Source organism: Galleria mellonella, unplaced genomic scaffold (assembly GCF_026898425.1).
Source record: "Galleria mellonella isolate WM207_F2 unplaced genomic scaffold, CSIRO_AGI_GalMel_v1 utg74, whole genome shotgun sequence".
NCBI lineage: Eukaryota > Metazoa > Arthropoda > Insecta > Lepidoptera > Pyralidae > Galleria > Galleria mellonella.
This window is the reverse complement of record NW_026442147.1, coordinates 2,818,295-2,960,718: the sequence shown is the minus strand read 5'-3', so window position 1 is coordinate 2,960,718 and position 142,424 is coordinate 2,818,295. Positions and strand designations below refer to the sequence as shown.

General features: G+C 31.9%; 1 protein-coding gene across 4 annotated transcripts; it reads left to right on the top strand.

Moving 5' to 3' along the window:
- Positions 1-21,572: 21,572 nt before the first annotated feature.
- Positions 21,573-125,023, top strand: LOC113516004 (histone-lysine N-methyltransferase MECOM-like). 4 transcript variants are annotated; one of them, XM_052900976.1, is made up of 8 exons: positions 21,573-21,730; positions 73,870-74,306; positions 95,415-95,543; positions 98,064-98,160; positions 110,938-111,049; positions 119,781-119,937; positions 120,471-120,641; positions 120,950-125,023. In XM_052900976.1, exons 2-8 carry the CDS (start codon positions 73,965-73,967, stop codon positions 122,672-122,674), a joined length of 2,733 nt encoding a protein of 910 aa, XP_052756936.1. In that variant the 5' UTR covers positions 21,573-21,730; positions 73,870-73,964; the 3' UTR covers positions 122,675-125,023. The 4 variants fall into 4 exon arrangements, with proteins under 4 accessions (XP_052756936.1, XP_052756935.1, XP_052756934.1 ...); XM_052900975.1 differs by having other exon boundaries at positions 21,574-21,730; positions 73,867-74,306; XM_052900974.1 differs by lacking the exon at positions 21,573-21,730 and adding an exon at positions 66,233-66,671 and having other exon boundaries at positions 73,867-74,306; positions 120,498-120,641.
- Positions 125,024-142,424: the final 17,401 nt, after the last annotated feature.

Sequence of the window (142,424 nt, the reverse complement as noted above, 5' to 3'; positions counted from 1 at the left end):
TGTCCTATATTATATGAAGCATGTTTTCATTTTACGCATCCCAAATTATATTAAATATATAATATTTATAGTAATATTTTACAGACTCTATCATATAATATTTTCAATATATAATACAATTAAATATATATTTGTTTGATTAAGATGTTTAATAATATGCAACAATAGTAGGACATATCATACAGCGCCATCTAGCCTCAAACTAAGCTGAACTTGTACTATAGGTACCAAATACTTTATTTTTTACATAAATCTTTTGTAATTGTATATGAGTATACTTGATATATAAAAATACCTAATAAGACAAACAGATATAGAGAAATTAATTTTTCATGTTACATTACATGGTCAGAGTTATTTATTGTATTATTTATTTATAGATAAATAAACAATTCAATATTTTATCAGCTAGAAATTTGTAGTATTAGTTTTGCTTCTTCATTAAATATATTTATTATACAATAACTATTAATATATAGAACGGAGAAACGGTACAAAATAGGAATATCGGACAATCATCTTTAGAAAGTAAAAATAAAAATAATAAAGATTTTTATTTTAATAACATTTCCAATTGTACTACATCCGTATTTTGCCCATTAGTTCACTTTAGGGTAGATGATGTATCCAGATAGAGGGGGTCAAGTGTCCCCCTAGGGGGTGAAATATTCATAAAAGGGGGTAATTTCTGACCGCGCAGTCAGATCGAATATACTGATAGTACGCGCGGCGGAAAACAAGACAGCAATTTTATGTGAAATTCTGAACTCCTTAATTGACTTACAGATAGCTATAACGCCACAGACGACTTTAGCTTTTAATTATTTTGTTGGCCGTAGGGGGAATAATGGAGCTTTGATTGTTTATTTAATGTTTTGATTACCGAAAAATAAAAATATAAGTATAGTCTAGAGTAAGAGTAAATCTAGTGTTTAGTCGATAACTACATTTAGACATAACCTTGGTAAAGAAAAATTTTGTACAATTAACTACTATGGTCAATTGTCGAAAATTACTCCATCTAAGATCATTCTCAGATGGGGCAATTGTCGATGCCCACGCTTGTGAAGGTCCGAGCATATTTTTTCTAGTTTAATTTCAAATTCGTGTAAGCACCTTCTTTCTTTTTATTTAAATATTATTAAAAAAGTTTATTTTTTAAATTAATTAAACAATTTTATGTATAAAAATAATATAGATTGTGTCTTGTATTGTATATCAAAGTACATAATATGTATCTTAATGGAAAACCAAAACAATATTAGTTTATTAAGTAACACAAATGAAGGCAGTTATCGACGAGGGTGGGGTATGTAAGTGACAACCCTGATAAACCCCTCGGGGCCCTTACAAGAAACTATCACAACTACACGAGTATTGGCCGACAAGAGGGTTGTTTTTATAACGCTCACCAGATGGCGCCTGTCATTTACTGCATCCGTATAGAGACCGGTCTTACTTGATCTGCCATAATACTAACTGATTTTAGTTTTCTCTGCTTTCGAACGCGTAGAGAGAGACAGGGTAGGTCGAATAATATTGGTGATGTTCTAAGAAGGTTAGGAGTCAAACGAATCCGTTTCACGATAACATCAATATTTCCCAAGTAATTGATTGTAGGGCATAACAATATCATAATTCAAGTGCGTGATGTGATTCACTAAAGTTACAATTACTTTGCAGACCCTGGGACCTGAAACAAGTTTTTTGATATTAGTTTCAGAACGTTTTAACGTGAACTTTTAATATATTTAATAATAAAGTAAATATTTAATAATAAGATTTATTATTGCATGTACCATAGTATTCAAAAATGTAAGAAGAGCGCATTGATAGTACTTTCTTCGCCTTTAAGCGACGCACTGTTTTTTATCAGGCGGGCTGTCAACTTATTTGTCATTCTAAATACCTATCATAAAAAAATTGTATGTACTTTGTCGCATGTAATTTAATAATGTAAAAACGAAGTAAAACTAGTAAATATGTTGAGATAATAAAATGATTCTAATATTGAATGGACTGTACAATTTAAATCAATTTAATGATGAATTTGAGTTCATATTACTAAATTGTTAAATCTTCTTCCAATAAACCAACTCGATAAAGACTCATAGCGTTTCGATAAAGCTGTAAATAATGTTTCACCAAATTGTTGTGCAATAAAGCACCCAATTTAACGATCGTCTGTAGGAACACGCTATCCTAATTCGTTGTAATGACACCACGGTGTACTATCGTTGAGTGCTTCCTCTAGGTACTTATCTGGAATTGTTGTTTAGCACGGACGTTCTGTTGTTGATTATTTACCACAATTTGTTAGCGGTATTAGACTTGTTTTCAGATGATATGTCATTAGTAGTTCATAAATTGTATTCAATTTGGATCACGCGGACAAAGATTTGGGAAGTTGCCATCAGGCACATAAATTTTTACTAAAACAAAAATAATCCTATTTGTTTAATGAATCAAGGTAATTTTTGATCAGTGCTTTTAATAAAAAATATATGAGTAATGTACTACCAAATGCATTAGTACTTTAATAGTAAATAACTAGTATAATAGGTACTAGTAATATTAGTATTCATAATAAGAGGATTAGAGAATAATCATGAAAAAGTAGTATGTACAACTTTCATTGTGAATTTTAACAAAAATTTTTTTTTATAAAAAATAAATATTTTACGATTTATTAATAATGGTTTCCAATTATAATGTATTACTTAATAAAATATCTTTATAAAAATATTTTTTTACCTTTTATATTTATGTAATAATAGTACCTTTTATTCGAATTAGTTAAAGTGTGATTAAGTAAACCCAATCAGTTTTAACAATTTAGATTTACCTCTGGACCTCCAATAATTTTCTTTGCTCTCTTCATGATAGATAATCTAAATTCTCAATAGTTATTAAATACACATTTATATTTGCCCCGCACAGAGTTAACCTATAAAAGTTAACTTCAATAATACTATTAATTCATCTAAGACCCATTCAACTGCCGGTCTGTACTCTTTTAATCCGAAGCAGAGTGAAACCTGCATCATAACAGTAAGATTTTTTCCAACTTGGCCAATTTAGAATATTACATAAACAATGGCGGGCTGCATGCTAATGGCGGCGTAACGGCCGGACGTTCGAAGTCGAGGGTTAATTAAACAATAAATAGCCGACGACGTTACGATTATTATATTCAAAACCGGCAGCTTTGAATTCGCATCACTCTCCAGTAATGTGTCAGCGAGGCGTGGGCGTCTATTTTCGAATACCACTCTCCTTGGTGTAGTTCAGCCCTGCTCTTGAATGTCGAAAGGACAAGTTTATGACTGTGACGTAACGTGCTATGCAGTCGCTGTAATGTAACGTGAAGTGACGTGTCACATGTATACAAAATTGTGTCTGTTGACATTTAGTGAAATTAAGTGACCTACAAGCTGAAATGATAAAGACCGGTGCCATAGTTTGAAGAATCAACATCCGATGGAGAAGTAAAGGCATCAGAAAAACATGTAGAAAAATACATGTGGAGAAAGACATTTACATGCGTATATCCAACCAGGTCGAGCGCGGTCAAACTACCATGCGATGAATGATCTATGTCATTCTCATCTATCACCCTTCACTGGTGCTCCGCCAGCGTATTTCATTTTTAGTTATAAGGAAAAAGCGAGTTCTTTTTTTTTCATTTTAATTGAGAACACTTAGTAAATTTTTGACTTGAATTAAAAGATAGTATAATCACCAATGTAAGAGATAAGAACACCTTATTCTTCAGAAGTGGCAGCACAAGTGGAATACTGTAAGCATCACTGTATATTCTGTGATGTCTATTATGATTGTTATAGGTAGTTGTTTTCATATTCTATGTATCGAATAAGCGTATGGAAATTATAAAATAATCTAAAAAGTATAAGCAACAGTCCATATCTTCCGTTCTATAATTGTCGCATAGGTAAGATTATCGCTTAGCACCAAAATAGCGACCCAACAGTCATTACCGCTTGCTCGTTAACTCTCTCTAATTGCATTGGGTTAATATAGACTTTGTTAAATAAAATCTCTCATCTCCCCCCTTGCCACCTCGCCCCCTTGGCTCACTCGAGTTTTTTCGTTATTTACCGCGGTGCAGATGCCCTTAATGACGCGTTCTGAAACTTACGATGACACTTGGCGTTGCTCCGCCTCTGGTTACGCGGATGTTAATTGCACAAGGAATTAAAGAATTTTCGTTCTTTTGAATTAATGGGACAGAGGGAGGCGGGATTGTTATGGTACAAAAATTACGATGTGACTTATTACGGAAATGTACCTACTACGAAAGCAACAAAGTTTTAGACTGCGTGGTATTCGGTAAATAAACGAATATTTACCAAATCGATTGTGATTGGACCGTACCGAACTTTTTAGTTCTTAATGTTTCAATGCGTCAATAATAGTGAAACCTTATTGGAATGTACTTTATTTTTATTATAATTTAATAGAAAGTATTTAAAACATTCCCACAATTGTTTAAGAATGCTATTTTAATTATTAATAAAATAATATGGAATCAACGCTGTTTATAATCTATGAATAATTTGATATAATTATCTATCTATTATATACACACCAAAAGTGCAATTTATATTTGTATTAATGTGGTCAAAAATAATATTAATAAAAAAATATTTATAATTGAATTTATATCCGTATATGTATAAATTACAATTACAAACGTAAAATAAATTTTTGTGCATTCTCAGCTTAAGTTATCATAACTCTACGACACTTGTTCTAGTTTAATAATCATACCCGTATTTCATTGTAACGTTACACGTCTCTCTTCCGGCTTAAGTACATGGCAGTGACTTGAGCGCAATAATTTACGATAATTAACTGATGAACTTCTGAAGAGATCGCGTCTCGAGCGCAGTTAAGCGAAGTTCACTCGGGCGCCACGTGGTGGGCACATTACGCTCAGCAATTCGCGCACGATTAAAATTATCCCACTCCATTATCGCTCAGGGAGTGACGAGCGATGTAGAAATAGGGGCCGGTAGACACGGCGTTCGTTCTAGTTCTTCAATTGTTGGATTCTTGTAAAATATTAATATTTATCCCTCATTTCGTAATGATTGAACAAAATAGTAGTCTTTTCTTGGGGTCAAATGTATGTATACCCGCAACAAATTTATTAAATTCAGTTTGCCCGTTTCGCCATCATTATAGTGCTAAGCATTGGGGGAAAGGGATCTTTAGTAATGGGGTCTGAAACCCTATTGCTAGCAATATATTTAATGAGATCGACTTCCACGCGGTTTCCCTTGCAAATCAATTTGGTTAATTCCTCGTGTTATCGTTACGCTAACTGATCTTCACCTATTAATATCTCATTGGTTTCCTGACAACAGAGTTACTATTCAATTTTCATCCATTAGAAAAAAGAAAATGTAGTGCTGCTCGTGCCACTGAAATCAAGCAGACAGATGTGAAATGACCATGCTGTCAAAATTATGATAGGGCTGTTACGATGTTCTAGAGATTAAAAAAAAGTGTAAAGAATAATAACTCTTACTCCGTCATAACCCAAAGAAGTTTCCAATAAGATTATTCAAATTAAATTCTTTATTAGAATTATTTAAAGCTAAATCATAACATACTTTATACTTTTGAAAATACAAAACACAAACAGTGTAATCATATTAAAAATATTTAGAACAGTTTAATTTTCCTTGAAAACACTATTATATTAATTTAGAACTATACCTCATTTACTAAATTTTTAAAAAAAGTGTTCTACTTAATTATATTTCAGAAAAGCCGTGTCGCCTCCTCAATAAGTCTATGACAGTGTTAAACAAAGACGTTCGCTAAGACGGGCGCGAGTCGTGCTATGATGCCGTGATTGGCGCTCCACTCGGCCTACTTAATTAATCCGAGGGCCTCTAATTAATAACAATAATTCTGATTCGAGTTGTCGTCGGGATCCGCCAGATGACGTCACCGGTTCAGCCGCTCTTCTCCGTACAAATAAACTTTAATCGTTTCGGGTAATCGTGGAGACATTTCGTGAAATTAAGTTCGGTATGGAGGTTTTAGATATAGGCACAGTTGCCTTTTGTTTCTACATACGGCTATAAATTTTGCGAATAGCATAACTTTTTGACAGAATTCATTGATTTCATATTATTATTAATATTCTAATCAATTATCAAGTATTATTCTTTAAACATATTTCTGAAATTAAAATTAATAGTAAAATTAAAGTTAAAGATCACGAAAATTAAGTACTGAAGCAGTATTAAGTCTAATCTATTATATTATAAATTTAGGTTACATTGTTCCATGGAATAATGCTTCTAAATATCAAATTAAAAAGTTTAAGAGATTTATAAAGACAGTGACTTTTTATAATACAATTTACTTATTTATTTGACTAAGTATATCGCTACTAGAGGTACATTTAAGAGTATATCAGTTATAGTAATTTTTATTATTACAAAATTGACTTATGATATAACAAAATTTGTTTCAATCCATTGTGATACAGAATCATTTAAATTAGAGAAGTATCACCGAAATGGTTCTCAGAGAAATCTTAATAGCGTGGATAATTTCCATTTTTTAAAGCATTTAAAAAGACTGTGCTATTCTTTTTCATGTATTTATTTATACATGTAAATGTACATTATAACTAATGTTTATGAAGTGAGATTATCTAATCTAAATGCCAGAAGCCGTCTTCTAAGTCAGCGTACAATTATCACCACAAAGGCGTCTACTTGTCTGAAGTAAATTGCGTATTTTACACGGATACCCCACAAGTATCGGGGGCGACAGATCAAAGGTGCCATTGTTTTATCTGTGAACGACGCGAGCATAGCATGGCTTCTCGTAACTTCCCCGATTTTCAACCAACTTAAAAAAAAGTGATTCTTAATTTGTCTTTATTTTGTAGGTTATTTATTGATTTTCGTTAATAACTTAAAGAAATTTTTGTATATATTTGTAGTAAAATAATATGTTTCAGAAGAACATTAATAAAATGGGTTTCTAGGTTTAATGTTTTTATTTCGATTTATTTAATTGAAATTCTGTACAAATTTATATGATTATCATAGATTATAGTAACAATAAATGCATCAATATACTTATTCGTATATAATGGTTGCAAGTTCTACATGAGTTTTGTCAAAATTGAAAGAGATTCTTAAATTCGACTGTATTTTTGTGCATGTTTTTCTATATTTTCAATTTTTTTCATTGATTTTGTAATTAAATTTGAATACTTTCTTAATTGGTATGGTTTACTTTCTTAAATGGAAATGTCAGTTTTTATATGTATTTTCAATGCTTCTTGATCTTCAATCTCTGCTATAGAGGGTTGCAGTGATGAACTTCCCAAAACATTTAACAACAAGATATTTAATTCCTTTATCAAACCCTTTTCTCTATTTTTTTATCTTTATTCGTCGATGTATGTAATATTAGTTTCAAGAATCGCCTGTCTTCTTCAAAAATGCCTCATTATGCACTTACCTATTATGTACTTTCAGATTTGTCTTTGCGCATAGTTGGCCCCGCTCGCATTCTGGAGTGGCTTCGGGAGGATTCGGGAGTCTGAGTATCAAAAGACAATTCTGGAGTAAGCACGACTCATCTGCTTTCCCTCTCTCTAAATACGCAAATGCCTTTATTATACACGTCCTGATTAATTGACTTTTTAAAAGAGGTAGGTTTTCATTACAATTCGAGTTCAGCTTCGTAAATATTTTCGGATTGTTCTGTCGTCGTTATAGTCTACAGAGTAGAAACTGTCAAAAGAACTCTTTTCTCTTAGTTGACTAACGGATACGTTTAGATAAAAGCAATACTTCTCTATACTTGTCATGTAATTGTTTAGGACAAGCCATTGGAATTGGACCATTGATTGTTTTTTTTTATACCACTGAGGTGGCAAACAAGCATACGGCCCACCTGATGGTAAGCGGTTATCGTAGCCTATGAACGCCTGCAATACCAGAGGCATTACGCGGGCATTGCCGACCCTGAAGAAACCTCTTTACCCCCCTTTTGAAGAACCCCATGCTGTAGTCTCTTGGGAAAACCTTGGCAGGGAGCTCATTCCATAACCTGAGTGTTCGTGGGAGAAAGCATCTCTGAAACCGCGTTGTACGCGACCATTTAGGCTGTAAGGTATGAGGGTGAACTCCCTGTCGATGGCGAAGATCAAGAAGCATTGAAAATACATATAAAAACTGATTGTTTCTTACACTGTAGTGACAAACCAAGATTTTAAAAAGTGAACAAGATACAGAAGGGAAGGGTGAATGTGGTGAATAGTAATGTGTGTGCTTTCGATAGATTGTTGCACAATTTGTCTTTGTTTTAAATGGATTACGTGAGGAATGCAATCACACTAACTCTATTTTCGAAGCTAGCTGCATAATTTATGAATTATGTGTACACCGACAGATCGGGAGCTAATGTCGTAAAATGTGTGCTTTATGTATGTGCTCTGTGACTCCGCGCACGGCGATAACACTTTGAACAGTGAGGGATCGTATGTCTTCGGCTTTATGTGTACAAAAAATATAATGCTGAAGTGTCCCTCTTCAGATTCTTTTGCTTTTTGACAGACCACCTAAAAGTTTTTATTGTTACCAAATATTTTGAAGTAGTACTTTGTTATAATTTAAAAAGTTTGTGTGTAAGGTATGTTTAAATAAAATTGTATTAAAATAAGATCAGTCATTTAGTCGCGAAAACAGATTAGACGGAGTAGACAGAATAGACACTGTTACTTTTACATTAGTGTGGATACTTGTCAGGGTAGCTAGATGCGATTCATTTTTATCTAAATGTCAATTTTTTTTCAAATCGAAACGATTTGGTTCATTTTTACTCGCACAACCACTCTTTGGAATCAACTTCCAGCAGCAGTATTTCCGAACTGATACGACAACATAACCTTCAAGAAAAGAGCATATTCCTTTTTAAAAGGCCGGCACCTGCAATGCCGTAGGTGTTGTGGGTGACCATGGGCGGCGGTAATCACTTACCATCAGGTGAGCCGCATACTCGTTTGCCCCCTGTGTTGTAAAAAAAAATCACAAACTTGTATCGATTTAATACATTTTGCAATGTACCATCATTCACAAAACAAACGACGAAAAAAATGCCAATATCTCTCCGTCTCTTATCGTAATCCACTGTTTTACAATTTTCATTGATATATTTTAGTGTATTTGTATATAGCTAGATGTTTTACAAATATCAAAATAGTGTTTATAAAACAAAAATTCTCCATGCCCATTACACATTTCTCCAATTTCTTCATAAACTTCTATTCTTCAGAGTTACGTGTGTAAAGAAGTATAAAAGTGCTCAATCAACCAGCTATTTGTTTAGTACCTATACCTAAATATGTTTTTCATTGATAAATAGAGCGTGCGAATGAATAGATACAATTTTATTACGTTTTAGGGGCTATAATTTTTTTATCCAAGAATTACAAATTATTAACACAAAAAACAACTATTTGACGCCTACCGAGCTATCGTATTGGGGTCATTATAGATAATGGCAATAGGCCATTTATTACGTATCTGTGTTTGCGCAGACCGCGAATAGAGAAGGACATGTGTAGACCCATTGTGACGGGATTTGGTTCACAATTGCGTGAAATATTATCAGTGGGTGAAACGTGGCATATGCCGCGGAACCCTAAGTTCGCTCAGTTCACTCTGGAAGTTTTGTCACGGTGCGGACAATAAGGCGAATGTTACACTAACCTTTTAGAATAACGTGAATATAAAAAGAGGAAAAGAGAGAAGATGAAATACCTTTGATATCACATTCATGTCAAATATGATGGTGATAACGATGTAACCATGTTAGTGGTGTAATATTTTACATCAAGTTTTGATAGTTGCTTATTTGAGTATACATACGTGTAGTAAACGTATTAATTAATAAATGTTTTTGTGTCATATTATATATACATATCTTTAGGATAAAAATATTTACATAATAGTTGAACTAGCTTTTGCTATAAGTAATAATAATATTGAAAAAAAAGTATGTTTATGTTAAAAACAATCAAGTATGATGATGATGTTTAAAGAGGAACGATGTTGTCCATTCCTTTGCCATTAAGTTTCCTTAGTTGCCTTTTATGACACCCTCGGGAAAGGAAGTGGAGACTCATTTTATGCTACGAGTAGGACTGCATGGCTATATCCCTATAATATTCTTGTCTAATTGATAAAATTTAAATTTTGTTTTTTAGTTGGTGATTGTAGTAATGAGTTATCACTGGGTTATATAATATATAGCAATATCTATATAATAATTTTAGTTACAATGTCTATATACTGGTTCAAACACGAATATGTTAAAAGTCTGTTATTCAATATTATTTTTTAATTTTTGCGCTATTAACATATTTGAAAACAGATATCCGATCGATATGAGCGATATCGAAATGGGTGATGACCATTTTCCCGCCACTAATATCCAGAGGAATCCAATATATAAATATCAGATTGTTATTAATATTATTCATGTTTACTGAACCCTCAAAGCTCGAGTTTTACTTGTACTAAGTAGTGAAGGTTTTTTAAAGACATTCGTGTGGAAGAACGTTTAATATTTTAATATTATTTTATTGCCCGTTCCTTTTACTTTTGCGATGCTATGATATCGTTTTAAATCAGCAATGTTACGGCAATTTAGCGTGCAACATTGCGAGGGACGAGTATAATGCCACGTGCCGACCTACATAACAAATGTGACATCTCTATATAGAGTTCGAAGAGTATAATAGAGTATAAAAAACAGTCGACTTAATGACTTTTTTGTACGTATACCATTAATAAACATAATTATTATCATTGTAAAATAATTTATTTTCTAAAGATTTCGTTAAATCGTATACATCTATTTACTTGTATATTTAATAATTATACCATGTTACGTTAAAATCCGTCTAGTAGTTTTTGTTTCTATAACGAACATATAGATACATATAGACAGACAAAAATTTTACTGATTGCATTTTTGACATCAGTATCGACCATTAATCACCCCCCTGATAGTTATTATGGAAATATATTTCATGTACAGAATTGACCTCTCTACAGATTTATTATAAGTATAGATTTCAACTGAATAGACCAGATAAAGATTTTTATTTTTTGCATTTTTATTTAATTTAAATATATAATACTAATTAATTATTTATAAATATAATGTTACAAACATACAATAATATATAAGATATTCTTCTAACATCATGGATATACACACTTTTATCATCAACGTACGCGCCTTCTTTAAACTCACTGATGTCCCCCTACTGGGCACATTTGGCCCGGTCTTTCCCTAGCCTAAGAGAGGATATAACCCACTATTATCACGTTACTCGGGCGGAATCGTATATATTTTTTTAATTATTGTTTATGTTATATGCGATGGAAAGCTGTGCGCTATGGATTAACATTAGCTATTTATCACCAGCATGGTACAAGGTTTTTTATTGGGGAGTAGTGATGCTGATGACTTCCTTTTTAATGGGTGATAGTAAAATGGTAACGCCGCCTGCGTAACAGGTAAGGCCAGGTAACAGGCGAGAATAAAATCGGGTCATTTGGCCAATCGTTACATATTCAATAGGAATTAACTATTATGTTTCTAGTTGCAGTGTGATTCCGCCATAAAATAGGCCATCCTTTCCTTTCCTGTGGGTGTCAAAAGCGGCGACTAAGGGTACTTAATTGTTGAGGGATGGACAGCGTTCCTCTTAAAACATCACCAAAAGCTTGCGGTTAGCAACGCGTCTGCCAAGCGTGGCAACTACTATCAAAACTCCCCCTTATGGGTGAGCTGTGAACAGTTAACGGCTGATATGATAATGATGACAATTTCTAGGGGGAACCGTCAGGAGGTCGATCTGACAGAATATATTACTAGTAACGGGGCTATTAGTTCTCATTACTAACAATTCATCTCCTCCACTGGTAACATACTATATTCTTACTTGGTCACCACACAAATAATAGATCATTGTTTTTCAAAATGCAATTTCTCTAGACAGGACTTAATTCAGATTACAAATGAATTGTTACTACAGAATCGTATTCCTTGAAAGAAAAAGAAAATGCTCTTGTACTAATATAGAAAATTATTCTTTTAATATAATATAGGATACCAATCAAGCCAAATGGATTTAAAAGCGCCTAACTCGATAAATCCTCTCAACTATTATTCTAGCATCATTACTCCATGGAACTCATCTCGCTTCCCCAAATCGACAATATCTGTTCAGTCGCGTGCCACGTAATCCCTTAACCCTCCGCCCACGAAGTCGCGTGAGAAGTGAATTAAATCGCCACGGGGTCCGATCGACCACTTAACGGATCGTGTTCGTGTCTTACGATTGATAGTAGGGAGGGTTGTCGCTGAAAGTTAATTCGTGTTTGATGTCACCGTAGTCACTTCATTACTTGTTAGAGGAAATGCAGTTTTCTTATAGATTGCTTTTATGCTTTATTAGGGGACTTTAAATTGATCAGTTTTCTTTAAATTTCAGCTGAAGATATGGAAATATAAATTATAAAATCTTGTAGGATTTTTGTTGGATCAATGATAAAGATAAATAGTCATCATTAGTAAAAAATAATTTCTCATATAAATATATTTTGTTTCACTATATAATTTTAAATGTTATGTTTTATATACTGTTAACTGTTCCGTATATTGTACGCTTATATAGCAGGACATGGAGATACTATTTCACTGATGTAATACCTTAATTTGACCTATGATCCACAATAAAGTCATTTGTATTTGTATTTGTATATGGATTTATTGTTAAAAGTTTCGTAAGTTCATCTTAGCCTTGAACGACTGTGACGCTGTCAGGCTCGCGCTCGTGTCGCAGCTGTTCAAGAATAAGGGTCTCTGATGATCACGATACTATTCGAGCTTTCTCGACCAAATTAAAAGCAAGTTAAATCGGTAGTTATTAAATGAAAATATTTTTGTTAATTTTCTAAAAACAATCTGTCTTAGTGATTATGATCTAAGTTTATAGACAGAAACTTTAGTTTCAAGCGAATTAAACTTTCCGTGATATCTTTGTTAATCTCTATTAGTACATTAGGCGTGAACAAAAGTGATGAATGTTCGGAAGTTATTGTTTAAATAATCCTTTCAGTTTACAAAGACGACCCTCAGTCGGAGCGCTGTATTAACCCTTAAATGGCGTTGTGCGGGGTCGGAGCGACACGCGGTCTGTCACATTCACAATATAGCTTCATAGTTTATTATAATATTTTCGTTCAATATTGCCCCTATTTTCACCCAGTAATTTAACGCGTTCTACACTACCGCAGTTTTTGCATTAATAGTGTAAATTACAATTGTTTTAATAGTTACATAAATAAATGACGATGCAATATGTGTAGAATTTTTTGATATTTGTTCCTTAATTTGCTTACGCAAGTTTTCTGTATTAATGTTATAAAGAAAATATCCACAATTTGTTTTATTGTGTCAGATCTTCTATGGATGAATCTAACACGCCTGAATATCTTCTATCCTTACATACCCTAAATACATTTCCTACTTTATTCTAATTTATTTCATAATTCATTGTAAGACTAATATTAACTCTTTTGAGATTCTTAACTACTCTTTTTTGTTATTTACTTCTTTTTTTTTAATAATGAATGAATGTTTGAATGAAAATTCTTTACTGTTCTCTTCAAAGAATGATACAATAGATTATAAAGAGTAACAATGTGTACACAAACAAAATAAAAAGTTAACAAAGTTAACAACATAAAAGCAAAATAAAGAGGTAACAATGACATATAAAATGATTATAAATAAAAACGACCCCGTGTGGTACAGCGCGAACCGAAAAATTTGTCGCTTGATCCGAGATGACAATAAATCATGTAATTTAGCGACAAGGCGCGATTTTGCTCATAGACTCATATATGGGTGGATTTGTTCAAATGACAGTGACACGGTGTTATTACAGGAATTACAAGAATATGACAATTTATATACGGAAGTATATTACATTTGAGGGAGCAAATTTGACTGTAAATCTTCGTAGTGAAGGGTAGATTTGTCTGTAGTAACGTTTATTTTTAATATTGGATATATTTTGCATATACAATTTATATTTATTTATTAATTATACAGGAAAATGCAGATAGAGTATGCTTGAGAAAAGTCTTCAAAACTTTGGTGCGCTGACGTTCATCTGACTAATGACAGTACATACATATGCCATCTACCCATACTGGGCTTTCATGTTCTTTCTATTTTAATATTTCAATATTGATCTCAAGTTATTCTGCTAATAAAATGTTACTGTTAATTGCATAATATAGATTTCCTTGGGTAAATGAAGTTGAACATAAGGATCTTTTCTTTTTTTCGGTTAAATATTGACTGTTATCATGCAGTTGATATGAAAATGATCAACCTTATCATATACTGTAGTTGATGCTCGGAATATAACCTGAAAATATAATTACGTAACTGTTGTTAAATCTTTGAATGGCAACGCATGAAATGGACATCGCAGTGTCTCATTTGACATTTCTAGTATTGCTAATGTCTATAAGTTATAGTTACCTTATTCTTTCCAGTGGGCTGTCAGCTTGTTTGTCATTTCTAGTTACATAAAAAAACACAATGAATCAATATTCGTCTTTTAATTGCTAAGTATTCGTAGTTTGCACCGTTTAAAATGGTTCGTCACTAAACAAAATTGGATTCGAAATACTAGATGGCGCTAAAATCGAGATTTGAGATTTTTGTTGATTATTTTGCAATGAAACATAATTTGATGCAAAATTTCTAAATTGACGAGCGGCATTATTTATTTTTTACCTGCATAGTATTAGTTTATCATAATTTTTATTTTTATTCTGCTGTATAACTGTGTATAAAAACACATACTAAGAAACTTTGTGATTGTAAAGATTATAATTAATTAAAGAAAATCACGTTTTATCAGTCATTTCAAATTTATACATAAAAACCACTCGTCAATTTACTTTAAATTATTTTTAATTATAAAATAATTTACGAAAACCACTAATTTAGATTCCAGCGCCATCTAGTATTTTTTGTATAATTTTATTTAGTATCCAACCACCTTAAATGGTGACATTTAGCTATGTACTTATTGGTTTCAGACATATAACACTCTAATCCTCACAGTTTATTTAGTATTGTTCATATCTAGAGGTGATGGTTACTATTTTCCATCAGACTGTACTGTTAGATTCTTTGTTATTTTAAGTCGTATTAAAAGAACATCTGCTTAGGTAGTAACTAGCTTACATATCTAACTAAGAGTAAATAGAGATTATTATTGTTCTATTTTATGAGGGCATTTACACAAAGAGATTTCCTTCAGCGGTAGCTGGAATTGTATCAGTACATATTGGAAGTCATAACAGTGTATATGTAAGTGGATCGATGTGGCTGGAACGGGTATATGTGTACATAAGCTTGAACAATGGGTAAGGCGTCGACACAATGGACAATGCCCGTACCTTCGATACGATAAATACACTCATCTGTCTATGTGTGAGTTGATATGTGCTTTGTGTTATATAACATAGGTCTTACTCTGATATTAACTATAATACTTGATATACTAGATTTAGTAGATTGATAGAAGACGTAAGCACATATTGAATTAGGAACTGAACTAAACTTTTTAGTACTTCTTTTTACCACTTTCGTTTGGAATGCAGCCATGCTTGCACGACTATTTTTGGTTAGAAGGGCAGTGAATGCAATGCATGAGGATATCTATGGTATTCTGTTCCGTCCATAGCGCTATTTATGTCTATAGACAACAGTTTTCAACAGGTGAGTTGTTGGCTTTTTGCCATTTTAGGCATCGAAAAACTCTAAATAATCAAAAACTCTAAATAAAAAAAAAGATGAAGACAATGTGTAATAATAATTACGTAAATATACCTACTAATATGGAATTTAAATAAAAGCTTGTAAAAATTCAATGTACGAATATGAACCAGTATGGTAGTACAAAGAAATGTACGTTGCTTTAAAATATCTGAATCAAATGTGTCAATAATATCTAATGAATTATTCGACAACAGATGTCACTAGTTTAAAGCTTGTGTTATGAAGGCGTGGTACCGGTAGATAAGTAGATTTGTGACAGTACGGTAACGACACACATAAATTTGTGGAGACAAACACAGTTACAGTGGCTTAGCTTTCCGGCAAACAAGGGCGGTGGCGCGCTGCGGTCCGAGTGACAAGGCGTCGCATTCGAGGGTTATTGGTTTATTAACTAGATTTTATTAAAATTAAAATCCAATGATATGAAATTTATTTAACTTCGTAATGATGGTTACTTAATAAAATAGATATCTGTTTTTTAACCGACTTCAAAAAGAAGGAGGTTCTCAATTCGGTTGTATTTTTTTTATGTTTGTTACCTAATAACTAAATAACTTGGTTAGTTATAAACAGATTCAGAAAAAAATTATTTTACGAAAGAATATACTTACAGATTGGTCCTATAAAAAATTATCAATATCAGTTCAATAGTTTAGTTTTTAAACCAAAATAACTGGTTTTGCGACAGTTAATTCGGTTTTATTTGTGGTTCATAATCTTAGTTATGTGCATTTAATTTACGACTAAAGATTTTTTTGTTATTTTTGGTAGTAGGTGTTGGCAGAAATTTTACCTTTTTGTATGCTATTAATATTTGTCTTTGATATTTTTTTTTATATGGGTTTTCTGTAAGAGTATACATAGTCTAACATTAAGACTTACATAGTTTGATTTTCGTCAAGTATCGTAGATCTATCCAACTGGTGATTTTGCCACAAAGTTGCCGTGTGTGTAAATATGTTCGAATATTAAATTCCTCTTAAATTCACCATAATAGGCCAACTGACCTTACTTGATTTTCATTGTTTCACTTCCCTAGTGGTTTCTATCATTATATGGTAGATGCACCATTCCATAGTCATCCAATAAAATAAAAATAAGATATTTTTATCCTAATTTATTTGAATTTTTGATGTAACTGCTAGTTACATCTAGCTAGTAACGATAATAAAATACGAATAATAAACATATAGAATGATCATATTATAAAGAGGAAAGATTTGATTGTTTATTTGTAATTGTTAAATTTAAGAAGTACTAAACCAGTTAAAAATTCTTTGATCTATAGAAAGCTATATTTTCAGCGAGTGACATAGGCTATATATTATTTTCAAATATTCCATCTATTCATACGAAGCAGGGCCAAATCGCTAGTAGAATAATAAATGGACTTGTATTTATGTAACACTGACAAGGAACGGTAAAGGTAGATAGATTTAGAGATTCATTACAACCTTGAGGGAATTTTGAGGGACAATAACATTTTTATGTTACTCTTTGGGGTGGGTAAAATATATCAATATCTATAAATTGTAGTTATAGTATATTGGCCCAGTTATACAATGTACGTAATACAGAAATTGAGTACCATATCGGACTGGTGTGAGCGATATTGAAATGGGTGCTGAACTTTTTTCCGGCATTAATGTACAGAGAATTCCAATATATAGATATCTGAGCGGTATTGATATTAACCACGTCTAGTCACTCTTAATTGGATTAAATTTTTTTTATCATACCCTCGAGCTGCCCCAAACGTGTTCTTATGGTTGCATTACCGGCGCGTGCGCAGACCGGTGTGCGTTCACAATGCAGCGGAAGACGCCGCCCTCGACAGATGGCGCTCCTCGCGACCGTCTTGAAACTGGTTTCTAATGAACGCAATTTTATTGACCTCACCTTTTGTGGGGTTATTATTCATATCTCGAGTGTAATGCCATGAATGGTTTCTTGTTATCGTCGTCATAAAAAGAAAAAAGGATAAACAGCAAAATTTTAAATAAATGCAAATGTTCGCCAATGGCTAAAGAAATAAAAGGTATTGACCAATATGAGCCAATTTTAACTCTTCAATCTATCCGATAATTGCTGGTATGATTCCTGCACAATGAAATTATATTCCTCAGCATGGCGATTTCGTCCATGTAAATACATAAAGTACACTATGTGCACTAAGTTAGGATATAACCTATCAGTGTACCAAATTTCATTCAAATCTTTTCAGTAGTTTTTTTGAGTGAAAGAGTAACAAACACATTAAACCGTTCTTAAAAATTTTGGCATTTATAATATTTGTACTTTGGAGGACACGCACAACCGTTGTTTGGCAAGCGATGTCAGACACCTTCGTGTAAATGAAGGCAACCTAGAGCCTCTTGACAATAGAGGTTGACAGCTTCACATGAAAAGTAACAGTAGTTTTCAAGTGTCTATAATACAAGCATTACTTAGTTTAGGATTAGATGTTGGTGTGTAATAAAAAATAATTCGTTCCTGTATCTATAACAGTTTATCTGTCATAGACATCTAAATAGGCACGTCTTGCGACAAGCGTCGCGTGCGCACCATTGCACACAAACACGCGTGTCTATGAATGTGTAAACACACAGAAAGATAAGAACACGCGCCAATTCGAGTGCCGCAGTAATGAATGAGCCCTAAAATAAACCGCCATACAAAAAGCACATCTTGTATTACACTGTTTTGTATAGAGAGGAAGTAGGAAGGCAGCTGGTACTGACTTCTTTTTCGGTAATGATGGTTCGGTAGTGCATTGCGCTTTTGTTCCGGTGTCCTGTCGCGTGCCTCTACCTATTATTTTGTCTAAGTAGGTGGAAAGGTGTTCACCCGTAATAGTACCGTTGCGTCTCAAGATGTTTGCAATGAGCAGCGGAGGGTTGGTTGCCCACATATCGCCTATATTCTTATTTACTTGGCATATAGAAGAAACATGATATAAACGGTTGGGAAAACTATTGGGTATCTTTGTATTTATTATGATAATCTGTGTATAGAACAGTCGTTTTTTACTATATTTCAGAAAAAAAAAACTCCTATCACTACAAGTATCGTCACACGAGTGTGATGGTAGTACTTTCTAATATGGTTCTAGCCTACTTTCGTCAAATGACTGATGTTATAGTCATGTTTAAATGTCCAATTATAGATTTAAAATATTCAGGTTCTAAGTTTGGACTAGATCTTGATTGGTACCCTTACACCGCAGACAAGCATTGCCTAATTGAGTAGTTACCGATTTCAAGAAAATATTTACAGGTGAATTTACAAAAGAAACAAACAGTTTCTTTTGTATTTGAACTACAATTTCTCGCCGTTATAATTCGCCGTGTGGTCCCAGCTTAGCATTTTATATTAGGTGGTCAATGGGCTAACCCTTTCTTTTTTTCCTATGGGTGTCGTAAGAGGTGACAAAGGTATGTTAATTATCGGGGAATGGGCAGTAGCATCCATTTTAAAAAGTGGCCATGTTTAACCCGCCTGTTAAGCGTTTGTACCTCTGTCTTATTCGTGTTTCTACCAGAGGGAGATTTTGTACAAAAGTCGATTGCTTGGGTACCTCTATTCCATTCGTGTTTCTATCGTGAAGCAGTTGTGTTTGCATGGTTGTGTTTCGGTTTGAAGGGTGGGATATGGCGTGAATTTACAGGGTACAGAGGAATAACATCTGAGTCCTCAGGAATGGGGGTATCATGGGCGAAACAGTATACTCTGTTATGTCCATGGTACTGCTCATGTCTATAGGCGGCGGTTACCACTTTCCATCAGGTGGGCCGTCAGCTCGTTTGCCATTCTAAGTTGTATAAAAAAAAAGCATGGCCGCTACAGGTAAAACCCCTCTTTATAGGCCTATGTTCAGTAGTGGACAATTAATGGCTGATAAGATGATGATGATGAATTTGAAGATCATAAGTCGGTTTATATAATTACAAATAGTAACTACTACGCAATCGGTGAAATATCTACAGTTGCTAAAGGAATGCATACAAATAAAGTAAATTTCCCTTAAGGAAGTTGATATAGAATTGATTTTAGTGAAGTAAATTATCCAATTACACACTATCTTTGTGGGGTGATGCTTTATACATGCAATTAAGTACAATTTGCTTGCGTAATGTATTGTACGGTATGGTACCGTTTTTAGTACTAAGTGGTGCCAGTACACCGATAAAAACGGCTTTTGGGATTTTGGGATTTAGTGTATTTATTTAAATCAAGAATTTTAGTTTTGTTTGATTACATATTAAACTCTACCGCTGGATATGGGTTCCTTTTTATAAGTGAAGGTAGCCTATTATTATCATGGTAACCAAACCATATGATTTACAGTTTTGTTTTGAGATTTTTTCTTTTTCGCTGTATATAGGTATATAGTTGATTGAGGGAACAAAGCATTTATAAGATTGGTTTTTTGTTTCCTTAGTTAATTTTTTCGACATGCTCTGGAACTGGTTACATATTATTACTCCGTCATTACATACAAAATTGTATAGTTACTTTATTTTTTCATTTTCTACAATATTGATATGATGTTAGTGGTCCTTACTGACTGAAGCTTTGAGTACCTGAAGTCAAACTTATTAAAGTGTTTCCGTTAACAATTTCAACAAACAGTACGCGAAAATTAAATAAAATAAAATAATCATAACATTTTTACATTAAGGAGGTCCTTATTAACTGAATTAACTGTAGACAAAACATTTAGGTTAAATACCATTTTGCGATGAAAACGTAAGGGGCAATTTTTAATAAATTTTAGATTTGTAGTATATATAAATTATACGACAATTATTTCAGTTTCTTATATATTGTTTCAGGATCTGAAGAAGTTGGGGCACCTGCATCTAATAATGAGGAGAATATAGGTAATAATAGTAATAAGTTTAGTATATATATGTCTGATGTAGAATATGGCACTATTTGATAAATACCGAGATATGAATTTATAAGTAGTATGCGTATTTTTAGTTATCTTATCTAAAACTGCTACATGTGATTTTAATCTATACAATTTACATAATATCGGAATTGGAATTGAATTAGGAGTTTGAGAAATCATTTTTTTTTGGATTTACTTTCAACTTACACAGTGAATAATTGTCACATTTATACGTAAATATTTATTTATTGTTTCTCTCTAAATAAATATGTTTCATTTTGAGATAAATAGTTTTTGAATACTTTTTTTTTGTTCTTTCATAATAAAATATATATAATTTTCTAATTGAGATATAGTATCAAAGGCCTATCTCTGTACGAAAAATCATTAAAATTCGTTTAGCCGTAAAGCATGATTGAGTAACAAACATCCAAACAGCAACTGAAGAGCCAAACATTTTTTCATATTTTTATTTTATTCACAGTAACAAAGTTATAAGGATTACTTTTTATTCAACGACTAGTAATATACTTAATGATAAAATGCGTCATACACTATTTCTTAACCACTGTCTTAGTATTTGAATAGACTAAATGGCGCGTGCTATCGACTTAGAGTCAAACATTTCTTTTCGTCTAAACTATAATCGATAACTACGATTACATTATCACAGCTGATTGCGTTGTATAATCTAGTCTTTATTAATCTGAGATAGCAGTAGGAAGATTTTAGTCAGTGATGGATGCAATCGTCAGAGTAGATAGTCGTTTATTTTGGATTCTAACTCCGTATTGTGGTGTTGATAATGTGCTGATATCAACAATTATAATTCCAAAAAAGGAAGGCTGGAGAAGAAAAGCTCCTATGCACAATTCTGTCCGTGGACGGGTGAGTTCTATGCTTAGGGTTTGTTTTGTTTTGTTTAATTTTGTTGATTTTGTTATTTTTTTTTATTTGATTTTCAATGTTATTGTTATAAATAAATTATTATTTATTTATAATCTGATAAATTATGTCATAGTAAAATGTGACAAAGCACATCAAGATTATTCAATGATTGATGAAGATTATTGAAAACCTATCAAAAGCAGTAATGAAAGTTTCTTTATAGATATTTATATTATTGAGAAAATTCCACTACGTTTGAACATGTGAAAGATGTCATTTGTCATGTATTAAAAGAAGTAAATTATGTAGACTTCTTTATACAATCTTCCTAACTCCATTTTGTACCTATTTTAGTATAAAATATTTAATATTCGTTCATAAATCCTAAACTTAGGGTTTATATAAAAATATATAAAAAAAAAATTTAAAACGTCTAATGATTAGTCAAGGTGAGTTGCTAAAATATATTTTTTTTATGTTTGCAATGAAAATAAAAAGTCTTTTTTTTATACAACTTAGAATGGCAAATAAGCTGACGGTCCACCTGATGGAAAGTGATAACCGTCGCCTATACACATGAGCAGTACCATGTACATAACAGAGTATACTGTTTCGCCCATGATACTCCTCATGCGTTGTCATTCCTGAGGACTCAGGTGTTATTCCTCTGTACCCAGTAAATTCACGCCATATCCCACCTTTCAAACGGAAACACAGCCATGCAAACACAACTGCTTCACGGTTGAAACACGAATGGGACGGAGGTACCCAAGCAATCGACTTTTGTACATTAAATTATTATTATTATTCGATTAAATAGTATCATAAAACAATTATAGTACAAGTCAGTGACAACAGCTGCTTCTTAGTGTGATAACAAAAAAGAAATACATGTTCACGACAATAAACCCAAGTGGGGTAGTCTCAATTATCATTACGACTACAGCATGATAACACAATGATAAATGGTGCACTGTTATCATCTATCATATATTTAAACGAATACAAAAATTTTATAATAAAATTTTTTATTAAATAATTGGATGAGCGCTCCGATATCTAATCCGAATTAATAATAGCCTTGACTGTAGAGTTATAGTTATGACACCTGGACATACTTATCTATTTATGACTTTGTATATAAATGCTTGTATAGTTATATTTTAGGAGGCCAACGCTCGAGGTATAGTACTGGACTCACAGTATCTCTTGTTATTGTTTAAGATACTGTTCATATCTATTGAGTATTTATTATGGTAATAGGTAATAATAATAGGTCATACAATTGCCTGATACTTCAAATTCTCTCCTAGTCTAGGTCTGATAGTCACTATATAGAACGAAAGACAAAAAAATAATTTAGAAATATTTACTAAATTGTTCAGATCGGGGATCAAACCTGGAATTTGATTTAAATAAACTAGAATACGTAAAAGAATGGTGAACCACATTAACGGCAGCTGGTAGAAAAAGAAAAATAGTTTTTACCCACAACATGGATAAAGTTGTAGGTAGAAACTGATAATTACATTGTTACGTGATGGGGATATACAGGAACATATTAATTGACCAAAAAAGTTAACGCTTTAATAATAATAATAAAAATTACTTACATCTCGAATATTGAGCATATCAAATTTCAAGTCGCTGAGAGATAAATAAATAAGAAAAAAAATTGAGCAAATCTAGAGTCATATTCCTAATCATTATCATCATCTCAGCCATTAATTGTCTTCTGCTGAACATAGGCCTCCCCCATAGACTGCCATAAAGAACCGTCCAAATCCATTAAAATCCATTGACTCCCTGCAATGCATTTGTAGGGGTTTATCTAGTTACTCGGTAGTCGTACAAACGGGAACCCGGGATCCAACATAAGCGCCTCGAGGTACGTTGTGTGGTTTTTAGTGGGTACGAATCCCACACACCCCAGCTGCCCTCCCTTCGGCAGATGGGACGGTCTTTCCGAAGATTTTCCACACGGAAAAAAAAGGGGTTTATCTAGTGGGGGTCGTCCTACACTGCGTTTGCCCTGTATGGCCACTCAAAACCTTTCTCATTGGTTATCGTTGGATTCCGCCATGATTACTACGTCATCGGCAAATCGAAAGTGAGTGTTGTATTCACCATTTATGCCGTATTCCTAATATAAATAATATTTTAATAACATATACGTAGGATTATATACCTAAATTATCGAATTGTTATTATACTGTCCCGTTTTTTTGTTAATTATCCAAGTGAGTTATCAGCAAATAATTATTTGTTAATAACTTGGATATTTATGATCTATTCCGCATATAACATCATGATATAACAATAAAATACACTATGATATTCATGCGACACCTTATGCGTTGCCATTCTTGGCGGCTATAAGGATTATACTATAAAGTATTATTTACCTATTAATTATAATGATAATCATCAGTTTGTAATCTAATCTAATATTATTATTATAGATAAGAATATTTGTCTAGTGACTTCTGTAGTACAACACATATTCGTGTTGTGTCTGATTATAATTTGTACCTATACTTTGCATTATAGTAAGGGACTAGTTATGTTACAGTTTCGCCCGCAGGACAAGTACATAAAATAACCTAGGTGCTAAGATAGGATATAATCTTCCCGTGTACCAAATTCGTTTGTCCGTAATTAGGTGAAAGTGTAATAAATATACATCTATCTATGCATTCATACATCATTATAAACTTTCGGATTTTACAATAGGATTTTCAAAAAGAAAGATTCTAAATTTAAATATCTCTATATTATGTATTTATTCATATATCTCGACGCGAAGTCTATTGTGGTAGGTGATGTATTTTATAAGGGAGTTAAAAGGGGAATAAAAATTTAAAATTCTAAAGTGTTAGACTTCTGGTATATAGCTTCGTATAGTTTATTTGAAATTGAAACGATCCGATTTCCCTTATCACGGATTAAAGTTGTGAGTTTGTTTATGTTTTGTTTAAAATTATGTCGTTAGTACATATATCTGTTTAATTGCCTATAACAAAATTCTATAGAGATATCCAAACTATTATATTGACACATCTATTTTTTACGACGTTGTTTTTCAGCAGTACTCATAAAATCTACTGTATTATTGTATGTCCTAACACAGGATATTAAAATATGTGATAATCATGAAAATAAATATTATCAGCGTCGTGCACTCATATCGACCGCAATAAAACCGGTCGTGAATCGATCTCTTCCCGGTCGCGGCCGCATTATAACCGTGTGTCATTAATGCGATCGTAAAACATGGTCGCGGGTCGAGGCATTCGGAATGCACTGCGGAGCACGCCCGACGATAAACCGGCCTTGCTAATAAGCGCCTCACCGCTTATAACGCTCAAATCGCTCGCTTCGCGTCCGCTCGATTCGTTGCGGTAGCTAATTAAAATAGATCGCCTTAGAAGCCACTACTCGATACCAACAAACATTGACTTTTACAGGGTTATCCATAACGGATGTACTAACTAAGCTGAAATTCAGTGATGTCAGATACATAAAACAAAAAACTTTTCTAAAGAAGTTATTTTTAAACGCGATAGAGTATCAAATCGTCGTGTGATCCCGGTATAGAATAGGCCATTGCTTCCTTTTCCGTGGACGAGTAAGGGAACTTAATGGACGAAGGATGAGCAACAGCGTTCACTTTTAAAGATCACCAAAGCCTAACTTCAGTTGCTAACCCGCCTGCCAAGCATAGCAAATACTGGCAAAACCCTCCAATAAGGGGTGGCCTATGTTCAGCAGTAGGACAGATAATGATTGATATCAAAATATTTGAATGAGAGTATCAAAACCGGACTTAGTGATAAGCACGCCACTGCTTATAAAGCTCAATTCGCTCGTTTCGTGTCCGCTCGGTTCGTTGCGGACGTTAATTAAAACAGTCATAGAAGGTGCTACCCACTACCCGCGAATAACAAAGAGCATCACACAATTTTTAACGTCCCACTGTTGAGCACAGTTTTTCCTTTTTAAACCCTATTATGAATTGTAGATATTAGTTTATTAACATTGCTCTTAAACACTATTAAAAAACACAAAATAATTTTTTTAGCAATATACGATTTCAAAGACTTTTGTAATACGGCAATTTTCTTTTATCTAGTGTTGAATTTGAAAAGTAGTTTGTTAAGCTGATATGGAAGGCTCTAAATTATTTATTATTTTCCGATCAATGTTTATTTACGAAATTCAAGGCAAATTTTCCTTTTAAAACTATTTTGCAGGATAATTAGATATATCGAGCATTATTAAATTATGGCTTTGCTATCTTTATGATATTAAAAACATGTTTTCAATTGAATTTATATTAAAGATCCTTATTATTTTTATAAAACACCTCGATTACAATTTATACAATTACGTAATTTTTTATTTTAATTTGCACGAATAGAGTTTAAAGAATGAAGAAATAAAAATACAATTATGTATAAAAGAGTTCCAAATTATGTTAGGTAAAATTAATTTAGTTTAAAAGATTAGTCAATTTTCTATTGTGTATATCAACATCATCATTAAGTCAGCTGTTAACTGTCCACTGCTGAACATAGGCCTTCCCATATTGAGTAGCTTTTCCAGTAAATTGTCGCAAATACATCTAATACATATACAGTATATAAATTTAATATATTTTTTACTGTATTCCTTATAATACGACATAACGGATGACGCGTGCAACAGTTTAGCTTGAGGGCCGCTACCAATTAGAAGCAATATCAAAACCATCGGCTGAAGTGCCATCATTATCTGAAAAATAGCTGGCGAATTTAGCCCTTAACAACTTGTGATTAGATACAAAATCCTCTGAAGTTATCACGGGTTTTTGGAGACAAGTGGAGTGAGCAATCCTGAAGTATGGGGTTGGGACATAGTTAAAGCGTTTACGTCGAGAGACGTAGAGTGGCTTCAGCCTTTTGTGGGGTTTTCTATCGTTTTGGGCATTTATGCGTTAGGGCCATTGTAGGGGAGTCTCCGTTTTGACAACCCCAGCGCAGGAGTCTGGATATTCACGAACGCGGAAAATTTTTATATTTGATTTTTATTATGTATGCATATTATGTATTAATAGATCAAAGTATGTACCTAGTAGTTATGTTTTTAGCTCGATTATTTATTGTACTTATTAGAAAACAGGCTGTATTATTTTTATAAAGTCGAATATTTTTTAAAACTAGATATTATAAATATATTTTTATACGTGGCTCGCCTTAGTGAAATTTGGTATATGAATAGGTTATATATTAATACATAGGATACTTTATATACTGATACACGTGAGTGAAACAATGGTATCCACTTAGTTATTTATTATTAACTGTAATCTACATATTTGCATTGATCATATATTCATCTAGAATATGGTCCATGAATATTCATTAATGGATGATAATGGAATGATAGCCCCGTCTGCGCTAACTGTATACGCTGGCGGGGCACCAGTCAGGGATGATAAGTGAGAATGAAAAAGCAAGTAAGTTAGCCCACCGCGATGAATACACCTGGAACTCAGCACGATGGTTTCCAGGGGGACCTGACAGGTATATTGAGAATGGGACTGGTAATCTACATTACTAACACCCCCTTCCCCCTCATCCATGTAGTTAGAATATCTTTTGTTATGGGAAACTAGACAACATAAATTTTGGGACGTAACCCATAATAGACCTGGGCCAATTTAAATATTTTATTTATTAAACTATCCGACTGAGATTCAAACCCGGAACTTTATTTACGCAAGGCATGTATACATTGTCTCTACGCCGCAGAGACCGTTAATGCATTAAAAATGTACCTCCTGTAATCTCCTGCTTATACCGCGTTCACAATGTTGGCTTTCTATTTATGTCATATTTTTATTACGTACATAAAACAAGTTAATGTGTATCTAATCAGTTTTAATCTATGCATTGAATTTACAGATAAAAGTATTAAAATACGACACACCTATTAGATATACTATTGTATATAGATATGAGTTGATTACCAGATAGTAGCTAGTAAATTTAAATGTAATGCTACGACAGTTAAGTAGTTGTTATTTCTATAGAAATTATTAATAAATATATAAAGAAATAGCAACTTATCTCGTCACAGGTGAAAGTTTTGATAATGTAGTTATACCTTTAGAAGGTGAAACAATATTTTAAATTTATTTTATTTATTTATTTATTCTTTATTGACCACATTACAAAAAAATTTCTGGTATAAAAGGTGGACTTAATACTACATAGCATTCTCTTCCAGTCAACCTAAAGCGGTTAGGTAATTTTTCACTTTAATCATTACAAACAAAAAAATCAAATCTTTGCTTTTAATAATATTAGTTTAAACGTATACACGCCTTTATTTGTTATGGTCATGTAAAAGAAAAAAAAATCACATTATATTCATGACTATATCGCTGACGAGGTAATCAAAGGACTATTACAGTTGTTGTGAACGTATTATTAGATATACCCATGTTTTATTAAGCATATTTGAATCAATCATTTTAACATGGCAGAGGCTGAGTCTAGCACTATAAATCGGACTAATTTTGTTGATTATAATAATACTTACATTAAATCCTTCAGATTGTTTTTTTATGCCACGACAGTGGCAAACAAGCATACAGTCCGTCTGATGGTAAACGGTCACTGTAGCCTATGAACGCCTGCAACACAAGGGATATCCGCATGTGTTGCCAACTGTGAAGAAACTTTAATATACCCTTTTTTAAGAACTGTAGTCTTTAGGGAAAACCTCAGCAGGGAGTTCATTCCACAGCCTTAGTGTTCGCGGGTTAGTAGTATCAAATTAATTTCGATCACCATGTAGACAAAGTTGCGGGCAAAGCTTGTATAGATATATTAATAGTGTGAGGCAAACTGTAAATGTGTATTTCAGAGTACACTGTTGTGGCAATTGCTTGAATACACGTGCGTGCGTCATACTGGATACCTACCTATTTCTGATTTAATACGATCCGCATATTTAGATATCCTTTTTGCGATTTAGATAGGTAGGCAATAATAAAGGCAAAGATGATCTTTTGTTTTTTTTTTATTTTTTTTATGCAACTTAGAATGGCAAACAAGCGATGGAAAGCAATAGATTCATGATACTAGTGCTATTTGCAACGCTTACCTGATGCTGTAAAATTTAATATTGTACTAGTATTTGCGCAAAATTTTTGCGATTTAATATAGATTTATTTTGTTAAAAAGCAGTGATCTTGATTGCAGCTAAAATCATACATATAATAATAATAATTTTACGCAAAAGCTAATAATAAAGGCAAAGATGTTTGATGGTTGGACGCAACAATAAGGATGTTTTTTTTTTACCCTTTTGAAGAATAGGAAAACTTAGTTTTTATTTATGGCCTGGTCCGTCTTCGCACGAGTAGACAGATAGAAAGATACTCGTAAATTAGTATTTTATATCAGCATTAATAGACAAATTATTATTATTTTGGGCAACATTATTGTTATTTTCATAAAGACCTCTTAATTTTTTTAATGCCTATGCTACTCACTGATAACGTAATTTTCTATAAGAATTTGTAAAATCTGTTGAGTAGTTTTTGAGTTTGTTCATTACAAAAACAATAGACATACAAATAAACAATTAGATATAGATTAAGTTACGAATTAAAAATAAATATGTTCGATTAAATAAATTCTAAATAATAATAAATATGGGGGAGGCCTATGTTCAGCAGTGGACAGTTAACGGCTGATATGATGATGATGAGAAAAAAAAATACGCGTACAAATTTACTCTTGAACGTCCACTCATATAAAATTATAATAAACCGCTTCAATTATAATGATTCCATCCTCGTGATTCTTCCCATATTCGAACATAATGGGAACAAACTCTCACATTAAACTGTGTCTATTGTTTTCGCTATTGTTCTTTTTGTTTTAAAACCCTTTCTGTTGTTTGGTTGCGCGCGCTAGAGAGAGCTTACAACTGCTCTCCTTTTATTAATGTCTAACGTTAACTTGTCTGTTAGCTGGCATTGAATGAAACTAATGAAGTATTCCGATTATTTATACGTGATTTTTGTCAATTGGTTCAGCCAAACAAATAATCACTACGACTAACGATTCTAACGGATTCCACTTATATTTTATGATTAAAATTATGTTATTAAAATTAAGAAAATTAAGTTTCATAATAAAAAAAAATCATAATGTAATTATATTTCATATTTAAATTAAATCTTATAATTTAAATAATTTCATGAGTAAATTAAATTCGTATTAGGAATTAAAAAAAAAACACCCCCTTCTTCTCTTCGAAGTTTGTAAAGTGAAAGATCTTAAATAATTACAGTTTATAAAGGTATAACCAATTATTATAAAAAAAAAACGATGGTTCTAACCAGGTAGCACTGTTTTTGAGAAATTATCAAAAAATCTCCATGAGCAAATTTAGGAATCCGGTTAATTTTTTAACCAGACTTAGTGTTTTTCATAAAATACTAAGGTATTTTATGAAATATCTAGTTACTAGATATTTTGATATTTCATCATTTACTATATTCTAGTCAATTATTGATATTTATGCATTCACGATTGAAGTTGTATTTTTTTTATTTGTCTATAAAAGATGATTATTTTCTGCATAACTACAATTACATTTAATGTTTTTTATGCAATTTAGAATGGCAAACAAGCTGACTGCCCACCTGATGGGAAGTGGTAACCATCGCCTATAAACATGAGCAATACCTTGGACATAACAGAGTATACTGTTTCGCTCATGACACCGCCATACGTTGCCATTCCTGAGGGCTCAGATGTTATTTCTCTGTATCCTGTAAATTCATTGCCATATCTCACCTTTCAAACCGAAACACAGCCATACAAACACGACTGCTTCACGATAGAAACACGAATAGGACAGCGGTGCCAAAGCAAACGACTTTTGTACAAAGTCTCCCTCTAGTACTTGTAATCTATCTGTATTCGTAGAAGTATCTATACCTATTATTAATTTACAATAGGCATCTAATTATGTAATCTGTGTAGCGCAAAGCGAATTCAAATGGACTAACCAAAACCGCCAAAGGCTATGTACATACTAAAACATGATTATCCGGAACCGCACTGCACGTGTCTCTGGGTTTGCGGGAAACGGAGAAGCTCGCCTCGCCCTCCCCCCCAACCCGGAGGCTATGTGAAATTAATTTCAAGCTACGGACGGATTTGTGTACATTGCTTGTAGATATTAGGGTTGCACAGTGTAACTTTGTGTTGTTTTTTTAATTTACACTGTTACAATGTATCTCTAGGATATTTTGTCTGAAGTTATATTTATATTTTTATATAACTCGGCTAGAGTTAAAAAAGCGGAAGTGGTACTTAGTTTGCTTTTTTGTGTATCTGTTACATAAGACATGAGACAATTTTCAACTGATTAATTATTTAGAGACTACTATATATAATCTATATATAAGATGATTATTTTTGAAATGACAGAAATTTCTGTATTTTGGGAATAATTAGTTACTGTAGGTTATAATTGTATTGTAATGTTCATGTTAAATACATAACTATATTTGAACGTAAAATCTGCATGAAAATTATTGTAAATTACTCAGAAGTTTAAATTAATATAGACAAAATAAGTACATATAAGTAATCGATAAAACGAAATTAAATTCAAATATTTAATTGAAATTAATTTAGTTACTCAATTTTATACTTACGTCCTTTTTTATAGTGAGAGTTGGAATAAATAGTTACAGGAGGTTTTTTATAGTGATTACAGATTAGATGATCTGTAATAAATAGTTACATTTAAAAGAAAAAGGTTAAATTGATTTTTTTTCTGTTTTTCGAAATTAGGGCTTTTTTGGTTCTTTGTCTCTACTTTTGTCAATTTTATGACATCACACATATTCAAACTACTATTTATTTCATAGTCTAAAAAAAGACATGGGAAAAAAGGAAATTATTTGTTTTATTAAGCTTTTCTTTTATTGTTTATACGATTTTAATTATAATATTATATTGATATTGACTACCTTTTTAGTGATTTTAGTCATGAGTATTTTTCTTATATTTGTTCTGATACTTATTAAAAGTTGTTATATGTATAGTCAATTTTATGACATCAGTTGCAAACTGAGAGAACAGAAATACTAAGTGTACGCAGCCAAAACGCATTCTGATTATCTTTTTGGTTCTATGCCAAGGTTTTCTGTCAACTTTGTTATTACTGATAAGTATTAAATGTCAATCCTGTACAGTTATATTGAGTTGATAGCTAAAACTTATATCGTGTGTATGAGATTTTGGCGTGGAATAATATCTTTATCATACAGTCGATCCACTGTGCCATCAGTACAAAGACCTTGTTGTGTTTTAGGCTGCCACTCTGTCTGTTGATGAATTGTAGAATATTTATTTGTGTAATTCTCTTTGTAAGACTTAAAATGTTTTTATTTCCAAAGTATACGATGTTCTATCTATAATATCTTACAGTATATAGATACATATACTATATATATATATATATATATATATATATATATATATATATATATATATATATATATATATATATATATATATATATACATATTGTGAATATATATATATATATATACTTTCATATTCACAACATATTTCTTTCATTCAGAACATTTTATATATAAAGACATTTGAACCTTTGTCCCTCAATGACGCTTAAATTTGAAATTAAAATAAGAATTTTAATTAAATATGATAGTAACTAAATTTATCTAGTTTCTTTTAAACTTTCAAAGGGAAATTCTATATCACTTACATATTACATATAACTCACTTTATTTTTTAATTTATAATTTCTATTGGAATTGTTTTTGTTAAATATTCTATAAAAATCTATGTCCAATATATCAATAACCAAGTTTCAGGTTTCTATGTTAATTGTTGATGCATATAGTTCTTTATTTATAGATTTTTTTTAATCTACGAGTAAACTAAAATTATTATAAACTGAAAAAAACAAACAAGGTTCTCAATTCGACTATATTTTTTTGTTTGTTGACACATAACTCCGTCTGTTGTAAACCGATTTGTAAAGTGCTTTTTATCTGAAGGGATTTATTTACAGTTTAGTGTCATAGAACTTTTATCAAAGTCGGTTGAGTAGTTTAGTTTTTAAATCAATAAAAATGGTTTTGCCACGATTGAAGTCCTTTTTTGTGAAATACAACCTTAATTAATAAAAAGAGAAAGGATTTGATTATTTTGTTTGTAATAGATAAACATAAAAAATACTTATTCGGTTTTAAAATATTTCATTTATAGTAAACTGAACTGTGCTTTTTTGTTTATAAACAAAAATACTGTGCAATTTCTTTTTGTTTATAAATAAACAGAAAGAAATTTGCTCAAAGTCAGGCTGAATCCGTAGTCAATCAGTATCTATATTTCATATTGCTTTAAAGATCAGACAAAACCATAACCTGTATAACTCGACAGCGTCAAATAAGAGTGCAGTTACTCACAGATCCCTCGCACTGTATACATGAACAACATTCGCATGTACCTACGTGTTCCTACGTCCTTAGAGAGCCTTTTAAGAGGCCCAGTGAGTGGAGAGCGCTGTACCGATCGGCTTCAGTGCTCACCCCGGCCGACATCGACAGTAAAAAATATGAGCATCCCCCTTGATATATCCCCCTGCCCCCCTTGCGCCATCTTGAAAAAGTTTGTCACTTGTAACCACAAATCGATCTGTCTACCGTAGGCGGTAGATGGGCGTAGTGGGTGTTTTTTAGTACCTCGTCGCTGTCTTTAGGAGGGTCCGGTTGACTTCTGTGTTAGGAATTGGTCAAATTTAGAATTTATATAAATGTTGCATATATATAATTATATGTTAAATAATGTTTCAATAGTGTAATAAAATATTTTTCGTTATATAACATTTTTTTGTAATTATTAAAATATTAAACAGGTAACCTCCAAATAATTTTTTAATCGTCCAATATGTTCATATGGAACAGTAAAAAAATACATTATATATAGTATTTAGAGTTTTCTAAAGCAGAATAAGAATTACTTGCTTTCTTTCAGTGATATATTTTGTTTCAGAAGTCATTCAGAAATACGTTCCGTTTTGACGTTTGGTTTGTACAAACGTTTTCGGACTATAATATGAACAGTATTAGAGTAAATTATAGGTAAGTTATGAATAAAATGTATGTCATGTTCATAATTTAAGCGTGATTGAAGAAAGTATTTTTGAAAAATATAAAATAAATTGTCCTCTATTGAATGAAAACTTGATATATGAGACAGTGTAATTATTCACCTCTTCCTATAACTTCATGTATTATATTTTTTATTTTTATTTAGATAATTTTATTGACCAGAAGAAAATATGGTACAAAAGGCGGGCATAATGCTAATAACATTCTCTACCAGTTAACCTTTGGGATGAAATAAATCACGAACGGGGTACTTCAATATTGGGATAAATAAAGAAAATAACAGCTAATAATGGATGTTCCAGAGTCGTGAAGCTTGATTATTATATATATTTATATATATTTATTTATGTATATTTATTTATATAATTAATATTGAAATGTAATTTTTTTATTTTTCATTATGTCAGGCCATTTACGGTGTAGAAAAAAAATCATTGCCAAAAACTATGTATATAACAATACAGACATAGATGTTTTTCATCTAGTCTTATAAATTGTGACACACGTGCATATCGCTCCCGGAAACTGTATCATCATATTTTTTTGATATGATCTTATCTTTGACGCGCGGAATACTCGGAGATGATACTTTGTCTCTGTTGATTATTGTTGTTATGATTTAAATTTTATATCTGTGACAGTCGATTAGATAGTTGGAGAAAGTGATAAAAATAACAATTTATCTGAATACAGTATACTGGTAAACATGTCAATACATTCCAAGATTTAAGGTCAAAACATAGCTTTTGTTTGCAACTCGTACGTGTGGATTTTATAAATAGATAATTAATGTCAAACTAAAGCATACTTATATATTAGATTTTAAGTTAGACTTCTAGAAATACAACTAGGAAAAGTGTATCTAATTTAATGCACCAGTCTTTGTGTGATGTTGGAAAAAATGTATACACAGACAAAAAATCTAATAAATATTGTTTTGTACTTTAATGTTCTTATATTAAGACACAATGGATGTGATTGTGTGACATGTATTATTATTATTATATGTTTAATTAATGTATATTTTTAGATACAATTAATAAATATCCATCCATAAGGAAAGTTATTTTAATCTAACGTACTCGAGTATGCTCCTTTGTTTTATTCGAGTAATAATGTTGACAATAATCATCTGAAAATTTTAAAATAATATCAATCAGTATCTCGTTGCAGTTGTTTGTTAAGATATGTTTTAGTTACAGTTTATTAAGTAAAGATTGAATACAACAACTAGGGTTAACTGAAACTTAAATATAAGTAAAAATATTAAAATATTTTAAACATTAATGGTTGTGTAAAGTCATTATTAAACTTTTTAAGATGTCTGTTATAACTGTTTGCTGAACTATATACAAGATTATTGTGTTTTCTGTATTGTCAAATCCCCTTATAACATGACTTTTATTGTCATTCAAATGATAATTGCTAAAGGATTTGTGGAATTATTCACATGACTACCTTGACAAAACAGATACGCCCTGTGGCTATTCTATTATTTATTTTGTTAATTCAAATTCAGTTCTTATTGTGATTGTTTTAAGGTCGATGTTAGTTATGAAGGGCAAAGTAAATCTCAGCATTTTAAAAGTCGAGAACACCTATGGATCACAGTAGGTGTCTTTACAATCGTACCTTGTAATGTCTATTTAGATTTTAACGTTTAAATCACATTTAGATCTCAAGCAGTTATTATCTAAAGATATAAAGTAGTTTATAGCAGCACACTAGATTGCTGAAGACAGCATAAAAACAACTATATAATAAAAACTCCTTATATTTTTAGAATCATCGAATTAATCGAATGATTTATAATTGCATTGAATAATCATACGCACTATAAGCTGAAATCGAAAGATACCATATTTTTTAGACAAAATTCGAGATAACAATTGGCGTTGATTAAAAATATCTTTCCTCAGATTCACACAATTCGCAAAAAACATAACCCCGTACCATGTCAAAAGGTCAAGGAAAGATCAACCCTTTTGATGTCTATAGACAGGTAGCGAGAGATAGGGACGTGCCCTACGCAGATAGTCCTAATAATGTTATTGTGAGCATCAAAGGGTTCACGAAACCGAAATTAGCAGTACATTCAAATTGCCTCGACACATCGATTGTCATAACGAACCGTGCGAAATTCCTCACAAAGCGGGCTACGGTGCGAAAAAATAGCTAAAAAACGAAAAAAAATTAGAAAAAACGGTGAAGCGAAAGGGGTAATGACGTGGCGTGACCCCTTTCGTGTCACATTTTGTTTGCAAAGTGAGATTTTTTCAATAGTAGGATGTACTAACTAGAAAAAAGTTTAAAAAAATGTTAGACAAAATGTTATGTATAAAAATGCAGCAAACTGACAAACATTACTTATAATCAAGATTTTAACAATTTGCAATTATAGTTAATATGAATAGAAATAAATTTTATTCATTAAATGTGTTTTTCTGGTTGATTCAGTCAATTTAGAAAATATAGTTTTCTAACATACTTACTCACAGGTCATCGAACCCTAACCCAACAGGAATCATAATTGTGTGGTAAAAGATACTTATAATATAGGTGTAGATATTTGCCCTTGTACAAATATTATTAAGTAGAAATAATAGAAAAAGTAAACATTATATATAATGAAAGATTGTGTCCCCAAAAAAAACTTATTTTAATAACCAGTTATTTTGATCTAAAAACTAAACTGCTGAACTGATTTTGATAAAAGTTCAATGGCACCAATTTGTGAGTATATCTTTTTAGATAAAAGAAAAATTTTAATTAGTTTAGAACAGAGTTATGAGGCAACAAATTTAAAAAAAATACAATTGAATGAACCTCCTTATTTTGTTGGGTGGTTGGTTGGTTTTGTTAATTAATTGAAAATTATTTAAGTAGGTACTAAAAGACACATAAATTTATATATAATTGAAATAATTGTAGAAACACTGTAATTGATTTGGTAAATGAACAAAATTTTATTTATAAAAATGAAAATATTGATTATCAGAGGGAGACTTTGTACAAAAGTCGATTGCTTAGATACCTCTGTCCCATTCGTGTTTCTACTGTGAAGCAGTTGTGTTTGCATGGCTGTGTTTCGGTTTGAAGGGTGGGATATAGCGTGAATTTACAGGGTACACAGGAATAACACCTGAGTCCTCAGGAATGGCAACGCATGGGGGGTATCATGGGCGAAACAGTATACTCTGTTATGTCCATGGTACTACTCATATCTATAGGCGACGGTTACCACTTTCCATCAGGTGGGCCGTCAGCTTGTTTGCCATTCTAAGTTGTATTTAAAAAAAAACCCGAAAATTAATGCTCAAACTATTAATAGTACAAATTACAATTAATAAAAATCAAAATTAAAAGATTCGTCCAATGAGTTGTACTTATTATGTCGGAGTATGATTTTATCAGGCTATCTTTTGTGTTAGAAACGGTTTGGGGTCGAAAACAATAGTATATACGCGGTACCCAATGACTTCTGTGTGTAGTGATGCCTTTATTTATTTCAAGGGCTTCATCGTGAGTTGCGTTTTGTTCTTCTTACTGTTACATGGTGTTCAGAATTGATCGAGAATAAAATTCAATTTATCAACAACAAAAGTATTAATTAATCCAAAAATATAATAAAAAACAACAGAAGTGTTTTGTTTTTAAGTCCTGCAGTGTTATCCTAAATACCCACTATCTGTCTACAGTCTAGATAAGATATAATTGAATCTAATCTTCAATCTAGATGACTACACCAAATGACTGATCTAACAAAAACTAAACCTTTATTTATTAAACATGATAAAGTAACCGCTTTTGGGCAGATATGTTTTTGGTATAGGATTTTTTTATGACAGTATGGTAAACAAGCTAGTGGTGCGCGAATCTGAATGAGTTTATTATTCGAATAATTAGTAAATACTAATTTAATAATTCGACTACTAAATTAGTAATATAGTAACTTTCGTATTACAATAATTTTTTTCGCTACTATAGAACATCTCAATTTCCTTATTAAATAAAAAGAACACGCTGTATATTACAACTTAGATGTGAAGCATTAATTTAACTTAAACTTTTGTTTATTGACGATTTCTTTCGTAGACACTCGACTTTTAAAGGTATACTACATACAGTCTTCACTCTAAAATATATTTTATTTTGTCCACATAGGATATATTTTTGTATGGGGTTCAATTACTTAAAGTAGGGGCAAGAAGAATAGATATGGGGTCCGACTCTGACGATAGAATTCTTTTGATTGAGACCTATAACGGACCCTAACGTATATTTGGACAGCAACCTGAGAGGTTTGAAGTACACCCGTGGCTTATAATTACTATAATTTTGAGGAAGATGAAGTAATATACATCGATTCCTAAAAAATAATAATATTTGTATTTCATTGTCTATATTCAATCACTAGCTTTTTTCCGTTACTTCGCTCGCTCCAGTACAAATTTTTATTCCCTATTTCACACCTTTAGTGGAGAACTCTGCAAAAACCAATAAATATGTTAATTGTAATTTTGAACCAAGAATCTAAATCTAATATTTTCGTGTCTAACTATTAAATTGACGAAATTAAATATAAATTTTCAACCTCCATCTTACCCCCTTAGAGGTTGAATTTACAAAATTCCTTCATTATATAAAAAAATTATCTACAAAGTTTAAAGATTCTAGATTCAGCGATTTTAGCTGTGCAACGCACAGCCAATATATGGGCCAGCCACTCAATCAGCATACTCTTCTATTGTATATATAGATATTTGAAATTTAATTATTATTACTGTATTTAAACTTATGATTTAATTAATTAATTAACTAATAACCAATCTTATAACAGATATTTGAAATTTAATTATTATTACTGTATTTAAACTTATGATTTAATTAATTAATTAACTAATAACCAATCTTATGATTTACTTTTTTTGTCTACTACTTTTCTTTTTTTATTATTTAGGTCAACAAACAGTAACCACAATATATATACATATGTATCTAAATATCAATAATTTTTGTGTCACCAACGACGTTGGCCACCTATTACTATAAAACAAAATATGCAAAATGGTTGTGTGCAACTACTTGTACTTTAACTTTTTCAATATTTTAAAATTATATTTTTTTATATATTTATATTATGGATATATAAAAAATATATCTATCTATAGATATAAAATTTAGCACATTAAGTAAATAATCTTGTAAATAAATAAAATATAATAATTCTCAATAGATAATTTGTTTGACATTTGATCTCTTCATGCATTATTATTTCGATAAAAAGGTATGATAATTTATTATTAAATAATACCAAGTACAAAAAAATAGATTATAATAATCTATACCGATTCCTTAAATTTTGATAATATTATCATTACAATACATTACCTATTTTAAAATAACAAACATAAACAATTCTTATAGGGAGTGCTAGTGCACTCATAGATTTTATCACTTTAGGAGCCGTAGTGCGTTAGGGTTGCCAACCGCCTAAAAATAAAATGCTGTGCCACCTACCCACTACTATCTGTTCTCCTATAACCAAAAATTGTCTGTAAGCGATTACCCTAGCGATAAGATCGCGTTTTAAATCTTTAATTTATATATATAGTTCAATCTATGTTACTGTATTTCACTTAATTTATTTATTTATCTCTCTATTGCACCAGAAACAAAAATATACATTGACAATTAAATTATTCAATTGTCGTTGTATATTTTTATGTTTCTGGTGCAAATAAAAAAAAAAAATAAAATAAATGCTGTATAATCTGTGATTTTATTTATCTCTCTGTAGACAATGTATACTGCTTATAATGAGATTTCCTTTTTAAGGGATTTTACCTTTCTTAAGATATCTTTTGTATTACGGATATTCAGTATTAAGGTTTAGATAAATAACATTTAGATAGATTGTTTCCTAGAAATAATTCGACTAATAAGAGTAAACTTTTTAAAATTACGCGCAAATGTTTTTTTGTTAGTGTCCTTTATCACACAAACGGCCGTTTTATTTATTATATTATTAATAGTGTACTGTTAGACTTTCTTATAGCATGAAAACACTACGCCTCAGTCAACGGTTGGCTTGGGGAAAATTGTTCTTTGGAATGTTTTTTTACACTCAGCACTACATATAGAGACAAGAGGTATGTGATCAAAGTAACAAGGTTTAACGACCTTTTTATAGATTAATATTCGTCATATTATTCAAGTTTACCATAGTCTCTGGACGTCTGAATTATCTACCAGGTATTCTTGATAGGTAATATGTGTGCAATACCGATCGAAATTTGAAATAAAAAACGGTATACTATATCGTCATAGTCGTAGAGTACTGACGGATCTGACAAAGATTACATATAAAGATTCGTCAGTATTCTACGACTATGACGATATTATACTTATGGGAAAATATGTAGGTGGGTAGGAGGCCTATTCACATATCAATATCAAAACCTTCGAAGGAGAAAATTCCTCTGTAAATGCATTAACGGGATTTTAAGAAATGCAGATAAATTTCGTGTTGAAGTAATATTCAACAATCATAATATAATCACAGCAAATAAATAAATAATGGCCGTGTGGTCCCGGCATAGAATAAACCACCCCTTCCTTTCCCGTAAGTATCTTAAATCTTAATCGCAAAGCGAGGGATGGACAGCAGCGTCCCTCATAAAACATCTCTAAAGCCTAACTACAGTTGCCAATCCGCCTGCCAAGCGAGGCAACTACTGGCAAAACCCCCCAAGGGCTTATGTTCAGAAGTACGGAGATAAAGGCTGATATGATGATGATGATGATGAAATAAATAAATCATGTAATAGTGAACAGATCTCTATTTTGCCAGTTAAATAATGGATACGTCTAGACAGAGTAATAACATCGGAATTGGTATGTAATCGTTCGAGATGTACCAAAACCGTTGGACCACTGATTGTTGCTTACACTGTAACTGTGTAATAAATTCATATCATGATTTTTTTTCTAAAGACTCAGCACAGACGTAGGTACTTACTATAATGTGCTATACTGGATAAGAGAACTTTTTTTATACAAATTAGAATGGCAAACAATCTGACGGTCTACCTGATGGAAAGTGGTAACCGTCGCCTATAGACATGAGCAGTACCATGCACATAACAGAGTATACTGTTTCGCGCATGATACCCCCCATGCGTTGCTATTCCTGAGGACTCAGGTGTTATTCCTCTGTACCCTGTAAATTCACGCCATATTCCACCCTTCAAACCGAAACACAGCCATGCAAACACAACTGCTTCACGGTTGAAACACGAATGGGACAGAGGTACCCAAGCAATCGACTTTTGTACAAAGTCTCCCTCTGGTAAATTGAACCGAAAGAACTGGTCGATTGAAACAGACTTGCAACTGAATACAACGAAAGCATTTATAGTTTTGATACAATAATAAAATTGATGGCTGTAAATTGGGATAACAATAAATCGCAAACAGTAAACAATGGCTGGCGCCGGTTTTTATTAAAAACGCGATGAGCACTGAATGATATATGGATCAATTTTCGCATAAGGGTTCACCCGGCTTACGAAACAATATTTTTATATTTAATTTGCGTTAGTTAATTCGTACGATATATGTAATCTTGTGTATTTTTTCGTTTCTGTTTTAATAACTATTTTTTAAATGAGGAGAATCGTATTGCGCTATTTTTTGGGTTCATGTTACGTAAAATATGCATCTAATTTAAATCAATTACCTTCGATTAGTTATGTTTAATAAAAAAATTCCTGAATAGCATTTGTAATATATTATTACATAATGTACTTATTTTATATTGATTTCTTAAGTTTATAAATCCATACAAATAATTCGGTGTGTTCATATAACGCATGTAGGTATCACGTAAATTTATATTTAGAAATTGCAATATTTTAATTTTTATGTTTTATTATTTTTATATTATTTTGAATAATATATTATAATCATTGTCATCATAAATGGAGAAAATATAATCCTCAATTTTTGTAGCGAGTAACACCTACTCTGATATTTAGTCACCGAGAACGGTGGAAAAATGTGATTTTAAAATAACCAATTTTTCAGGGATCACGCGCGTTCAGCCATGCATCGTTGCTCCTGCTCAAATATGATTTACTGGCGCCAAATGTTCACGATATCTGTTTGACTTATTGCTTCATTAACGATGAGGATATATGAACTTGGTCGTTAATAGATAAGGCGTGTTGTCGACGTGGTTTGGGTAATTGAGAGCTTTAGTTTCGCGTAATAAAATCTAATTTCCTATATTCGACTTATATTATTTAGTTTGTATTATTATATATTAAAGAAACTACACAACAGGTAAATGTGCAATTGTAAAGTGTAATATTACGTAGGTACGTATAATTATAAACTAGTGATATTGAATTTGTTATATGTTTTAATGCAAATTCAAAATTATTTTTAATGCAATAAAATAAATTTTAATATTTATATTTTATATTTTTTCTTACTTTTGGATGTTGTAAATGGCGACCACGTGAATTTAATGGTCGAAGGATGGGCAGCAGCGTCTCTCTTAACATAAAATCATCAAAGTCCAATTCCGGTTGCCAACCCGTCTATTAAACGTGGCAACTACTGGTAAAACCCTCTTAAGGGACGCGGCTTATATTCAGTAGTGGACAGTTAACGGCTAATATAATAATATTGTTTTTATAATTTTTAGTTTAATTGTAAACGGTTACCGTTGGCTATGGACGCCGGCAATACTAGGAATGTCACGCGCGCATTGTCGACCCTTAAGAAACTTTATTACGCCCTATAAGTAAAACCCTATGCTGTAGTCTCTAAGAAAAACTTCAGCAGATAGAACATTTTACATTATAAACTATAGATAATATTAATTAAGTTACGAAGAGGCTTCATCAATCAGATAATAATAAGACTGATCTCTTATTATTTTATGATACCTTAAAAATTAAAAAAAAAATCAAGAGCGATACAGTAAAAAGAACGATGATAATTTTTTAGTGATAAAATCTTTAATATCATTTCTCCTTGGCACATCAAGGAGAAATGATAAAAACATAATTGTCATTGTTTTTTTTAGTGCATCAAAAACAAACCGTTATCTATATTGGACGTTATCCATTAGGATAATGGATAAACCAAAAATTATTAATCGAGTCACGATACAACTATTTCATTATTTAATATCTACAGATAATAAAAGGTACATACACTTGTATCATAAAATACAGTCATATTTATTATTTTTTCAATGGACTTCAAAAATTTATAAGTATAGCGTATCTTACATGGTACTTTCGTTTATTCTACTCATAAACTGTTTTTGCTTTTTTGGGCAACTCCTTTATATTAGTGATAGTTAGTTTTTTATATACAACTTAGAATGGCAAACAAGCTGACGGCCCAGCTGATGGAAACTGGTAACCGTCGTCTATAGGCATAAGCAGTACCATGGACATAACAGAGTATATTGTTTCGCCCATGATACCCCCCATGCGTTACCATTCCTGAGGACTCAGGTGTTATTCCTCTGTACCTATTAAATTCAAGCCCAGTAAATAGTTATAAATAATACCGATTTTCTATAAAGCGTTCTTGGTTCCCTATTTTCAGATATATGGTATTACAAAATTCGAAAATTGATTGAAATACAACAATGCGTTTTGTTATAATAATAGTGTAATTAATACTTAATAATTAGGTTAGACGGGGATACCTTCTAGTTGAGTCACTTTACAGTAATCAGTCGTTATCAGTTTCTTTTAATTGTAGCCATATATAGATTCCAATAATTGTAATGTACACAATTAATATCATTTATAAGTTAAGATAATTACAGTTACGATAGTACTTATCATTTTAGTAATCTTTATAGATAGATATTTTGAATTCAAATTGAAGATAAGATTACAAATTAAATAGATATTATATATTTTGCTCATCTACGTTTGTTATCAATTGTATTTATAAAACATTTAGCGAATACTTATTATTGCTGAAACTTGATATATTTGTTTATTATTTATTGATCATATTTACGAAAGTGTATGGTAGAAAAGGCGAGCTTAATGCTACATAGAATTCTCTCACGTTCAACCTTTGGGAAAACGTAATTATATATATATATATATATATATATATATATATATATATATATATATATATATATATATATATATATATATATATATACCTATAAATAAAGGCACAAATAAGCATTGGGCAAATGGTTATAGACAAGACGAGTAAAAGAAGTTTTATAAAAATAATAATAGCCTTTGCCTTTTGTAATAATCTGTGTAGACGATGGACCCTCTATGGTTTATAAAAGATGGGATTATGTCCGTTATCATACGCTATCATTTATTTTTACCAAAATAATCCCGTTAATTACCATCTTTTATGAACTATGCAACGTGAAAGTCTAAATTCCCTTTGTGTAAGCTGTGCACTTGTACAAAAGGAGTGCGTCTTATATCTAATGACTGGAATAAAATGTATGAAGAAGCCCATATATAAACTAATTATAAAGTATAATATATAAATTAAAAAACTTACCCAGTTCAAGGGTACTGATACCAGAGGTAAATTACTTAGAGAAGTTACATTGCATATAAGTGACAAAAAAATCTGTTAGCTTTTATCTATCCAATAAATGATTTAACACCGGCTACCAAGTTCCCCTCAAAGCATGCGTTTATAAAAAGTTAAAATTGAAATATTGCCACAAAGAAAACTGTTATTGGAAAGTGGCAACCGCCACGGGATCGGCACTCTCTCGACAGAAAGAAAATTAGGATGCCAGCCGTCAAAACTTCAAAACCAGCCATCAGAGCGTCGCTTTAGAGGGATGCCGCGCCCCCACATTACACCTCTCTCATTATTTATCACATTGTCGCCAAAATTAATGGTAGACCCTCGTCAAAAGATTTTTATTTTATAAAATAAAGTTGTGGCTGCTGGCAGTTTAATCATATCTTTGTTTAGACTGTGGATTGTTCTACACGGGGCCGCTAGTGTTGTGCAACTAGTATTATTATTTCATATAGTTTGGAATAGCTTTTACTATTAATTTGTTATAACATCATTCTTTCTAATATTCTTAACAGGCGAGTAATTTTTTAAATAGAGTTTCTGCTGATTTGTTTATTTATCTCTTGATAATCTTTAAATATTATAAAAATTTGTAAATACTATTTGGGATGGAGAAGTACATAGGCTGGCTCTTATTTAGTCAATCAACATAATTACTACCATTTATACGAAGTCGGAGAAAAAAAAAAAAGTTAGTAATAATATAATACGAATAATATTTACGGATTCAATAAATTTTTATTCGACGTCTAAAAAAAGGAGGTAATAAGACCTATAAATATAAAAATGTATTTATTATAATATTATTAAAACCTAGTGTGTGCTCTGTTCTTGATACCATGTTTGACAAAACAACGCATTTAATTAGCAGCACGATGGCTAATTAGAGTCCTATCTGGTGTCAGGGGTCATAAGGAAACTACGCTTTTTGTTATGAAAATGATGCTGTAAACACCATAGTTAAATTTATGTTTCTAATCATCTTTTATCATTGTGTTACAACAAACAGTTTTAATTACGGGAAACCATGTTAGTGTCCCCTATTAAAATGGGACTTTATCATGTGTTTTAATATTTAATTTATCTTTATTTTTAGTGTTAATGACTAGAGTTGATAATATGGTATATCATTGTTGGTAGAGTTTAATAGATTATATTTTATTTTATGTTTAAAGAAGGAATGGTGGTTTCGCGTGTGGTATGGTTATGCTATGGGGTAGCAATTTATTTATTTATTTTAAAAGGTACATCAACAATGTATATACAGACATTAATTTTAATTGATATACAGGGTCTGCATCTTGCATTTACACCAATTACAGATGTACACAGCATTTTTTTAAGTGATCGATTACATAATAAAGTATATAAAATAATAAAGATAAAATTAGATCAGTTACCCTATTGTGTGACGTAGAGGTTCACCTGACTGGGTACAATTATTTTTCTTCACCTGAATCCCTTTTATATTTCAAAATGGCTGTAACAATATAGCAGTACTAGATTATCCTGCAAATCAGGAAGTTTCAGGTACTCGTGCCTAACGCTTTTCAGACTATATCTGCTACACGATTACGGGAGACACTGTATTCTATTAAAGTTTTTATTCTGTAGTCTATTAAATCTATGTTTTTTTTACAATTGACAATCACCACCTATAGATATTTTGGTATATTTTTATAGATTATTTTGGTAGTCATTCCGTGGTAGTCAGTAGTACTTATTTAAAATTGTAGCATAAATATTTATCCTGTTGGATGCAAAACCAATAAGCACGTGACCATTATGATTACTTCGTTGATGAACATCAAATTTTCTTATTTTTATATAATAATTACATTCCCTAGTTGCGTAGGGAAATGTCGAATTTCAATCATTGGTCTGTTCCAAAACAGTAATACGACTTAACACCTTTAAAATAAGATAGCACAAGGTTCATATTAGTGTAGCAAGCAATCGAGGTTGGAAGATGTAAAATTTATAATTGAAGCTCGTAAATTAAGGTGACATCGACAGTTGTGGCTCGCGGGGGCGGGGAAGCGACGCGTCGGAGGGCGCCGTGCCAATATTTTATCGAGAAGGTAATTATTTTATCGGCACATTGGGGTAACAGATGAAACTCGGCGACTGTAATGTCTTTCTTATATTTTGTATTGGAAAATTCATGATTAATGACAATTACCTTGTCGTTCTAAGATATACTCGTAATATTGAAAACAATTACTATACTAATATAATCATCCGCTTCAGCTGATTTCAAAAAGAGATTCTTAATTTTTTTGTGTATTAATATTAAGCGGTATTTTCATTTTCATTTTCATTTTTATTTACGACATAACGGGTTGATCTGATGGTAAGCGATGACCGCCGCCCTTACTATACCTATAAATTTTAAGAGTTGTCCTCGATTTCTATGGGATCCTATCATCAGAGCCTGACTTGGTGATAATAGGACCACCTTAAGAGTATACTTTTTCGAATAAAATAAGGATTTTGAAATCGGTTCACAATTGACGAAGAAATCGGAGGGTATACATAAAAAAGAAAATATACAGTGAAACATATAACCTTCTCCTTTTTCGAAGTCGGTTAAAACTCATATAGGTTTGTTAAATCGGTTGTATTATGTATATAATATAATATCCTATTGTATTGGGGGATGCATATGTTACTGTTAATATACTCGTAATTATCTCATAGCGTTTTCATTTACTGTTACTTATTTTGTATATGTAATGTAAGTTATTATAAGATTTAGTTGTTCCCCGTTTCCTCCATTCTGAACTTGTTGACCTTGATCCCTTGAGAAATCATATTGCGTTTATCACCCCTGCTCGAAGTTTTACCTTTTTAGATCCAGTCCTCTCAATTACATTACTTAATTGGTGCCAGACAGAGTCTAAAGTGCCTAGATTATAAAAAAAAATATATATATCTAGGCACTTTAGAATAATTATAAAAAAAATATATATTATTATTAATATAATTTTAGATATTTAAATCGGTGCCCTTATTAGTTAACTTAATAAAAAATAAATATGCTCAAGACTATATTTTTTCATCATCATACTTGATGAAATAATCTTCATCCATTCTACATTATTATTAATGATATTAGTTTTGTACCCACTTAAATATTTTTAGGCGAGGCCCGGTCTACCGCGTACTATGAATGATTCGCGCTGGCATATTGACACAAACCGGATATAACCGGTTCGAGATCAATCGGGCGGCGCGTCTGAACCTCCCGCTGGTCGGTTTAATTCGCGCCTTGACTGAACCCTTTGACACATTCACTGGTGACAGCTCGCAGTCGGACGTCTCTCCAGCCGCTGACGTTTCTATTATCATTTTCTATTTTAACCCGACTGGAAGAGGGTTATGATTTTCGCGCGTATCTATGTATGTATGCGAGTACACTGTAGGTATAGTGTGTTGTTACACACAAAGGCTGTCAAGGTTCATACATATTTTTTATCATCATCATCATCATCATCATATCAGTCTATAACTGTCCACTGCTGAATACAAGCCTCCCCTTTAGGGGGTTCTGCCAGTAATGGCCAAGCTTTATTATATCAGCCGTTAGCTGTCCACTGCTGAATATAGGTCTTCTCTATAAGAGGGGTTTTGCTAGTAGTTGTCATGTTTAGCGGGCGGCTTGGCAACAGCAGTTAGGCTTTGGTGATGTTTTAAGTGGTTCGCTACTTTTTTTTTTATGGGTGATAATGGAATGGTAACCCCACCCGCACTATCGGTATACACCGGCGGGGCACCAGTGAAGGATGATAAGTGAGAATGAAGTAGGTCAACTGACCTACTGACCTGAATTCGTCACAATGGGCTAACTAGCCCATTGTGACGAATTCAACAAGAATTGTTCACGATGGTTTCCAGGGGGAACCTTGTGGAGGTCGATCTAATAGGGCATATTGCTAGCAATGGGGCTGTTAAACTCCATTGCTAACAATCCCTTTCCCCCCAGAGGGACGCTACTGTCCATCCCTCGGCCATTTATTTCTCTTAGTCGTCTCTACCATACCTACGGAAAAGGAAGGGGTGGCCCGTTCTATGACGGGGTAACACAGCGACATACACAATATTATACAAGTTGAAATCTAGGGCCAATATTTTTTATGGAGTATAAATGAAGAAAAAGCAATGCTTTAGTAACTGTCTAGTTACAAATTCATCTTAAGGGGTTTTTTATAAACTAAAATATCTAATCTAAGTAGATTTAAATCTAAAAGTCATTTTTATTATTTTGTAAAACAGTTGACATAATTTCTTTTATCTGAACCTTAGAATTGGGTAGATATAGTAGGATAAAAAAATATTCCATATTACCGTCAAATTAAACTAATATACCTTTTTACGTCATTTTAATTAAGGCAACAGAGACATTATCATTCGCATGAACTAAGCTTTGAGTATGAAAACCTTAAGTCACAGTGTACAGTAATTTCAATACCATATCTCGTCCATTAAAGCAAAACATAAATGCATCGCAGCAGAATGTAGGAGAGTACCATGCAATGCAATGTAATCACCCTCTTGAGAGGTACTGGGTGGTTACCGGATGACCCGGTCTCCGGCACGACTCAGGATGCAGACTACAAACATGGTGTCACGTCCGCCTGACCTTAGACCTTCGCTTCACGGAATCCCTTTGTACTCGCCGAAGTTATAATATCTTTTAACTAATTAGTTGCGATTTACGTAATGGTTTAGATAATTTTATATGACATATAGATACATTTTCTTTTTTTATTGAATATCTTAAGAGCCGATTAAAGAGATTAAAATACAATATATAGAATAATGCAAAGACGGATTATTTTGCTTGTTTTTTGCTTTGGATTAAATTTAGTTTTTTTATTTGTTCTTATAATATTGGTACATGATATTCTGAGGTTTTTTTTTAATGGGTGATAATGGAATGGTAACTTGGCCTGCGCTATCGGTATACAATGGCGGGGCACCAGTAAGTGATGATAGGTAACGATGAAATCAGGTCAGTTAGCCCATCGTGACAAATTCTACTAGAATTAACCACGATGTTTTCCAGGGGGAACCGCGTGGAGGTCGACCTGATAGGGTGTATTGTTAGCAATGGATTCATTAGACCCAATTTCATTATTGTCAGGATTATATTTCTCAATATCCGAATTAAAATACATTTTACAATTACTATTTGTATTGTTATATGTATTATGTATACGATATGTTTATATGAGTACATGTATAGAGAAATCCGATACAGATAAAATTAATTCATTAGTTGATATATTTGTCAAAGCAGGATGGGCTGACCTCGCCGACATTGTTACACAGAATTGATTGTTCGCGTCGCTATGAAGAAAAGCAATGTTGCAATATTTTGTGAGAATTGTAATCGACTTAGTGACAAATATTTTACGATGTCATTATTTATCTCTGAATTGCTAAATAGATTGTAAAATCAATAAAAGTAAATAACTTTTGACTTAATTAGGGAAATGTTACTAAAATATTATGTCGCTTTTTGCTCTTTTGTAATGGTAAAAAGAAAAATGTAACATTTATCATCATCATCATAATCATCATCATCATCATCATATTAGTCCTTAACCGTCCACTGCTGACTATAAGCCTTCTTTTGGGGGGATTTTGTCAGTTGTTGCCGCGCTTGGCAGGCGATTTGGCAACCGCAGTCAAGCTTTAGAGATGTTTTAAGAGGGACGCTGCTGCCCATACCTCGGTCGTTTTTTACCACAGCCACGGGAAGGAAGGAACCACACGACCAATATTATTTTATAGAGACGAAAATTAATATTATACTAATTCTCATAACATAAAATGCGAATTTAATTCGCAAATGATTCACACTGCAGTTACCACCGTCAATATTTGTATCATGTTTCGCAGAAAAAAACTTGATCATTGTGATACAAATGTATCTGTTGTTATGCGCGCGTAATTGCCGGCCTACTGTGTAATTTGCGAAGGTCCTTTGTGCTATAGTTGCGAAGTTGCGAAGGGCTGCAGGACTGAACTAACATTAGGACGGTTATCAATCGGAGGCCCTTTTGTAAGAACTGGGAGAGCATATATACGTGAGAGTGGGAAATAAAAGTTACACTTACTTATTAAATTTTTTTGATCTAATCATTTTTGTGTATGTAAGACTAGTGACATAGCTACCTATTTATTATTATGATACTGGTTTTTAGCCGCTACTTCATCTGTGTGACTTGTATATTGACTGATCTTTGGGTCTACCATGAAATGAAATTCAGAATTTTTGGACTTAATTTCTTGTTTTTGTTCATACCGAAATCGGCCCAGTAAATGGAGCTTAACATTTGTATAACGTTCAGAGCAGAGCTTAACGTTCGTCATAAATCCTACCATAAAAGTCCAAACGAACGATATTTTAACATTTTTAACGATATCTATCATGTAATTTTAACATTAATTTTGTGTTTCGTTCAGCCACGAAATTTCGGAAAACATTTCATGGTAGGCCCTCACGTTAAAAAGTGTCATATGTATGTAACCCACTAAATATTACCTATCTAATACGTATACTAAATTTCATTTCGAATTATTCCTACTGGTAATTTTTTTATGGATGATCATTGATTGGTATTGGTATACGCTGGTGGGGTACCAGTGATGGGTAATGATGAAGTCAGGCGTGTTGTCCTATAGACTGGTTTATCATTATATATTCGCTAGGTATTAAACATTATGGTTTCCAGGCCAGATTGCATAGAAGTCGACTTTACAGAGGCCGCTTAATCCCTGCTACTATAAATTTGGATTTTACAGAATGTAAATGCAAAAAACTTTAAGTACTTTTTGATTTGCTACACCGATTACGATAAAACATGGCCAATGTTAAATTATTTATTACGATGTTTCTTTTTCATTATTAGCCAGTAGGTAACCACAAGACGCATTAGCGAGATTTCGTCTAATGACTACTAAAACAGAAGTGAGGATAACTGTGTTACCGACTTCAATACTAAAATGTAGAGCAAGGTACTAGCGAATGCGACGAATTATAAGTACGAAACATATTTGAGAATTTTTCGATTGTGTAACTATTTCTTTAATATGGATTTTTGTATAGAAATTTTGGTTACAATATCTGTAATAATACAACAATTACCATTATTAATTATTATATTTGTATTTATAAAAATGTAGCGATCTTGATATAAATGCGATAACGATTGTGCAAGAAATCTTAACCACAATTCTATGATACTATCATTATTTTGATGGTACAAAATGGTTACAATTATACTACATTTACAGTAGCATTTCTTCTTTTAATTGAAAATATAAAGTATAAGACATATAAAAATATAAAAAAAAACACTATATAAACAAAATAAATCTATAAAATAAAAACCAATTGCTTTTCCAATCAAGTAGGGTATTTTAAGTTTGTAAAAAATTGTGTGAAAAAATTTGGACTGAATAACATTTGTCGGATCTATTCTTTCGTAAAAGTAATGTAGCGATCTAAAAAATATTATAATTATCGATTAAGTTACTCAATCGATAATTATGTTTAAAAGAATTGCTATAAAATCAAATATCAACATATGAGTATCAAATTAGTTGTTACCGTACATCTGAAAGTAAGACATCCGCTGAATGCTCGTATCTTGTACCAATCGGGTGAAGTAGTAGTGAGGGGAAGGTTGATTGATGACCTGCGCTTGTTACTCTGATCGTCGGCGCAATTACACCACGATTACTTAATTTGACATGATACTTTCCCAGTTCTGACGCTCCCCACTAGGGGTAAGTGTTTCGTAATTGTTTTTATAGACATAATTACTGAAATTGTACCTGTTTTATTAAATACGTACCTGTGACCCCCTCCGCGTGATCAGCCTATATATATCAAATTTTATGACGATTGGTTAAGTCATTCAGGCGCCAAGAGGTAACAAACCAACGAACTCACTTCCACTATTATTATATTAGTTAAAATTGACAGTAAGACGTGTGGTCTTAGCACGTTTAAAAGAAAATAAAATATGTTACAAATTATATGAAAATCTAATATAATTATGGTATACATACTCTTAAGTTTAAGTGTGACAAAACAGTAAACATTCAAATAGTTTTACACACTTAAGATATAAAAATAGCAAATATTTATCCCATTCATAAATTAAAAGTTTATAAGTTTGCAAAGAGGTTTGTTTGATTCGAAGCATTTGGCGTTCCATTGTTTCTGCCTGTCCTAATGGGAGACAGGCGTGACAGATATATATGTATGTATGTAAATTTATAAGGATGGATGGATGTTTGTTACTTTTTCATGTAAAAACTATTGAATGATGAATGGATTTAATTGAAATTTTGTACATGGTATGGATACAGCTACTTAAGAATATATCCATTTGTAGACTAAGTAAAAAGTTATTAATACTACGTTGATTGCGCGTAGGCTTTTGTGCTGAAAAATAAACACGAATGTAACATTGGCAAACATGAAATATTCCGTTAATCCAAGCTTAATTTAATCGTAATCAATTGTATTAAGTGAGTTCTTAGCAAATGTTTAGGCTTGTCCATGTAGCTGTATGTACATGCTCGACAAACATGCAAGAAACAATTTCATCAAGTTAGTGTTGCCACAGAATCATTCATTGTTAACCTTTATGTTTATGAATATAACAATGTCGTTGCCTAATTTTTGATCTACCTTTATTGTTTAATTTGTTCTAGTTTCTGTGAGCTATTTTCGTTGTTAACTAATATATCATTCCAACTGTTTATCAAGATATAAGTAGTTGAAACATAATTTTTGGAACGTTACCTGCGAGCTCTAGTCCTGATGAGAACTAAATGGTTACTTACAAAACTAAAGCACGTTAAATATAACATGCAATAACATTTAGGTAAATTGAGATATAAGTGTATAATTTCATGATAATCTTTATCTTTTATGAATATAATATAGGGGTGAAGAGATTAGAATCGGTACTTATTTTTGGATCTAAAACCAAAACGTATATGCTTTAAATATATACAATGCAGATAGTGTTGTACTAATTCATCCAAATTTTACTCTGTTAATTAAATATTTGTTAATAGATGTAATTGTTGTCTGTATGATAAAATGGCCGTGTGATTTTGGCATAGGATAGGCCATTTCTTTTTTTTCCGGGGTGTCGTACAAGGCGACTAAAGGAAGGAAGGAACTTAATAGTCTAGGGATAGGCAGCAGCATCTCTCTTAAAATGTCACCAAAGCCTAACTGCAATTGTCAAACCGCCTGTAAAATATTGTTCAGCATTGTATAATTAACGTCTGATATTATCATATGTAAATAAAAAAACGAAAAATAGGACACAATAGTGTATAAAAAATTATAACTTGGAATCAATGAACATTGTAGATAGTCAAGATTGAAAGAAGAAAGAAAGAAAGATTGCAAACATAAGTATTATTTTTTTGGGAGCATTTGTAATCTCAGCCCTTCATTATGAAGGTAGACTGAAATAATGGAATTTTTAGTATGTATATAGTACCATGTTAGTGAGGAGTCCTATATACCTGAATCTAAGCACAAAAAAATATAAGATAGAAATGCAATTTACATAAGGGTTCTCCTCACATAAAAAAACCGAGATTCTTAACTCAATATGTTTTACTTATCAAATCTGATTATAATATTTCTAACGATGACCATATTTAAATACTTACGCGTTAGTAAAGTACCAAATCACCGTCATGTCTCAAGCGGTCGACATTCTCGACTAAGTAAAATCGGCAATACTTTCTAATGCTACTTTATTGCGCCTATAAATCCAACAGAGTCGTATAGAGTCGCCCCAGGAGGCGCTTACCGAGAGGCTATCGCACTTTCCGATTTAGAACTGCTCACTCAAAATTGAAATGGCTGCCCCTTTGTTGCGCCAATTTAAATTCATCGTTTTCAAAGCAATTCTTTCTGTCGTTTGAATTGAATTCAGATGGACAGTAAAGGATATGATTGCAACTTTGATTAAGCTAGTACTAACAAAATATATACATATATAGGTCTTCTCGGTAAAAAATATATTGCTTTTTTTAAATATTTATGTATTAGAGATTTAGACTTCTATATTTCGTAAATTTATATTGTCGTAATGATGCGTTGTAATGATAGCACAAAAAAAAAAACAATACATTGAACAGATCAGAGTAAAATTCAGTTTTCGATGATTCGTTAATACGAGTAGATATTATATTGATTTTTGTTGTTTTTTTCTAGAGATAAAGTAAGATAGCTGCTGTTAAAATTAATACATGCAAATATGTTGACAAATAATATCTACGTTATACAAAAAAAAAATACTCTCTTCTTGTTTTTTATTTCGTAAAATAATAAAATCAGCGATTTGACATTAAGATAATCAGTTCAAAAATTTTACGATATTATCTCATCTTTATTATATACAATGATAATAACAAATTGGTAATAATCTAAGCAAAGGCAAACTTATCTCTAAAAGAGATTTGTTTCAGTCAACCTAACAAAGTGCCATAGCAAGTAGTGAATGGGCAGTAGTAGTGCTAAACAGAAAACTAAACAACAATAATAAATAAAATAACAATAAGATAATTTAAAATGTAACAAGACTGCAAACGAAATAAAATGCAAGAAAATATATTTTAAGAGATCTGATCTATTGGCAAGTGTGATAGCGCCATCTCGGTTCAATCAAAATGAAAAATCTTTGCAATCGATTACGGGCAGTTTACTGGAACGCTTTAAAGTCTATCGCTTATCCTTTCAAATGCAATGGACAGTGGCGGAGGTAGTTTATCAGGGCGATAACGCGAGCACAATGAGTTCCGCTCTCCCTCGCTACTCGCACAATTCTTAACTTTATATGTAGATACTATTGTACAATAGGTATATCTATAGATAATACCATGCAAACGTACTTTATAAGATGTGACCTCGATTGTCGATTGTTGGCTTGAAGTGATGTTATTTATTAAAATAAATATGCTTACGGTTATAAAATTGGTGGGATATGGCAGTGAATTTACAGGGCATAGAGGAATAACACCTTAGTAGTAGGAATGGCAATGCATGGGGGGTATCATGGGCGTAACAGTATACTCTGTTACGTCAATGGTACTGCTCATGTCTATAGGTGACGGTTACTACTTTCCATCAGGTGGGCCGTCAGCTTATTTGCCATTCTATGTCGTATAAAAAAAAATATTAACGTGGTAGTCAGGGGCGTTTGTTGTCTTTTGTTGCTGATATTTATATTTATTATTGTTGTTGATATTTAATTATAATTTTTTATAAATTTATTATAATTTATGAATTTATATTTTTTTTTGTATAAATTTATAAATTACAAATTTATACATAACTGTTCAATGGAAATTTAAGCAAATTAATTTTATATATGTACTTATGTATGAATTAATAAAATAATAATAATAATTTAGTATTTTTATAGATTTGCCAATGATCAATTTGCCAAACTGTTAAATGCCAATAGTACGGATGAAAAAAGATACAATTATGTAATATTTTCTTATAATTATTTGTATTTATAATAAGTTTACTATAGTAATCTTTTGGAGGAAACAATAAATAATATCAGAGTCTCTAATTATTTTCATTAACAAAGAATTCTCTTTACCTAATTTTATATTTGTTTAATATAAAAATAAGTAGGTAGAAAATACTAATCGTTTTCTTACAATATAAATGATTTATTTTAAATTTTCACCTAATCATTAGGCTACGGACTATACAAATAAAACAAACTACCTTCTAGTCGACGTTTATGGACACTTGTTGCTTGCTATTTAAATTTACAGCAAATTCTTCAGTGATTGAAAACAGTGTTTACAAAACTGAGCCGTTAGTAGATTTGCTTCTTGTTATGTTTGATTTAAATTTGCTTTGCGAAATGTAGGCATATCTGTCGTTTATATATATGAAGACATATGTTGTCATATATTACATATATATATATATAGACATTGGTAAAAAATGAACATAGGTATTAAAAATAATAGTTGGTAAATGCATATATATATTCATATCAGCTGTAAACTATCCATTGCTGAACGTAGGCTTCCTCTTGGGGGTTTCTTCCAATAGTTGTCACGCTTGGCGGACGGGTTGGCAACTTCAGTTAGGCTTTGGTGATATTTTAAAAGGGACGATGCTGTCAATCCCTCGACTATTAAGTTGCCTTAGTCGTTCTCTTATGACATCCACGGGAAAAGAAGGGCTGGCCCATTCTATACGCTGGGATCACACTGTCGTAAGCATATTTACTGAATTTTTTATTTTTTATTTTGTTATTATATGTATACAGCGCGTAATAAAAATATTATTATGTATTTAAATGCTTCATAACACACAATTTATAAAAATTACAATTATAATATTCAGTTAAATGAGTTAAAATTAAACTAACCAGCTATTAAATGTTTATCCTTACTAATATTGTGAATATGAAAGAGAGTTTGTTAGTTTGCTACTTTATAGAGCCTTAACAGCTTAACTAATCACTATGAAATTTAGTATATACGAACTATATTGGAAGGAGAAGAATATATGTATATAGACTACTTTTATCCCGCTCAGAAAACTTATTCTGATCACGCGAACGAAATCGCGGGTAAAAGCTAGTTAATAAATAAATCTAAATAAATGCCCAGAATCAGTTCTCAGAAGTAAAACTTCTATCAACTTTTCTCTCTTGCATTCTGTCGGCGAAAGAGGGAGACAGCTGAACAAAAGGAGCGGTAGTCCACAAATATTTCTTAAGTTCGCTACTGTTCTATATTCTATACGAGATTTCCGCAACTGACTTCCAGTTTTTATAGTAAAGCAATAGTTTAATAGGTAAATGTTACTTATGTAACATTTATCTATTTAATATATGTTAAATTAATCTGTTTTAGTACAGATTAGTTATTTACATTTGTATTTTTTTTTAAATATACACATGACAGAAGTCTCGACTATTAAATTCAGGTAACTGTTTTAAATTCTGACATCCATAGTGTTCTTTTTTTTTATGCGACTAAGAATGGCAAACAAGCTGAAGGCCCACCTGATGAAAAGTGGTAACCGTCGCCTATAGACATGAGAAATACCATGGACATTATAGAGTATACTGTCCATGATACCCCCCATGAGTTGTCATTCGTGAGAACTCAGGTGTTATTCCTCTGTACCCGGTAAATTCACTGCCATATCCAACCCTTCAAACCAAAACACAGTCATGTAAACACAACTGCTTCACGGTAGAAACACAAATGGGACAGAGGTACCCAAGCAAACGACTTACTAGTTACTTAGTGTTACTCTCTTCTAGTGGAAACGAGATTAACGCAACGAGTTCCCAATATTTATGGCGAAGTTGACGACGTGTAAAAATATTTTTTAAATATTTTTATACAAAATGTGATCAATTTAATGTTAAGTTTAAAAATTTCATATTTCGTGTTATATTTTTGTATAAAGTTATTTGTATTCTTGAATACTATTACCGGGGTTCGGTTTAGTAAACATACCTCCTTATTCATAAAAACTAAAATCTTCTATAAACCTATTTTAACTATTACATTGTTTAGTCACTTTATTTGAAATTAGGAATTTAGCATCAAAGAAAGAGATGAAACAGTTCAATTGTAAGGATGGATGGATGGACAGATGGGTGTTTGTTACATTTTCATACAAAAACTACTGAACTGATTTGAATGAAATTTGGCGTACAGGTGGGATATATACTAACTTAGGATATTTTATGTACCTATTGATTCACGCAGGCAAAGTCGTTGGATACAGCTAGTATCTTACCAGAGGGAGACTGTACAAAAGTCGATTGCTTGGGTACTTCTGTCCCATTCGTGTTTCAACCGTGAAGCAGTTGTGTTTGCATAGCTGTGTTTCAGTCTGAAGAGTGGGATATGGCGTGAATTTACAGGGTACAGAGGAATAACATCTGGGTCCTTAGGAATGGCAACGCATTGGCGGTATCATGGACGAAACAGTGTACTCTGTCGTGTCCATGGTACTGCTCATATTTATAGGCGACGACTGCCATTTTCCATCAGGTGGGCCGTCAGCTTGTTTGCCATTCTAAGTTATATAAAAAAAAGTATCTTTCATCATTTTAACTGTGTTTAATTATAGTTACACAATTAACGCGTCGCATAAGTAGGTACCTACTTTTTTAAACTCGTAATAAACATCAGGAGAAGCCCGGAGCCGTTACGATTGTTCGTGGATGTAAAAAGAAGTTCACGGCCCTCCTTATTTTTATACTGACATTGTATGAAGTTTTCTTTGGAGGTACATTGTATAAAATTACCTATGGTCGTCATAGTACTTATTATGATTATATATAATAGCCGATATAATTTCTGACGTCTATAGTTTATGTCTAAGTTCATATAACTGTTACCAGAATTAGTTTCCACCAAACAGGTTTTCAGTGCTCTTTGTGATGACGGAGTAGAAATACAGCGGTTAGTGGAAAAAGAATAATTGAACAGTATTAGAGATGGAAACCTTGAAATAAACCCAATACAGAGATTTGGTATTATTTTGAGATTGGGTATTATTTTACATAATTTTTGGGTAAAAAAATTCAATTTGCGAAGTTTTATAGAATATTGAATATTAATTATAAAAAAAAATATAAAATATTATTATAATAAAATATATAATTAATAAAATATATATATATATATATATATATATATATATATATATATATGTAAAATGTATTATGCTATAGGTACAATTTAAAATTGTATAGTAAAGCAGCACGTAAATATAAAAAGTAAAACAGAGGGTAAAAGAAATTAAGCGTAGGGGACGGCTTTACTTAGTGATTACACCGTAAAACCTAGAGAAAATCGACACAAATTTGTTAATAAATAAAAGTAAAAGAAAATGTATTTATTTGTAGAAAAAATATTTGACATTAAAATAAAAATCACAAATAGCATCTGAAAATTCGGATCCAATATTAAACATCCTGACCTGTTTAGGAGTTTAGAATCTTCTTAGAACTATTCTCTTATAAAAGATATCCACAGCCAGAAGTGTTCTACTTCTTCTGTTTGATTGTTTTTAAAATAATATTTTTTAAAGTAATAATGTTTCTAGGAAACTGAACAGTTTTTAAAATCTGTCTCCGTCTAATAGCAAGGAATAAAAATGTTTGGTGTCCGTCGTTTATTTGACGCATCAATATTTATTTATTCAAGTGGCCAGCTGGAAAATCTGTCAAAGAGGGCGCAATCCACTCATCCAAAAATCCATCGCCATTCAGTAATATTTAAAATGCCATTAATGCAGAATTTAACGTTAAATTGTGTACAGCGCTAACATATACCAAGTCCCACATTTCCACTGTCTCCTACCCCGTAACTTCATAAGCGGTGATGTATGTACGCTATAAAATATTCCATGACACAATGTTGCGGTTTGTGTCACAGCTCTCCTAATAAATTCATGGACTACACGGATATTAAATGATATAAATTTTCATGCACAGTTGGAATTTAAATTTCCTTAGAATTATGTTACATTAGTGATACAGTAGGTGGCTTGGGTATTTTTTTAACCGATTTCAAAACAAGAGGAGGGTTTTTATTAGGTTAAATTTTTATGTTTGTTATCTAGGACCACTGTCATTTATAAACGGATTTGGAAAATTCCTCGTAGAATAAATGCTTTTAAAAATATTATACATAAAATATTAAAATTGAAATATAGAATTTAGTAAATTTAAGCTGGTTAAGACGAGCGTTAAAGGATTTTTAAGGCAAAAAATTGGGACACAACGTACAAAAAGCAGTTGATACATTTTAACTTTATGTTCGTTGTATTCTGATTCCAATTTTTTTGCTCTTCGTTCAGATTGTTTATCACTAAAATGTTCTAAGTATTTAATACTATTCGATTAAATACCAAAGTCTGAAATCGATTACGGCATCTATAGAAACGGAAATCGATTATCAGAATTCGTATCTGTCACAAATCGATTTTAGTTGCCGCCTTTCCGCACAATATCGAATATCAGACTAACTATCCGTGTGCTAACAAGATTTAATTAAAAACTGTTTGTTTTAGATAAGTAGGACTACTGCATTTTTTATTCTATGTAATATCTAATACACTATTGTAGACTTTAAATACAGACCTGTTATATTTTTAATGCCAAAGAATGTTTGTATAAGCACAGAAGTTTATCTACCATTGATTCCTACATTAGGATGAGCCTGTTCTATAGTTAACGAGATAAGTTTTACCATATACTCATTTTTATAGAAATTAATTTCTAGTGTATATAGTGTAGTGTAGTGTAGAAATTATCTTTCTAGTGGTAAAATATATCTTATCTATGGAAATTGAATAAAGAAAATTATATATATCTTTTAAGATTAGAAGCAACAAACAAGCTGTGAGTCATGAAAAATAATAACAGTTGCTATTAGATACAATAACAGTAATAGACATTAGCCACTAAATATACTTAGATATTGTATCTGGATTATTACAGGGGGAAAGGGATTATTAGTAATAGGGTCTAACAGTCTCAACGCTAGCAATACACTCTATTAAGTTCACTTCCACGAGGTTCCCCCTGGAAACTATCGTGGTTAATTTTCGTAGAATTTTTCACGATAAACCAACTGACCTGCTTTCATTCTCACTTATCAATTCTCACTGATGTGCCATCAGTGTATACCGATAGCGCAGGCGTAGTTAACATTCCATTATCACCAATTAAAAAAATCCTGTTTATTACGTACATCCATCATTTATTTTTACTACCACTACTTACTACTTACTATTTTTTTTATACAACTTAGAATGGCAAACAAGCTGACGGTCCACCTGATGAAAAGTTGTAACCATCGCCTATAGACATGAGCAGTACCATGGACATAACTGAGTATACTGTTTCGCTCATGATACCCCCCATGCGTTGCCATTCCTGAGGACTCAGGTGTTATTCCTCTGTACCCAGTAAATTCACGCCATATACCACCCTTCAAACCGAAACACAGCCATGCAACAGCTGGTTCACGGTTGAAACACGAATGGGACAGAGTTACCCAAGCAATCGACTTTTGTACTTACTACTTACTATTTAAACTAATCGACTGAATAAATTTAATTGTATTATCCTTAATATTTTAATTAATGTTATTTTATTATTATATTATTTCGTAATGTTTAAATACTACAAAAAAATTTAAAACTAAATTATTGTAATTTTTGTTTTCAATATTTGCACGCTTGATCTAAGTAGATTTTGTAAGGTACTTTTAATTTATATGAGCAAACGTTTTATACCCAAAATCATTGCAAATAAAATAATTAAATTATTATATTACTAAGTAATGATGATTTGATTCAAACCCTATTCTCAATTCTAGTTTTTATTACTCATGTGAGAGGCACACTTTTGTATCAAAAATATTCAGGCGGCCTTCCTTTTATACTACGCTATGAGGAATTAGATAAGTACTAAATCGTAGGGATTGGTGAGAGGGAGTTTTACGCCTTAAAACGAATACCTATATTTAACTTTGAGACCAACATTTAAACTTTGAAAGTTATACACGAGGTAACGTATTTGAGTTGTATACGGTATATATGGTTAGCCTGTTTGGGCGAATAAGACTAGCATTAGAGTAGCGCGGCGTAAATTATTACAAAGTCAAATGCTAACTCATATTTTTATCCTAAAGCTCAGAGGTCGTGAGAACAGAAGCCCTACTCTGGTTTTGTAATGTATTTCTGAATATATTTGTTCGATAGATGTATATACTTATACCTACACGGTTATCGAACGCGAGCAAATAAAAATAAGCAAAATTGTTCCTTTGTATCTGAAATTCGTGAAATATATATATTTTATAATATATATTTTTTTAATGGATGACAATGGAATGGTAATGTTATATGTTGGCGGAACCCCAGTGACGAATAGGAGAGAATGAAAAGGCAGGTCGGTTAGCCTATCATGATGAATATATCTGGAATTCAGAACAGTTATTTCCTGGGAATACCACGTGGAAGTCGACCTGACACTAGCAATGGGACTGGTAGTCCGTATTACAAACAATCCTACATTGGCATTGAAGAGATCTCTACGAATGGAAAATGTATCAAGTTTTCTTCGTATTATTCAAAATTATTTCTTCATAATATCTGTACGTCGTAATAATATGTAATTATGCCATTAAACTACTGTTTCATATATTACCAATTAATTTTAATAAAGGAAAAGCATTTTATAATTTATCCTATTAGGTTCCCTGTTAACTAAATAATATTTCTATATATTTGTATTTCTAAAAACACCTACATACATGAATTTAATTTAATATTAATTAAACAAATATAGATAATTATTATCTATTTGAAACTTTTATGATGCTTAATGTGTATGTGTGAATGTATGTGTGTGAATATAGTGAGTAGGGATAATATTTATATTATTATATGTATCACATCTTCCATATTTAGAACTAACAGAATTTTTCATCGTGCCTCACACCAAATTGTTTGTGATTATTTCTTGTAATTATTTATATTTATAATAAGTTTACTATTATAATCTTTTGGAGGAAACAATAAAGAGTAAGTATCTATCTATCTATCTATCTTGGCGTTATTAGTCATGATTATCACAATCATGATTAAAAACGCTAAGAATGTGCGATAATGTACAAATAATTTAATCAGAAAGTACCTAATTGTAATTTTATCGACTGTTATTAATCTATTGACAGATTGACACTCGAGAATCGATTTTGCAATCGATGTCTTACGCCATGATATGACAGCATTGTTTACGATAGTTCTCATCACTAGTAAATTACCAATGTAAAAAAAAAATGCATAAAAGGTTGTTGTTGGTTAAATTCGACGTCACTATACAGGCCTTTATAAACTCATGGCACTAGCTATGATACTATTCAGCCACTATAGCTATATAGAGTTTATGTCTATGTACATACAAGTTATGTATACAGCTATACTTATTAATAGAGATGTGCGTAACGATGGCGACTGGTAGTCGATGCGCAGACCACCTGTACAACATCACTACAGAATCTGTTGACAGACAAAGACGCAGATAACATGGAGCATCCCATTGGCGCATCCGTGGTGCTGCCCCGCCCACTGTCCGCGTCCGCCAATCAGAGCGATGGGCACAGATCTTGAGCATTATCTAGTTATCTGCTATCTCACTTGGCACAGTGGCGGTCGCTATTTTCAGAGGCTGTAAATGCTGCAATGAAATTCAGGTCTTCGAGTCCTTTGTTTGCTCCGAGTGGTAACGCCGTTTTAATAAATGCATAACTGAGCTTGTTTTGTTATTATCTAATATTATTATCCATGCAAATAGCCTCAAGGTATCCTACCAGTTGGTAGTGACCTCAAAGAATTTTTTTATTTTTAATGAATGTTTTAAAGTCTTACTATTTAATTATATTTTATTCTATACTCATTTTTATTTATTTTTTCTCACAATATTAAAACATTTTAGAAGTTACAAGTAAATATAAGTTTATACATCTTATATATTTACATGAATAGGTATATAGTTATCTCTATTTTTTTTATTTTTATTTCAATTTATCATTACATTGATATTATTGATGGCATTTCAATGACATTTGTCAAATGTAACAAATTTATTATTTAAACGAATCCTTACGGAATAACATATAGTGCTTAGGAGTACAGTTCCTTTTCCGTTAGTGTCGTAAGAGCCGAATAAGGGAGGGCGAGGGATAGGCAGCAGCGTCCCTCTTAAAACATCTCTAAAGCCTGACTGCGTTTGCTAATCTGCCTGCCAAGCGTGGTAACTACTGGCAAAACTCCCTTTATGGGGAAGTCCTACGTTCAGCAGCGGACAGTTAGCTGATATAATAATAAAAAAATAGCTACACAATATAACGGGAGCTATTGATAGTACGGTACAACAGTTCAACAACATGGTAAACATTTGAACAAAGACGCCTTTGTATGTTTTGTATAAAATTATGTTCAAATTATTTGTTGGTATCATTGGTACTAGGTATTGTTTACGGACTTGCCCATCACTATAGACAATAGTGATGTTCATGTTGGATATGAATCGAATCTTTGTTTGTGTAGATATTTCATTAGGTGCTCTATAAATATTAGGTGACTCATAAGGTGATTTTTTTTTTGATGGGTGAAAATGGTATGGTAACGGGATACGCTGGCGGAGCACCAGTAAAGGGTGATAGATGAGAATGAAAACAGGCCAGTTAGCCCATCATGATGAATTCATCAGGAATTAACCATGATAGTTTCCAGGGAGAACCGCGAGGAGGTCGACCTGGTTGGGTATATTGCTAGCAATGAGATTCTCAGTCTCCATCACTAACAATCCCTTTCCCCCCTCATAAGGTGATTTAGTAGATTTATAAGTAGGAATTTCTAGTATTTACCTATTTGTCTCATAAAAAAAGATTGTAAATTAGAAATGAAAGTAGGTATTAACTCGCCTCACTTGTTACCCTAATATTTGACTAACCGGAGGTGACTAAGTTTAATTAATTAAACCAATATTTTTTACTATATTGTAGGTAGTTTTATACACGACAAAAATATATAAGTATATATCGTTTCTCTTTACATACCAACCCATTGTATTTTAGAATACAAAAGAATAATGCTATCCAATAAAAAATTCCCTTAATAATACATCAGTATTGCTAAGTTCATTCATTCCTGTTTGTTTTCTTAATCGGCTTCTTGTCTCGTATCACCGACCATTATTATTTGAGACATTTCGTCTTGTGATTTCAATATTGTTGCTATGCAAAATAGGCAGTCAGGTGAAATATCGGGGCTCTTTAGAAAGTGGTCGTGTCGCACAAGTGATTTGTTATTGGCATCCACTGTTGATAACCGAAGGAGCGTTGCTTGTAGGTCGATGCTGTTATAAAATAATGTTATTGTAATTTGAAATCTATGCTTTAGCTAGCTATGTTAAGTAGTTATTAGTTTCTATAGACATTTCTCATTTTATTTGTCATAAATTAAGTTTTATTCTCGATCAAGTAATTTAGGGAACGTATTTTTTTATTAACTCAAGTTTGAGTGTTCAAAGTTGTGCTCCTAAATGTCTAAAGGATAATTTGATTATGTCTAACGCCAACTCAATGTATTAGAAGTAGAGGACCAGTGGTTTTGTTCTACGTACAACTTTATTTATTTATTCTGGATCAATTTACAGTAGTTCTTCGTCTTCTTTTGTGGCGTTCACCCCGACATTAGGGTATTTTGCATTTACAGTAGTTATATTGTTAATTAATATATTCAACGTTACACCTAATTATTTAATTGCCTATATTATTTTTATGATATCTATGGTTATAAGTACTTAAAAGCACATTGTCCATACTGAAAAAGCTCAACCAAATTATTTTCAGACGATAACCTTGTATGAGCGACCCCGTAATGTTAGCGCGAGTGAGAGGGGTGTAACACAAAGACACAGGCGGAGCGCAGGGCGCGGGGGGCGGCCCGGGCGAGGGTATGTGATTCGGGATTCTAGGGATGATCTTGCTTGCTCTCGCTTCCTCTCGCGTTACTCTGGCACCGTTCGTCGCGGCCGTTGCACATATCCGACGGTCGCGGTGCCGCACTATCAAATTCGATCTGCACGCGAATAGTCACTCGTATCGTACATCACTAAACAATTTAAATTTCGAACACCGATTTTAGTCGCCAAATCTGAAATAAAATGACGATTCGCGATTGTTGTGGATTCTGATGTGATTGAATTGGCAAAGATTGGATTTTAGTGAAGATTTTTATTAGTGAATGTAATTAGACATAGTTATTATACTAATTAGTAAAGATTAAAAACACAAACTATTAGAGTCTCCTTAGGCGTAGGTAATCATATCACAAAGTGACTATAATTTAGAACAAAATCATCTAAAATAAATTTTAGCAGTTCGGCTATTATTGTGTGAATGGACAATGTTGAAAAATGTTACAATATCGCCGAATGCTGAACTTTGATACAAGTCCGAAAATGAAAATATCTGGTAAGCATATAAACATATACTTAAGGTATGACGACTAATATTTTTTTTTATTATTTTTTTAAAGTCAATTAATTAGTTAAGTGGCTGCTTATACGAATAGGTGGTTAATATTAGTTAGGTGTTAGAAATTTTAGAATTCGCTTCGAAAAAAAAAAAAATAACAATGTTAATCGTAAAAAAGGAACAGGGTAATAAACGCTATTATTTTATTATACCTGTTTGAAGTATATTAAAATGTATGTTATATATTTATCTTTAAAAAGTACCTATATATTTTATTACAGTTAAGGTATCTCTATGCACCTAATTAAAAATTTATCTAAACATAGGTAGCTAGAATTTTAGATATTATAAGTACGTAGATATTATATTCTGTGATATTTTCTGCTTAATAATTTTTCAACGGCTACGTAATATGTAATTATAAGCAATGTGTTAGTTCACCGTCGGGATGGTATTTTTTGCATATCATTTCTCTATATTGATCTGTGAATATCTACGTACTTTCTTGTAACACTTAATACACATAATATATCACTATTTTTACACGCGACTTCGTCTGCATGACATTTAAATACTTTTTTATTTTAATTTGTATCTTAAAAGCTATTTATGGTAATTGTATATGTAGAGTCCGTTGGCAATTGATTAATTTGTTTTCTTTTTTTTTCTTTCTCCAATTTTCTTTCTACCTTTTAAGGAACTTGTCGTAAAATTGCATCTTCTGTGTATAGACTCTCAATCATCTGCAGTACACTGTATGATAGTTTTTTTTGCTTATAGATTTATTCATTCATTCTTTCCGGATTATCATCTGTTCAGAAATCTCTACATTTCATCTTGACAAATATTTGCCTTTTCTATCTATCTTATCTTTGCACTAAATTCTCGAAAATTACGACAGGAATACTCGTGGGATGAACAAACAATAAAAAATATTCTATATAATCCACTCGTGTAGATGAGAAACAGAAATTGGTTGAATTGGGAATAAATTAGGAATAAAATAATTTATTCACCTTAATCTATATATTCAGCATAGGTAATTTTAGGCTGATAAATTGTTTCATATCTGTTATATACCTAATATTTAATTATATATAATTATATATATATATACATATATGTCATGTCTTTTATTGAGGTAGGCAGAAACAATGGAGCGCCAAATGCTTCAATTCAAACAAAGCTCTTTCGGTTTCTCCACATTCATTATTATTAAATATACTTAATAATATGATATTAATTAACTTTATTCGTAATTCAACTGATTAGGTACAATATTATAGATTATTGTAACAATTCTAATGCAATTCATAGGGTTTATTCACGCATTGGTACTGTTATTTTATTAATATTCATGTGGTTGTTCCTAGTTGTGTAATAAATTCTTATATTATCATTGTCATCATCATCATGTCAGCCTTCTGCCTTAGTAGTTGCCACGCTTGGCAGGCGGATTGGCAACCGCAGTTATGCTTTGGAGATGTTTTAAGAGGGACGCTGCTGCCCATCCCTCGCCTTACCTTAGTCGCCTCTTACGACGCCCACGGGAAAGGAAGGGGTGGTCCATTCTTGGCCTTAACCACACGGCATTATTCCTCCTTACTTATTATCAACTAAAAATTTCTTCGTCAGCCATTATATTATTTATTCTATGATGTCTTAGGTCACTTCCGAAAGAAAGTATATACTTTTTTTAAATTAGATTTATATTAAAATAATAATAATAAAAAAAAAATATCATGAAATCATATTTATTAATCATTAAAGTCTTTTTTTTAATACCTAACTTATGTAAACCATATGATTACAACTTTATTTTCAAAACGAGAATAGATTAGCTATTATGATGCATACGCAGATTATACAGATGGAGTATCTCCATACAAATGCTTCGAAGAAAGCGGCTTAACTTTTTCATACAGTTTTGCGTGATAAGTAATTATGAGTGTTTCCTTTATAATTTCTATATTGATTTTGTTTTTTTTTGCACCTTTTTAATGCATAATACTAATTTTATTTATTAAATAATTAAATGTAGATACATTAAGATACATTATGTGCCTAAGTATATAGAACATTGATAAAAACGAGTCAGCTAATTGTCAAAAAGTTGACCCGTTTTTGAAACTCGATGTCTAATCTAAGGATGCATAATAAATAAGTAAGTATAAATTGGTATGCACATTTTATCTAGTCGTTTAGATGCAAAAAGAAAAATCTAGCACTCTTCATTTTTACCATAGATAAACAGACCACTAACTGTCACTTAATTTTTTTCTAACTCTTATAATATTATCTGTGGTTCTGTTAAGGGTGTGCGAAATGAACCACCAACATTTTTTTTTCTATAACAAAAACTATTTAAAGTGGTGTCACCTTTTGGCGGGCGCCGCTGGGTTGAAAGCTTGTTTGTTTAAGTACGTATTGGTCGTTTATTAGTATAGTTTATTTTTGGTTTATTTGTAGTATTGTGGTGTGAATAGATGTAGGTTAGATAGATACATACTTGTAGGTAAATATACCATATAACCATTCTGTTTCAACAGTGTTTCGAAAACCGTATGAGTTTTTTGTTGACATGTTATTCTCTACTCTATGATTTTATAGATAGGTACTAGTTATGATATATGGTACTCATATATATACATGTAATTTATCTCTTACAATAATCTCATAATCATAATACAAAGTATAATGCTTGTTGTATTGTTTTATTAAGTTGACTGGAAGTGCTTTTTATTCATGAAATCATTTTTATCATATTTTTTAATAATGATTATAAAGTAGGTATATTTTTGAGTACGTAAATGTAAAGACCAAACCTGAAAAGAGTGAACGAGAGGGAGACTTTGTACAAAAGTCGATTGTTTGGGTACCTCTGTCCCATTCATGTTTCAATCGTGAAGCAGCTGTGTTTGCGTGGCTGTGTTTCGGTTTGAAGGGTGGGATATGGCGTTGACATTCCTGAGTCCTCAGGAATGGCAACGCATGGTGGGTATCATGGGCGAAACAGTATACTCTGTTATGTCCATGGTACTGCTCATGTCTATAGGCGACGGTTACCACTTTCCACCAGGTGGACCGTCAGCTTGTTTGCCATTCTAAGTAGCATAAAAAAAAGAACATTAATTAAAATAATAGAGAATAGAAGAGGCAAAATGTTGGGCCACCTTATACACCATGAAATTTTTTTTAAGAGTATAGTAGTGGAAAAAATAGAGGGCAAAATAGGAAGAGGAAGACCGAGGAATAACTACATGGGACAGATAAAACACTAGGTGTCATGTCGTATAGGGAGATCAAGGATATGGCCTGGGATAGAACTGGCTGGAAGAAGATGCATGATTTAGTTGCACCGACAAGAGGAAACTCTTAAATGAAAAAAAAAAAAAATATAATGGATATGCCAAATTTCCATTTTCAATTCCCTTAGATTCAGTTGATTTATTTTCAAGTGCTAGTTTAATTTTATTCAGTTATTTACACGTATTTAATTATATAGCTAACGTAAATAACATAGAAGTAAATAGTTTTAATTCAAAATGAGCGAAATAGAATAATAGTTTCATAAACATGATAATTATAGGTAGGTAATAGATTCTAAAATAGTACAGGTGAACGTGAAATATAATAAATTAATTATATTCGTAAGTAATTTAATTAACTAACATTAAGAGTTCAATAATTATATTATTATAACAATTCCTCTTTTAATTTTAATTTAAAATTAAACGTAAATATGCTGATAACTTAACTTTCTGATTTAGTGACAATCGATATGGCCACATTTGCAGCGGTGAACACACTGCTTTGCATCATGAAGCCCCTAAGGGTTTGATTTACAGTTGGACCAATTTAGGAAACAAACATTTCTAAATTGGCTTGGGTCCAGGTGTACCTTTTTTTAATACAACTTAGAATGGCAAACAAGCTGACGGCCCACCTCATGGAAAGTGGTAACAGTCGCCTATAGACCGACTATACTATATGAGCAGTACCATGATACCCCCCATGCGTTGCCATTCCTGAGGACTAAGGTGTTATTCCTCTGTACCCTTTAAATTCGCCATATCCCACCCTTCAAACCGAAACACAGCCATGCAAACACAACTGCTGCACGGTAGAAATACGAATGGGATAGAGGTGCTCAAGCAATCGATTTTTGTACAAAGTCTACCTTCAAAAGTCCGTTGCCTAGTTTCCTATAACACAGGGTATTCTGGCTTGAATATCAGAGAATTGGTGTGATTGAGTGGCACTCTTTATTAATATAATTTTACTGACCATATCCAATGTAACAGGGGGTGAGCCTATCACCATGTCGCAGATTAATTTGATTTGTTAACGGTGTTTTCGTTTATCGGGTAGTTAGTTCATAAATTTTATTGACAAACAAAATTTTTAATGTAGACCAGATTTCAATTCCATTGAGGTATGTTAATTAGAGTATTTATAGCACTAAACTACGACGCTCTTAAGATATTTTTTTTAAGGGGTAAAAATGGAATGGAAAAATGACATGTCTGCCCTATTGGTATACACTGAGGGGGCACTAGTAAGAGATGATAAGTGAGGATGGCAGCAGGTTAATTAACCCACAGTGACGAATTCCACAAGAATTAATCACCATGGTTTCCAGGATGAACCGCGTGCGGGTCGACCTGGCAGTGTATATTGCTAGCATTTACCCTATTACTAACAATCCCTTTCTCTTTCTTATACATAGTTTCCTAACGTAGTACTGTTAATTTTACACAATGTGAAACTTATAGAAATTACAATATTTTTGGATAAATATAATTATTGTCGTCGGTCGTAATGTGAATATTTCCAACTCAATGGTTTATTCATTATTCCTAAGGTAATGTTAGAAAGTGCAGCTTTCCACGAATGTCTTACTATTGTTTCGGCTCAAATGAATTCTCACTCGCCGTATGTCCGATGAGGCACGCAGTTTTCATGCCTACTTAACATCACACTTGGCTGTTTAAAGATATTTTCCAAACGATTTTGAACTTTGAGTCGTTAGATTATGATTTATAGCTCGTTAGCATTCACTGGTTTATGTGTCGGGCCGTGAACTCGCGGTGACAGAGCGACGCAAACCGTGTGTTTATTGTCAGTCTCCATGGCTAACTCGTGAAATCAGCTTGCAGTGGGGTCTGCAAACACAAATGCTCAGAGTCGATTCTAAAGGATTTTTTAAATACAAATCAGTAATAAAATTTTAATGCAACAACGTTTTAGATCAATAGGTACGTATATTGAACCAAAATTACTAGAAACAAGTAATAACCCATAGTTTTGCTCGTTAAATTAGAATAAAAGTATTCTATGTGTCTCTACGGTATGATCCATTCCTTATGCATTAGTATGATTGAGTAATCTTCATATTTATGAGTGAAATAAATCGTGAAATATTTAAAAAAGACATCTCTACTCCGTGTTTTGTTCAAACTATATTCTTATTTTAAAACTGGAGAGTTTCTGCGGAAACTGAAGATTTAACGACGACTCGTCCGCATTGTCCGTGCACGCAACGTTTGTGGACAAACGCGCGCCAAATGGAACTCTCGATGGCTAATTTGAATTTGAAATTCGAACATAACTTTTTACTATTCATCGGACCGTGTCAGCCAGTATTTTCAAAGATTGCAATTAAAAAGCAAAAAGTTTTTATTATCTGCATCTAAGAAGCAGGTGAAGTTGCATAGCAACCCAAATGCAATACCGACCAAACTTGATTCAATAAAAAGTAGGTCTATTCTTCGCGTTCACGCGCATCCTGGATATTGAATGGAAGTACGCTTTTATTATGTTAAGCAGTTATCATTTCTCTTGTAATCGTATTGTATTAAACGTTTATCAGGCGTCTAATTTTATAGCGTTTTTTTTATGACGCGTGTTTAGGAAGACGTATGGACAAGATAGGGGTTGTTTTAACAAGTATATTAGTAGTAATAGGGTGGGTTATGATTTATGGAGTGTCTCTTTCAGTTGTATTTGCTTAGGGTTGTATTTTATTGATGACACGTGTACGCTGCGTTGTATTACGAATTTGTTTCCTTCACTAACCACCGTATTCATTTTAGTTATTATACTACCGAGTTACAATTTAGAGCTTTTTCATAGTGTACGCTTTAAATAATTTAAATAGGCTGATATAGAAACTAATGAGAACTTATATTGTACTTTATTTAAGCTACAAAATTATGTGTTTGCGTTAGAATTGTTTTATTACATTTATGATTTATGAGTAGGTACTTTACCTAATTGCGTATTTCTATTACTTAATCTTTTGCAATTAATCAGAATATAATTTAAAATATACCAAATAGTAGGTAAGAAAGGACGCACGTGTATTAATAGTATACAATAGTTATTGGTAGTAAGATTAGACTTGTTAATGTTAGTCAAAATTAATTTTGGTAATACACGAAACATATAAAAAAACTAAATAGTACATATATGTTTATTAAGAACTAAATAGAATTATGTGATAATTTAAAACATTAATTATCTTGCAACCCTAAAGTCTATAATCAAAATAAAAAACAAGACTACCAAGCTAAAGGACAAAATACGAGTATTAGGGTTGTGCAAAGTAAAAAAGTAATCAAAGATGCTCGCTGAATTTGCATACAGCAGGGATGCTCTGAGAGACAAGCGGAAACCCTTTGTGGTGAGCGGAAGCAGGCATAATGCGATCAGCATCTTGCTCGTCTTCTGTTTTTAGTTAATTCTTTAGAGCTTGCTCTGTAGTTTCTAGTGATGTGTTGTCAGGTTGCTTGATACGAGATGTCAGTACGACACTAGAAATGTATATACTATATATTGTTTCTGTTTAAACTCTTTAAATAATAAAAAAATAACTCTCTCGACTCACTTGTAAAATAATACATATTATAAATATATCTTTCTTTTTTTCATATGAACAATGAATATTAACACAGTTTGAGAAACCTATAGATGATTAAGTTCTTTTATGTGTATGGGAGCTATGAAACGAGGTTAGCTTGGAGAAGAATAATTTTCTTTTATTTTTTGTATTATTACTTTATTAATTAATATTATTCTGTTTGTAATATATTGTCTTGTTTGCAAATTAAGATAGTATTGAGATACTAAACAATAATAATCTGAGAAGTATCACTAGAATGTTTATTAATGTGATTTTTTTTTTCCACAGCAGCCGATAGCCAGGAGTCTGGCAGTCCACCGCCGAGCCCGACGGACTCCGTCGGGTCGGAATCTGCTCCTACCCTAGTCCACATCAAGCAGGAGAACATGCCGCCAGGAGCAGATGTTAAGGAATACTATGGCGGCCTCGATTTTGGACTCTCAGATACATATCTCTCACCAAACTACCCTGAATACGGCCCTGGATATCTCTCTAGACCACTTGACTTACAAAACCAGAAATTTCTAGATCCAGACAAAAGTTCCAAAGACAAAGACGACTCCACAAAAGACGACGAACCAGAGGAAAACAATTTTAATATTCCGAATGAACTAATATTGAAAAATGGCGGTGTGTTCGCTAGAACGAATATTTTAGTCGGAACCAAGTACGGACCATTTATGGGCAAGTGGGGGACGCAGCCGTTGGACTCAAAGTACGCTTGGGAGGTAAGTTTTTAAAGGAGTGATGACAAGGCCTCTTTCTTCTTGTTAAGGTTAACTTACAACCCATTTGGGTGAATGAACCACTTGTATAAGTTCGAGTCAAGTGCGTGAAAATTGGGTGTCAGAATGGGTTGGCTTGTTAATAAATTAGAGCCAAAATTGAGGCGCACGTCAAGCGCAGATGCAATAAAGTGTCGACTTTATTGATGTCTCTAAATAGTTCGATTTCTTGTTTTTTTTCTGTTTATTACAAAAATTTGACACTTGTATCCCGAGTCTGACATGACAATTATTATGAGTGTTGTAGTAATTCTATGATTTGAAAGTATGTGGTACTGATAAGAGGAAGAATTAAGCAAAGATTTTAGAAAGATCGATAATAAATGTTTATTTTGTTAAGAACATTTTAAAAAGAGATAAATTCGTCTGTGTTTTTATAGCTATAGTAAGCAAACATATCGTTAATTTTGAACTGATTTAAAAATTTTTTGGACGACTTATTGTTTATTTGTCTTGGTCTCGTCTAATTTTTTTTAAATGTAAAGCTGTTATTTTGTAGAGCGTTGAGAAGTAAAAACGATTTCTTGCCAAATAAAATCTACAGACTTTTTTAATTTCATTTCCTATTTAAGCGCTCTTGTCGGCGGAGCTCTTGCACTACGATTTTTAATGAATCCCTTCACCTCTTGATACTCTTTTTTCCTTGATCTGCTTGATGTAACTATATGTAATGTCTTGGTCTCCCACTACCCCTTCTTCCTTGTATCTTATCTTCTATTATAATGTTCATACACTTCATATAATGCATTATAAATTTTCATATTTCCAATCTAAGACGTATATAAAAGATCAAGTCGTTGACGATCTAATCGCGTCGTTTTTTTGCGAAATGAAATGAAATTATAATAGATTTAGAAACGCAGAATAAACTATATCTCTATAATATATCTATGCTAATAAGTAACTATAATTTCTTAAATAAATCATTTACAAGTGCAATATTCTCTGAATGTGAGCATCAAAAACGCAATTGAATGCAATTTTTAATCCGCGAGGGGTGTGGCGGTTATCTGGTCGTAGGAAACGGAAATCAATTGTTATATTACGCTCGGATTGCTTTAGAAACGTATAAAATTACTTTAAAATTCTCAATAAAGAATTTTATAACGCAAGCAATTAAGTCTGGCAAATATGTATGGCATCTTCGAATGGTATAAAGTTCTAAAACTGAATAGAAATATATCCATTTTAATTTCGTCATATTTGTTTATCACTATGTCATATTACGTTTTGCAATTGTTCCTTTGTGATATTATATGAAGATGCTGGATAATAATTTAAATTATTAGCTATAAATAATTAGCTATAATAGCTGTGTGTAATAACAGTGAATTTAAAATTTATTAAAGGTAGTGGAAATCGCTTCACTTCACGACGTTGGTGGTGGGTTTACACACTAGCTCATATTACGATAAGTGCTGACTCGATTCCTATTCAATACAGACATTTGTATTTGTGAGTATGTTCGTTTGTATTTGTTTAGTATTTTGATATACATTTTTATTTTATGAATTCATAAAAACTTTGTATTTTTAAAACTTGTACTTTGTGTTGTCAACATTTTATATAAAGATATTTCAATATTTATCACTAACATCATATCAGCTATTAACTGCCCTCTACTGCACACAGGCCTCTCCCTATTGAGGGGATTTTCTAGTAGTTGTCACACGTGGCAAGCGTGTTGGCAAATGCAGTTAGGCTTTGGTGATGTTTTAAAAAGGACATTGCTGCCCATCCCTTGACCATTAAGTTCTCTTTTTGTCTTTTTTAACACCCACGGGAAAGAAAGGAGTGGCCCACGCTATGCTGGGACCTCACGGCAAATGTTTTTTGCTGAGTTATAGTTAATCAGTTGGACACATTTAAAAAAAATTGGGTACATACAAATAGATCATATTTTAGATTACCTTTTATTTAAAAGGGTAAAATTACGATTATTACCTAGTATCTTAAATCTAAAATTTAATTACCCGGTAAACATTTAATTTGACATGAACGTAGTATTTGGTAAAGAAAAGATCTTACACTAATTTTAATTTAATCCACTCGGACAAAGTCGCGGGAATACCTAGATAATATTGCAAAACAGATAAAGTACCGGATGCGCAGTATACGGACATATAATAGTCACGAGAATCGAGATGCGCGTTATCAAATGTCAGTACAATACTGAGACAGACAGACAGCGCGACTGCGTTGTGTGGCATTGTGGGTGTCGTATTGCACTAAACCACACCATTGTGCACTATAAGCGGACATTTAGTTCCGGCCCGTGAGCCTATAGTCCATTATTACATTGATGAGAGCATTCACAACACAATGTCAACATAACGTCAAAAGAATAGTAAAGTATCAACAATTCAATTATCGTTAGATTCTTCAGCTACTTATGTTATCTGTGTTTTAGCTAATATTATAAATTAGAAACTTTAACATCAGGTGGGCCGTATGCTTGTTTGCAACCTTAGTGGTAGGTAGGAAGGGATTGTTAATAATAGGGAGATTAGTCCCTACTGCTATCAATATATCATATCGGGTCGACCTCCATGTGGTTGCCCCTGGAAACTATCGTGACTAATTTACCGTTGTATTAGTCACGATGGGCTAACTGACCTGTCTTTTCATCCTCACCAATTATCCCTCACTGGTGCCCCTCCGGTGTATACCGATAGTGCAGGCGGGGTTACTATTTCATTATCATCAATTAAAAAAAAACCTCAGTGGTATAAAATAAGTTTGTACAGTTGTTTTAGATAATCACGCCACAGATAATCTAATACTATAATAGTTTTCCCGTAAAAGCGGTTTTAGCGACTAGCGGCGGTGAAAGGTTTTGAAAATTTAGACTATAGATTAGGCATGGGTGGATAATATGGACAGCGTTCCGATATCTATATCTATATATATATATATATATATATATATATATATATATATATATATATATATATATATATATATATATATATATATATATATATATATATATATTGGTTTTTGCTCGACATTGATAGCGGAAAAAAGGTCATCACCCATTTTGACATCGCTTATACTTGTCGGATATCCATATTCGCTTCGATTGGGTTCTTCACTTCCACATTATATATTGGATAAACGATATTTAATATATCTGTTATTTGGCCAATATATAGATACTGTAGCTAAAATATATAGATATTGCTGTAGTGCAGATAGATCATGTAACAATTTCTATATATCCTATTAAGAGCTGCGCTCTTGTTGGTGGAGTGGTTGGACATATATGATATATAATATGCTAATTTTTGTGAATAAAACCGAGGTATATATGTAATAAATTTTATAAATATGAAAATTTAATAAATACTCTAAATTTTTCTTACCAAATTATATTAAAATAGGCGAACCTGTTTGATTTTAAATGATAGCATAAAATATGTTTTTTTATCGCAAATACAAATTCTTGCATTTATTCACTACACGGTAAGTTGTTTGATCTAGCTTGTACGTGACAGTAGTGTAAAAGGGCCAATTGTGGCCACGTCATTAGTGACAAACGGTGGACAAACGCTGACCGACTCACTTCCGACCCACTGGCCATAAAAGAATCTTTGATAACTTCTCTGTTCTCAAATAACAAAGTAAACAGAATGGGCACATTTAATGAGAATCACTATCTTATTATTACGAAACACGAATCGGTTTCGGTTATTTTTTATTTTTTATCTCGAGAACCACTATATATACATTCTATTGTATATAAGTATACCCAATTGAAAGGATTGCTTTAATTCACATGTCTACGTAAACTTAAAGGGGTGGTGAGTATTGTTAAATCAGATATGGTAACATTATCTAACCACCGTTTCCCAAATGTCGATATCTCAATAAAATCTTCAAGTGAAAAAAAAAAAAACCTATCCGGGTAATCAACGAATTCTTTAGAACATCCCGTGTCAAAGTGCAATAAAGGTTGGCTTAGAAGAAACCCTAATTTCGGTTTAGGCGTGACCCCCGTCAACAATTTTTTTTTATTAATAAAATTTTACACTTTTTTAACTAAAAAAATGAAAGTAACGGTAAAAATCACAATGCGAGATGTCGCTGTATTCATACTTTAAAATGAAAAGTTGATTGGCGAGTTTTTTTTGCGTGAATCGAAACGTCACCGAATCTCTTGAAATGCATCTTTTTATTTTTTAAAAACTTTTTCGTTTTCAAAGATGCGTAAATATTTTCTCACCGATTTAAACAACGTATGCAGAAGTCCCCCAGTGATCTATCCTAAATCTTATTTTAAATTGGATATTAGAAGAGGTCGTATGCAAATATTTCTAATACATTCATGTTTATGATAAACTAATATTTATTTAAAAGAATCTCTTTGGAAATTAGTAATCAGATGGATAAATTTAACATGCGATAACCTGTTTTTTGAATAGGGATCATAATAACAAATGTCAATCACGAAATTATGAATTTATGGATATGCAATTATGGATGTTCATTCGCGGGGTTCAACTGTCTAAATTGATGTGAAATTGACACGCTGTGCGATCTGTTAATTATTATTACAAAAGCCAATAATCATTATATTCTTAGAGATAGGTAGGGTAGCTATAGAGAAGTGACTAAAATATTTGAGTACGTTCTGAATTTTTGATGGGATTCATGTTAATTTTACAACGAAGCGTTGGTGCATCATTAATACGTTAATAGTATTGAAATAAAATTTGAAATTATTTTGTTAATTTATAGTTATTATTATCAATTATTTTATTTACCAAAATGTATTTTCCCTTTTTATAATTATGTTACAAAACTCGAATAAAAAAATCATTGTAGTTACAAAATATTGGAGAAGATTACATAGGTAGAATTAATATTCATACAGAATTAGAATTTTAAATACTACTACTTTTGAATTTTTAAACAAATTCCATTAAAAATAACACATATAAGTTTGAATAAGATTTAACAATTTATACAATTAATTACACATACCTTAACTTTAATTTATTATGTGTATTAACCGATAAAACCATGGTTCATTTAGCTAGTATAAATTATTTTATCATTTTGGAATATACACTTTTTTTTCATCAAAAAAAAAAATAGATATTTATAAAATCCAATGAATTTATAAAATCCAATGAATATCCACACCAAATGATTGATCACAATATTTTATTAACAGATGTACTAAATTCATATTCGCCTTGTTTATTAATTGGCACCCTTCATGAATGGAATTAAAAATTAAAAAGCGTCAATCTAAGCCCGTGCACCAGGCAGTAGCCAGAGCTGTAGTATTAATGTCAAAATATCTATCATATTCGTGTGACATCCTTTCATCTCTGGTCACCCCCTTCGACAAAGGATTACTGATACAAACGGCCCCATTACATCTTCATTACGGTAGGCGGCTGACATAACCTATTGAATTTATAATAATAGTGATATAATAATAATAAAAGTTTTATTGTTACATCGTATTTATACGATACTGGCTCGATCTCGTCTTACAGAGGACGGTATCGATACAGATGGTGTTTTTGTTGTTGAGATAGTGATGGGCGAACAGTGATAATTCGTATGTATTAGGTAGATCACAAATTTATTACGACAGATATATTATAAAAGATCATTTAAATAGCGTTTTTGTTTGTATAAAACAATATAAAACCAGACAATCGTCGTACTCAGAGATATTAGTAATTAGTAAGAAGCCTATATGTGTGGTCTCGGCATAGAATAGGCCACCCCTTCCTTTCCCGTGGGTGTTGTAAGAGTCGACTAAAGGAGGGTGAGAGATGGGCAGCAGTGTCCCTCTTATAACATCTCTAAAACTTAACTGCAGTTCCCAATTCCCCTGCCAAGCGTGGCAACTACTGGTAAAACCCCCAAGGGGGGGGGGGCTTATGTTCAGCAGTGGACAATTAAAAGCTGATATAATGATGATGATGAAGGAGCCTAGGCCTGACAGTAAACGGCTGATATGATGTTATGATGAAGGAGCTTAGTTCTTTATACTGTGCCATTATTACAACAAACCATTGTTTTTAATGGGTGATAATGGAATGGTAACCCCACCCGCGCTAACGGTATACACCGGCGAAGGCACTAGTGAAGGATGATAGGTGAGGATGAAGCAGGTCAGTTAGCTCATCGTGACGAATTCAATAAGAATTGTTCACGATGGTTTCCAGGGGAAACCACGTGGAGGTCGACCTAATAGGGCAAATTGTTAACAATGGGGCTGTCAAACTCCATTGCTAACAATCCCTTTCCCCCCAGACGACAACAAAGCATTAGTTTCCCACTACTGGACACTACGTTGGCCACGCGGTTTGACATACTCGTAGCACAGTTCAATCGGATAAACAGTAGATATAGCCATAAATATTGATTTAAACTGATGTTGCAACTTAGATTGAAAAGTGTCGTTTGTTTTCGGCTAATTACTGACTAGAAATTCTTCCTTTATAAATAAATGTTAAGATTATTCACATTTATTATATATGTGTATTTTCGAAAATGTTTTCAGTAACAATAGGTTGTGTATAAAATAATAAATTACATTATTAATATTAGCTTCGGTGAGATCGATTACCAATCATCATTAATTTGATTATATTTTACGGAAATTAAAATAACTTTAGTAAGAATAATAATAATTGTTTCTACATTTACACAGATGATATGGACATAGATAAGAACTGCTCATAAATATATATCATTTGTGGTGTAATCGCTTCACCCAAACTCCGTAAAAGAGCTACTCAAAACATTACTCTTATTATTAACAAGCAGACACTTTATCAGTTAATCTTACACTGTTGCACAATAGCAGCTAATCCCCGGGCGTGATAGAAATTTATCTTTCTCGTGGCGTCATTGTCACTTCACCCCGGCCTCCCCTCGATACGCCTGTTTGAGATACGTTCCAATATTTAGGGTGCAATCTGTTATTTCTTGATATATGTTATTATTGAGATGTATTAAATTAATGTGATTGATTAACGTTTATTTTTGAAAATTAAATTAAATTGAGATAGAAAATTATCATTTGTTTCATTGGAAATGGAAACGTAAACAAATAATTCGATTTATTACTAATTTACAGAGTGCTTCAATTGTAATTTCTATAAAATGTAGTTATTTCGGTTATTCGGTATATTCTAGTATTCTTCTATAGTCCGACCTATGATAAAAAAATGCCGTAGCCTATTGATGTTTTTAATACATATATCTGTATAAAAATAGAAGTCAATCTTGTAACGGTATTGTTGTCATAAATAAATAAATCCCAAGATTGAGTCAGCCTAAATTCCAAAATTTTCAAATTTGTATTAATTTTGATAATTTATTATAACTTGCTTCATGTTTCTAAGATGTAAAGTCGTCGTGCGATAAATTATCTAATATCTTGGTCCTAATTAATGATGATGGCATTGGCAGGTAGTAGTTATATCTTGCGTCTTTGTCTGTGTAAAAGTGTATTATATAACGTAACTCTTTTAAATACATTTTGCAGTATATGCATAGTTAAGAAAAAAATTTTTTAACAATCACATATTTTCTCATATATATATAACATTAATTAAGATAAAGAATAAAATTATAAGTAAAAAATTCAGATGCATAAAAGTAGAGTATGCAAATATAACGTGGAATTTAGTTACATTTTCACAAATTTTGGTGAAACGGTGTTAAATAACTAATTAAATATTTTATAAACAAAAAGTAATTTTACTATATTTATAGGAATTTATTGTTTAATAGTAAATTGCGGTTTATTTATTTTTCAATTTAAAATAATGTGTGAATAGTAATGTAACTAATTATTGTATCCTTAATAATTATTATGCTTAACTATGTTGTTAAATAAATCTAATATTAATATGGATTGTAGGTACCTATGAGTTTGCTATTGTCATAGCTACTATTGCTCTTGATAAATATACCTACGTAGAAAGAAAAAGCTGTTATTGATTTAATTTCTTTGTGTAATGCTCTTGCGTTTATATGGAGTTTTACCAAAGTGTTGTGTCACTAAAATTATCTGTCAATTTATAAATTTATTAACAAGCTATATCTTTGCTAATTCTGAATCTTGTCATGAATCTTTTTATAGTCATCAAGCTTTATTCACATACTAATTTGGTCAGTATTAAACTTTTTATTTGTAGAACAAAGCCTTAAAAAGAATTCGTTCCAGTCGAATCTATATGTGCTTATAATTATTATATTGGTACACCAACAAACTTACATATAATTTCTCATTGCGAAGTTTACTCACGGCTCGTCTCTGCGGCTTCTTATTCGCGCTAATATTTTTCCCAACAAATTTCGTGTTCGCAAAAACAGTGCGAGCGTGCACAGTGGGGCAATATTTCATCTGAGCTGGCCAGAACAATAATAGCTTTTGGAGCCGTAGCCACGGCACGTTCGCGCCACAATGTTACCATTGTCCAGTTTTGTCTGGCCCTTTTCGTTTCTCTAGAAAATCTGAACATGTATTGCGCTGGTAAACGCCAGGTCTCTTCCTTAATTGGTCGACTGTATGCCATCGCCAGCATCCGTGTAGACAAAATAACGAAATACGCCGAAAGCAATGCGATATAGCATTGGTTATTGGGTTAGGTTAAGCGCTGTTTACAGTTGAAGCTGGGAAGAGGTGATTGTTGATGCGTTTGATGCCAAACTGGTAACACTGACGCTGCATAGGCTATTTCTAAACGGCAGTGTTGCTTTCAGTTGCGTGCCTTAACCATTGTTATAATGAATTGAGGAGAGGCTATATGGAAATTCATAATATTGCTTTAATATGTTTTTTTCTCCTACTACTATTACTTACTACTTTACTTATTTCTCTTATAAATCTAAAAGTTTGTGAAAATGGATGAATTGCCGAATGGATTCGACAGAAATCTGATACACATATTATGGTCCATAGGTTAGATTAATACATAGGACATTTTTTATCCTAAATAATGAGAGTGAAATCTCCAGTTATAATTATTTATTAATTTTGAAAAACGGTTTTAATAAATTGAATCAATACGGGAATGAGGGTAAAGTCACTCTATGTTATACGTGTGTGTTTATGACAATTAATCAAGTCCATTGAATTTATTTTGAATATCATCATTTCATCGTACCATATATATTTGTACCATGGTTATAGTACTTTTACAATTAAGAACAATCTAACATCTTACTTATAAAAGCCCATGAAGCCGTTTAGGCTACATGTTTCCCAAAATATCCCGCCATACAAACTTATACAATGCCATAAAAACATTACACTCCTTTATTTAGCTTAAAAATTAACTTTTTTTATACTACAAAGGTAGCAAACTAGCATACGGCCCGTCTGACTTTAACTCTCTGGTAGTAGAGTTTTGTTCTTCATATTTAGGTACTCATTTATTTATTTCAATTTTCTTTGTTACGTTTACGGCGTCGTAGGAGTTGTGCATGCAGGAGTTGACTGCGACGGGTATCCACGTTGTTACCAGTAAGTAATAAGCAACCTGAGGAACCAAGTATGAGGATACAACCATAGTGCATAGGATGCGAGTCAGTTTCAAGAATATCCTAAATACGATAGTGAATAAATTCAGCTGTATATATTCTAACCTGTTCGTGTTCTGTTATGTTCGGCTTATAGGAAATTGATTCACCTTTTTTAAATCATAAAATATTGCTTACTAGCGCCGTTGATTTTATTTGGCGAGATATCAGTAAGGGGTCATAAGGGAAGATGAAGTCTAGTCATGCCAGTTGGCCCACCTTAAGGTTAATTTACCACAATCATGTTGGCAGTGAGAACCGTGTAAAGGTTAACCTGATAAGGTCAATTTTTAGTTATGGGGCTAGTCATGGCCTTTTAAGTTAATCATGTAACTCATACTATTATAATATTTATTTTTTTTACTTTTTTAAGACTCTATTCTTGATAATAAATAAAACAGTATAGTAATCAAGTGTGACACGTATGCGATAGCCCATAACGTTAGTGTACTTTCGCGGAATCTACTTTGTAATGTCTATAGAATCATTATGTATACAGGAGCGAACGATTACCACTTTTCTTATCAAGTGAATAACAGTAAAAAAAAAACTATATAATGTTCACTGTGTATGTTTTTTTTTTATTTACGTTACTAGATCCCGTCAAACGTATTCTTTAGTGCGACCCAAAAACGGCAGCCAAATAAAAAAAAAAATACTACAAAAATAACCGAATAATTTCAGATCCCATGCAATTGTCACCATGACGAATCTGTCGGTGTCTTTGTCAGTCGGCATTGATGACGTTTTTTTTCGCGTGTAATCTTCTAGTTAATCCGTTTTAACGCGTCCAGATGTGAGGTCGCATCTTGCGGAGCGATTTGTGATTACTCTCGTACGATACGATTCTAGTTACGCCTAATAGTAATTTTACTGTACATACAAGTTTTATATATTTTTATATATTAATTATCTACTCATATATCGTTATAATAAAATGGTCAGAGATAGGGAAGGGGGAAAGACCTAAAAAAGTTGACTATATTACTGAAACAAATATTAATAACAAAATGGTGTCATGAGAGAGACAGAGAATAGTCGGTAGGCCACTAAACTGTCACTGGTCCAGGTGACATAGTATGGAGAGTAGGAAACAATGAATAAGGATAGCATAGGACCGTTACAAGTGGTGTGACAAAAAGAAGGCTTCTGTCCAGTAGTGGGCGTGTTGAATAGATAGTTAAAAAATAAGTTATTTGTTAAATATAACAATTATTATTATTAATATAACATATTATTAACAATTAAATATAACAAGTTGTTTAATAAAACAAATAATTAATTTTAATAGTGTTATTATAATGTGACAAAAAAATGTTACATACTTTAAAACATAATTAGTATTTAATAATTAAACATAATTTAATAGAAATGTAATAGGTACCTACGTACGTAGAGCTTACATTGTATTAAATACTATGGTGTCATTTTTACAACATAATAACCCAAGTGTATCCACAATCGGGAGCAGCGATTGTTCACCGATCACTGAACAAACGATAGGTTCTCTTTGTGCCGATCAATGGGGGTGCCGTTGATACTAGATCAATAGGACATCGTATTCATAACACCCACTGCTCGTGGGTATATCTATCCCTCACAATCTCGCTTTAATTATCAAACGCATAAGATTCAAAATACACTTACATTGTTAACTGCAAAATATCCTGTTTTATTCCGGTTTTTTGCGCAATGATAGCGTTCGTGGATATTTTGTCGTGTCAGGAATTAAGACGTTTTGTCTCCAATTTAATGGTCAAAACGTGACCGTAGAACGGAGTTCTAATTTCTCAATAATTTGTTCAGGATACAGTGACAATGATGAACAGCGAAATCCCATTCATTACTTACAGGTTATTTATGAGACGTGTGACAAAATTGGTCGGCAAATATAAAGGATAATGTCGATGTGTTAATGATTATATTTTTGATTAGATTTATAAACACAGACATACTCGTAAATATACCTAAATGATTTTTTTTTGATGGGTGAAAATGGTATGGCAACCCCGCCTGCGCTAACGGGATACGCCGGCGGAGCACCAGTGAAGGGTGATAGATGAGAATGAAAACAGGCCAGTTAGCCCATCATGATGAATTCATCAGGAATCAATCATGATAGTTTCCAGGGGGAACCGCGAGGAGGTCGACCTGGTTGGGTATATTCCTAGCAATGGGACTCCCAATCTCCATCACTAACAATCCCTTTCCCCCCATACCTAAATGGTTATATTGTGCGGGGATCGAACCTCAACTATGAGAAGGGAAAGTAGCGTAATAAACTGCGCCACCATCAAGGTATATCTAAGAACAACTAATAGTGATACCGAGTGCAAATAGCTTCATACTCGGTGCTTCTTTTTTCATATAATTATCTGAATATTTGCTAAATAAGAAAATATTTGTTTAAGACAAAAGAAATCAGGGCTTTTAACAAAAAAAGAACGGATAAAAAACCGGTTGACTTCCCGCGGACATTTCCGGAAGCAATGCCTTTCCGAGTCCGATAAAGAAGACAAGTCGAGGAAACATCGCTGAAATGTGAGCAAGATGTATGGAAAAAACCTAAAGAGGGGTCACTTTTTTTTCGTAGAAATACGATTGTTACGATATATGTATATTCCGATGGGAATGTTATATAAGTGATTTGTTAAGCTAATTAATGAGTGGATTAAATGCTGTTATTTAGCTCTGGTTTTAAATATTGTTTTCTATTACTTTGTTTTTTTATTATTATTAATAATACAATTCCATTTATTTGTAATTAAATGTTTTATAACAATCATTCCACAATCTTTTAATATTTATCTACTTATTAAAAGCTAATGTGACTCAAACTTACATACTTATAATATTTTTGTTTGTATCATTTATTTTATTTGCAGGTCCTTATAAGATATATGTGGCGATTTTGAGTTTAACTGTAAATTTAGATAAAGTTTGATCTACTTCTAGTACATTACAACGTACTAGAAGCAGATTTTTCTTCTCTTGAATATAATAATTAGTTAGTTAATACAAACTTTAACTTGAAAACAACTAAAAATAATTTACGTTAATAACGTAGATTATATCAATTATATATATAATTGATATAATCTACGTTGAATCGAAATCATCGGGGATCTCCTATGGTATATTGGTCATATAACTTAAGTAACGTATATAGGTGATCCAATTTGGCGCAGGCGTGTAGGTAGTAGGTAGGCGGGTAAATAAGCGCGCACACAAATTGTTATCTTGTGAAACGAGACGTATGATTCGCGCAACGACGCGTGCTAGCCGCAACTGCCGGGGAACGCTCTTCAGTTACCGGTAGGGATGAGCTCGTTATATTCACATTGTCGATAAAATTTATAATTTTGAATTTAGAATATTTAGTCGCATTACAATGATCTTTTATTATATTACTGTTAATTTCTTTCCAAATTTAAATTTCCATTGGATTTGGATTTGGTATCTACAGAAAAAAGGCTTGATGTATATATAAGTCTATAGATAACTATTGTATTTTAATTTCAAACTTCTTACTTTTCAACTACCGGATTTTTCATCACCATTAACGTCAACATCGGACATGAATTTATAATTTAAGTTTAACATTAAAATATCTTGAATTATTTAATACAACAATCTAGAAATACGGAGAGAAAAGTTGCAAATTGCAAAACAAATGTACTTACAAATTTTTCGATATTAGGAAACATATCGATATATATGACATCACTAAAATTTATAAAATGTAATTTTCTGACGCGAACGACTCGGGAACATTTGTAGCTTTTCCGAGTATTCCGGGAAATTGCGATCTCTGCACGGAGTGCAAAATATGAGATCTACCCACAGTTCGTTTAAATTGCTCGCTACGTTTTTATAATGCGCCGCTTGTTATGTAATACTTGTATTTGTTGTAACTCGTCGAGCACTTCTTACCTTATAGAAATTTGTGTACCAAGTTTCTATGGAATTGTAAAGTTGAGGTAAGGTTTTGGTTTAATATCACTTAGTACTCGTATAAATTTTTTATTGTTAAAAATACCTATACATATATTTAATTGCGTGTAATATATTACATTACGTATGTACATTAATAAGGTAGGTAGGTTTATTATTAAAATATATCTACTTTTTTGTATAATTATTTGGAAAGAAAAATATGTCGTCATTCATAATTTAGCTTTTTTATATAAATGTGTAATGGATGTTATAATAAGTAGATATAGACAATGGAAAATCAATTCATATATTGTCCAAACTTTTTCCCTTTAATTTAACTTATGATAACAGTTTTTCTTTACTTTTATTATAGGATAAAAGGACATTTTGTTTAGATATTTACTTATACCTACACACACGAAGACATGTACCTGTCAAATGAAAATGTTAGGTTAGGTTTATGTCATTTTTGTATTGATATAAAACTTTGCTTTGTTTGACAAATCTTAAAAAAATATTATTTGAAATAGATACATATATATTATAATAGCTTAATTATAATAACTACAATAAAGTCTATATGTACCAGTAGCGAAAGGTTTAATATAAACTTTGAGTACAATAATAGACGTTGCATTTTTGCATGAAAAAAAAATCTGCTTTTACTTACAAACCGAAACCACTTCAAAGATGAAATTGTCCACACTTATTCTAGCGGAGGTCTCAACCACGATCATATTTCACGGCGGACATTGGTAACAAGTGTCCACGCAATTGCATCCTTGACCGAGTACCGTTCATCGATGACTGATGGCGAACATGTGCCGCCGGCACTCGCCAACTCATCGCATCGCCCGTCTAGCCATAGCCATACGTAGGGTTGACGATTACCAGTTAAGAGACTTACATTTGAATATTATTTATATATTTGTATAAAGAGGAAATATTTGATATTTTATATGTTTGTTTACAATGAATAAATTTATTATCTAATCAACTTATAGAAAGCTACATTATTAGCGATAGAAAATATCAAAAATATCAAAAAAAAAAGCTCTTTTATCTTTTTACCTATTTATCTGCACAAAGGCGATGGGATTGTAAGTTTATAATATACGGTATTTTTTTCTCTTCATGCGCCTTATAAATGTGGCAAATAAGCGATGACCCTCATGGAAAATAGCAACCATCGTCTATTGGCATGAACAGAAAAAATAATAAGCTATTACTTATCAGGTTAATTTTTTATCAGTTCGTTTTTTATCTGAAAGGAATGCTTAAAGATTGGCCAAAATCGGTTTAGTAATTTAGTTAACATACAAAGTAACAGGTAGGTAGAAACAGAAATTTGTAAAACTCATATTATTAGTTACTTCCCATACGTCACCAAATATATAATTAGGGGAAGTGTAACTATATACGATAGTCGTAAATATGGGATAAAAATTTAAAGCGTACTCAGTCAATTTCTAAAGTTATCTAAGATATTGTAAAACTCCATAAATTATTATAACGCTATGAAATTATTAAAGTATTTTTAATATTAAAAATACTTTAATAATTTCATAGTTTCATTCATATTGCATACTACTATAATAAAATTAAAACTAGGATATTGGCAGCCCTAAGTTAAGACAAGGGTTCCCTAAGATAATTATCTTTTTTACAGTACGCGCCCGACTCAGTTTTAATAACGTGATAAATGCCGCGGAAGGCTTGCCGGTGACGCGTAAGGAGGGTTTCTGAACCTTTGATTAATACCTTACTTGTTATGTTATTTTTATTACGTAACAGATGTATTTTATTTTTCACGTAAGTAATTTGTTTTTTTTCTCTCTGAGATGATAAAGTGGGGATTCTTGTTTTAATTTTACGGTGAATTAGTCGCCAGTTCGTTTTACTATTTGATATAGTAAATTATTTGTTTAGTGATTTATTTATTTCCTCTCAACGATTATAGGCGGATGTGTCTACGTACTTTAGAAGTATAATATTAATGATAAATTGTTCTTAACCTTGCATTGGTAAGTACCTTGTGCCAATTAATATAAAATCATCATCATCATCATTATTATATCAGCCATTATTTGTCCACTGCTGAACATAGGCCTCCTTCATAAACTGCTATAAAGAACGGTCCAGAGCCATCTGCATCCACTGACTTCCTGCAATGCATTTGAGGTCGTCACTTCATCTAGTGGGGAAATCGTCCTATACTGCGTTTTGCAGTACAGGGTCGTCACTTAAGAACCTTTCTTCGTCAGCAGTTGTCGGTTCTTCGAGCTGAATGACTAGCCAACTGCCACTTCAGCTTGCCTATCCTTCGGGCTATGTCCGTCACTTTAGTTCTTATATAGAATTATACGTAGATATAAATAAAATTAATAAATAGATATAGTCAAAGGAATTATGTATAATATTACGTTATTAAATATTATATAATACAATATTATTTATAAAATATTCAAATCATACAAAATTTATAATCGTTGGGTTTATCTTAGTAGGTAGAGATAATTCTTTATCGGATAATAAATTATTTACACTAGAATAGGTTTACACTATTTTAAATTTATTCTACAATAAAAAAATCTGAAAATGAATTACGACAAATCCCGTATAATAAATAGAATATGTAGAATAATTGTCTAATTACCTTATATGTTGTGTTGAGGGAAAGAGATTGTTAGCAAGAGGGTAAAACAGCCCTATTGCTAACAATCTGAGGAAACGGTTCAATTTCTACGCACTTCCTTCTAGAAACCTTTATGGTTAATTCATTCTGATTTTTTTAGGATGAGCTAACGGACTTTCTTTCATTATCACCTAATCATCATCACTTGGGAGGAAAGGAATTGTTTTTTTTTAATGGGTGATAATGGAATGGTAACCCCACCCGCGCTATCGGTATATACCGGCGGGGCACCAATAAAGGATGATAGGGAAGGATGAAGCAGATTAGTTAGTCCATCGTGACGAATTCAACAAAAATTGTTCACGATGGTTTCCAGGGGGAACCACGTGGAGGTCGACCTAATAGGGCATAATTAGATTATAGACCTAATGGGCATATTGCTAGCAATGGAGCTGTTAAACTCCATTGCTAACAATCCCATTCCTCCCGGTAAGGGATTGTTAGTATTGGGGATCTAACAGCCCCATTACTAACAATATACCCTATCAGATCGACTTCCACGCGGTTCCTTCTGGAAACCATCTTGATTAACTCTTTATGAATTGGTCATTATGGGTCAACTGATCTATCTCAGCGTCATTTATCGTCTCCCACTGGCGCCCCGCCAGTGTACATTGATAGCGCAGGCGGCGTTACCATTCCATTATCACCTTTTAAAAACCTTATATACTTAGTTTTTTATTCATAAAAACGTCAAACTTCTCGTTAACCTATATTAGCTATTAAATTGTTTTTTTTTTTTGTACTAAATTCCTAATTTGATACTATACATAACATAGTGTAATAGTTAAAATAGGTTTGTAGATTATAGTTTTTATAAATAAGCGGTATTGTGTTGTGTCTACTAATTGTCAAATATCAATCATTGATCGACCCAATTAGGGCTTATCGACCAGCTACGTATTTGAAATGAATTCGTTCGACGTATAAATTCAGTATTAATTTTATTAACCCATCATTATACAACATCAAATTGACACAAAGACCCTCCCACATTCTGTTTACGTTTGCAATAGATCAAGTTAAAAAACCCTAATTTAACGGTTAAACAAACGGACCCCCCTATCAGAAAGGTACACATCTTCGTGAAATATGCTATTATTGGCATTATGACTCAATCGAATGTATGCAGGGTGTCCAAATTGTTGGTTGTAGCTTGATGCCCCCCCATGTCGATATAGTCGGGTTGATATTATCCATATACTTTCGCTTTATTTAAAATTTAATGTGCAGTTTTGATAAAGATTGGTCTAAACGTTGGGTTGTGTATATTATGCATGTTGACGTTTTATATATTTTATTTATTAAAATAGATTTTTACTTTTTTCTGTTAATTCATATTTGTTAATAGGGAACTTCATTAAAATATTACATATAGGTACTAGAAATATATAATACATCTATTTTTGTTTGTTCTATCCAATAAACCTTTCTACCTACTAGCAATCGTGCAGATATAAATATAGACAGAGCAAAGGCAGAGAGGACATTAGCTTGTTACAAGTTTACATTATTTGCCTAAAAATTAGACAGACTTTTAGAAAGTTACGACGAATTTATCCCAGACGAATTTGACATATACCTATGGTTTTGCCTGCGTGAATTAGTATAAAATGTATCCCAAGTACTGATCAAAGATCTATTTGTGTATTATATATCTACAAATTCAGCAGACATGTTCTTTGTTTTTAAGTTATCCCATGAGAACGCACCACTTTATTAGACTAAATAGAAATTAGTAGGTAATTTTTTTTTTTGGTATATGCTGGGGCACTAGTAAGAGATGATAGGTGTGTATGAAACAGGTTAGCTGGCCTATAAATTAAAAAAAGAATTAACCAAAATGGTTGGGGGAAAGCTTTGAGGTTCACTAGATATTACTAGCAATAGGGCTGTTAGATCTTCATTATTTTACATCGTTTTCCCCCCTTTAACCCTAGAACACTAAACTTATTTTTCAACTCTTATTACTAACCTTCGTCGTTTCGACTACGCTGTCAAAAAAGTAGGTTTATAAAATTTTATTGAATAAAATACTTATTTCTTTTACAATATTTGTTTATTACAATCATTTGTTAACAAAAATATAACATTCTTATTTAATTAAATCACATATTTATTACATAATCACGTACTGAGACCATATGTTTCGCTCTAAATAAAGATATTTGTTTTTTTTAAGTGCTTATCTCTTAAAAACTAGAAAAAAAAAACTTTGAATAAGAAGTCAAATAATCAAAAAAAACATCGAATCAACAAAAAAAGTAAAAAACTTTTGGTAAAAAACTATGAACTAAGACATTTGTGACACATATCAAGTTTGTGTTCACCACACATTGATTTATTGCACTTGTAGCAACAAAGTTTTCGTCATCCTTCGTTTTGCTGATAACTGATTTTTCTTTTTTTTTTGCAATAGGATGATATAATTCAAGTGTCAAACTCGATCTACTACTTCCTGGCATATTCAAAATTTGTGTAATAATCGCTCCAGCTCGGCCAGTTAACAAGTATACGTTTTTGCATATGTGGCTCGACTAACTTGTGATGCAAAATTTTTGTATAAGTATAAGTGACAATTATTGAATATCATCTGTAATAAAAGACGAAAAGCAACGTAAAGGATCTAATTCATTTTTACACATACGCTGGTTAATACAAATGTTTCTTGCGACTGTATTATGACTTTGGCTTTAACAATGACCATTTGTGCTTATCTTTTCCGCGAAGTATGTTACGCGATGGTATAATAATCAATTCGTTAGGTTCTTGTGCCGAAGTACCATCTGTTCTTCAATTGATGCCAAGTCCAAAGACATAATTTCATCCTCAGGTGGCGATACATAAATATTGTGTTTCCTTCTCACTCTCTGACGAATTATTTTTCACTATTATCTTCTAATAATAGTTTTAATATAGAACAATAATACACATTACTTTTATGTTGTAAAAACTAAAAAATAAACTTAAAATATTACAAACACAATATTATATCGTTATTATTCGACGACGAGTCATTTTATCTCTTACACAAAAAAACGATTATTGACAGATTTACACGTAATGGATGCGATCGTTTACGGCATGTTTCGTTCGCGTCGTCGATTCGACAACGTTTCTACAAGGTTAAATAACATTATCTTCCTATGTAAATGAATAGAGATTAAGGGCCTGGTATTGCAGGAATAAAAAATTACCGGGATGATTAATTTTACGGCCAGTTACCGCCAAATATAATAAAAAAAAAACAATAAAAAACTTTTACAAAATGCATACCTACTTATAAAAATTACTTAATTATATTCACAATCAAAGTTTTACAGCTTTAAAACTAACTGATAACTGTATATAATATTATGAAAAGCAGAACCCCAACGATATAATGCGATTAATAATTGACACCTTTATATGAAATCATCATAACGTCTTTTTTATACAAATAGCTGTAATATATACCATCTATCGTTATCAGCTAATTATGCAATACAGACATAGTTCTATAGGTGGCGCTAAATATTTGTTCCTGTTACAATAATTTTTACTATTCTTTTTTGTATTTCTAATATTTAAAAATTTTATTATAATAATTAACACTGTTTTCGATTTATTACGAAGTATTTTGGCTGAGAAATTGATTATTGACAGATTTTACTGTGTTACGTTTATGCATGGTGTTCGCGTTTCACAACGTTTCCCACAAGTTATTCTATAGAAATACAGATGGCGTGCAATATACAAATAGTTAAGAGTACTATACTATTATGAAAAAATCTTAGACTTGTACAGCTAGTATTAGTTATAGGATTAATTGTTACGGAAATATTTTTAGGAGATACACAATAAGTATAATTTTTATATGAACATATAACGTCTTTTTTATAATTGTAATATATACCTACATAATTAAGCAAATTATTTATTTATAGATTAGTACTCGAACCATAAAACAATAAAATACTTGTATATTCAAGTCGCCAGTTAATGCTAGAATTGATAGTTGCAAAAACTAAATGAAATCAGAATAAATGCGACTAGTAGAAAAGTACTCATATTCTGAGACTTTTGACAGAATTAAAAAAAAATTTATACAACTTAGAATGGCAAACAAGCTGCCCACCTGATGGAAAGTGGTAACCGTCGCCTATAGACATGAGCAGTACCATGGACATAACAGAGTATACTGTTTCGCCCATGATACCCCCATGCGTTGCCATTCCTGAGGACTCATCGTGAACTATTCCTCTGTACTCAGTAAATTCTCGCCATATTCCACCCTTCAAACCGAAACACAGCCATGCAAACACAACTGCTTCACGGTTGAAACACGAATGGGACAGAGGTACCCAAGCAATCGACTTTTGTACAAAGTCTCCTCTCACGATGATCTACCTATCATCCTTCACTGGTGCCCCGCTGGTGATACCGTTAAGATTAAAAAAAAAGTAAATTAAATTAATGCAAGTGTCAAGAAACTGGGATAATTTTGTCAAAGCCCTACTAGATAAAATATATTTTGAGGCGTAGGCCTACAATCAACAAAATAATAATTACCTATTACATATTTATAAGAGACAATGGAGTCGATTCTGAGGGAACATTTATTTAAAATTATCTCTACGATTAAAATTTCAATTTTATATTACAGTGATTTTTATTATCATATGTATCTAAATTGATTATAATAACTACTACTGGATTCGAATATTTTTTCTCTTTTTATATCTCGACTTTCCTAAGGTCGACTGGGAGAGAATACTTTTAGCGTTAAGTCCACCTTGTACACATACATGTACTAATGAATAAATAAATGCAAGAAACAGGAATACGAAAGGTATTGAATTATTCATTCTTAATTCCAGTTTCTCGGGAAGAATGGCATCAGAGGATGGCTGGACGGCACCACAGAGAAGTCCAACTGGCTGAAATATATCCGTTCCACCAGCTACTCGCACGACGCCAACGTACAGCACACCCTTCACGCTGGTGAAGTATGATCGTCCTTCTTCTAAATCTTATATATATTGTTAATGGTAATTTTACTTGCTTATCACTATATAGAGGCCCATCTAACAGGGTATCTAGGGGGAGAAGGGGTTATCCTGGTATCCCGTCAGTTCATTACATTATCATCCATTTAAGAAAACAGGGCATTTATTATTGGCAGCTAAGAGAACAACCTCACTTGTTAACATGCATTTCGACCTCTCTACATTTTATATTAAATATAATAAGAAGCGACTAAGGGAGGGTAAGGGATGGGCAGCAGCGTCCCTCTTAAAACATGTGTGAAAGCCTAAATGCGGTTGCCAACCTGCTTGCTAAGCGTGGCAACTACTGGCAAAAATCTCCTTATGGGGAAGGCTTATGTGTAGCAGTGGACAGTTAACGGCTGCAATAATAATAAATATTTAGACAGTGACTAGACCCAGTGGTATATTGCTTTGATATTAATGTAAATATTTAATGTAAATTTTCAACAAACCTTCTAGTGGTGGAAGTTACCTCTAATAAATTAAATTAATCCGAGTCACGAAGGATTTGCTAACTGGACAATCGACAAATACGTCTTATAGACTATTATCATTAATTCACACTATTTCACATTATTCACTAATTAACACTCTGATTATTATCATTAATTTACTAGCTATATCATTACAAATTATTGCATTTATTATATTAATATGATATATATATATATATATATATATATTATTTAGAATAAGCCACCCGTTCCTTTCTCGTGGGTGTAAGTAAAGTAGTAAGAGGCGAATAAGGGAACAGTGGTCGAGGGATGGGCAGCAACGTCCCATTTAAAACAGGACCAAAGCCTAACTGCGGTTTCTAACCCGTCTGCCAAGCATGACAACACTGGCAATCCCCTTTTTCCCTCTATGGAGGAGACCCGTGTTCAGTATTGGACAGTTAATTGTTGATATGATAATGATGTATACTCATGACTACAGTACTTTTTTTACCCGATTTGGAACTGCAAACATAGTTTAATTAGACTGATTTATTTTCACAACAAAACTATGTCTCAGAGAATCGTATCGAACAATTGAGTGAGTTTTGTAATCTAAAATCTCAAAAATAAATAAACTGATATAGTTGCGTCATTACAACCCTCATCATACTTTTGTGTGTGCCCCAATAAGACCCCAATGAAATTTGAATGTCGAACGTTGGCACTTCCGGTGGCAGAAAATCGGTGTTCCTGAACAACAGTCGCGGCTTCCGGTCAACTGTAGCGTTGTAGGGGAGCGAACAGATGCGGTGATTAGATCCACTCGCGCCCTTTGTACCACAAATCTATTTAATTTCACCTCGGTCTATTACGATTAAATTTATACGTGAAATTGTAGCTCGTTTTAAAACTTCGTAAAGTAGAAAAATATATTTTTAAACATACAGCAAAAAATTACTAGCAAGTATTTATTGAATGGTAGACTTGGTAAATCTCTTATTTTCTATTAAATTGTGTATTTTGAACGTATTTTATTTTTCAAAACATTTTTCTTTTTTTCTATTATTTGTTTATTATTATGAACGTATTTAATTTTTAAAACATTAAATTTTTATTTTTTATTAACTTTTTATATTTCACTTTTTAGAGACTTTAATAGAGGTTAAACATATCCCAATTTCTTTTGGAAACACGAATGTTAACAGATGATATTGAATTTAACGGAACTAGAACAAACGAATATAATCTATTCGTTTGTTCTAGCTCCTTAAATAATTGACTGAGTTTATTTTCTATCTCATGAGATAATATTTAAATAAAATCTAATAAAATGAAATTCGAAATTACCATAACTTATGCTATTAGTTTTGTTTCGATTATAATATGCGCTGTCTAAAGTGTATATAAATTAATTTACTTTCCTTAAATTATGTTTTAGCCGAAAAAAAATATATAAATATCTACAGGAAGTCCTCTGTTCTTCCTGGAATGTCGTTAATTATGATACTTGTATAGTTATAAAAATCCATATCTGAATTTATACCAGTTTTTAGACTATTTATCCTGTTGACTAATAGACAATGATGAATGTGCATATGCATGAGTATGTAAATTATATTTTACATTGGTTTTTATTCATGATTTCCAATAACGTTGATTATTATTATTATTATATATTTTTTTAAATGGAGAAGAATCCTATGTTCTTCTACTTCTACTCTCATTCCGATGATATATAGATACCCTTATTACTATCTAAATTTGAACTTTATTTTATATATTAATATAACTTTTAAATATATTTATAATTGATTAAATTATAATAAATTTGTAATGGGAACGACATGATTAAATAAAACTTGATTTGTAATTTTGTAAATTATGAATAAATGACTTGTATTTGATTGGTTGAGCCGATAAAGCGGCAAGAGGTAACGGAAAATGCAACTCACTTTTATAATATTATTATGAACTGAAATATAAAATAGACATTATACTCGTATTACTATTATTTATTCCACTATTACAATCTGCATTTCAGGTGTGGTACAAGGTGATCCGCGACATCACCCCCGGCCAGGAGTTGCTGTTGGGTCCAAGAACTCCACTGCCGTTGCAAGATATTCTTCCCGCAACTGGTTAGTATCCTTTTTTTTTATAGAAGACACCTCATATATTATACTAGCAATCCAACCTAGGTTCGCACGAGTAGATAGAATTGAAGAAAATAATATACATACCTAATGTTACTCGCTGATAATGTATTTTTAGTTTAAGTCTACATAACAAACAAACAATCAAATCTTTCTTCTTAATAGTATATATATATATATATATATATATATATATATATATATATATATATATATATATATATATATATATATATATATATATATATATATATATATATATATATATATATATATATATATATATATATATATACATAATATTTTCAGCTAAAAGTAAATCGGTTTTTTTATATTTAAAGATCAGAAAGCAAAATACGAAACATTGAATAGAAAAAATAAATGTAAAGACATGCTAGAAGGATAATTAAAGAGTGCCCACAAAAAAATCGTCTTCAATTGTGTTATTTTAATTGGAAAACTAAACTACTGAATAGATTTTGTTAAATTTCTATGGCATCTGTAAGTATATTTTTTCAGTTAAAAAAAGAAAATAATTCTTAAAATTGATTTGAAAGTGACGGTGTAATGAGGAACATAAAAATATACAACTGAACTGAGAACCTCCTTTATTTTGAAGTCGGTTGAAAAATGTAAATGAAATAATACTAATCCTCTGAAATGCTAAACTTGTAGGCTGATGATAAATGTCCTTCTCTTTTTTATAGCTAGTCAGTACATTACTTTAGTAATGTGGTACTTGTTAATGACTATTTTTTTTAATTTTGATAATTTAATTAATGTACCCTACATTAGATATACTTTTTTTAATTTGGTATTGATTTATTTTATGCAAGGTTGTATAAATAAGTAATTTATCATTATACCTTTACATCATGTTCCTTACGGGGCAGACATAGAGTACCAAGCGGTAACAGGATTTGTTTATGTAGATGTTATTCATCATATTTAGTCATTATGTTTAGGTCGAATGAAAACTCTTTACTGTTCCTTTCAAAAAACGATACAAATTATAAAGATTTACAATATTTATTGATTTAAACTTTAATGCACAACAAAATTTTATGTACATTTGGCGTACTTAACACAATATGTACACAAACAAAGTAAATAATTAATTATATAAACTTAATTACATAAATGAAAGGTAGAGAAGTTATCTCTCTGGGCAGCCTTATCGCTAAATAACGATCTCATCCAGGCAATCTTCGGATAAAGAGGAATAATATATTTCTTTTTTATCTGTTAGTACTTTATTTACTTATTACGTAATAGATAATTATAAAAATAAATCTTATAATTGAGTGTGTATTTTGAAAACTATAACATAACTCGTCTATGTATGTACACTACTATGTAAGATACTAACGAGTCTCACATCAGTTGAATCACGGTCACGCGTGCTTCACGCTTCGACAGTCCGCAGTTAATTGGAGTCACCTGCCCTATGCCCTGTGCCCTGTTCCGGTCCTCGTAAAATGTTCACCCCTGTCACGTTACGTACAGGTGGTTCATTATAGCAAATTTGAAAATCTGTGATTTTTCCTATAGGAAATTCAATTTGAAAACCTAAATGTCTCTATTCTTTATTTTTATTTTTTTAATAATAACGTTCTTTTGCTGAACAAAGGCCTCTGCTTTATTCCTCTAGGATTGACTTCGATTTAGAGATTGCATCTATACAGTCTGTTTATCTTCTAGGTCTTTCTTTTTTGAGACTAGGGCGTACAACATAATACTCGAAATAAAACACTATCAAGTTGTAATAATGATTTATTACTTTTTTTATTTTGAAGAAAAATATTATCGTGTACTGTGTAGTATTTATTGCTCTAATTATATTATATTACTGGCTGTATTTCGCGGCTTCGCCCGCGTGAATGAGTACATATAGTATCCTATGTGCTAAGTTAGGGCATAACCTATCCCTGTACCAAATTTCATTCAAATCCGTTCAATAGATTTCGAGTAATAGAGTGACAAAAATCCATCTATTCATATTACAATATCAATAGTTTTAATGTTAGAAAATTAACCCCATAAGAAATAATTGAAAAATCTAGAAATGTTTCTTGAAAAAGTTTTGATGATTCAAGTTCTAGAAACGTGTTGATTTGGTTGACATTTATATCCATTGTTATAAATTAAAAAATAAATACAATACAATATATTTTTGCGAAAATTTTAATTTTATAGTTATAGAGGATTTGTTATATGGATAGAGTAAATGAAAAATCCGTTAACCCTCTCACGCGCACGCTGTATAAACAAAAAACTACCGGACTTTCGGACCGAGCACCGGTGCCACGCGCATACGATGTTTAATTTAGATAAATCGCAACGTACGCGCTGCCTGATGTGAGAAATCACGCATATGCCTATATTAACGTAAGGGTCGTGTGTGGAATTAGTGCCACTGGAAGTGACAAGAGGACAGTATCAGTAATAACTAGGTGTTGTAAATATTTCTCCCCCTCTCTCGAACTTGTTCTCTTCTCTGTAACTCACAATGATCGGTCAAAAAAAGCGCTCCCACCGTCTTCGGCATAATCACATTTGTACATATAGACTTATACATATGGTATATGTATATCTTAATTATATAGAATATAAAAAAATAAATTGTCTTCACAAATGGTAACAATAACACATGAAATGTCATCATTTTTCAGAACTCAAATTTCTTATATTATTTGGAATTCTTTTGTGTGAGTTACAATAATCTTTTATTACCTATTTTACTCTTTATACTGATGTAAAACAAGAAACCTATTGCTTCATTACTCTGAACTGCGTCTATAATCAAAAGTTTTATCTAGTATGTAAAATCCTTTCATCAATTTCATATATTATTTGAATGAAGAACAAATTTAAAAATGTCAAATCTTGAAAAGTCCATAGTTTAAAAAATATTATGAAAATCATATATAATAAAATTATATCTAATAACTGTGTGATTGAAAACAAGTTGAATTTGACTTAATAAATATAAAATAAACGTTTCAGTATATAAAGTATTGATCTGTCACATCCAGAGTTATCTATTATATCAATGTCCATAGGGGTCTTCGGAGGTTCTATGCTGCTTTCCGGTGCGACGTTGTCGCAGCCGGCGTGGTAGGTGATTTATGGTTTTCAAATTGTATATAATTACCGTGTTGTTTAATAACAATTACTCGTGACATCGTGAAAACCAACATAAAAGAGCTTATATTCTAATGCCTAGTAAATTCATTAATTAAATAAATTAGGACAATCTATTTTATCTGTATAATATAATATCCAATCCCATGTAAGATAGTCGGAGAAAATTGAAAGCCAAACAATTCTCTCTTTAACAGTATATTATTTCTTCCTTTATAAAGATCACATTTTTTGCAACTTAGAATGGCAAATTAGCTAATGGCTCACCTGTTGGAAAATTATAACCGTCGCTTAAAGACATGAACAGTACCCTGGGCATAATAGAGTATACTGCGTCACCTGTAATACCTTTAATGCTTTGTCATTTTTTCATATTGTTAGCTTTTTTATTTCTTTAATCTTTATAGTTGTCATAAAAATAGCTCATTAGTAAATAAGCGTTTTATCTGAATAAGGAGTGAAGAGTCTCTGGAAGCGATGTGCACGCATGAGACGAATAGCACGAAGCAAGAGATGTATGTAGGTAGAGATAGCATTTTTATAATTTTAATGAATTTGCACGATACAACAATATTGTGAGTGGAAATTTACAAGTTTCTCCATACAATACAATTGCATGATTTTGTTTACCTATTATATTGTGACGGTAAAACTACCTATATAATATCATGCTGTGCTATGGTAAATTATAAAAGTGTCTAAAATCTTACCGTACGATTAAAGCAAAATGAGAATAATAATTTAGTAAACAATCATTAGTACTGAACACCCACATGGTGTAAACATTAGCTGCATGACGCTCGAATCTACAATGACTCCTAAATATCTATGATTAAAATCGATTTGCAGTCATTCTCTAACATTTTGTCATAATGATCCGGGCTTGCACAAGTGATGATTGATGTATAATTTGAGCGTTGAAATTATCTATAGAATTTAGTGACAATTTTAAAATATATTTTTTATTTATCAACCGACTTCAAAGTGGAGGAGGTTCTTAGTTCGTTTGTATTTTTTTATGTTTGTTATTTCATAATTCCATCAATTGTAAATCGATTTGGAAAATCCTTTTTTTATCGGAAAGGATATATTTACAAATTGATCATATAAAAAATTATCGAAATTCATTCAATAGTTTAGTTTTTAGATTAAAATAACTGGTTTTGTCACAATTGAAGTCGGTTTTTATGGGACACAATTTTTAATTATCATGCGCCGAATAAGGGTATTTATATTTGTCGAAAGAAAATGTACATGCAAAATAGGTCTTATTTGTATCTTCATCAAGTCAAGGTCTACCGAAAGAAGAAGGTCAATTATAAAGTGATTTTTACATTTTATAGGGTTTGTTTCCATACTGGTTTTGTATTAATCTTGTGACAATTAAAGCTGCCGTTTATTTTTGATGAGCCAATAACTTATTGAGAAGCAAAATCGACATGTAACGTTCGAAATTCAAATATTTACAATGTAAGGTATTTATAAAAAATCTCGTCGTTTATCGTTGATTTTTTGTAGAGCAGCACTTTTGTTTGTAAGATCGATACGTTAGTTTTTTTTTTGGAAGTCATTGTTTAGACTTAACTTTCTCGCGGGCTGGCGCACAAATATATCTTTATTTATTCATAAATATAATCCATCTACTTGTATATGCAATAACAATAATATTATAGTTATAACCCTTTATTAGCCGTTGCTTTTTTCATATCGGCCGCGTGTATTCGTGCCGGTAATGAATGAGTGTCGCGCGCGCTGACATTTGTCATCGCGCAATTGTCGTGCAGATTAAAATTGATGACGTTGCTTTGTCCGGCGCGGGCGCATGCGCTATTGTCGCACGCCTGATTCGTTATCACTGTGTACAATTAATTTTTGAATTTCGATAACGGTCCGAGATAAATATCTTATATATATATATATATTAAACATGTTACTGATAACTCAACTTATGAAGTTGTATTATATTGAGACACTGTAGTAGAAAAAAAAGTAAAATATATTAAATAATTTTAAAATACGACTATTAGGCACTGATTATAAATTTTCATAATTAGTAAGTAATGTACATTATATTGAAATATCAAAAACGTTGCATACGGGCCATTTGTAATTTGCGAAGGCGAGACACATGCATGCCACATTTTAAACAATTAAAATTATTAACAGTGCCTTGTTTGTATATTTATGAGTGTGCTAATTTTGTAAAAACAAATATTGATAGATTTAAATTTCGCACTAGAGCTCGGCATATTGACCAATTATGTGTAGTACCATCTAAAACAAAATTGATGAAGGACAGCATATTTTGTAAAGCTGTAATAATTTATAATAAATTACCAAAACATATACGAGGATTGACTGAGGTAAATGTTTTTAAAAAGAACCTTCATGATATGTTAATAAATAAATGTTATTATAGCCTAAACGAATATATTAATGATAAAGATAAATAGTCATTATTTGTAAAAAATAATGTCTCATATAAATATATTTTGTTTCACTGTATTATTTTAAATGTTATGTTTTATATACTGTTAACTGTTCCATATATTGTACGCTTATATAGCAGGACATGGAGATACTATTTAAGTCATGTAATACCTTAATTTGACCTATGATCCACAATAAAGTCATTTGTATTTGTATTTAAGTATTATATGTAGGTATGTTATAGAAATTATATTAAGGTTACTTGTACAAAAATTGGTTTCGGGAAGCATTTTTTCTACATTGCTCTTTACATGGAGCCAGTAAGATAGTTAAAGTCCTTAGATAGAAAGATGTTTTTATGCACTTAGAATGCCAATTCTACGATATATGTTTTGCCTTTAGCGATCCAAGTCTAATTATGTTGTCGATGCTTACAGCTAACAGTCTAAGAGAATACGTCTTTGTAAACTATTTGCTCATAAAATATAGATATAACTTAGTGGCTATGTCTGAGTGGTGTGCAGTTTGAGGCAAAGGAACCTGATTGTATGCATGAACTAAGGTAAAGTCCATTTTACATCTATACGGTATGATTCTATTATATCCTGATTCAGTTGTATCAAAAGTTAACCTACAAAAGTAAGTAAATATACACGTAGATACTCGTAGCATACGGTCCATCAGTGGCAATAGCTATTAATAATTCCTACATATTGCACAAGACACACGTCATTGCACAACAAAAGTAAAAGCGTAAATTGAAACGTCACATAATGGCGACGATTCCCCACGAAATGGAATGATTAATCAAAAAATTAACCAACAACAATGGCGGTACTCCCCCATTAAACCGAGTACAATCGTTCGGCGTCCCACATCGCGTATTTATTTAACAATCAAATAAATATTACAGACAATAAAATAAAAATATTTCAATTTAATATCACCGCTCGCTAGAAGGGTTGAATCTGGTACGGGTGCGAGTTGCGCATGTCTAGTTTTTGTTCGCGGATTAGAATTTCGTATCTTGATGTTGCGCAGAATTGAATAATTTCCACTACACAATGGGGGAAGTATTGTCGTGACTCTAAAATTATGTTTTGGATTATTTTATAATCTTATCATCTATTTTATGGTTAATTTAAATTAAAGTATCTACAGGTCGAATGCATATTGACAAAAATATTTCTGAAAGATAAACAGATACATAAAATACATAAAATACATACATAAAAAGAACGTAAGAATATTTTTTTTAATATTTTAATTGTTTTTAATTTTTTCTTTTTACATAGTTTGGACATTTAATGTGAACTACGTAAAAAATAATCAATAAAATTTAGCCTGTTTCGAAATTGTTTTCGATCACACAATAATGTTTGATTTAAACATTTTAAATATAATTTGAAATTAATAAATTACCAAGTACCTAATTATAATTAATGCAATAATTAATGCAGTAAAAAATACAAATAGGTTACTATTTACTACCAACATAATTATAAACATATCGTGTTAGAATTATATAGGTATGTTTTCTTAACACCATTATAAGGCCTAAGGTGATCATTAATTTTAATACCAACATTGAAATGGATATACGGACAATACCGTTGAGTTGAGAGCGATCGGGTCCAGTGCGACCGGCGCGATTGGAGACCGTTCTCACCCCGGGGCGTAACGGTAACGTGCTCCGGACGCACCTGATGCGTATGCCACTGGCCCCGTAAATTCCAACTTGTTGTTAGCTTGGAAGTCATTCATCAATGAGTTCTATAATTCATAGTATGTTTTGTATAGTCTAGTTCAATAGAACATAATGAAAATATAAAGAAACGAATAATTAATCCGACTGTAAAATTGTCTGCTGATGAACAATAGTGATACAAGTCCAAAATAGATTGGATGTTTCAGTTTGTTAGTAATTTATTTAAAGATGTTTCTGTTATAATTTCAAGAAAATTTGGTTACATTTTTATCAAGTTCTGTTGAAATATGACTACTGTTAATAATGACTATAGTTAATTCTAATCTTAGAACACTTGTTATAGGTTACTTCTGTCGATAGAGCAGTATTTTACTGAACTGGGTATTATCTTGTGGAAGTCTACATCATTAATTATTTTATTACAATTATTTGGTTTAACTCCGTTACCTTATTTTTTATTATATTTATCTTTAACTTATTTACAGTAGCGGAATTAAAGAAAACAATTCTAATCAAATAACCAGTGATAAATCAGTAATTCTTTCGGTTCCACTTGAAGTTTAAAATAATTAATAAATATTACATATAATAATAATACTAAATACTTATTATTAGACTTTAGGTAAAATAGACAGATACCTTAACTTCAACGCACTTAATGCACTGGCCTCGAAAATTGTTCAAATTACTTATTAGTCTGTAATGACTTGATAATTTTTTAAACTAGAATGAGTTAACAAAATTGATGTAAAACCAAAATGAAACTGGTTAGTTTCAATAAAAAATCGTTAAAATCAATTTATAACGGGTAAAGATATTTATATCTTGGAATATACATATTCAAATTCTTATATTGTTGAATTGAGAATATTAACGTATGAAAACTTTTTTGTTTTTAATTTAATTTGAATTTAATAAAAAATAAAAATCATTCTTTTTCTAGCTGTCAACATGTCTTTTATTCATAAAATTTAATATATTTAAAATAAAGCAAAATATAGCTAGAGCACTAACAAAGAATTTTCTTATATTCGAAGTTAGTTAAAATCTCAGTAATTTAAAAATTTTAGAACATTTGAGATATATCAATACATAGTTATTCTTAATAATTTTATCGGTACGCATTAATATATTTTTAAGGGAAATTGCTAACGGTATGAGAAAATAACAGGTGTCGCCTTTTATGGGGTCGTTTTATAAAGATCAGTAAGTCACCGTCACGGTGCGCGCGCGCTGCCCCGACATCTGGTGACGACGTGGGAAAACTTAACGCCCGCGCCACTCGCCATACGCGAAACTACTATAATTACATTTGGGAACTAGATTGAGGGTTGTAATATTAAGAAAAAAAAATTCACCTAAGTCACATTTATGCGAAGTTGTAAATTAAGATATAGTTTTATTTGTTAGAAATTCATATCGAAACCGTAGATTCAAAACATTATTATTTTTATTAGAATTTCGCTCTTTGATAGTACAAGTATTTCATTTTATCTCAATTTTCTTCGCTTAGAATAAAACAAATTTATGTTCAGAAAGTTTATAATTTTTTTTTATTTTGTTGGTACTTGTATTTCTTGGGTAACGAAGCCGGGGTTTAAATGTGTACGAGATAGAGAGGATAACATGGGCGAAGCCGCGACTCAATTTCAAAATTAGCACGATATTAAATACACTATCGGGACTTAATGCGATGAAAAATTTTTAAATTAACAAAGTACGATTCTTAGTAAATTATCTAAATAAAAATTTGTGGTAAAAACTATCATTATTTATAAAAAATACTAGTCCTTACCCGCTACTTCGTCGACGTGTCTGGGATTATGTTGATTGCCCGATATAAGAAAGGAGCCTATGATGATTGGTTGAGATGAAAGGTTTACGTTGAAAGAAGTAACAAATAAAACAAATCCATGTTAATATTACACTGATTTTGATATTATTTTGATAGGCTTATTTTGGTTAATCGTTAATTGCCCACTGCTGATAAGAGGGACTTTGCCTATAGTTGCTACGCTTGGCAGGTGAGTTGGCAACCGCAGTTAGGCTGTGGTAATGATTTAAAAGGGACGCTGTTGCCCATCTCTCGACCAATAAACTATATAATAAAAATTCCTTAGTCGCTTCTTACGACACTCACGGTAAAGAAAGGGATAGCCTATGCTGGGATTACACGATATATTAGTATCAAATTTTAAAGAACCAACTCAGCTATAACTTTTGTTTAAATTTAGTCCATTTCTTACATAGTTTTAAAATAATATATTATATAAATAACTAATTTTTTTTAAAACCTAAGGTTATCCGACATTGTACAAGGAACTTAAAAAAGAGCTACGGTTTAAAAGTAACTTGTAAGATTTGATCCTTGAATGATGTTCAAGGGTCAAATCTTATCCTATTAATATTATAAATGCGAAAGTTTGTAAGAATAAATGGATAGATAGATGAATGGGCGATTGTCAGTCTTTAATAAAAAAACTGTAGTACGACACGGATTACAATGAATTTTGGTACACGAGTATGTTACATCCTAAATTAGCACATAGAATAGTTTATATACCGATTCAAGCGGACGAAGGCATGAGATTCAGCAAGTATTTAAATATGTATATATTTTTTAATTTTTACAGGATTATACTTATTCAAAAGTAAAAGATAGTAGTAGTTTTTGTTGCAATAAATGGATAATGGCTGATGATGATGATGATGATGATGATACTTGTTCAAAAAGAAACATTTTTAATTATAAAATTCATAATAATTTCCTTTATAAATCTCTTTCCGACACTAAAATCGTTTAAAGCGATGCATTGTGGTTATGACACGCATTGATAATTTTTGTATTTTCCCTGCAATACAAACGTCGGGTCAAGTGAGCATATTAACCCTCGCAGGTGGGGTGGGGGTGTGACCTGCCCTCTAATAATTTGTAACCAACACTTCAGTGCTATATGGCATCATACACAGGTCGGTTGACCTTTATAGTGACATCATTGTGAATCACGTGACATCACTATCACTTTATTTTTTTAATAGTATCAGATTACTTTTTTCCTGAACCTGGCTCTAAGGTACGGTTATGTATTTATTAATTTTGACTTTTTGTGTAGAGAGATAGTGTTAAAATAATACTGTCCGACTACTACCTAATTGGGAGTCACGACGTGTGCATATTTATCTTTTACTAGCTTTTGCCCGCTATTTCGTATGCATGGATTTCAAAAGTAGAGAAACCAATGAAATAGTAAACTTTTTGATGGCTTATCAAGATGAAACATATACGAAACTTTAAGTTACACCTTCAAGAACACAACTGTGTGTAAACCATATCCATTTTGGTGTAGCAGTTTTTGCGTGGTGTTAGAACAAACACAGACAGACAGACAAAAATTTCAAAACAAATATTGTTTTCCCTGCTGTTCCTTTTATTAAAAACCTCTGATATAAGTTTCTTTTTTAACATTTCTGTTGTAATACAAGTCGTGTAGTTATAATTTTATTATAATAGTAAGATTAATTTATTCCGTAAATAAAAAAAAATCGGTTATTTTTTTCTATCATAAGGCTGTATAATTTTATTATAAATTATCAATTTTTTTAATTTTTTTTACTAATTTGTTTATACTTGAGAAAAATACTTCATTTTTCATTATGGTTCATAATTATATAAATAAATTAAGCAACATATTTTTAATATTGTTTCAATATTTTTTTTAATAGCTTATTAAAACTCTAGTTCACACTTGGTCGATGATATCAACTTTGTTTTATCCCAACCTTGCCTTATCACGGATAGCTCGTTAGACAATGCGCGAGGCGTGGCTTCGCTCGTGACTCGAATTAATTCTGCATGTGTCAATGCGGTCTTATACTTCCGACGCCCCACTCATGATTTGTTGTGCTGGATAACTTATTGTTCCTTGACGACGTTTGATTATAACTTACATTATAAGCTGGTTATTTTTTTGTCTATGGTAGGAGATTTTTTTTTATAAAAATTGACGTCGTACTGTTTTTTCTTTTTTTAATTATTTATTGAAATTGAAAATTCACCTAATAAGGTACTAGACTGTTTTATGCAATTTGAAATGGCAAACGATCAAGCTCACCTGTTGGAAGGTGGTACCGTCGCCTATAGCTATGAACTGCACTCATGGTGTTCCTTATGCGTTGACATTGTTGAAGATAAACGTATTTTATGTACATATATTGTAATGTATGCATGATCTATTCTTCGAATCAAAAAACTCTTGTGTTGTAGGCGTATTACAGGCGTTTATCATCAGATGGGCCGTATACGTATTGTTTTCCAAATCTTTGGTATAAAAAAAATTAAAACAGAGCTAGAAGAAATAGCTTAAAGAGCCAGCTACTGATGGAAAGGAAGATTCACAAATAGCAACCCAGTATAGGCAAATACGAAGTTTTTATATGATACTTAAACTGACAAAGAACCCCATCTGATGGTAGTCGTTGCCTATCATCGTAGAACACAATATTAGGCCCATGGCACCCCTCATACTTTGCTATTCCTGAGGACTACGATGTTATGCATCTGTACTCTGTAATTTCATTACCCTATACCATACCCTGCGATACTATGCCATTGCCTTTTTAAACTGAAACATATTCGTCATTCAGTCATTTAAGTACAACTGATTAACAGTAGAAACACGAGTGGGACAAAGGTACCCAAACTGATGTCTTTTGTGGATACTCTTTCAATAGTTAGACATTTATAATATAGAATAACTTTTTCATGTACCCAGTTAGTATATATGAAATGTCATTGAATTCGAACTAAATCGTGTTCATGTGAATCAGGGTTAAACAAGCTAGTTTAAATATAACTCGACCAACACGCAACTATATATTTCAACAATATACAAAACGTCGAGTAAATTAATAGAAAGCCAACAATTAAATGCAAACCCTTTCAACAGGATGCATAAAGTTTAGCTTGACGGCCGATATTGCATATTGACATTGGTTAATAAGTAATTTAAGAATCGCTAGTTGTATTCTGTGGCTTTGCTCGCTTGAATTTAAATAAAAAATATCCAGTGTGTTTATCTGGGAAATGATCTACCTGTATACCAAAATTAATTGGAATCAGTCCAACCCGTTGAGTGTATGTAAAGAACAAACATCCAAGGATTTGTACAAATTTTGATATTTTTACTTGATGTAAATAATAGTAATAGCTTTTAATTATGTGAATGCAGGTGGCTCAGGACCGGTCCTTATGGCAGTTTATAGGAGAGCCTAGCGGGAGACCTATGTTTAGTAGTGGACATATAATGGCTGAAATGATGATGACGATGATTATGTTAGGATTTATGTATAAGGTTAACAGATCTATTCACCATATCTTATGACAGTGCTAATTTTAGCACGATGTCTTATAGTTCTTAATACATATGAGATATGGTATAATTTGAAATGTTATATTGACAGGGCGTTTATAACTATTCCAGATCACCAGAGCTCGAGCACTAAGTACTCGCAGCCTCTTCCAGAGGAGGAGGAGCGTGAAGATACGGAGCCGAGGTGTTCATTCTGTGACGCGCCCTTCCCTAACATAGACGCGTAAGTTTTATTTCTAATACTAATTTACTCAGTATGTGTTGGCGGCGCCCTCAGGTCTGAAGGGTTTTATCGTTGTACACGAATATCGCTGACATGGTTTACTGGAGCCCTTTAGGTCAAGTTTTTTACACAGTATTTATTTTACTATGTTAGGCTTTGTGGTCCTGGCATAAAATACTCGCTCCTCCACTCCACTCACACTACCAGCTGGCTCCTTTCTTTCTCATGGGTGTTGTAAGAGGCGATTAAGGAAGAGCGAGGGATGAGTAGTAGCGTCCCTCTTATAATATCTCCAAGGCCTAACTGCGGTTGCCAATCTGTCTGCCAAGCGTGGCAACTATGAGCAGAACTTCTCAAGGGGAGGCTTATGTTTAGCAGTGGACAATTAAAGGCTTGATATGATGATCATTTATTTGACACCTCTGACTTTTGATATGGTTATACTGATTTTGTGTATTCTTCAAAGTATGAAGCGATAATTGTTTCTGAATTATCTAAATTGAAAATTCAAAGGATATTGAAATTTTACTTTGGAACCTCAAATAGCAGTCTAGCGTTGTTCAAATAAGGTAATATCGATAGCTTAGTCAGACAATGTTCGTCTAAGAAACACATACAGATAGCTAACCTAGAATTTTGTAACAGTCGTTTGTAAACAAAATAATATGAGTATGAACAATAACATGGTGTGCCAAAAAAGAAATAAATGCATAATGGTTCAATTTATTTAACGAAGGGAATGAATAATTTTTCTAATTGAATACTGACTGAAATTTGAAATCTATCCTACAATTTATAAAAAAAAACTTTTTTTTCTATGGTATTATAAATATTTTCCTTAATAGCTTTTTATAATATAATATTAAAATAAAATTGTATTATATATATATTTTAAAATTGTCGTTAATGCCTAGAGGAGAAAAAAGTCTATTGTAAAAAATATCTAATATTGAATGCAAATTTAAAACTTAATTGATTAATATAGAACGATAATTGCTAAAGTAAATGCGATCATTAGTCAATTTGTTTTATCTATCTACATATCTCAGTAACCCATTCCGGTGCTCTATTCTGTGGCTCTCGTTAGATGCAGAAGTCGATCAATTTCAAACGTCTTTAAAACTATTAACCTCTTGCCATTAATATTATTTGGTCGCCAGGAATGGTCCAGTAACGATTTATTTAGTAGAGATGTGCCCATTCGATAACTCGACTCGATGATTTGTTGCCGGGCGCGCCGCGGGCACGCGACGCTCGATCAAGCCTCCGCATCTGTTAAATACACTCACCATCTGACGATTACAGACATTTGAGATAATTTGACAGGATTAATGAAAAAGGATAATTTATTTTTGGTCACACAGCCATAAAACTACAATAGTTTTATCCTTTACTAATGACAAACAAATTACATTGGAAACTAAAATAAAATGCTCACTAAAATGATAAAAAAGTGTCCCATTACAAATAAAAACATCATGAATTTAATATCGGCACGACAAGCGACAGAAAGCCATAATGATGGGCTGTGTCATCATATTCTATTGAAGTGGCGTCGGTGCTCATCAATAATGCAATACTAGATCGAGATTATCGACATGCACCGTTTTACGTATCCTCACGTCCTTATCGTGTCATCCACTATTGTTTTAAACGCTTTCAACAATTATCGACGGAAATCGAAACATTAAAGCGAAACTATGTATTATTTTCTATTTATATTTTATTCAAGAAGCTAAAAAATTATATGTCACTGTCACCTGTTTTCTATAAAGTTTGTAAGTAAAGATGTTAATACTTTCATTTGATATGTTTTATGTTATAGAAAATTAGAAAATTAATATTATATATTTTAATTATTATAGTTATGTAGGTATCATAAAAATCAGCGTATAGCAGCAAACAAAATTGGAATTTTTGTAATAATTTTAACAGATCATTTCGCTCCAGCAGCAACAGTTTACGTGTATGACGTCATACGTTTTCCAGCTGTTACTTTACACAACAATATTTTTTAAATTAATTATATTATAAATAATATACATAAGTACATAAACGTATTTCAATAGCAATACTGTTCCTTTTTTTATAGAAGCCTGATGGAGTATATTGATATTCTGTCAGGTCGATCTCCACACTGGAATTCATCGTAGTAAATTCTTGTTGAATTTGTCACGATGGGTTAACTAACCTGTTTCTATTCTCATCTACCATCACTCACTGATACCACGCTAGCGTTAACGTAGGCGGAGTTGTTGTATCGGCCGTTACCTGTTAAATATAGTCTCTCCCATAAAGTGGGGTTTGCCAGTAGTTGCCATATTTGGCAGGTGGGCTGGCAACCGCAATTTGGTTTTAAGTGATGTTTTAAGAGGGACGTTGCTACCCATCTTTCCACTATAAACTCCCTTAGTCGCCTCTTACAACACTCACGGGACCTGCACTACCACATTAGACGGGGTTACCATTCCATTATCATCCATTTTAACTAGAAAAGTAGCGGTATACTTGTAATATTGTCAACAATATACATCACCAACCATCGATAATATTATTGATATTTTAAATTATACCGTCACGCGTGCTCCTAATACCTGTCGAGGTTTGTTCCAATGCATCGTACGTTACGAAATCCCATTGAAGTATCTTATCGGATTTGTAATTCACTATCGCACATTGTGCGATTCTGTAGCAAATTTGCTACTTACCTGTTTTTTTATTAAAAAAAAAAAAAACAGGTGAATTACTTAGTGTATATTTTTTAATTTCATAATTGTGTATTTATTTAATTTAGTTGGATAGAGTGTAATAAAAAAAACGTGTGGAAAAAAAGTTGTGTTGAAAGTGGAGTTTTTTATATAAATCTAATAAAAGTGAAATTACAACATAATTTTGTTATCCGTATTTTATTTTCAATAAAATAATAAACTATGCTATGTATTATAATATATTTATGCATTTGTTCAGCCTGGCAACAAAAATTTTCATCAAACTAAGTAATATTAGAAACAAATATTGAGAAACATTATCGGCAATTAATTATTGCTTCCGAGTCGCTCGATGCACGGACGCGCGCACTCTCACTTTCGTCAGCGGTAGAGGCTGTCACAATTGGAATGATCTTCGGAGCCGCTGTCACACCTCGAACCAATATCAGCATGATCAGCGGTTACGAAGTCAAAGCAGAATTATACGCTATCAGTTCGTGATCGCCTCTTTTGTACAATCATTATTATTTGCCCATCATAGATTTAGTTTATTTATCGATCTTCGTTCGTGATACGCGATTTATCGTTTTGCGCTTATTTTACGTTTAAGTAGGTATCTGATATAATTAAATTGATTTCTCTAAACTATGCAAATAAGAGAATAGTCGTAAAGTAAAACTGGTAATAGATATCGTTGACGTATTGTTTGTTTTTTCATAATTATTTAACAATTTAAAATTGCATATGATAGAGTAGTGGAGTAATAAAATGGTGCTTGTTTAGTTTTACTATTGCTTATTTATATAATATATTTTTATATCTTTTTAATAATATAAATTATTGTAGAACTATTGCCGATTTTATGACTCAATAGCTGTTATTATTTATAGTAGCAATAATCGACAAATTATACTCTCACATCTGATTGTTTCTTTAAGGGTTATAGTAAGGAGCAAATGTATTTATTTTATTCACTTTTATTCTTTTATTTGTTTTTACACGTGATTTCACTTCGCGTGATCGGAAAATGTTCACTGATTGGGATGAGAGCTTATGTCCTTTTCCATTCCACATAGTACTTGTATATTAAATTTCAACTTGTATATTTAATTTAAAGTAAGGATTATTATTATTAGATTAGGTTTAGATTAGAACTAATAAATATATAATAATAATAATAAATACTATACTGTTTAAATTTTTTATTATACGCACACTGCCCACTGGTAATTTATACTTCTTTCTATTCAAGGTTTGTTGGAATAAAACTTTTACAAAATTAATTTCGCCCGTTGTACGTCTTCGTTTAATATAATTTATAACAATATAATTTTTGTGCACTATAAAGTATAAATAAATAAAAAAAAAGTATTTCAATATTTCAAATTTGTTGACGGTAATTAACATATATTCGTATGATAGATACCCAGTCCGTGTCCTGCCTGGCCTGCCGACATCGGTAATATCTTGTCCTTATCTCGATATACATCGATTATACTATGGAATTTCTCAACCGATTGTTAGGATCTACAATCGATTATTAAAATGTAACTAGAAACGTCTGTAGTACGTCATTAGAGTAGGGCACTAAAATGTAACTTTCTCGTAACTGATTCGCTATTTGCGTAGTTTAAAATAGTAAAATTTTAAAGAAATAAAAATGTGTCTGCAATTCGAATATAGACCTCACTAAGCTTAAAATAATTAATAATTATAGATAATAAGTAAGTAGTTCAGATATTGCAGAAAGTAAGTATAAATAATTTGTATAGATTTATTGTATCGATCGTTGAAAGCTTCCGACAAGTCATTGGCATAAAAATTGATAAAAAAAATTTACATAACATGTAATTTTATCGTCAGAAGCGCTCTACTTACGAGTACATTCTCTTTTTTGTACAAACGTTTCAAAATTTTGGTTGGCTGACTGAAAGGTCACTCTTTTTTTTTTTAATTAAACTCGTTTGGTGATTTATTTCCACTTATTCGTTCATTCTTAATTAGGGCTATTTTTGTATAAACCATTAACAACTGCAGGAGATTTATAGCCTATACTTTTTATAATTTCAGCAATATGTCAAAACTAACCTTTTTTATGACCTCTTGACTAACCTCTTTTATTTCTATAGTGAATAAAACATTTTAAAGTTAAAATTTTGTAATAAAAAAAGGCGTTGTTTCAAATATATACTTTATTATTTTCTCAGTCAGCATATTAATGTGTAATTTCTGCACTTCTTTTATACATTTAATAATGTATTTTTTTTATGTTTTTTTGATGTTTTAATTTTATGACTGCTTCCACAAGCAAATGCACTTTTTGATATAAATACAAATTTAAGAACATTGTTTTAAATATTGGTAATAATTATAACTTATATATTTTAATTATGATCGTTGATCGATCAACCATAAAAATAAAATATTAGTGACATTTTAGTGGCATTTGAAGCTGATAGCTCGTGTGGGTGGAGCTTAATGGATCAGCAGTGGACGAAAGTTGTTCATTGGATGTTATCAATTCGTGAACATGTAGATTATTCTGATTATGGATTGTTGCTTGCTATAAATTGTTATTTAATAAAAAATGTATTTAATTTTTATATAACTTTAAAAACGGGAGGTTTCGACTTTTGTGTATGATATTTTCAATAATTCTCAAATTATGTCCTTTTTATTTTTTTTTTGGAAATCATTAGATATTTTGAAAATTTTACAACGAATCGTTAGTTTTGTTTTTTATCAGTGAATAGTAGAAATAGCACATTAAGCGCCCTAATAGGGTGTTATACTCAACAGAACTTTGGGACTTTAAGATATGATTGTAAAAATATTGAAATATATAAAGAAATCTATATATCAGAAGGAACTACCGATTGTTAAATATCTTCTCAATATCTTACAAAGCTAACAGTTCTACTATTAGATATATCGTGTCATATAAGATATTTCCAATATAGAATAATTAAGCACTCATTACATGATCAGTCATTGCCATCGGTCACGAGCTATGCGGCACGTAATTATGAAATTTATTAATACCTACCTTTAATAATAAAAGAACAAGACGTAACTAATGAAATAGCAATTGAGCGATCATGTCGCGATAAATATACAAGGTGACCACTGACCACTGGCATCGGTAAATTGTAACATTTCATTGTCGAAAAACTGCACAGAGCACTTTCAATTGTATCTATACGTGGATACTGTTACGCAACACGCTATTAAGAGATACACAATCGATCTCTGTTTGAAACGTTTACTTAGATGTTGCTGGGCACTTGTAATAACATGAAAACTCGATTAGAATTCGCCTCGGTGAAGTTAGATTCTATACTGATAACTTCATGGTTCTGTAGTTTTAATGGCAACATAGGGGAAAAATTTACCAATATACATTTCTAGAATGTGGTTTCTTTTCATACTTATGTTATATACGTATCAAGAGATCTAATATACGAGTATAAAAATTAATTTGTCACTATGATTTTTATAAGAATGAGAATGTAGTTAGTAGTAAAACACTATATATAATTGTTTATATTTATTTATAGATAGATAGATGCTCTTTATTGTTTCCTTCAAAAGATTACAATAGTAAAATTATTATCGATACAAATAATTACAAGAAATAATCACAGTGAGAAAACAATGGTCGACCTTATCGCTAAAAGCGATCTTTCAGGCAACCTTTTGTTTTATTTATATATAATTATTTAAAAAAATATTATATATTTAATATAATTTTATACTTATCCCTATATAAAACTTGGAATATTGTTTGTAACTTATTTAATAATATTACAACCTTACCGTACAATAATTTTTTGAATAAATTTTAAGATTATGTTAAGTATGGATTATTTGTTTAAATTATTCAAATGATCTCCAATTAAAAAGAAAAATGATCCAGAAATAAAGTTGTATTAAATTTAAATTTCTTAGTGTATCCATACAATGTATATTTATAGTAAGTTGGTAATTTAGAAACCGAAGAAAGAATATTTACAATTTGAAACTGATCCCTAAAGCCTCAACGGAAGATTAGTCGCGCAGATATATACTATGCTGTTGCGAAGCAGCCTCGGGGCCATGCGTTGTAGTGCGCCTTCATTACGAATACCCAAATAGCTACCTATAGATCGACATGTTTCGATTTCATTTAAAATTGTTATTTAATTGAAGTAATTATATGTACATACATTATATATAGATCTTATTATAGACAACATTACAAGCACTTCTGCAGCTATAGCTAATGTATATATGTAATAGAATAACATACAAAACTTTATAACACTTTATTAGTAATCCTTAACGAAGTTTGGCTACTATAGTAGAAGATATATAAATAACTAATACTTGGTTTGGAAAGATCGATTTTAGCGATAAAGCCTGTCCTTTTTTCTCTGTATCATTTAACTATCTTCAAAGAATTCAAACCAAATTCCATGCAGGAAAAACAGAGATACCCGAATGCCAATTCCTAAACACGTCTTTATTCACTTTCATAACTCTGTAATTTAATTTTAATTTTTCTATTGTCGTATTATATTCTATATCTAGACCATTTACAGGTTCAGATAAATATATATATATATATATATATATATATATATATATATATATATATATATATATATATATATATATATATATATATATATATATATATATATATATATATATATATATATATATATGTATATTTTTCTTTTTAACTGCAAAGAAAGCAAACAAGCATAAAGCCTGTCTGATGGTAAACAGTCACTGCAGCCTATGGACGCCTGCAACAATCTATGTTTCATTAGGCACTTGTGCTTTTTGATTGCGACAAACTAACTCAAACTTTTGATCTAACGAATCTCTTCCCACTTCGATAATATGGAACTGGTACGACTACGCAATGTACGAATGGACAGCATGTAAGCGACGGAACCATTACCACTGGAGATTTTATTCCGAGATTAATTAAAAGATACGGCGACGGGCCTGCCGTCCGCAAGAGTGAAAACGCGTCATCTTAATGACTTGACAATTGCGACGCTATCGAAACATTCATGATCCATTTCAATGTAGAAACTAATCTTTTTCTACGCCTATGAGTAAACTAAGCAATGGAGTGAACTTTTAGAATGTACATTGCAGAATCAGATACGGCAGGTGCAGCGTTAGAGAAATGCCTGAGGCGGTAAGGGTTGCGTGTGGCGGACCAGTTATGCCAAGGAGAGTCACTGAGGCCGTTTTTGCAAATGATTTAAGTGTATATATGTTTTCCATCAAACTGTCGGAACATATCGCTAAGGTTTTCATGACCTTTGATATTTGCGGAAATAATATTAACATGAAGTATAAGTTCATTCACCTAGGTAAATTGCGAGTCTAAAATGATTTTATTGTAAAAATGGTTTCTCACATTGATAGTTTGTGCTAAAACACAACTTTGAATTATGTATAGAGTAAGCCTGTCGGTTCAGTGTGGGCGATCTCGATGCATATAGATGTTACTATTTTGTTTCTCCTGTGGGTTGTTGTCAACCTGGAGGTGTTGGATTCTAGTTCGTTAGCAATATCATCACTTTCTAACCAACAGCGTTATACTAAACTTGATGGAAATGTCACGTTTGCCCACATGGAAACCATTTTGTTCCGTTACCTTTTAGATTATAGGCCATTACATTTTTGGAGAATTTGTTTTTTTTTTTTTAGTGAATGGCTTTCGGATAATTGTTTCCTTATTATATTTTAATATAATACCTAAATATTTTTAATATGACTGTAGATATTTTTCTGAAGATTTTAGAAAAGTAAATAATATATCTATCATGTTAAATTATAGAATATTAACATTAACTTATTATTCGGTAAATCACTTCAAAAGTTCAGAATCTCTTGACGCCACTCTCACACTAGGAATGAACTAATTCTGCTAACTCTTTAGAATACTAATAAGTAAAATCTTCTATATATTTATCGTTAACTTTCAAAATTATAAATCGTGTTATGAATTTATTTTGCAGACTCGATCGCCACCTAGTGCAAGCGCACGCGCAGCCGTCAGCAGCATTCCACTGCGAACTGTGTAACCGCGCGTACAGTTCCCGCGCGTTGCTGCTACGTCACAGAGCACTTGCGCATACTGATATTCGGAAGTACCCTTGCGAGAACTGCCCTAAGGTATATTGTTGGTCACATAATTATAAAATTTTATAATAATCGTCATTAATTAAATGAGTCTCACGACTTTGTCCAACTCAATTAGAACAGCCTATACGTCAATTTAGGTAATAGTCTGTATATGAACCTTTCATTCAAAACTCTACTGCTGTATTTGAGTAATAAACATTTTAACATTCAAATATCTTTATCTGTACTAAACTCATGACTCCTTTCGTACTAATATAGGATAAGAACTAAACTTATCCATCAAATATGTATGCCAAATTTCTCAACAATTGTTTGAGCTGTTAAATCTCCAAAAGGTTGTTTTGAAAAGGACGTAAGAATGTCTATGCATTTTTATGCTGTCGTTAGGTAGATTACAAAAGTACATATTGCACCTATTAAGATGCGAATATACGAACATAAACATCCAAAAAATATGACCCTTCTTTCGTTGGCAGTCAAGCATAGCTCTTGTAAGTCATTAAATTTTAATATTCTTTACTCGAGCTTAATATTTCACCGGCTCCGAAACCTGATTATTTCAGGTATTTACCGATCCTTCCAACCTCCAGCGCCACATCCGCGCGCAGCACGTGGGCGCGCGCAGCCACGCGTGTCCCGAGTGTGGCAAGACCTTCGCCACCTCTTCCGGCCTTAAGCAGCACACACACATACACTCCAGTGTCAAGCCCTTCCAGTGCAAGGTTTGCTTCAAGGTAAGAATTGTTTTGTTATCTAACTTGAATTGTCTAATTACAAGGCAGAGTTAGCTCTCATTCGTCTTCTTATCACTGTTAAAGACTCCAAGGTGTTTTTTATGCATATTGGAATGGTAAATAAAGTAACGAATTGTCTGATAGTCAATTTTTGAACAATGGACTTTTGAGTCAATAGGTTTCAGAGTGTAATCGACAGCGCATTTATTGTTCTACAAATGATAAATAATGTCATAGATCCTAACATCAAAAAATGAAAGAATTATAAAATCAAAATAAATATAAGATATACTTTTTTCTATTTTCAGGCCTACACCCAGTTCTCGAATCTGTGCCGTCATAAACGCATGCATGTTGCATGTAGAGCTTTAGTGGAATGCGGAAAATGTGGCCAGTCATTCACTTCGTACGCATCTCTGACTAAACATAAAAGATTTTGTGATACAGCTGCTGCAGCTACTGTAAATCTTCGAGGCCAAATGCCACAAGGACTACCACAAATACCACCTCTACCAACACTCGGAATGAATACCACAAACAATCCAAATCCTTTGAGTTATCCGCTCTATAGAGGATTAACTTTACCTCTTCCTTATAACAAATTACCCCATTACAGCGCTGGACTGCTGTCAGCTGCTGCAGCTGCTTATCAGCCAGATTTTTTAAATCCCTTGCTGTTTAACGTCCAAGGTGTGAGATTAGCTATGGAACATGATATGGCTTTATCAAATTCTAATATGGTTTCTAAACAACAAGAAGGACGAATGTCTGTTAAAAGCATTGACAGTTCTACGTCTCTAGATGATTCTAAGAAAAGCAAAGAATTGGAATTCGATAACAATAGAAGAAGTAATGAAAATGATAGAATGACTCCAAGCAAAACACTTAATCTATATTCGAAGCAGTCTTCACCTTCAGTAGAAGATGTAACTCAGCAACGTCCATCGCCTATTATGCCAATATCGACACCAATAGTTCCATTTAATTTCTCAAGAGATGAGCTTAAACGTAAATCACCGTTCAATTTCTCATTAAAACTTAATAATAATGACATAAAAGGGCATAAGTCAGTATCTCCATCACCCAAAGATTTATCAAAAAGTGTAGCTAGTGACGATAAAAACTCAGAGTATTCTGACGCAGAGGAAGATACCAGAAAAGATCAAGGTGATCAGCCTCTTGATTTATCGGTGTCACGAAAGCAAACCGACAAAGATTTCGAAGTAGATAATGACGATCGTTCCTTTCGAAATTCATCAGTAAAGTCTTATTCACCACCCGAAAGTCCCGTCGAAAGAAATAAGACCCCAGAAAATGACACAACTGATGTGGATGTAGAAGGAGTCGAGCCTAAGCGAGAAGACTCTCCCGCTATGGTCTCGCAATCGCTCGCCTTCCCATTACCCGTGTACCCGAATCATTATCCTTCGAGGTTCTACTTTAATTCTCCCGACTCACTCTTGAATTCGTCTCACTCGCCCTACGTACCGAGTCCGTTTAATTTTTTATCCCCACTTCTCGGCACTGATGGCCCTCAGCGGCCGCCTCGGCCTCCTAGTGCCTATTCTAGCGGCAAGCTGCGGGATAGATACGCTTGCAAATTCTGCGGAAAAGTATTTCCACGTAGCGCCAATCTCACCCGTCATCTTCGTACACACACAGGAGAGCAGCCGTATAAGTGTAAGTACTGTGAGCGTTCATTTTCGATCTCATCTAATTTGCAGCGACACGTTCGGAATATCCATAACAAAGAGAGACCATTCAAATGTCCGTTATGCGATAGGTGTTTTGGACAACAGACCAATCTCGATAGACACCTAAAGAAGCACGAGGCGGAAGGCGGAGATTCTCCCAGCTCAGCGGATACGGAGCGTGAAGATGCATACTTCGACGATATTAGGTCATTTATGGGCAAGGTTACGTGCGAATCTGGCAGCACTCCACCTGCCACCTCACCGCACCCTCCACATCCGTTACCACCACACGCTCCGCATCCCTCAGCACTGCCTCACCTCGCTGCTATCTCCACATAGCCGCCGACCTATCCGCTGCCGCCTCTACCGCCTCCACCGCCGCTCTGGCCGCAGCCTTTTGAATAGCATCTATCCAGCAGCGTTTTGGGTATTTCATCTTGAAATGCTTTTTCGGCGGAAATACGTCCATAGTATTTATTAAATGTTCACAATTAAGTGACTATGAATGTTTATATTTGTGCTGCGACTGAGATCATAACATGTAAAATTGTTAAATAATTGTACAAGATGTCCCGGACGTCATCGAATCTCGATTGACGGCCGAGTACGTACACTTACGTGTCTCTATGATTCGTATCGAGAGCAATATTATAGGGTTAAGTTAGGACGTGCACACACGGGCGACCTTAATCTTTGAATTAAGTTTAACTGGTTGTTTTTACTAAATTTCGTTGACTGTTATAACTGAATGGTTGTATGTTCCGACATTGGTTATGTATACACTCCATTAATTTTCTTATTAAACACTATGTACGCTGGAAAAATTAAATAAATAATTAACACATTTGTTGTACATTAAATATGTAATTTAATATTTACGAATCGCCCCGTAAGAAAATATAATATAGTGGCTACATAAGTGACAATTAACATTAAAAATTTTTGAAATTCACTACAGATTAAGACTATAAATGTGTACGTGCATATTACAATCGCATGACAAATCACTTGATAAAGGAAATAATTTTAGGTCTGTCATAAACTATGTAGGTTATCTAATTAATGAAATGTTATTATAATTAAAATTATATATAATATTTGTTCCTAGTTTAATTATAAGATTGTGCCCTCGATAGTTGTAAATAATATTATCTTTCCATTTATTATAAGGTTGTTATGTACTATAAATGTAAGTGTACTTGTAAGAACATTTGCTTGTTAACTTGTAAACATAACCCAACTTTTTATTATTCTTTATAAAAGATATTTATTTATGTGTGAATGGATATTAAAACTATTTTCTTTAATCAAAAATAAACCAAAGTTTTCTTTATGATTTTTATTTTAATAAACAAAATTAATACGAAATTCCAGTGATAATTTTCTCCATATTAGTTATATTGAAATTGGAATTATTGTTTCTTACTTTTATCTTTTTTTTTTTGACTTAGCACAAGTTTAGGAAAATATATTGTTTGTTTTAAAAGTAGTTATTGTACATAAAATTTCATACGAAAATCATATCAGAATCAAGGCTCAAAGTATTTTAGAGTCATTATCATTAACAATAATTTAGGATATTATCGATAAGTCGATTCCGCAAATTTTCTGTTTTCAAAAACCTTTACTGAAAACGCTCACTCATAAAAAATACAGGTTTCCTGTAATGTATTTACAGAAGTAATGAATCAGTTTAGGTTATTTTTGTTTCATTGGCAATCAAAAAAATAAAACATTAATGAAAAAAGCAATTTAATTGATATGCTGAGATTTACACAGATAATTATTATTTGGTTAATTACAAGGCCTTTCTAAAACAACATTTATTATTTATTGAAAAGAAAAAAAAAGGCTTTTATTTTATTGAGTAAGTAAATATTCAATATTTACGACATCTAATAAAATTGTATAATTCTTAGATATATGAATGTATCATAGAATAATGGGACTTAAACAGTAATGATGTTCTTTATAAAAATTGTAATATATTTGAGAATAAATGCAATATGTACTTCTGAAATTGAAATTGCTGTATTGTCGGAAATGAAATATGTACTTTGAAGTTTATTTCAACTTCAAAACGATCATTTCCGGCAAAACGGAACTTAATTATAAGTAATGTGTTGTACAGTGGCGCTCTCCAATATTTTGTAAATTATATTTAATTGAAAGCATACTGCAGAACTTTTATAGTGTTTCTTTTAAACGGATATATATTTATTTATATATATTTAAAATTGGTTATATACTATTATAATACATGAGACTATTATAATATATAATACATGATTAAAATAGTGTTGCTTACTGTTTTTTTTTTTAAACAGGTATAGACTGTGTGATTTGTTTTTCCTTAACTTTAGTTTGAATATAATATAAATTATAGCTCCTATTTTTTTGTTTATTATATTCAGTTACTAGTTCAATATGTGTATATGCACAAAATAAAAAAAAAAATATGAGTTTAAAATCTGGAGGCGTCTCTGTGCGGTACATTACATTTACGCTGTTAATAGGTAAATATCTTGACAATTGCCTATCTGTATGATCATATCACATGGCACTAGTTATAATTTTAAGAATATTAGCGTCACAGCGCGTTTATTGTACACTTGTACCTAATTTAATATCGGTTCGATTGCAAAATATCGATATTGTAACGCATTGAAAATAAAACAGTACAATTTATCTATTTTCTTATTTTTTAAATACCACACGATATTGCATTGAGTTTAATAAAACCATGAATACTTTTAATATTAACAAAATTTTCCAGAAGATATAGAAATCCATCAATATCCTAAATTTATTTCGAATATGACGAAAATATAATTAAAGATAGTTTTCCATAAGAAAAAAACTGACTTCAATTGTGACAAAACTAGTTAATTATTTTGATTTATAATCTAAACCGATTTTGATAAGTTTTCTATGGAACCAATATGTAAGTACGAGGTCTGTCCGGAAAGTTCGTATAAAAGTGTTCTGGAATGCGAGAAAGAGGAGTGGGGAGGCCAGGTAAGCGCAGGACCCCTTCCTTATGTCCCTAACAATGCTTCAGTTCTGGTCTGACCGCCGTGCGGTGCGAACTGGCTTGTCACGCCATCTGTGAAGTTACCTCTTAACGAAACCCCGTCGGCATGGAGCCCGCTTCCGTTGAAGAGCAGCGCGTCGTAATCAAGTTTCTCTCGAAACTCGGCAAGAATATTTTTGCCGATCTAATTCGATAAGACATCCGGGGAACCACGAACAAAAAAATCAAGAAAATAAATGTCAAGACAATGTTGATTGTTTTTTTCGATGTTCGGGGGATTGTCCATCAAGAATTCGTCCCTCCAGGCCAGACAGTTGATGGAAAATTCTACGTCGATGTGCTCAGACGCCTCAAAGCTCGTGTGGCACGAGTTCGTCCAGAATTGGCGCGAGAGGGGCGTTGGATTCTTCACCACGACAATGCCCCTGCCCACACCTCTCTTGTTGTCCGTGAGTTTTTGAGTAAAAATTCCATTACGGTGACCGAACACCCCCCTATTCGCCGGATTTGGCCCCGTGTGACTTCTTCTTGTTCCCAACTTCTTCTTGTTCCCAAACCAAATTGGTACTTCGGGGGCGGCATTTGGGGGACATAAATGAGATAAAAAAAATTGCTACGACGGGGCAGCTGAGAAACCTACAACCAGAGGACTTTCAAGGAGCCTTCTTGGAAACGGCGTTGGCACAAGTGCATTATGTCACAGGGGGAGTACTTTGAAGGGGATAAAATTGATTTACCTGAATAATTGTAAAATAAAATTTTTAAAAAACTTTTATACGTAACAAACCTCGTATATCTTTTCAGATAAATGAGATTTCTCCAAATCGAATAAAAATTTAGAACTGACGGAGTTATGAAGTGACAAACATAAAAAGAAAAATACAATCGAATTGAGAATTTCCTTCTTTTTAAAGTCGGATCGAAAACTAAAATGATAGATTCTACTTTCTATTTTAAAATTATTTTAATATAAAAAAGTGTTTCTCTATGTAATATAGAGCAGGAGGATATGTATAATATTGTCTTCTAAAGTTATATATAATTATTAAAAGGACATTTCTGTAAATATTTTATAAAAGTTACGAGGCATTGGTTGTTATCATCGTTATGTGACTTCTGACTGAATGTAGTTACCTACATAATATCGTCACCATATTTCTTAATTAGTAGATTACGTATGGTTACTGTCAATTAGTTTAGTGTCAAACTAATTCGCTTGACAGTTTCCGGCATGGCTAACGATATTAGTGACAGTGTGTGATCGATGACTTTAACTGCTATCTAAAAGATGTAACCTCTGTACATCTTGTGGATAGGCATGTTCTCCATATATAGTCACCTATCTACGATATTATGTATTCTACATTTTCTTGGCCCACTGATCACCTCGTGTAACGGCCAACGAGCAGAAATGAGTATATGTTTCACATTATTTAATATTCAGTTGCCATTTGTGTCCATTTACATTATGGAATAACTCATTACTAATTAATTAAAGCATCAATAATTCAAGGAAATTAAAAAATAATAAATTAGACGACATATATCTTCTTATTTGGTGTGTCGATGTAGGTTTACCATAGTGGTTTACTGCACTATTATGTACATACATATACGATTATTATGTAAGTAATAAAAGCCGTAAAATAAGTAAAAAAGTTTAAATTGTATAAGGTTGATAACATATGTCAATATTCTTTTATAACACGGGGCAAACGAGCATACGGTTCACCTGATGGTAAGTGACTACTGCCGCCCGTGAGCACGCGCAACACCAAAGACACTACAGATGTGCTGCCGTCTTTTTATAAAAAAAATATGCTTTTTTATTGAAGGTTATGCATGGGACATTTTGGAGATTTTTACTGGCTATATCGCATATTCGAAATCGATGAGAATTTATCTATAAGAATTTAAGTAACCGTATAGTCCAGAGATTCTAAGAGATAGCTATAGCCAGGAGAATTAAGAGAGCCGATGACTGTTGGGGAAGAAAAGTTCCTGAGTAACGACCCCGTGTAGCCAAGTGTAGTGTGGGCCAAGTATAGGGAGGGAGTGTAATATAGAAGGAGACCTATGTTCTATAGTGGATTATGAATAGGTAGTAATAATGATGATGATGCTTATTACAAATTTATTTTATTTACATTTATTCTCCTATACACGTATTATGAATATACCAAAATTAAATTTTTGAAAATTTGATTGCCTCTGAGATCCTTAAGAATCCATATCTTCTCCATAAATAACAAACAAATGAATCATATATTTCATATTTATAATATTACTAAGGACGCAATTTTTATATTGTTTTTGTATTCGTAGTCTCTCAAGCCACTGTTAGTAAAATACCTGTCTCAATCAAACTCTTTCCATTTCTCTCGGTCTGTCTTTAAGATTATCCAGCCCTTGGATAATCTTAAAGATATGGATTCTTAAGGATCTCAGAGGCAATCAAATTTTCAAAAATTTAATTTTGGTATATTCATAATACGTGTATAGGAGAATGACATAAGATACTTTTTTTTATCAGTCGAAGGTAAAAGGCGTAGATAAAAACTAGTATAAAAGCTTACACATTACATTATTGCGCAATATTATAATTGTAAATTGTAATTTTTTGTGCAAAATATAAAATATTCCATTCCGTACAAAGTAATTGGTCTTCCACGAAATGGGTTTGCTGTCAAAAACCAGAGCATTGGGTCGGAGATAAAAGGTCAAATTCAAGAGCAAGATTTTAAACTATTATATAAGAGATATAACTCGGCGAACGACGTTATCAGTGAAAGCAAGGACGCAACAAGGACGCGGTTAGGGTAATTACACTTATTATCGGCCGCTCGCCTGCGCCCGCGATTCTTTGTACCTATTATTTAATAGTGGGCGATTGAGTTCGAACTACCACTACGATACGCCTCATTGTCTGTTTTAATGTAATATATTTTGAATCTATTTTGTATTAACTGATTTTTAAGATTAAGAAATTACAGTATTTGATTAACTTTGTCACACACAAAGTACTAGGTATCTTAAATTAATTCTTATTAATTTTATACGTTATGTACTTATTTCGAAAAAATTAAATATGTTCTATGTAGGCCTTTGCTGTGTGCTCCCGCCATAGAATGGGCCACCCCTTTCTTTCCCGTGGGTGTCATAAAGGCGACTAAGTGAACTTAATGATTAAGGGATGGGCAAAAGCGTCTCTCTAAAAACATCGCCAAAAACCTATCTGCGGTCGTCGATTCGCTTGCCAAACATGGCAATTACTGGCAACTACTCCCTCTCCTAATGTCAATGTCCAGCAGTGGACACTTAACGACTGATATGATGATGATATATGTCATTTTTTTAATATTAAATTACTCCCTTACTTAGATAAAAGGCCTCAAGAAGCCCATATAATATAATAAAAGTAAGTATTACCAGCAATATATTATTACGCCTACACGGATTTCCATGTAAGCTTACTCTAAACTAAGCTGACACCCCGACCATTGTGTGTCTTTTCTGGACACAAAGTGGCTGCGATGCCGGTTGGGTATCTCGCTAGAAATGTCTTATTAGTTGCCCTTTGAGAATAGAATGAGATATGGCCTCGCGGCTCTTAATTTTCTCATATATAACGTATAAAATTATATTTAAGGAGAAGAATGTTGCTTATATCTAAAAAGCTAAAAATGTTGTTATAATAAAATTTAATTTTTAAAGTCAATTTTAAATAAATTAAAGTGATGCTCCGTAAAAACAGCAATCTCAATAATAAATTTATAGTAATTGTTATATAAATATGGAAGTATATGGTTATACACTTGCAAATTGATTAATCAAAATAAGTGTGGAAATTTCATAAATTGTAAATCTTTCTTTTTTTTAAATCGGATGATAATTCATATAATTATGTTTAAAATGACGTCAACAATCTCCTAATAGACACAGGGAAAACTTAATTTTTTGTAATATAAATATCTATCTTTGCAATATATTTATATTTTATATAATTTGTTACTACTAGTATTACTATTATCCGTAGTAGAGTGTCACCCTCTGGTGTCAAGTGTGGCTTATTGAATAATGGCTTTATATGCCCTCCAAAGCAATAATTATTTTAAATGACCTAAATGTGAATTTGAAAATCAGAGGTCTAGACTGATGTTTGATCTTGGAATTTCTAGACGGCAATCGAACGTTCTCAAAGTTCAAGTGATATTTTACTAGCTATATCTCGCGGTTTCGCTCACACAAATCAGTATATAAAGTATCTTATATGATAAGTTAGAAATTTCATTCAAGTCTATTCGGTAGTTTTTGTATGAATGAATCTATCCATCAACCCTTTCATCCATGATCACAAAATTTCGCATTTATAATATTAATAGGATAATAGGATTTAGTTATGCGTTACGCAGGGAAGATAGTCGATTCACCGGCCAATATCGTTAGGGGTTTATTTAGTTCACGTTAATACAAATTTATTTAACGTTTGCTAAATTTAAATATAATGCATTTTATATATTTAAATGGTCTGTAATATTATTCGTTCATTACTCCGTTACTCGTATTATTATGCAGAGCCGCGACAGTTCTGCAAGCAAGCTTGTACAATTAAAGACGGTATCACTATATTATATTTTCTTTAAGCATTTTTTCGTTCAAGTATTGGTCATTAGTGCAGCTATAAATCTCTTTTCTGTCCGTCCGTCGTCGTTAAGAACTTCATTAACTTTTTGCTGACATGCAGTTTTTTTTCACTGATAGCACACGAATAAAATCTCAAAATATTTTAATATAACGATAGTGATGGGACATAACGTCATATTTTTTTTGAATAAATATATATTTAGATTGGTAATAAATTTTTTTAACATCCATTATATTAATTTGACGCCGTAACCACTACTTAGTACGTAAGAATTTTCGATCTTCTGTATTACTTTTCTGTAAATATAATACGATATCCTTCCTAATTTTGAACTGATTTTGATAATACTTTTTTTAATAATAATATATTTAGGGTTTACTCCTCTATTGATTCCAAATTAAATTTGTCACGCCAATATTGCTGTATTTTAGTTTAAAACAAAATTCTATTTGTATTTTTCGAGATAAATAGTTTTTGTAACTGTAATAAGATTAACAACATCTAAATAGAACAGTACAATTATAAAAACGTAATTTAAAAGAGTTTAACGACTTAAAAGAGATTCTAGTCTATTTAAATAAAGGTGATTTATACTTTACTAATTGTACTCAGCGGCTTTGGTCACATGAATCAGTATACAAAATATCTTATGTTTTTGGGATATAATATATTAGTGTACCAAATTTAATTAAATCCATTCTGTAGTTTCCTCGCAAAGTTTCGAGATTATAATAAGCAGGATTTCCTATTTAAAAAATTGTGTTTAATTTTTTAAATGTTATAAATCCGATGAAACATAGAACATGATTATGGATTGTAAACATGACACGTTTCTGTGTAAGCACTAAAGTTGTTTCCAGGATAATATCTAGTTCTAACTTGTAATACCGTACAATCAATCAGTTACTGATTTATTTAATACAAAAGCCCCCGCCCACGTTCTGATAAATCAGAAATTATAATTTTACGGACCACATCCGTTTTAATTACTGACCAATGATCGTGTGACGTGCGCGTATCACATTGCGGATACCGGAATATTTACGTATTATACCTATATATACTATACGACGGATTTAAAATTATGATGTTGTCATATTGTATTGATTTATCATTGTACTATGCCGTACATACAACGTTGAAGGTGGAAAAATATTATGAGTTATATGTATTTTACACTCACTTATTTGCTTATTACATTTAAGGGCTAAGATTAAAACAGGTTATATTATATCTACTATACCTAGATGATGTTATTTCTTTTCTTTTTTGGGGATTTTGTTTTTGTCTACCATTTTTAGATTCCGTATCTTAGAGGGAAAAATGGAACCCTTATAGGAATACTTATTTGCCCGTCGGTCTGATCGTCTGTCCAAACCTTTTTTCCCAGGAAATCGTAGAGGTATTAAGTTGAAATTAATATCAACTGCTGAAGGCTAGAATCCCTTAAAGCTGTGAAAAAAATCTAATTTCTAGAAATTGACCTAGGTCAATGCAATCAAAAGATACGGTGTTTTATAGCGTATATTTTGACATTTACAATAGAATCAAACTCTATAAGGTACTTCGTATTGAACTAGATTTACGAAATTTAGCAAGAAGCAATATCGTATACTCGTAGTACAAATAAAGAGAAAAATACGAAAACCATAAGTTTGTAGTTACATCACAATTTTTTTTTATTTATAATTTGTATCGAACCTTCGGTATGCGAATCTGATTCATATTTGGCTGATTTTTATATATAAAATATATCTAATGAGAGATTTGGTATGATTCTTATAGCCGAGAGACACAATTATGGTATGAAGCCTATGTCATTATCTCGCTTCAAGCTATGATCTTATAACTTCCGAATGACTTCCTGTAGTCGCTTGCACGGAGTTTATTGTTTCTCACCTCCATAGGAATTCATTGTAGTAGTCTTTTATTAGCGAATGTTTATGAATAAGTCGTAATTCTAATTATAAAAATAGTGTCATAATAATTAATATATTTATTATAAATGTTGTAGTAACAATAAATAAAGTACGCCCGCTAAATTTTGTGTATGTATTTAATTTTAAGATTAATAAGTTTTTATTTGTCTATTTTTTTTTTCTTTTTAAGTATATACATCTACAGATACTATATATTGTTCTATAGTCACATGTCAATAGAATATTTTTATATTTTTTGTTATTTAACAAAACAAAGGTAAATGTTGCCAATAATAAATTTGTATTTTTTTATTAAATTATATTATTCAACATTTCTTTTGTTCTTCGGTAAGTCAGTAGCAGCAATCAATATTTACATAATGTATGCATTAATACGAGTATAATGGTATTACCACACCAAGCGGGCGTTAATCGACTAATTAGTATTCTTCCTTAAGTGTTATGAAAAAAAAAACATACACGTAGCATACTTGATTAAGTACCTTTGACAGTTCAGTGATGGATCGTGCACGAGAGATTATCTCATTAAAGAAGGGCCCGTCCAGATTTCGCTGACTTAAAAATGTTTTCAAAATGTATTTCTCATATGTGAATTGGATATACGGTTTAGGAATTAGGTTGTCTTAAAAGCTTACTATTTTATTTCTACGTATTTGTGGTTAATAAGTTGTGTATTTCTTATTTGAATAGGTAACAATATAATAAAATTGAAACCATACCATACGAGTATTTGTACATTGAAGATATATAAGAAAAATTATATAATAAGTCTTATAAAAATAATTTTCAGAAATTTTGTATGTCTGTTTGCCTGTCTGTTTCATTGACTGTCTGTTTGTTTATTCCGATTAATATCTATCTATCTTTATACGGCATCTAGAAGTGTAGTCTATTCCATAGTACTGAATACGACAAGTTGATTTATTCTGTAAGCTCCGTCAAAAACAAAGAGCTAAATAATCGTGATCAAATTATTATTGAATAGTGATCTATTTTTATTTTAAAACCAACTGAAAGTTTCATATTTTATACATATTTTTATTATATATTCAATTCACTTTTCATATTACTTTTCTGTAGGGTTTTTTCTGTATACGTGATCTAATAATAAGATTTACTAAATTGCATATTTAAAAAAATAAGTTTTAAAAATCGGTAAAAACTCTTTTATGTATTTACAAATGAAAGAATTTATATTCTTTTATTATATTTTTTATCTGATTTACGAAAGACGTGAGAGAGGTATAATATATTAATTGCCATTATAGAGAAATTTAATCAGTTTATGAGAATTCATTTTTAAAATAAATAAGAATGTTTTATTTTTGTGTTGCATCTTATATACGTGCTACTTACTGAATTGGAAATATAAGCGTTTTTTGCAATGTGTAAGCATCAGACATGTCTAAGCATTAGAACTACATACTTCCAATCAACTAAACACTTAGCTTATGTGGTATTCATATTAATAGATATGTGTGTGTGTGTGTGTAACATCATAAGAGAGGCAACAGACACCTTTCAAGGACACGACCTTCAGTAATGAAGAGGACGAAGAGAGAGAGAGAGAGAAAGAGAGAGAGAGAGAGAGTGTTTTTTTTATGAAATTTGAAATGGAATGGCAAACCAGCTGACTACCCTTCTGATACCAAGTGATAACCGTCGCTTATAGACATGAATAGCTCATGGATACTTCATAAGTATATTTTACGGTTACTAAATAATACAATAATAAAATAATGTTACTAAAACGTTGTCGCAACGATAATAGGCCAGTGATTTAAGATATTTGGTTACTTAAGGTCGATTAAAGCTAATGGAACAATGTTCTATTGTACGTAGGTACAGCTTAGGTACATTACTATTGAAATAAATGGAAATCTTTACATAGAATGTGCAGCATACTACTACAACTCTGGAATACGAACATCTAATTGTACTATCTTTAGCCTTTCTAGTGATGTACCCATTATATAGAATAGAAAGTATAGATATCATCTTTAAATAGTCATGTTTATATACTGTTTTAAATGTTTACTTTTTAAATAAATAATTACAATCACACGTTCGGTACTTTATTATCTGTGAAGAAAATCACAAGAAGCTTATCAGTTACTTTTTTAAATAAGTTTTTTTTTTACAACACAGGGGGCAAACAAGCGGCTCACCTGATGGTAAGTGATTACCGCCGCCCATGATCACCCACAACACCAGCGGCATTGCAGGTGTGCTGCCGGCCTTTTAAAAAGGAATATACTCTTTTCTTGAAGATAATATTGGTTTCATAACAATGACTAGTTTTATCATTTAAGTAAAGTAGAATTTTAGAATCATTTATAAAAAAGAGTCAATTATAATATTAATTATATTAATTGCATTTTCCCAAAGTGAGTATTAATTTATAAACAGGAAATTAATTTCCATAACTATAAGATTAATATTTTTTGTAATGGCATAATCTCGGTACATATTTCGTTAATAAATTGTGATATAACAATATGGTATAGTTGTAATCAACTTGCGGAAGTGTCGTCAATCGATACTGTATCGATATCGGTCTGCGCACGCACATCACTGGCTGGGCGCGGCGCGCGACGGTGTCGCAAGGCGCAACCCCGGCACGCGAGCTCGTGTGTTCCGTGGAAATTCTGGTTACTGTCGTTGAATACGATGTTATATTTAATAGAAATTTGCTAGATATGTTTAACTCTAGTGATTTGTGCGATTGTAGATTAACGGCACACGGGTATGCAATTCTGGCTTCCAGAGCCACTGTAGTTTCTAACTAGTATCTCCTCCGTGGCTGCAGTGTCCTCCTTTCCCTTTTCCCTTTTTCTCCATAAATCTTTCAATCCTTTTTTACCAACTTCCTTTATTCATTCCCCACGTCCTTTTCTTTTTTCTTAATCCTCCTCCATACAGTACATACCTACCGTAGTACCAATAAACGCATTCCCAAGGCATTGCATGCATTCCCAAATTGACGTCAGACAGGCGGCCGCGGTAGTAAAACAAAAAGACAAATATTTGAGTGATATGGGCAATAACTTATTACGTCGACCCCAAACTGAGATAAAGACAAGAAGGTGACGATTTGATAGAGAAATGAATAATACGTGTACGTACGTAAGAAATAAATACGTATGTCTTTATATCTGCCGTATTGCATTCTAATATGTTTTGCAAAATGTTGGCATTTCAAGTGTTATATTAACTTATTTTAAGACGGAAACATCTAGTTTTCCCACGAAGATAATAAAAAGCGTGTTAACGGTGGCGAATTTTCTATTATTGAAAATCATATTATACAAGAAATTTATAATAAAATATACTACATTTTTTAATAGTGATATCGTATAGTATCGAATGCGGTTACAGTAGTTGAAATGATTAGAACTGACCTAATCTCCACAAGCCGCATGACGTGTCGCCCGCTTACGATCTTATTTGTTGCCACGGGTCGGTTACTATTGTTGTATACTTTAGTGCGCGCGTATAGGATTTGTTGTAAATATTTCTTGGAGAGACATGATTCTAAATTTAAATATTTTTATAAATATTGTAACTGTCAGCTGATATGTAATTGTGTTTCGAAAAATGTTGGCAACCCCATTTAAAGGTTGTATGTTGACCATTGAAACAATAAGTACCTGCTCTATTACTTTGATTTGCCTTTGTAAGTATTATTAAGATAAAAATTGAGTCACAGGACCTCGGCTCATAAGTCCTTTGCGAAGGTGAAGTGCGAGCGATTACATCGATTTAAGTAAGATGTCGTAACTGGATCATAAAAAAACAATTAATACATTTCCGTTTCCAAATGTATTTTATAATGAGTCATTTTATTAATTTTTTAAGGTTTTAATTTTTTATATATATATTTTTATTTAGGTATTTGATTTATTTTAAGGGTTGCCAGATACGAATTTTGATATTTACCCATATATCACTTTTACTCCACATTGATCATTTTACTCCAATTGTCGTCGTTTTTACCTAATCAAAAACTAAAGTCGATTTTCACTACGTTTTATTATGCTATCATTGTGCGAATGACAAAAAATATCCTCCCTACGCGTGATTTCTTTAACTTATGTTGTTACCTTCATTGATATATTCTAAAATTTATATTACAGTATATATGGAAACATCGGGAAAAAAAAACAAAAATTAGAAATCGCATCTGGTAACGCAAATACTTGAAAACCTCGTATCTGGTATTTAATTTATTGTTTAAATTCCTGAACACAAATAATATACGTAATACCCAATCTGTCAACGCTGTTTATATTACAGGATTATACAATATATAACAACTTTTACAACTCATTAATAATGTAAACACGTCGTATGTGTTGACATGATTTCACGTAAAAAAATATTATTTAAATTCAAATGGGGTTAATCTTAATAATAGACTCGAAATTAAAAACAAATAATGAATTATAATTGACTGCTTTCATCAAGTAAAAGCTGTTACTTTTTAATCCAGTAAAAATGATACGAATACGTTTAAGGCTATCTGTGAAAGCAATAACTGGTACAGCCTACAAAGATTATAAATTTAATATAAATATTTATCAGGAACTTAAATATTCATAAAAAGCATGGAGATTAATTATAGGGAGTGTTTCTTTAATTACAAAGAATTTTATTTATATAAACGCACACGTACACCATTATGTATAATTATTTCTTTTATACAACTTAGAATAGCAAACAAGCTGACGGCCCACTTAATGGAAAGTGGTAACCGTCGCTTATAGACATGAACAGTACCATGGACATAACAGAGTATACTCTTTCAGAGGACTCAGATGTTATTCTTCTGTACCCTGTAAATTCACGCCATATCCCATCCTTCAAACCGAAACACAAGCATGCAGACACAACTGCTTCACGGTTAAAACACGAATGGAACAGAGGTACCCAAGCAAACAACTAAAAAAAATCTAAATAAATCCACAATTGATAGAGACATCTCGTAAAAGACATAAAAATCTAATGGAATGAAGTATCAACTCATTTTTTAAGTCAGTTAAAAATAAGAGCAAATATCGTATGTGTGCTTCAAAACGTTATGGCCCCAATTAGTGAAGTTAAATGTTTAATTGCTATCATATTAGAAGCTATATTCGCACTTTTTAATCAGTTAAATCTTCTTTATAAGGCAATGACACGATGCAATTAAGTACCCAGATGTAAAAAATGCCCGTTTTAATTCGATGTCACTCGACTTTTTATACAGATTCCCTCTCCGGCCTACGTATTCCGCGAAATTGGTTTCACCATCTTATACGATTATATTAGAAAAAAAACACTACAAATAATAATATTTCTTATTTATTTATACTTTATTGAATACACTAGTAATACATATAAATATGACAGAGATAAGCAAGAGCGAGCTTAACTCTAAAAGAGTTCTTTTCTAGTTAACCCAAAATGGAAAGGAACATCAATGTCAGTGAGTAGAGTGGTGTATACAATATTATAATAATTCTTTGATTTTTTTTTTTACTTTGTTTAATATTTATATTGTTTTAAATATGTTTTAAATATTTAATACGAACTATTGAAAATAATATTTTTTTTAATGGATATGATATGAACTATTGTTGGGGCACCAGTAGGGATGATACTTTAACTCAGCATGATAGTTTCTAACACAGGGTGACTGGTTAAACGATAGGGCTTGATATTAACAAATGTAAAGATAGACAAATAGACTTTGTGAAAAAAAAAATTGGCATAAGTATAAAAGTGAGTTTGGGTAGGTATGTTGGCAGATAGAGATCAGTAGAAGAAGAATTTATCGAGTTGGATGCAAATAATGGGAAAGGGTAAGACAATGATAATTACATCATGTCACTGTTTAATCAGTAATATTAACCGTACTATCTAATACATAAAGATATATGTACATTATTACATAAAAGCTGGAATACAACTATACTTCGACTATCTATCTATACGATAATAAATCTATAGAGAGGTCATTCTGTAATATATTTCCAAAATAACAGTCACTATTTAATAAGAGAGAGGAGACCTAATACATGTGTTTGTATACAATAAGTATATTTGTTGACAATAAATGTGTCTGTTACATCAAACCACTGAACCGTGAGGAAGGACATAGGCTACTTATTTTACGAAAAACGACGGAAACGCGGACGAAGTCGCGGGCAACAGCTAGTATAATAATAAATAATTAATTAATAATCAAAACATTTGTATTGTGTTTCATTGGCTTTATCAAAATGTGTTTATTATTTATACATGCAAACAGTTTTGAAACGTTCATAAATGTGCTTACTATTAAATATATTATAAGGAATTAGAATCTATGAAAATATATAAGATGTTATATCTAATAATTCTTGTGATTCATATTGTCTATACAATTTTAGATGGAACGAGGAACAACCATTAAATAAGTAGTGAGGAAGTATACATTGTAATACATCTGTTATACTATTAATTCAAACATAATTGTTTCCTCTATCTTAACCAGTGAATCTTTTCTGATCGATACTTTGTATTAAATTATTGTTAGGAAGTAGTTAATTCTGAAAGAGAGGTGAAAAACTAAATTTCTTTAATTTTACGATATTAATCATTTAATTACTGTATGGTCCCGGTATAGTATAGGCCACCTTTTCCTTTTCCGTGGGTGTCGTAAAAAGTAACTAAGGGAACTTAATGGATGGGCAGCAGCGCCCCTCTTAAAACATATACAACGTCTAACTGCGGTTGCCAACCCGCTTGCCAAAGGCGACAACTACTAGCGGCAAAACCTTCCAATAGAGGGAGACCTATGTTCAAAAATGGAAAATTAACGACTGTTATGGTAATCATTTAATAGTAATTTGTGAGGATCATATCTTTATGACCTCATCCACTTGAAATTAGCATAGTATATGTACTGTCTGGATATAAACTAGCCGTGTAGCAAATTTCATCTAAATCTGTTCAATAGTTTTTGCGTGAAGGAGTAACAAATATCTTTTACAAACTTTCGCGTTTATAATATTAATAGAATAAAGTTTTTTGAATTATGTAAAGACAATGCAATCTAATTTACATATATTAAATTCATTACATTCCGAAAAAAAAATATCTGACTGTTTTAGGCTATCATTAATCCATACGAACGATAAGAAATGCAATGTCGATGGAAATGGCGGCGTCAAGATGGTGGGCAGAGACCATCTTTGGTGGTAATTACGAGCCATGAATGTTTTAATCAACATAGGCATGTATTGACGAAATTGTTTCGAACCTATTAGGTCTATATACAATAAGTGATCACCAAAATAAGTCAGACACGGCATTTTCCAATCATTCGATATGTTCACTCGGATGCGTTGATATGCCTGTTATGTGGAAGATGTCACAATATGTATGTTACCGGCAATGCGGTCACGCACTGACAAGGATCGATGTAATCGATATACAAGGCTCGATTTAATAGATTCTAATTGGGTAAATCGATTTTCGGAATGCCTTGCTGAGAGGATGTTTACGAGAACTTGTTGAGCGATGTACGCAGTGAGTGATGGATGATACACTTACGTAAGTTTACTTCTCAGTAAGTAAATGATGCTTGTATATGTAGTAATAAAGTTATAATAGATTTTTTAATGCAAATAGAAATAATAAACAAGCTGACCTGATGGAAAGTAGTAGCCATCGTTTATTAACAACACAGAATACATTTCAATAAGCGTTACCATTCCTAATAATTAAATTATTACACCTTCGTGACCTATATTTTCATTGCCTTATCCCCTTCAAAACAAAACGTTGTTATTAAAACACAGACGTTTTACGTCATTATTACGATAGGGATAAATTTCTTTCATTTTATTATGCCTTAGACAAATAATCCAATGCAACCAACTTTATAAAACTTTAAAAATTTTCATTTGAAGCTGCAGCGTCACAAAATTTATGTATAGAAATGAAAGTTAGAAGCTAGTCTATTTCTGTTACATTTGAATAAGCTTGTTTATTCCGGTCTACAGGGCATCTCAAAACAGAGGAATGCTTAGAGGCTATTTGCATATCAGTACTAATTTAAATGTAGGTTATCAATTCGAATGTTTTTTCTTGTGTATCAATGTTACGCATTCTTCTGCTTCTTTCTCGATCTTTGCCGATTCTTAAGCCATTTTATAGACATCGAGATTTGTTAAGGTTGAAGCCATTTTTTTGTGGAACACAAAGTATATTACTCATATCATGGATATATTGGGATGTGGACTATGATTAAAAAAACTACTTAGACATTTTTCTTGTAGTGAATAAAAACTGAGGTTTTACGTATTTGTTCTTTGTTCTTTCAATTTGTACCATCGTTACATCTTCATATAGAATCTACGAATATGATCTTTCTTTTCATTTAAGAGTTTCCTCTTGTCGGTGCAACTAATTCATGCATCTTCCTCCAGCCAGCTCTATCCCAGGCCATATCCTTTATCTCCCTATACAACATGACGCCTAATGTTTCCTTTATCTGTCCCATGTAGTTATTCCTCGGTCCTCCTCTTCCTCTTTTGCACGAATATAATCAATTAGCCCAAATTAATACTGACATTATTGAATCCAATTTATTTTCGTCATATCCTTTGCAAAAGGATATAGAAAAAAATGGTAAAGGTATTCGAGAGGGACCAATAATGAGTTAAACGTAAGATTCTTAACTAAAAAATCCCGGTTGTGGGTTGCTTGCTGCACATATAAGGTTTGAACCAGTTAACTAGCAAAACCATGTTACACATAAGGACAAAATAACATTAATATTTCATTAAAAACAAGCGCTAATGCTTGAACATGATATCTTGATGTGTCAAATTGAAATATGCTTCGAAGGTTCACAATTGACGTTTATAATAAATACTAACAGATCAGAATAGAATTGCATGTAAACGTTGCAAATATGGTCATTGTGAGACTAACTGTCTTTTTGTGAGCACTAAATTATAAATTTCTTGTTACTAATGTTATATCAAAGGAAACAGGTAAATAGATAATATAACTATAATATTTTTATCAGAATAAATCAATAAAAAATTCCTCCCAAATTTTCTACATACAATTGATAATGAAGGTTCTGATGACAAAAATAACGTTACAGTAGAATCAGATTGATTTGTTAGTAAAAAAGTCGACATTTTTACTGTCAATAAAGATTTTGCTATATAAAAGTACGAAAAAAAAAATCATTTAACTATTTGTTCAAGAAAAAATATAACTTATCAATTAGAGAGACAACATTAAAACATTTTTCATCTTCCTCGTGTCCTCAATGTTACCTGGGTACTATACAACTATTAAGAGTCGTCGTTAATAAAATAAATTCAGTTATCTAGCTAAGTGCTCTATTCAATTGAAACATTGCGAAAATCCTCCGTTGTTGCGATACAAATTGTATTTAGTCGATACAGAAGAAAGGGGGAAATTCAACGGCTAATAAGTTGAGCATTGTTTCCTGGAGTTACAGGATTTATTTTTAGTTTATTTTCTTTAACAAACAATATAAATAATAGCACTTATTATAACTAAATTGGATATTTATTACGTTAATCATAAATTTTAAATTAATATACATATAAATACATTGTAAACAGCATTCAATGCACACATGCGACATACACACAAAATGAATAGACAAAAAGTCGAAGAAAAAATCTATGTCATAATTTAATTGTACAGAAAGGTTGAGTTTGTTCTACAAAATTAGAACTTTAAAAAGATTAATGTATAAACAATATATTTATTTCTGAAACTTAACGTTACATTGTTTGGATTTTAAACTTATGTAAATTGCTTATTTTAGTTTCGATTTGACTTCCATTGTCATTCTTAGCTGTTAGAATCTATAATGCCTGTTAATATTAACTTAAATTTTATTATTTCAAAACAAAAGTTTTAAATCCGTGTAGATATTATTATTTTCCAAATTTATTATAGTTCCAAATATCAGTAAGATTCCATCTAAAGTTAGATAAGGACTTCATTGGATTTATTTCTTTCATACATTGAAATTTTTAACACACCTTTTTAACTATTTTATTTAATGAACTGGTTAATAATATGAATATTTAGGTTAAAACAGGACAATCCTAATCAAAACTGAAATATAGTCATCATACTCGTGTAATTTAAAGTTAGCAGACCAGTTCCTATACAAAAGCGGCTCTAAAAAGGGTTAGTTGCGTGGACACATCGCTACAATTGTGGAGATAGCTCTCTGTATTTGTAAGCATCTCGCTTTGTATGCTGCCAGTCTGGCTTGGTGCAATTTTGTAACGGCTCTAGATTTTAGCTTTAATTTAAATGTTACATAGCGGCATTTATTTAGTACTGACTTTTATTTCCTGATTATATTTATTTCAGTTTTGAGAATGTTTTTTAGTTTTCACAGATATGTTCGAAGTATGTTTTCAAATAGTCATTATATAA

Coding starts and splice junctions, on each gene's coding strand:
- LOC113516004 (XM_052900973.1), top strand. CDS start 66,614: ATGTTACAATATCGCCGAATGCTGAACTTTGATACAAGTCCGAAAATG. Junction 95,544..98,063: donor ACACCCTTCACGCTGGTGAA/GTATGATCGTCC, acceptor TCTGCATTTCAG/GTGTGGTACAAGGTGATCCG. Junction 120,642..120,949: donor AGTGCAAGGTTTGCTTCAAG/GTAAGAATTGTT, acceptor TTCTATTTTCAG/GCCTACACCCAGTTCTCGAA.